The 144,179-nt window shown below is 43.0% G+C and overlaps 1 protein-coding gene across 3 annotated transcripts; it reads left to right on the top strand.

The window, feature by feature from the left end:
• Nucleotides 1-27,465: 27,465 nt before the first annotated feature.
• dnah2.L (dynein, axonemal, heavy chain 2 L homeolog) lies at nucleotides 27,466-141,081 on the top strand. 3 transcript variants are annotated; one of them, XM_041587379.1, is made up of 89 exons: nucleotides 27,466-27,949; nucleotides 32,251-32,369; nucleotides 34,051-34,115; nucleotides 37,715-37,885; nucleotides 56,704-56,932; nucleotides 57,487-57,597; nucleotides 57,804-58,042; nucleotides 59,289-59,480; nucleotides 59,566-59,723; nucleotides 61,451-61,538; nucleotides 65,732-65,937; nucleotides 68,832-68,961; nucleotides 78,610-78,792; nucleotides 79,695-79,909; nucleotides 80,693-80,839; nucleotides 81,007-81,163; nucleotides 82,174-82,413; nucleotides 82,510-82,698; nucleotides 83,341-83,488; nucleotides 87,596-87,788; nucleotides 87,875-88,075; nucleotides 88,248-88,404; nucleotides 88,485-88,659; nucleotides 88,739-88,902; nucleotides 89,612-89,773; nucleotides 90,233-90,336; nucleotides 91,317-91,473; nucleotides 93,902-93,984; nucleotides 94,417-94,597; nucleotides 94,832-94,970; nucleotides 95,351-95,568; nucleotides 96,280-96,378; nucleotides 96,467-96,592; nucleotides 96,669-96,779; nucleotides 97,463-97,651; nucleotides 97,803-97,906; nucleotides 98,446-98,635; nucleotides 99,311-99,491; nucleotides 103,222-103,349; nucleotides 103,490-103,642; nucleotides 103,734-103,859; nucleotides 103,990-104,208; nucleotides 104,536-104,653; nucleotides 105,338-105,474; nucleotides 105,617-105,754; nucleotides 105,991-106,149; nucleotides 106,373-106,525; nucleotides 106,744-106,835; nucleotides 108,245-108,443; nucleotides 108,534-108,758; nucleotides 110,488-110,592; nucleotides 110,959-111,147; nucleotides 111,259-111,344; nucleotides 112,813-112,943; nucleotides 113,795-113,944; nucleotides 114,032-114,199; nucleotides 114,362-114,522; nucleotides 115,852-115,991; nucleotides 116,127-116,259; nucleotides 117,191-117,330; nucleotides 118,016-118,226; nucleotides 118,387-118,503; nucleotides 119,245-119,386; nucleotides 119,517-119,686; nucleotides 119,894-120,010; nucleotides 120,836-121,000; nucleotides 121,619-121,741; nucleotides 121,833-121,981; nucleotides 122,216-122,282; nucleotides 122,669-122,819; nucleotides 123,276-123,299; nucleotides 125,019-125,143; nucleotides 128,560-128,693; nucleotides 134,111-134,255; nucleotides 134,915-135,114; nucleotides 135,314-135,440; nucleotides 135,559-135,745; nucleotides 135,977-136,125; nucleotides 136,667-136,850; nucleotides 137,030-137,220; nucleotides 137,329-137,520; nucleotides 137,625-137,809; nucleotides 138,048-138,279; nucleotides 138,404-138,555; nucleotides 139,308-139,422; nucleotides 139,500-139,676; nucleotides 139,748-139,822; nucleotides 140,378-140,528; nucleotides 140,619-141,081. In XM_041587379.1, exons 2-89 carry the CDS (start codon nucleotides 32,267-32,269, stop codon nucleotides 140,771-140,773), a joined length of 13,467 nt encoding a protein of 4,488 aa, XP_041443313.1. In that variant the 5' UTR covers nucleotides 27,466-27,949; nucleotides 32,251-32,266; the 3' UTR covers nucleotides 140,774-141,081. The 3 variants fall into 3 exon arrangements, with proteins under 3 accessions (XP_041443313.1, XP_041443312.1, XP_041443314.1); XM_041587378.1 differs by having other exon boundaries at nucleotides 32,251-32,384; XM_041587380.1 differs by lacking the exon at nucleotides 125,019-125,143 and having other exon boundaries at nucleotides 32,251-32,384; nucleotides 123,276-123,424.
• Nucleotides 141,082-144,179: the final 3,098 nt, after the last annotated feature.

Genomic DNA, 144,179 nt, shown 5'->3' with positions numbered 1-144,179 from the left:
GAACCTTTAAAACTGAGAGCGGAAACAGCTGTTATAAACCATTCAGAAAATATACAATTTTGCCTTGAAATCCCTTCTGCCCTAAAAAAAATAATAAAAACAAAAAAGGTCTGTAGATATTTTACACTTTTTGTAGAATTTTTTTTTTTAAAAAAAAAAAACAAAAACAAGAATAGTTTTCTGAGAAGAATTTTACTTTAGAAGGGGGACCATTTTTATTTTAAAAAGCAATTCCAATGGTGGTTAGAAATAATTTATGAACTAATTAGAGTATTGTTAACGCATTTGAACTGTAATTAGCACCGACTGTCCCTTTTGAAGGGAACCTTTCTTTCGTTGGTTTTGGCTTCTTTGTGGAAAATAATAATTAAATGTTTTATAAAAAGTATGTTTGTCGTTTCCATTCTTTAAAGGAAAAGGGTGAATTTTTTTTTATTGAGTGACAGTTTATGCTCCTTGCGTTTGGGCCCCTCTGAGGGCCACATCTGGCTCCAAGTTGGGGATCTCTGTTCTTTATCATGTGGCCTAATGATTCAGAAACCAATGGGAAGAGCTGCAGGTAATAATTCCCTAGCTAAGCACAAATAGGCAGCACATGCTACTGGCTCGGCTTTCTCTGTGTATTTATCAGAACCCTTTAACACGCAGCTCAGAGGCAGTTTGTTCTATTTTCTGACACTTTTTTGTTATATTAATGATAGAATATTGCTTGCCTGGCAGTCAGTGGAGAATTACACTGTGTGTGTATTAATAACACAATGCCACCGTGATTAATGGCCAGTGTGTTATCTTAGCTGTAACCAGGACAACTTGTTCCCATGGCAACGCAACAATAGGCTCAAATCGTCCACGTAGGCCTGAGCCCATGTGTTTGAGTTACTGTTATTGTGAAAGGGGGGGGGGGTGCTCAGAGGGGTCAAGTGCGACTACTAAACACACACACACTCTGCAGGCCCCCCACCCTCATCCCTGGGGATGTGAACCAGGCACAAGAGAAAGGAGGGGAGATATAATAATGTCAAGACGAAAGTGTAATAAGGAGAATTTAAAGGGGGAAGAGATGGATGAGAGGGGAGACGGATGGGCGGGAGAAGAAAACAGAGCAGGAATAGAAAGAAAGAGGAGGGAGAAGAAAGGTAAGAGCAGGAGCAGGAGCAGGAGCCAGACACAGAGGAGACAACGGGGAACACAAAAGCACTTATTAGGGGAAAGTATTGTCATTAATAACAGAAAGGATTTTGGGCCCCTCTTCTGTCACTTGGATCAATGTGCAAAACAGTGTGATATTAATTAGGGAAACTGAATGTTCACTACTCTGTGATCAACGATAGTTATCTATTAGCCAAAGGGAATAATAGTCTCTGGGAAGGGAATGTGACTGTGGGATAGCAGGTATAGTAGGGAGAGATGGTGTCTATAGTAACAGTGGATAATAGTCTCTGGGAAGGGAGTGTGACTGTGGGATAGCAGGTATAGTAGGGAGAGATGGTGTCTATAGTAACAGTGGGATAATAGTCTCTGGGAAGGGAGTGTGACTGTGGGATAGCAGGTATAGTAGGGAGAGATGGTGTCTATAGTAACAGTGGGATAATAGTCTCTGGGAAGGGAGTGTGACTGTGGGATAGCAGGTATAGTAGGGAGAGATGGTGTCTATAGTAACAGTGGGATAATAGTCTCTGGGAAGGGAGTGTGACTGTGGGATAGCAGGTATAGTAGGGAGAGATGGTGCCTATAGTAACAGTGGGATAATAGTCTCTGGGAAGGGAGTGTGACTGTGGGATAGCAGGTATAGTAGGGAGAGATGGTGCCTATAGTAACTGTGGGATAATAGTCCTCTGGGAAGGGAGTGTGACTGTGGGATAGCAGGTATAGTAGGGAGAGATGGTGTCTATAGTAACAGTGGATAATAGTCTCTGGGAAGGGAGTGTGACTGTGGGATAGCAGGTATAGTAGGGAGAGATGGTGCCTATAGTAACAGTGGATAATAGTCTCTGGGAAGGGAGTGTGACTGTGGGATTGCAGGTATAGTAGGGAGAGATGGTGTCTATAGTAACAGTGGATAATAGTCTCTGGGAAGGGAGTGTGACTGTGGGATAGCAGGTATAGTAGGGAGAGATGGTGCCTATAGTAACAGTGGATAATAGTCTCTGGGAAGGGAGTGTGACTGTGGGATTGCAGGTATAGTAGGGAGAGATGGTGTCTATAGTAACAGTGGATAATAGTCTCTGGGAAGGGAGTGTGACTGTGGGATAGCAGGTATAGTAGGGAGAGATGGTGTCTATAGTAACAGTGGATAATAGTCTCTGGGAAGGGAGTGTGACTGTGAGATAGCAGGTATAGTAGGGAGAGATGGTGTCTATAGTAACAGTGGGATAATAGTCTCTGGGAAGGGAGTGTGACTGTGGGATAGCAGGTATAGTAGGGAGAGATGGTGTCTATAGTAACAGTGGATAATAGTCTCTGGGAAGGGAGTGTGACTGTGGGATAGCAGGTATAGTAGGGAGAGATGGTGCCTATAGTAACAGTGGATAATAGTCCTCTGGAAGGGAGTGTGACTGTGGGATAGCAGGTATAGTAGGGAGAGATGGTGCCTATAGTAACAGTGGATAATAGTCTCTGGGAAGGGAGTGTGACTGTGGGATTGCAGGTATAGTAGGGAGAGATGGTGTCTATAGTAACAGTGGATAATAGTCTCTGGGAAGGGAGTGTGACTGTGGGATAGCAGGTATAGTAGGGAGAGATGGTGTCTATAGTACAGTGGATAATAGTCTCTGGGAAGGGAGTGTGACTGTGGGATTGCAGGTATAGTAGGGAGAGATGGTGCCTATAGTAACAGTGGATAATAGTCTCTGGGAAGGGAGTGTGACTGTGGGATTGCAGGTATAGTAAGGGAGAGATGGTGCTATAGTAACAGTGGATAATAGTCTCTGGGAAGGGAGTGTGACTGTGGGATTGCAGGTATAAGTAGGGAGAGATGGTGCCTATAGTAACAGTGGATAATAGTCTCTGGGAAGGGAGTGTGACTGTGGGATAGCAGGTATAGTAGGGAGAGATGGTGTCTATAGTAACAGTGGATAATAGTCTCTGGGAAGGGAGTGTGACTGTGGGATAGCAGGTATAGGTAGGGAGAGATGGTGTCTATAGTAACAGTGGATAAGTCTCTGGGAAGGGAGTGTGACTGTGAGATAGCAGGTATAGTAGGGAGAGATGGTGTCTATAGTAACAGTGGGATAATAGTCTCTGGGAAGGGAGTGTGACTGTGGGATAGCAGGTATAGTAGGGAGAGATGGTGTCTATAGTAACAGTGGATAATAGTCTCTGGGAAGGGAGTGTGACTGTGGATAGCAGGTATAGTAGGGAGAGATGGTGTCTATAGTAACAGTGGGATAATAGTCTCTGGGAAGGGAGTGTGACTGTGGGATAGCAGGTATAGTAGGGAGAGATGGTGTCTATAGTAACAGTGGATAATAGTCTCTGGGAAGGGAGTGTGACTGTGGGATAGCAGGTATAGTAGGGAGAGATGGTGTCTATAGTAACAGTGGATAATAGTCTCTGGGAAGGGAGTGTGACTGTGGGATAGCAGGTATAGTAGGGAGAGATGGTGTCTATAGTAACAGTGGATAATAGTCTCTGGGAAGGGAGTGTGACTGTGGGATAGCAGGTATAGTAGGGAGAGATGGTGTCTATAGTAACAGTGGGATAATAGTCTCTGGGAAGGGAGTGTGACTGTGGGATAGCAGGTATAGTAGGGAGAGATGGTGTCTATAGTAACAGTGGATAATAGTCTCTGGGAAGGGAGTGTGACTGTGGGATAGCAGGTATAGTAGGGAGAGATGGTGTCTATAGTAACAGTGGATAATAGTCTCTGGGAAGGGAGTGTGACTGTGGGATAGCAGGTATAGTAGGGAGAGATGGTGCCTATAGTAACAGTGGATAATAGTCTCTGGGAAGGGAGTGTGACTGTGGGATAGCAGGTATAGTAGGGAGAGATGGTGCCTATAGTAACAGTGGATAATGGTCTCTGGAAGGGAGTGTGACTGTGAGATAGCAGGTATAGTAGGGAGAGATGGTGTCTATAGTAACAGTGGATAATAGTCTCTGGGAAGGGAGTGTGACTGTGGGATAGCAGGTATAGTAGGGAGAGATGGTGCCTATAGTAACAGTGGATAATAGTCTCTGGGAAGGGAGTGTGACTGTGGGATAGCAGGTATAGTAGGGAGAGATGATGCCTATAGTAACAGTGGATAATAGTCTCTGGGAAGGGAGTGTGACTGTGAGATAGCAGGTATAGTAGGGAGAGATGATGCTATAGTAACAGTGGATAATAGTCTCTGGGAAGGGAGTGTGACTGTGGGATTAGCAGGTATAGTAGGGAGAGATGGTGTCTATAGTAACAGTGGATAATAGTCTCTGGGAAGGGAGTGTGACTGTGGGATAGCAGGTATAGTAGGGAGAGATGGTGTCTATAGTAACAGTGGATAATAGTCTCTGGGAAGGGAGTGTGACTGTGGGATAGTAGGTATAGTAGGGAGAGATGGTGTCTATAGTAACAGTGGATAATAGTCTCTGGGAAGGGAGTGTGACTGTGGGATAGCAGGTATAGTAGGGAGAGATGGTGCCTATAGTAACAGTGGATAATAGTCTCTGGGAAGGGAGTGTGACTGTGGGATAGCAGGTATAGTAGGGAGAGATGATGCCTATAGTAACAGTGGATAATAGTCTCTGGGAAGGGAGTGTGACTGTGGATAGCAGGTATAGTAGGAGAGATGATGCCTATAGTAACAGTGGATAATAGTCTCTGGGAAGGGAGTGTGACTGTGAGATAGCAGGTATAGTAGGGAGAGATGATGCCTATAGTAACAGTGGATAATAGTCTCTGGGAAGGGAGTGTGACTGTGAGATAGCAGGTATAGTAGGGAGAGATGATGCCTATAGTAACAGTGGATAATAGTCTCTGGGAAGGGAGTGTGACTGTGGGATAGCAGGTATAGTAGGGAGAGATGATGCCTATAGTAACAGTGGATAATAGTCTCTGGGAAGGGAGTGTGACTGTGAGATAGCAGGTATAGTAGGGAGAGATGGTGTCTATAGTAACAGTGGATAATGGTCTCTGGGAAGGGAGTGTGACTGTGGATAGCAGGTATAGTAGGGAGAGATGATGCCTATAGTAACAGTGGATAATAGTCTCTGGGAAGGGAGTGTGACTGTGGGATAGCAGGTATAGTAGGGAGAGATGATGCCTATAGTAACAGTGGATAAATAGTCTCTGGGAAGGAGTGTTGACTGTGGGATAGCAGGTATAGTAGGGAGAGATGATGCCTTATAGTAACAGTGGATAATAGTCTCTGGGAAGGGAGTGTGACTGTGGATAGCAGGTATAGTAGGGAGAGATGGTGTCTATATAACAGTGGATAATAGTCTCTGGGAAGGGGAGTGTGACTGTGGATAGCAGGTATATAGGGAGAGATGGCGTCTATATAACAGTGGATAATAGTCTCTGGGAAGGGAGTGTGACTGTGGATAGCAGTATAGTAGGGAGAGATGGTTGTCTATAGTAACAGTGGATAATAGTCTCTGGGAAGGAGTGTGACTGTGGATAGCAGGTATAGTAGGGAGAGATGTGCTATAGTAACAGTGGATAATAGTCTCTGGAAGGAGTGTGACTGTGGATAGCAGGTATAGTAGGGAGAGATGGTGCCTATAGTAACAGTGGATAATAGTTCCTGGGGAAAGGGAGTGGTGACTGGTGGGATTAGCAAGGTATAGTAGGGAGAGATGGTGCCTATAGTTAACAGTGGATATAGGTCTCTGGGAAGGGAGTGTGACTGTGGGATAAGCAGGTATAGTAGGGAGAGATGGTGTCTCTATAGTAACAAGTGGATAATAGTCTACTGGGAAGGGAGTGTGACTGTGGGATAGACAGGTATAGTAGAGGAGAGATGGTGCCTATAGTAATCAGTGGATAATAGTCCTGGGAAGGGAGTGTGACTGTGGGATTAGCAGGTATAGTAGCGGAGAGATGGTGTCTATAGTAACAGTGGATAATAGTCTCTGGGAAGGGAGTGTGACTGTGGGATAGCAGGTATAGTAGGGAGAGATGGTGTCTATAGTAACAGTGGATAATAGTCTCTGGGAAGGGAGTGTGACTGTGGGATAGCAGGTATAGTAGGGAGAGATGGTGTCTATAGTAACAGTGGATAATAGTCTTGGGAAGGGAGTGTGACTGTGGGATAGCAGGTATAGTAGGGAGATGTGTCTATAGTAACAGTGGATAATAGTCTCTGGGAAGGGAGAGTGACTGTGGGATAGCAGGTATAGTAGGGAGAGATGTGTCTATAGTAACAGTGGATAATAGTCTCTGGGAAGGGAGTGTGACTGTGGGATAGCAGGGTATAGTAGGGAGAGATGTGCCTATAGTAACAGTGGATAATAGTCTCTGGGAAGGGAGTGTGACTGTGGGATAGCAGGTATAGTAGGGAGAGATGATGCCTATAGTAACAGTGGATAATAGTCTCTGGGAAGGGAGTGTGACTGTGGGATAGCAGGTATAGTAGGGAGAGATGGTGTCCTATAGTAACAGTGGATAATAGTCTCTGGGAAGGGAGTGTGACTGTGGGATAGTAGGTATAGTAGGGAGAGATGGTGTCTATAGTAACAGTGGATAATTAGTCTCTGGGAAGGAGTGTGACTGTGGGATAGCAGGTATAGTAGGGAGAGATGGTGCCTTAGTAACAGTGGATAATAGTCTCTGGGAAGGGAGTGTGACTGTGGGATAGCAGGTATAGTAGGGAGAGATGATGCCTATAGTAACAGTGGATAATAGTCTCTGGGAAGGGAGTGTGACTGTGGGATAGCAGGTATAGTAGGGAGAGATGATGCCTATAGTAACAGTGGATAATAGTCTCTGGGAAGGGAGTGTGACTGTGAGATAGCAGGTATAGTAGGGAGAGATGATGCCTATAGTAACAGTGGATAATAGTCTCTGGGAAGGGAGTGTGACTGTGAGATAGCAGGTATAGTAGGGAGAGATGATGCCTATAGTAACAGTGGATAATAGTCTCTGGGAAGGGAGTGTGACTGTGGGATAGCAGGTATAGTAGGGAGAGATGATGCCTATAGTAACAGTGGATAATAGTCTCTGGGAAGGAGTGTGACTGTGAGATAGCAGGTATAGTAGGGAGAGATGGTGTCTATAGTAACAGTGGATAATGGTCTCTGGGAAGGGAGTGTGACTGTGGGATAGCAGGTATAGTAGGAGAGATGATGCCTATAGTAACAGTGGATAATAGTCTCTGGGAAGGGAGTGTGACTGTGGGATAGCAGGTATAGTAGGGAGAGATGATGCCTATAGTAACAGTGGATAATAGTCTCTGGGAAGGGAGTGTGACTGTGGGATAGCAGGTATAGTAGGGAGAGATGATGCCTATAGTAACAGTGGATAATAGTCTCTGGAAGGGAGTGTGACTGTGGGATAGCAGGTATAGTAGGGAGAGATGGTGTCTATAGTAACAGTGGATAATAGTCTCTGGGAAGGGAGTGTGACTGTGGGATAGCAGGTATAGTAGGGAGAGATGGTGTCTATAGTAACAGTGGATAATAGTCTCTGGGAAGGGAGTGTGACTGTGGGATAGCAGGTATAGTAGGGAGAGATGGTGTCTATTGTAACAGTGGATAATAGTCTCTGGGAAGGGAGTGTGACTGTGGGATAGCAGGTATAGTAGGGAGAGATGGTGTCTATAGTAACAGTGGATAATAGTCTCTGGGAAGGGAGTGTGACTGTGGGATAGCAGGTATAGTAGGGAGAGATGGTGCCTATAGTAACAGTGGATAATAGTCTCTGGGAAGGGAGTGTGGACTGTGGGATAGCAGGTATAGTAGGGAGAGATGGTGTCTATAGTAACAGTGGATAATAGTCTCTGGGAAGGGAGTGTGACTGTGGGATAGCAGGTATAGTAGGGAGAGATGGTGTCTATAGTAACAGTGGATAATAGTCTCTGGGAAGGGAGTGTGACTGTGGGATAGCAGGTATAGTAGGGAGAGATGGTGCCTATAGTAACAGTGGGATAATAGTCTCTGGGAAGGGAGTGTGACTGTGGGATAGCAGGTATAGTAGGGAGAGATGGTGTCTATAGTAACAGTGGGATAATAGTCTCTGGGAAGGGAGTGTGACTGTGGGATAGCAGGTATAGTAGGGAGAGATGTGTCTATAGTAACAGTGGGGATAAGGGTGATGGGCCATTATGACACCCAAGCTAAATCTCCTCTAGTGTGGCAACAAAATGTGAGAAGATATATTTTCATTGCTGCATTAAGAGTGCTTCTTATCTCAAATCCTCTGTAGAGAGATAAAACTATGGCAGCATAGGTATTCCCTGTACTAAGCACAATTCAGCAGGAACAGTCCCTAAGTTTGCTCATAGTCTGTACAGAGAGATCCCATAAAACTATGGCAGCATAGGTATTCCTCTGTACTAAGCACAATTCAGCAGGAATGTGTTTGAGTTATAGTTCCCCTTTAATAAAGCAGTGTGAGTCCCAGATGTGGGTGAGCTGTGATTGGAAGGGGCAGATTGGGGGTTGGGCAAGTACGTATGGTCTCTGGGGCAGATTCAGAGAATTTGCAGGTTTCACTGAGGAATAAAAGTCTCGCTTCAATAAGCCACTTATGATTAATGAGGAAACGCAGGTAATTACTGGAAGCAAGTAAAATGGAGAGCTGTGATACATTTCCCTGCAGCTCATATTAGTTAAAGGAAATTAATCTCACGCCGGCACAGCACTGAGGATTAACACTTACACATGCTGCAATTATTGTGAGCAATATGGCCCCGTAGGCTCACAGCACTCACAGGACTTCCTATGGATTATTTACCCAATCCTGCATGGCTGAGCATGGTCTTAAAGGGGTAGTTCATCTCTAAATTAACCTTTAGTACCATATAATACAGCCAATTCTATTCAACTTATCTTCACTATTTATTTTATAGTTTTTGAAGTATTTGCCATCTTTTTCTGACCCTCCGGATTTCAAATGGGGAGTCACTGACCCCATCTAAAAACAAAAGCTCTGTATTTACTGATTTATTATCATTGCAACTTTTTATTACTCATCTCTTTGATTCAATTTCTATTCAAAATCGTATTCGATGCAGTGCACGGTTGCTAGGGTAATGGGGACCCTAACAACCAGGTGGCTGAATTGGCAAACTGGAGAGCTGCTGATTAAAAAAGGGAAATAACTGAAAAAATCATAAATAATAAAAAATTAAAACCAATGGCAAATTGTCTCAGATTGTCACTCTCTACGTCATACTAACAGTTAACTTAAAGGCGAACAACCTCTTTAAACTCTGGCCCATATGAAATCAAATATGGAATATAAAACCTAAAAGTCAAGTTGAAAATATAAATATAAATAAGGCTGCTGTATAAGTCTGGCAGACGCAGTGCATAGCAGCAACTATACTGTATATTATATGAATATACATATATTATTATATATATAATTATAAAACAGTGATGGCTCTATGCGTTACTCGCTTCTAGTGAGTGTAGTGCAGCAGCGTGGGGCTCATGACTCCGTTGGGATCCGTTATCCAGAAACCTGTTATCCAGAAAGCTCAGAAAGATCCCATTTTATCCAAATAATCCAAATTTTTTTCTGTGTAATAGTTTGTACTTGATCCCAACTAAGATATAATTAATCCTGCTGGGTTTATTTAATGTTTATGTGATTTTTTTTATAGACTTATGGTTTGAAGATCCGAATTACAGAAAGAACCTTTATCAGGAAAACCCCAGAGCATTCTGGATAACAGATCCTATACCTGGATAAGTGACAATAAGAAACAGAGTCAAAGATGCCCCAATGCAGTGCAGTTAATAATCACCAGCAGCTCTAAACTGGGAGCAGTGTCTTCATCAGAGATTGCCAGGCTGCTGCCCCCCTGCTGTTGTTAAACTACAACTCCTAGTATCCCACTGAGAGTTGTAGTCCAATAGCAGCAGGAGCTCAGCAGATTGGAATGTCTTGATTTAAACAGCGGCGGGGCCTGGGTGCATAGTGCTGAGAGTGAGGATCGGCTGCATCTAATGACTGCATTGGGGAAATTAAATAGATGCAGATTTCTTCCTAAAATAGCCACGAGTTTGGCAGTGAGGAGCAGAATAGCATGAAAGAAATGCAGAGTGGGCCCTGTCCCGCTGGCTCCTGATTGGCCCCTGCTGCTGTGTAAGCGAGAACCAGCAGTACAGGAGGGCTCAGGGGCGGGAACAGGGCCAATGGCAAGCGAGGTCAGAATAAACAATAAGCCTGATCCCAAACTGTTTAAATCATATACAGATATAGAACTGCATGTTACCTGTGCTCCATATCCCTCTCATGGTGTTCAGTACATGCTGGGGTCATACATTAAGACCTTCTGGGTTGGATCTAAATGAGTACATGATGGGGTCATGCATAACCCCTTTTGGGTTGGATCTGGTTCAGTGAATGATTGGCTTATGCATGATGCCCCCGGTTCAACACATGCTGGGGTCATGCATTAAGACCCACTGGGTTGGATCCAGATCAGTACATGCTGGGGTCATGCATTTAGACCTTCTGGGTTGGATCCAGATCAGTACATGCTGGGATTATGCATGAAGAGATTTTGGTTCGATCTAAATGAGTACATGCTGGGATCATGCATTTAGACCTTCTGTGTTGAATCCAGTTAACTACATGCTAAGGTCATGCATTAGGCCCTTCTGGGTTGGATCTGGTTCAGTTCATGCTGGGATTATGCATGAAGCGATTTGGGTTTGATCTAAATCAGTACATGCTTGGGTTATGCATAAAGTCTTCTGGGTTGGATCCAGATCAGTACATGCTGGGGTCATGCATTTAGACCTTCTGGGTTGAATCCAGTTCACTACATGCTGGGATTATACATGAAGAGATTTTGGTTTGATCTAAATCAGTACATGCCAGGGTTATGCATGAAGCCCTTCTGGGTTGGATCTGGTTCAGTACATGCTGGGGTCATGCATGAAGCTCTTCTGGGTTGGATCTGGTTCAGTACATGCTGGGGTCCTGCATGAAGCCCTTCTGGGTTGGATCCGCTTCAGTATATGCTGGGGTCATGCATGAAGCCCTTCTGGGTTGGATCCGCTTCAGTATATGCTGGGGTCATGCATGAAGCCCTTCTGGGTTGGATCTGGTTCAGTAAATGCAGGGATTAAGATTAAGGCCCTTCTGGGTTGGATCTGGTTCAGAACATGCTGGGGTCATGTATGATGCCCTTCTGGGTTGGATCTGCTTCAGTACATGCTGGGGTCATGCATGAAGCCCTTCTGGGTTGGATCTGGTTCAGTAAATGCAGGGATTAAGATTAAGGCCCTTCTGGGTTGGATCTGGTTCAGTACATGCTGGGGTCATGTATGATGCCCTTCTGGGTTGGATCTGGTTCAGTAAATGAAGGGATTAAGATTAAGGACCTTCTGGGTTGGATCTGGTTCAGTACATGCTGGGGTCATGTATGATGCCCTTCTGGGTTGCATCTGGTTCAGTAAATGAAGGGATTAAGATTAAGGCCCTTCTGGGTTGGATCAGTACATGGTGGTTGGCCCTGAATGAGAGTGTAACTGGAATATGGAACATTTGGGCTGGTACTGATCCTGTGTGTGGGTGCATGTACGATATCCCAATTCTGGCTGACACTGATTGAAATAGTTTCCATGAAAACTTTAGACTTTTATTAAAAATGTTTCCCCGCACTGCGTTCTAGTGTTTGCCAATAAGCCCATTAATGTCACTCTCCCTCATCCAGTCTCACGGCATATTAGCAACTGTCACTTCCAAGGAAACCAGAATTCAATTTATACTGTTTCAACACACATTCCTCCATCTTCAGAATTACCACGAAGAGGGCATGATCTGAAAATTACACGGGTGTCATGGAAACACAGCAAGACGTAGTTTGCCTTTTTTTTCCCACATAAATTCATTCCACTATCAGAATCGCCCGTAACATAAATACATCTGGGCTTGTGAGGGTTATGAGAAATTTACCAAAATCAGCTTGGGGGCACGTATGTATTGTCCACAAATTGCAGAGCTGGACTGAAAGGGCGGTATTCTATAGAAATGAGTACAAATAACACAAATTTGAATTTTAAGATTTTCCTTTTCCTCCCATGATTCATTTTCCTAATCAAAGTGAATTGTGCCTCCCGTTCCACTTTATGCACAGCCAAGTGACGTCATCACTGGAGGAAATGTCACAATTGGCGCTTGCTATGTCTAAAGAAGTCCATGCACAGACCAACGACCGATTCATGTCTTCCAGGCCAATTCCGAATCCACATGAGCTGATCTTCCCGCCAAGGGGCATCGATGCAAGTAGGGTAAAATGCCTTTGCTCCAAATAAAGAATTACAACTCTAAAGGTAGCCCTACACGTGCCGATAAAAGCTGCTTACAGACCAAGTCTGCAGTTTATTGGCTCATGTGTGGGGCCCTCCGACGGGCTTCCCCAATCGATATCTGGCCAAATGTCGCCAGATGTCGATCAGGCAGCAGTACAAATGCCCGTATTGCTTACATTATGATCTGATCCTTGAAGGTGGGCATATAGGGGAGAGATCCGCTTGTTTGGTGAAATTGTCTGTAGACACATGCCCATCTGTTGAATCAGAGCCTGAGACAACCGTTAGATTACCCCGACTTGTTCCACTCACAATGTAATATTTATGACATGAAGTCGTATCATCTGTAACATCTGAATCATTTCAGCTGAAAGCTTTATTGGTGGGATGCTGCAGCCTTTACACAGATCCATTTTTGTCTGCTTAGTACTGGATCTGTATTCGATATCTTTGTAAATGCGCTTGCCTTGTTCTGTCCTACCAAAAATTTGCTCCTTTGGTTTCCACTAACATTTACATTGTTACAGAAGGACCATTTTGCTTGCATGCTGAAGACATTTTTTGAATCTAGTTGGTCTCCATTGCTGGAGACACTTTTTAAAACTAGTTGGTCTCCATTGCTGAAGACACTTTTTGAATTTAGTTGGTCTCCATAGCTGAAGACACTTTTTGGGTCTAGTTGGTCTCCATTGCTGTAGACACTTTTTGAATCAAGTTGGTCTCCATTGCTGAAGACACTTTTTAAAACTAGTTGGTCTCCATTGCTGAAGACACTTTTTGAATTTAGTTGGTCTCCATAGCTGAAGACACTTTTTGGGTCTAGTTGGTCTCCATTGCTGAAGACACTTTTTGAATCAAGTTGGTCTCCATTGCTGAAGACACTTTTTGAATCTAGTTGGTCTCCATTGCTGAAGCCACTTTTTGAATCTAGTTGGTTTCCATTGCTGAAGGCACTTTTTGAATCTAGTTGGTCTCCATTGCTGAAGACACTTTTTGAGTCTAGTTGGTCTCCATTGCAGAAGACACTTTTTGAATGTAGTTGGTTTCCATTGCTGAAGCCACTTTTTGAAACTAGTTGGTCTCCATTGCTGAAGACACTTTTTGAATCAAGTTGGTCTTCATTACTGAAGACACTTTTTGAATCTAGTTGGTTTCCATTGCTGAAGACACTTTTTGAATCTAGTTGGTCTCCATTGCTGAAGACACTTTTTTCAAATCTAGTTGGTCTCCATTGCTGAAGACACTTTTTTCAAATCTAGTTGGTCTCCATTGCTGAAGACATTTTTTGAATTTAGTTGGTCTTCACAGCTGAAGACACTTTTTGAGTCTTGTTGGTCTCCATTGCTGAAGACACTTTTTGAATCAAGTTGGTCTCCATTGCTGAAGACGCTTTTTGAATCTAGTTGGTTTCCATTGCTCAAGACACTTTTTGAATCTAGTTGGTCTCCATTGCTGAAGACGCTTTTTGAGTCTAGTTGGTCTCCATTGCTGAAGACACTTTTTGAATCTAGTTGGTCTCCATTGCTGAAGACACTTTTCGAATCAAGTTGGTCTCCATTGCAGAAGACACTTTTTGAATCTAGTTGGTCTCCATTGCTGAAGACACTTTTTGAATCTAGTTGGTCTCCATTGCTGAAGACACTTTTTGAATCTAGTTGGTTTCCATTGCTGAAGACACTTTTTGAACCTAGTTGGTCTCCATTGCTGAAGACACTTTTTGAGTCTAATTGGTCTCCATTGCTGAAAACACTTTTTGAATCAAGTTGATCTCCATTGCAGAAGACACTTTTTGAATTCAGTTGGTCTCCATAGCTGAAAACACTTTTTGAGTCTAGTTGGTCTCCATTGCTGAAGACACTTTTTGAATCAAGTTGGTCTCCATTGCAGAAGACACTTTTTGAATCTAGTTGGTCTCCATTGCTGAAGACACTTTTTGAATCTAGTTGGTCTCCATTGCTGAAGACACTTTTTGAATCTAGTTGGTGGCAAAATCCAATGTTTTTGGGTGCCAGCTTATAGTCATTTTAGGACCCCAAAAATTTCAAAAGACGTTTTATCAACATCTTTAGAAATAGCTTAGTATTTCTACTAAGGTCCAAATTACCTAGCAACCATGCATTGATTTGAATAAGAGACTGGAATATAAAAAGGAGAGGCCTGAATAGAAAAATGAGTAATTCAAATATCACTAACTATTAGGGGCATATTTATCAAGGGTCGAATTTCGTATTGAAAAAACTTCAAAATTTGGATTCAAAAAGACCAACCGAAATTAAGGCGAAGTTTTTTTTGTTTTAATAGGTTTTTGATCAAGTAGGTCCGAAAATTCAACTCAACCTTTGATTAATCTGCCCCTTAATTCAGGGGTGCCCAAAAGGTCGATCGGGATCTACCAGTAGACCTTTAGCTGGTGATCAGTAGATCTCAAGACACTGTCAACAAAAAGCTTGTCTAAATCACCCTCCTATTTCATGCTTTTCATTCAGATATATATTAAAGGGGTGGTTCACCTTTATATTAACTTTTAGTATGATGTAGAGAGGGATATTCTGAGACAATTTGCAATTGGTTTTCATTTTTTATTATTGAAGGTTTTTGAATTATTTAGCTTTTATTCAGCAGCTCTTCAGTTTGCAGCTTAACCAATCCGGTAACTAGGGTCCAAATTCCCCTAGCAACAATGTGCTGATTTGAATAAGAGACTGGGCTATAAATAGGAGAGGCCTGAATAGAATGATGAGAAATAAAAAGTAACAATAACAATCCATTTGTAGCCTTACAGAGTATTTGTTTATTAGATGGACTATTAAAAATAAATAATGAAAACCAATTGAAATGTTGCTTAGAATTGGCCATTCTATAACATACTAAAAGTTACCTTAAAGGTGAACCACCCCTTTAAGTTGAGGTTACAGAAGAAATAGCTTTTTTGGTAAATATAGTAATATACATTTTCTTATGAATCAATATAATATGTAAGTAATATTTTCTATGGAACAGAATGTAAATGCTTTTATGTAGATGAAAACGGTACCACATCACTAAAAGTAGACCTCACATTAGTAAAGTATTGGCACTGCTGCCTTAATGTCTAGTCTTATAGAGCATTTGTTTTTAGATGGGGTCAGCGACCCCCATTTGAAAAGCTGGAAAGAGTCAAAAGAAGAAGGCAAATTATTCAAAAACTCTAACATACTTAAAGTTAACTTAAAGGGATACTGTCATGGGAAATAAAAATTTTTCAAAATGAATCAGTTAATAGTGCTGCTCCAGCAGAATTCTGCACTGAAATCCAAATCTGACATGGGGCTAGTCATATTGTCAATTTCCCAGCTGCCCCAAGTCATGTGACTTGTGCTCTGATAAACTTCAATAACTCTTTACTGCTGTACTGCAAGTTGGAGTGATATCACCCCCTCCCTTTTCCCCCCCAGCAGCCAAACAACAGAACAATGGGAAAGTAACCAGATAACAGCTCCCTAACACAAGATAACAGCTGCCTGGTAGATCTAAGAACAGCACTCAATAGTAAAATCCAGGTCCCACTGAGACACATTTAGTTACATTGAGAAGGAAAAACAGCAGCCTGCCAGAAAGCATTTCTCTCCTAAAGTGCAGGCACAAGTCACATGACTGGGGGCAGTTGGGAAATTGACAAAATATCTAGCCCGTGTCAGATTTCAAAATTGAATATAAAAAAATCTGTTTGCTCTTTTGAGAAATGGATTTTTTCCCCATGACGGTATCCCTTTAAAGTTGAACCACCCCTTTAAGCCATATGATGGAAGTTTGTACTATTGTTTATTGGAGTGTGATCCCCTCTCATATATCAATTGCGGTGTGTAAATTCCAGGTCCCGTGGATGCACAGAAGACTGTAACATTACAGTGTTTGTTGTGGTTGGGTTCCACAAGGTGCTGCAGAGATCATTTAAGCCCCATCTGCCTCCAGTAATAACCTGCTTTTGTTCTTTTTTGTGTCTGTAGGAAAAGTAATATGAACACTCCAGGTCTACAGCAAGTGAAGTGACACTCGAAATACTTTGATGTCTGCGGCCTCTAGATTGGCTTCTTGGTAATGATGGCGGTATTTGTCATTTCTTCAGGGTTTTTATTAAGAGCAAGTAGCCAAGGCCAGGAGCTCTTGGCTAGGAAGCAATAGTTTTATTTATTTATTTACTTCATGTTGCATGCTCTCTAATAGCCTTTGCTCCACTTAACAGTTCTTATAATAGAACAAACGCTACGCCATCGATGAGCAACCAGAAGATGACTAGATGAACTCCAGCTGCCAGATGAATGGGCTGCCAGTTGCTCTCTCCGGCTTCTGCTTCTTTAGATTATCCTCCTCTGTTGGCAAAGTCCAAAGCAAGTAAAGGAAGGTTTCCTATAGGGATGCACAGAATTCACTCTTTTGGATTCGGCCGAACCCCCGAATCCTTGGTGAAGGATTCAGCCAAATACCGAACCGAATACAAACCCTAATTTGCATATGTAAATTCGGGGTGGGAAGGGGAAAACATTTTTTACTTCCTTGTTTTGTGACAAAAAGTCACGTGATTTCCCTCCCCACCCCTAATTTGCATATGTAAATTAGGGTTTGGATTCGGTTCGGCCGGGCAGAAGGATTCGGCCACATCCGAATCCTGCTGAAAAAGGCCGAATCCCGAACCGAATCCTGGATTCAGTGCATCCCTAGTTTCCTATTGCTCTTCAAGGCATTAGAATCACTTTCCAAGTTCAGCCGGCCATGAAAGTGCTAATTAAAAGCCTCCGACTTGGTCCTTCTAGATCGAATTGGAAACTTGTCGGCTCGTGTATGGGGCTAAAGTATCATTAGCTAAAGGATCTGTGCCCAAAAGAGATGAATTAAGACAGAAAGGAACTCTAAGCAGTTTAAGATAGGGCCCCATCATTTAACTACTATGATGTGATTCCAGCAGAAGCTCCAGATATTAATCCAGGATTCAGTTCCGGATTTGGCCTTTTTCAGCAGGATTCGGACGAATCCAAGTGCCTGCCTGAACCGAATCCTAAAATTCATGGGGCTTTTCATCGCACAAACTTTCTACTCTAATTTACATATGCAAATTAGGATTCGGATTCAAGATTGAAAGGTTTGGGATATGGTCAAATCCCAAAATAATGGATTCGGTGCATCCCTAGATAGTAATGATCTTTTTGTATCTATTAGTAGTTTTACACTGCCCATATCATGAATAGAGACTACTATGCCATAAGACGTATCTACTGCTCAACAGGACACGACGATGGGATCCAAAGTTTTATAGTACATCTTCTCCATGTTGCTGTGCTGCCTGCTGTAACAACTTGCTTATTTATTCATACCTGTCTGAATGCTGCGAGGGCTCCTGTAAATATAAACTGCTTCTCATTCACACTACATTTATTAACCCAAGCAATGATGGGACTGCAGCTGAGCAGCAGACTCAGGCTTCTTTATAGAAGTTATGCTCACAGGCTCCTATCACACACCCAAAAGATATATGTTATCTCCAGACTCATCCCCCTTGCTCTGCGTTCGGGCAAAAAATCCCCTCCAGCCCACGACGTACCTTTTTCATCCCCTAAGGCTAAGGTCACACTGGGCCATAAGTCGCCCGCGATTTTTAAAAGCGAGTCCTGACGACAAGTCGTTCATTTTGTCGACACATCAAGATTCATGCAAATGGCGAGCGAATATGTACACAATCGCCTGTAGCTTTAAAACGCGCAGAAACCCTTTTTGGAGCGATAGCTGAGAAATAGTATGTACATAAAGAAGCACAGAAATCTCCCACAAACACACACACACAAAGAATAGTAGCCGCGATAATATGGAAATTTTCGCGCTGACGTCAAGACGCTACGTAACAACGGTACGAGAGGCCGCACCAGTACAGACAAACAGCGTATGGATGTAGCGCAAAGCACAATGGGATGAAAATCGCTTCCTGATAAAAGTCGCTCGAAACTTTCTTTCTGCTCAAAGGAGATCGCCTTGTCGCCGTGACTTTCTTTTAAAAATCGCGGGCGACTTATTGCCCAGCGTGACCTTAGCCTTAAGCTGGCCATAGACACACAGATCCTATCGTACGAATTGAGGATTTGTATGATTTTCGTATCGTGTGTGAGGAGTGCCGACAGCTTTCGTCCGGCAGAGATCATCGTTTGGTCGATCAGTCAGGTTTGATTTTGACCCGACCGATCCCGCCGGAGCCCATTGCACATCCTAATCGGATCGTTTGGTCATACGGCCCCAGATTACCCCCGATATAGCCATGCTCGTTAATGGCATATCAGGAAAAATCCGCTTGTTTGGCGATGTGGATCTTTGCGTCTATGGCAACCTTTAGGACCCAGTTGTGAATGCACCCCCTGTACTTACGCCACTGCTTTCTTTTCGCATCCCCCCTACACTCCTGGTAGTTACACCACTACTTTCTTCTCTATCTTTTTATTTTTTAATCGGTTGCATTTTTCCAATCAAGTCATTACGGTTATTTCGGAACCTCTCCATCAGTTGCTGTCTTTACGTCAGATGCCAGTTGTAGAATGTCTCCCATTAATCAAGTGCCTGAGTAATGAACCAAGAACTCTGATACTGTACTAGAGCCACTTTACATCCCATACGCACATCAGCAATTGAACCTACTTGTGTGGTGTCCAATCATACGGTTGTAAAGATTCAGTATGGGTCGTGCACTTTGGGGGCTCAGCAAGTGTTGTCGGGGTGCATCTCTCAATGTGAGTAGCACTATAAATAAACGTTAAGTAACATTACTTCTGTAATGAATGTGTGAGGTCACAGTCTATTGCCCAACATAATGAGATGGGTTAATTGCTCCGTTAGCAGGCAGAGAGCATCTAATAACTAATTACTGCATGGCTTGAAAGCATGGGAGAATCAATCTCTTTATTTAACTTGGTCCATCTGATTTTTTTCCGGTTTAGCTATTAACACAGGTAGATGCAGATTTCTGCTGAGCCACCATAGAGGTTGTATTGCGCACACAGTCCTAGCGGTTCCCTACTTGTGTATCCAGTCCTGCCGGATGGGATGCAGTTGTAATTAGCCCTGATTAGCAGCCTGTCACTCTATGAATATGTATGAGCATCTAACAAGTCTCCAGTCTGTAGCTCCATGTATACTGGCTGAGCGCAGGGAGGTGGAGGGAGGCAGTTTGGGTGTTGGGAGGGAAAAGATGAAGTGCGAATAAGGGAGGGTGTTTTTTTACATAGAGGTGTCACATCGCTGGAAGAAAGGGTGGCAAGGAAGAATTGGTTGTAAACACCTGCCTCTTTTTCTTCTCTCTATCTCACCTTCTCTCTTTGTCTCTATACCTCTCTTCCTCCTATTTTATTCTGTTTCCTTTTTACTATTTCTCTTCTATTTCTCCTCTTCTGTCCTTCCACACCCAGTTATTGTACAGCGCTGTGGAATATGTTGGAACTTTATAATTATGTTTTAATAATAATAATTCTCCTCTTCCCTTTCTCTCCATCTCTCCATCTCTCTTTTTGCCTCTATCTCTTCTCTCTTCTTGTTCTCTCTTTATTCCCTTTTACTCACTTTCTGTTCTCTTTTTCTATCTCAATCTCTCCTTCTTTCTGTGCCTTTCTCTCTTCCACCCTCCTGTTTCTGCTTCTCTCTCATTCTGTCCTTCCCATTCCCCTCATATTTATCTTATCCTTTCCCTTCCTCTCTTATTCTTCAAGACTTTTATTTTGTTTATCTTTCCTTTCTCATTACCTCTTTCTCACCTTCTCACTCCTTCTATCTTATTTTACCTCTTTCCTTAACTCTTTCTCTCCTTTCTTCTTCCCCCTTTCTCCCGTCTCACCTATTCCTGTCTCTCTATATCTCTGAAAAGCTTTCTCTTGTCTCCTCTTTATACCTTACTCTTTTGTGCGTTCAGCTCCACTCTCTCCATCTCCCACTTCTGGTCTTTTTACCCCTTTATATTCCACCCTCTCCTTTTTTTTTTCTTTCTCTCTCTCTCTACCCTTCTCCCTTTCTCCGCCTCTCTCCCCAACTCTTTCTCTATTTCTACTACCCCTTAACTTTATCCTCTTCACTCTTATTATTTCTCCCCTCCTCTTTTATTCTGACAGTTTCTCTCTATCCCCTTATATTTTGGCCTCCATCATCCCTCCCTTACCTTTTTATCACCCTCTTACTCATTTCTCTCCCCTTTTCTCTTTTTCTGCCGATCTCCTAATATTTCCTTCTTGTCTGTCCCTCCCCTCTCACAACTTTAGTTTCTCTACATCTCTCTCTCACTCACTCCCTCTCTCTCCTCTATTCTTTTTCTTTCTCCCATACTGTTTCTTACCCCCAAACTATCCTCTCTTTCTCCCCCACACTCTCCTTTCCTCTGTCTCTCTCCATCCACCGCCCTCTCTCAATCTCTATCATTACGGAGAGGCAATAAAGAAGGCATATTACACATGTGGCAACTTTGTGTTTGTTCTGATCCATTTCATTAGGAACTGTGTGTGATGATCTTATGAAATACAAACAAAACAAATACAAAGACGGCACAAAAAATAAACTCAAAAATGTTAACCAAACACAAATGCAATAAGAAATATGTGTGGCGAGTGTTTGAATATCACAGCAATGAGACAGAGCCACAGGTAGAATTAGGAGGATCCCTGCTCTCTGTTGCCCCCTTATGAGCTAACGTAGATACTACAGAAATCAAGGGTTTCGACAGACACAAAAGCACAGACATTGGGTTATTAGAGGGTCAGCCTTTGAGGCCCAACAATTGGCCAGGGCACCACTAACATATAACAAGGTTACAAACATATGACAGGAGCAAGTAGAAAAGCAAAAAATGCATTCTCCCTCAATTCCATCTTATCCGGCCCTCGGCCTGTGCTCTACCATCACTACTTTGCACCCCACTGTGTGAAGAAAAGGCAAATAATGGAATGTGGGAGGGTTATGATCAATGAGCACAAATATATACAAATTCAATGGAAACATTTTACTAATGAACTCGTCTTCCATAGTACGATGCAGGGAACAAGAGCATTAGATTTGCATGTATAGAATGTTGGAGTCTTCCAGAAAGTAATGAATGTTGGGAATTAAAAGGGTGATTCACCTTTAAGTTGGTTTGTGTATATTATAGAATAGTCAATTCTAAGCAACTTTTTATAAAAAGTACCTCGTTTATTTTTTATAGTTTTTAAATGATTTGCCTTTTTCTACTGATTCTTTACATCTTTCAAATGTGGTCACCGACCCCATAAAAAAAACAACAAATGCTCTGGACCCTAGCAACCAGATTTCTGAAATTGCTGCTGCTGAATAAAAAGCTAAATAAAACCACAAATAATAAAAAATGCAAATTTATTAATAAAAAATTATCACAACATCATACTAAAAGTTCATGTAAAGGTGACCCCCCCATATAAAGTAGTAGAAGTTAATTTTATAACACAGAATTTTACTATTTGTGATTTTTGAGTTAAACTTTTTATTCAGCGGCTCTCCAGCCATCTGGTTGCTAGGGTCCATATTAACCTAGCAACCATGCATTGATTTGAATAAGAGACTGGAATATGAATAGGAGAGGCCTGAATAGAAAGATGAGCAATAAAAAGTAACAATAACAATATATTTATAGCCTTACAGAGCATTTGTTTTTTTAGATGGGGTCAGTGACCCCCATTTGAAAGCTGGAAAGAGTCGTGAGAAGAAGGCAAATCATTGAAAAACTATACAAAATAATAGCGATGCACTGAATCCAGGATTCGGTTCGGGATTCGGCCAGGATTAGGCCTTTTTCAGCAGGATTCTGATTTGGCGGAATCCTTCAGCCCGGCCGAACCGAATCCGAGTTTGCATATGCAAATTAGGGACGGTGAGGGAAATTGCATGACTTTTTGTCACAAAACAAGTAAAAAATGTTTTCCCCTTCCCACCCCTAATGTGCATATGCAAATTAGAATTCGGATTTGGTTCGATAATAGGCCAAATCTTTTGTGAAGGATTCGGGGTTCAGCCGAATCCAAAATAGTGGATTCGGTGCATCCCTACAAAATAAATAAAAGTTGCTTAGAATTAGCCATTCTATAGTTAACTTAAAGGTGACCCACCCCTTTAAGAGAGCTGTCGCCTCTGGTAATGAGACAAAATTCTGGAAGGGTCCAGTGCAGCTTCCATTAATGTGAATGGGAAACACTTCAAATCCCTTGTTTGGAGGTTATTATGCTTTTGTGAGCCAATCTCTGGTTTCAGGTCATTAGTGGCCATTCCAACCAGTCGTGCCATGATGAAAACAGTGATGAGAAAAACAGCAATAGGAGCCAGCGGCCCTTTGTTCTCCTATATGAGAGCACATCAGCATCATGATCTACTTACACATGAGAAATAAGGGGCTAAGAAGAGAAAGTCATATGATTATGGCATCCCTTTGTATGTTTTCTTATCTGCCCAGGCTGTAAAGCAATAATCAGTCATTCAGATAAGAACCACTAACGATGCCTAATGTCGCTGTGCCTGGAAGGAAGCAGCAAAATGAAACATATTCCCTTACGCAAATAGAAAAATAAGACTAGGAGCAACGGCACCCGTGGCATTCGCCATTATACTGCCACGTCACTATCATAAAGGTTTTTGGTCTGAAAACTGTCTGTCGCCTCTGCAACAAAAAAAACATAATGATTGCCACTCAATTACTATAAATAGTCAAAATTTATTGTATCAAAACTAGGGATGCACCCAATCCACTTTTCTGAAACCCTTGGCGAAAGATGCAGCCGAATACTGAACCAAATCCGAATTTGCATATGCAAATTAGTGGTGGGAAGGGGAAAACATTTTTTACTTCCTTGTTTTGTGACAAAAAGTCACGTAATTTACCTCCCGCCCCTAATTTGCATATGCAGATTTAGATTTGGTTCGGCCTGGCAGAAGGATTCGGCCAAATCTGAATACTGCTGAAAAAGCCTGAATCCTGGCCAAATCCCGAACCGAATCCTGGATTCAGTGCAGCTCTAATCAAAACTTACATAAGGCAGCAGATAGCCCTACGCGTTTCGTCCACATGGGCGGTCTTCATCAGGGGCAAAATACACCACAAATACAAAAGGATAAAAAGGCAGAACAATAAATACATTCGTTTATATACCTTTTAGGGATGCACCGAATCCAGGATTCGGTATGGGATTCGGCCAGGATTTGGCCTTTTTCAGCAGGATTCGGATTCGGCCGAATCCTTCTGCCAGGCCGAACCGAATCCAAATTTGCATATGCAAATTAGGGGCGGGGAGGTAAATAGCATGACTTTTTGTTACAAAACAGGGAAGTAAAAAATGTTTTCCCCGTCCTACCCCTAATTTGCATATGCCAAGGATTCGGCCGATTCCAACAAAGTGGATTCGGTGCATCCCTAATACCTTCAAATTGAAAGTGTGTCCTCCCTTCTGATCATGTGACGTTGACTCTGCAATAGCGTAACGGCACTGTACATATACAATAAGGATTGCTGCCATTATATAGTGCAGACTAATCTGTACAGGGAAACATGGCAGCTGCTGAGTCAATTCCCACTTTTATATTTGGGGAAGTGGCACCCGGCATCATCCCCATAGCGACCGGCACATACAGAAAGCTCCCACCATTCAAAAATGTTTTAAAAAAAAAAAATCGAAAGCCAAGTCTGAGTTAAAAAATAAGTATAAAATGCGAATCTCACCCATTATCGTACATAATCCTGCATGATGATCAGTATAGACCGTGGTCCCCTGGAGTCCGTCGGATCTGCAGAGATTCCCTGCCAAGAAAAGGAAAAAAAATCAGTATTTTATTATTATTATTAACAGAGTTAACAGGCTGCACCGTAAAAGCCTCAGAAAATGTGCTCATCTCAGTATTCTAAAGGGGTTGTTAGTATGATGTAGAGAGGGATATTCTGAGATAATTTGCAATTGGTTTTCATTTTTTATTATTTAAGGTTTTTGACTTATTTAGCTGTTTATTCAGCAGCTCTTCAATTTGCGTTATAAACAATCTGGTTGCTAGGGTCCAAATTCCCCTAGCAACCATGCCTTGATTTGAATAAGAGACTGGAATATGAATAGGAGAGGACCTTACTAGAAAGATGAGCAATAAAAAGTAGCAGTAATAATAAGTGAGTAGCCTTACAGAGCATTTGCTTTTTAGATGGGGTCAGCGACGCCCATCTGAAAGCTGGAAAGGATCAGAAGAAAAAGGCAAATAATTATAAAACTATCAAAAATAAATAATGAAATAGAATTTGCCATTCTATTACATACTAAAAGTTTACTTAAAGGTGAACCACCCCTTCAGTCTTGGTTTTTTGGCACCCTAGGCCCCGACCCCTTCTTGATTGGCGGGTTCTCAGGAAGTCTTTACACATGCACCGCCGTGACCACATGTTTCTGGGCCCCACAGGAAATTCATTTTGGGGCCCCCAACATATCCAGAGGTTGTTATTTTTTTTACCAATATATATGTTGAAATTGCTTATTATTTAGGGCCTCGGGGGGCCCCTATACCTCCTGCCCCCCCTCTGCTTCCTCTGCAGTTATACCCCTCCACCAATAGCATAAGAGAGGGGTAACCCCCTCAGCTCTGCCAGCTGATTCAGCTGCAAACACCCCTAAAACTGCTGCTAATGCACGGGCCCTCAGGTGCCTATTAAAAGGGGTTGTTCATCTTTAAATTAACTGTTAGTCTGATGTATAGAGAATTGAGGGATATTCTGAGATCATTTGCAATTGGTTTTCATTTTTTATTATTTGTGGTTATTTAGCTTTTTATTCAGCAGCTCTCCTGTTTGCGATTTCAGCCACCTGGTTGCTAGGCTCTAGATTACCCCAGCAACCGTGCACTGATTGGAATATGAATAGGAGAGGGACTGAATAGAAAGATGAGTCATAAAAAGTAGCAATAACAATACATTTGTAGCCGTACAGAGCATTTGTTTTATTTTAGATGGGGTCAGTGACCCCCCATTTGGAAGCTGGAAAGAGTCAGAAGAGAAAGGCAAATAATGAATAAATAAAATAATTAATGAAGACCAATAAATTGCTTAGATTTAGCCTTCATATAACAGTTAAAGTTGAACCACCCCTTTACCTTGGTAGGAAGATATTTTTCATAAACATTTACTGAAACAACTTATGGGCCAAAACCCCACTGAGTCACCCACAGTTCCTGCATTATAGCACCCTCCAGTCAGCAGTCACCCAGAGCTCCTCCATAGCACCCTCCAGTCAGCAGTCACCCAGAGCTCCTCCATTATAGCACCCTCCAGTCAGCAGCCACCCACAGCTTCTCCATTATAGCACCCTCCAGTCTTTTGACAGCTAAACCCGTAGTCCCTCATTTGCACTGGAAAGTCCAGCTTTTCTCTGCACTGAACAACCAGAAAGTTTCTAACTTAATTGGCTTTTGGCAGAGAGCCCAGAACAGCCACAGCTGCAGATAAGATACTTTTGTAACAATTAGCAAAACTGTAATAACTGGGGAAAACAAAACACAGAAATATGTTCAAACTTTCATAACCTGCCAAATTTTGTAAAATGAACATGGTAATTAGGGGGTGTGGCCACAAAAAAGGGTGTGGTCCAAAAAATTGATGCGCTCCAACTTTTTTGTCCCTCTTTTTTTAGGTATGCATTAGCACTGAGGTGTAACACACACATAGCAGCAGGTAGTCGCTCTCTCTCAGTCATGTGATGTCCACTGGCTCCTCCTCTTCCAGTCTCCACACACAGACACACACACAGTGCAGCCAGCGAAGCTCTGGGGGGAGGGGGAGTGCCGAAGTGCAGCAGCAGTCTCTCTCTCTAGTATCTCTCTCTTTTCTCTCTCTCTCTTGTCTCTCTCTGGTATCTCTCTAGTCTCTCTTGTCTCTCTCTTATCTCTCTCTCTAGTCTCTCTATCTTATCTCTCTAGTCTCTCTTGTCTCTCTCTAGTCTCTCTTTAGTCTCTCTAGTCTCTCTTTTGTCCCTCTCTAGTCTCAATCTTGTCTATCTCTAGTCTCTCTCTTGTCTCTCTCTTATCTCTCTCTAGTCTTTCTCTCTAGTCTCTCTTGTCTCTCTCTAGTCTCTCTCTTGTATCTCTAGTCTCTCTTTTGTCCCTCTCTAGTCTCTATCTTGTCTCTCTCTTATCTCTCTCTAGTCTCTCTCTCTAGTCTCTCTATCTTGTCTCTCTCTTGTCCCTCTCTAGTCTCTCTCTCTTCTCTCTCTCTAGTCTCTCTCTTGTATCTCTAGTCTCTCTTTTGTCCCTCTCTAGTCTCTCTCTTGTCTCTCTCTTATCTCTCTCTAGTCTCTCTATCTTGTCTCTCTCTTGTCCCTCTCTAGTCTCTCTCTTCCCTCTCTCTAGTCTCTCTCTTGTATCTCTAGTCTCTCTTTTGTCCCTCTCTAGTCTCTCTCTTGTCTCTCTCTAGTCTCTCTCTCTAGTCTCTCTATCTTGTCTCTCTCTTGTCCCTCTCTAGTCTCTCTCTCTTCTCTCTCTCTAGTCTCTCTCTTGTCTCTATAGTCTCTCTCTCTAGTCTCTCTCTTGTCTCTCATGTCTCTCTAGTCTCTCTCTTGTCTCTCTCTCTTGTCTCTATAGTCTCTCTCTTGTCTCTCTCTCTTGTCTCTATAGTCTCTCTCTTGTCTCTCTCTCTCTAGTCTCTTTCTTGTCTCTCTAGTCTCTCTCTAGTCTCTCTCTTGTCTCTCTCTAGTCTATTTCTTGTCTCTCTCTAGTCTCTCTCTCTAGTCTCTCACTTGTCTTTCTCTTGTCCCTCTCTAGTCTCTATCTTGTCTATCTCTAGTCTCTCTCTAGTCTCTCTAGTATCTCTCTTCTCTCTCTCTCTAGTCTCTCTGTAGTCTCTCTGTAGTCTCTCACTTTTGTCTCTCTCTTGTCTCTCTCTAGTCTCTCTTGTCTATCTCTAGCCTCTCTCTTGTCTCTCTAGTATCTCTCTTGTCTCTCTCTAGTCTCTCTGTAGTCTCTCTCTCTCTAGTCTCTCTCTAGTCTCTCTCTCTCTAGTCTCTCTCTCTCTAGTCTCTCTTATTTATCTCTTGTCTCTCTAGTGTCTCTCTTGTCTCTCTAGTCTCTCTCTTGTCTCTCTCTTGTGTCTTTCTCTTGTCTCTCTTGTCTCCAGTGAGATTTGACCGTTTGCATAAAATGATTTTGAAAGTCCAAACCCGCGGCAAAAATAACTCAAATCCCTACATTGGTGGGTTTGGACTCTTAAAACCCGCCACTACATTTTAAAACTATCTCAATTTAATGGTAAACCCATCAACCTGGCAACCCTAGAATAACCAAAACACTCCCATAGACATGGTGCTATCTCATTGGCCAGCGCCTCCGTCAGTCATCGCCTCGCTGCGCTGAATGGTTTCCTGCACTGTCTGTTCTGCCTCCCACTGTTCGTCCCGCCTCTTGCACGCCTGTTGCCAAGGGAACGCGTCTAGAGCAACCGCAGGGACTTGTGTGTGTACAGTAGTGTGACTATTCCATTCCATATAATACACTGAGCTACACACGGGGACCGACACACACAGGGGTGAGTACTGAGAGGGGTGAGAACTGCTGCACTAACATTTCAGTAACCGAGGGGCCACACAGGCTCATTCAGATCATTCCTATTACTTGTATGTGTAGAGGCCTAGTTATTATACTACTCTCTCTCTCTCTATAGAGTGCGCTGAAACATTACTCATAGCGACCAATCAGATCTCTGCTTTTCTTTCTAACTGCTGATTGGTTCTTCTGGGCAACATTCCCTGCACTTTATTGACATTAGGATAAATAGGCCCCTAATGTATAGTCACAACTTGGGGCCACACTCTATAACTGTATGGGGACATGTATAGGGTTCATATTTACAAGGGGCCCAATAGGTACCAGCTGGGCTACTGATGAGTGTTCTGTATTTTATAATATAAAACTACTAGGGGGCATAATAATATGGGGACCCAAAGGTACCAGCTGGGCTAATGATCTTGTTTCTGATGGGCGCTGTGTCTTTTTTATGCAGTAACTAGAGTCCATTCTTGTATAATCACCTAATGGTACCAATTGGGTTTCTGACGGCCCCACGACTTTTACTATACAGGTATGGGACCTGTTATCCAGAATGCCCGGGACCGGGGTTTTTCCAGATAACGAATCCTTCCATAATTTGGATCTTCATACCTTAAGTCTACTAGAAAATCATATAAACATGAAATAAACCCAATAGACTGGTTTTGCTTCCAATATGGATTAATTATATCTTAGTTGGGATCAAGTACAAGCTACTGTTTTATTATTACACAAAAAAAGGAAATCATTTAAAAAAAATTTGCATTATTTGATATTAATGGAAAAGGTTTATGGGAGACAACCTTTCTGTAATTCAGAGCTTTCTGGCTAATGGGTTTCCAGATAATGGATCCCAAACCTGTATATATATGGTCAGTTGGTTCATAATTGTACGTGTCCCCCAAAATGTACCAGTGTGGTTTCTTATGGCTGCCTGTGACTTTTTGTTATATAATCACTAGGGCTCATATTTTCATGGGACCCCAAAAGGTAACAGTTAAGTTCCTAAAGGAACAGTAACAGGAAAGTAGCATAAAAGTATTTTAAATTAATGACAATATAATGACCTGTTGCCCTGCACTGGTAAAACCGGTGTGTTTGCTTCAGAAACTCTACTATAGTTTATATAAACAAACTGCTGTGTAGCCATGGGGGCAGCCATTCAAGCACAGGATACACAGTAGATAACAGATAAGTACTACTATAGTTTATATAAACAAGCTGCTGTGTAGCCATGGGGGCAGCCATTCAAGCACAGGATACACAGTAGATAACAGATAAGTACTACTATAGTTTATATAAACAAGCTGCTGTGTAGCCATGGGGGCAGCCATTCAAGCACAGGATACACAGTAGATAACAGATAAGTACTACTATAGTTTATATAAACAAGCTGCTGTATGTAGCCATGGGGGCAGCCATTCAAGCACAGGATACACAGTAGATAACAGATAAGTACTACTATAGTTTATACAAACAAGTTGCTGTGTAGCCATGGGAGCAGCCATTCAAGCACAGGATACACAGTAGATAACAGATAAGTACTACTATAGTTTATATAAACAAGCTGCTGTGTAGCCATGGGGGCAGCCATTCAAGCACAGGATACACAGTAGATAACAGATAAGTACTACTATAGTTTATATAAACAAGCTGCTGTGTAGCCATGGGGGCAGTCATTCAAGCACAGGATACACAGTAGATAACAGATGAGTACTACTATAGTTTATTTAAACAAGCTGCTGTGTAGCCATGGGGGCAGCCATTCAAGCACAGGATACACAGTAGATAACAGATAAGTACTACTATAGTTTATTTAAACAAGCTGCTGTGTAGCCATGGGGGCAGCCATTCAAGCACAGGATACACAGTAGATAACAGATAAGTACTACTATAGTTTATATAAACAAGCTGCTGTGTAGCCATGGGGGCAGCCTTTCAAGCACAGGATACACAGTAGATAACAGATAAGTACTACTATAGTTTATATAAACAAGCTGCTGTGTAACCATGGGGGCAGCCATTCAAGCACAGGATACACAGTAGATAACAGATAAGTACTACTATAGTTTATATAAACAAGCTGCTGTGTAGCCATGGGGGCAGCCATTCAAGCACAGGATACACAGTAGATAACAGATAAGTACTACTATAGTTTATATAAACAAGCTGCTGTGTAGCCATGGGGGCAGCCATTCAAGCACAGGATACACAGTAGATAACAGATAAGTACTACTATAGTTTATATAAACAAGCTGCTGTGTAACCATGGGGGCAGCCATTCAAGCACAGGATACACAGTAGATAACAGATAAGTACTACTATAGTTTATATAAACAAGCTGCTGTGTAGGCATGGGGGCAGCCATTCAAGCACAGGATACACAGTAGATAACAGATAAGTACTACTATAGTTTATATAAACAAGCTGCTGTGTAGCCATGGGGGCAGCCGTTCAAGCACAGGATACACAGTAGATAACAGATAAGTACTACTATAGTTTATATAAACAAGCTGCTGTGTAGCCATGGGGGCAGCTATTCAAGCACAGGATACACAGTAGATAACAGATAAGTACTACTATAGTTTATATAAACAAGCTGCTGTGTAGCCATGGGGGCAGCCATTCAAGCACAGGATACACAGTAGATAACAGATAAGTACTACTATAGTTTATATAAACAAGCTGCTGTGTAGCCATGGGGGCAGCTATTCAAGCACAGGATACACAGTAGATAACAGATAGGTACTACTATAGTTTATATAAACAAGCTGCTGTGTAGCCATGGGGGCAGCTATTCAAGCACAGGATACACAGTAGATAACAGATAAGTACTACTATAGTTTATATAAACAAGCTGCTGTGTAGCCATGGGGGCAGCCATTCAAGCACAGGATACACAGTAGATAACAGATAAGTACTACTATAGTTTATATAAACAAGCTGCTGTGTAGCCATGGGGGCAGCTATTCAAGCACAGGATACACAGTAGATAACAGATAAGTACTACTATAGTTTATATAAACAAGCTGCTGTGTAGCCATGGGGGCAGCCATTCAAGCACAGGATACACAGTAGATAACAGATAAGTACTACTATAGTTTATATAAACAAGCTGCTGTGTAGCCATGGGGGCAGCTATTCAAGCACAGGATACACAGTAGATAACAGATAAGTACTACTATAGTTTATATAAACAAGCTGCTGTGTAGCCATGGGGGCAGCTATTCAAGCACAGGATACACAGTAGATAACATGGGGAGGTAAGTAGTCCAGACCTGCTGCCAAGGACATGTAGAAGTCAATGGCAGGTCTCGTCCGATAGGGGGCTCCTTTCCTAGCAGATGAATTAGAGCTCATTCAGTACAAACAAAATCTAACAAAATAACTGCCTTTTGCACAAATCCTGCATGTAGAGAGACATGATGTCTGGTGAGTTTAATAGAGTGACCTCTAATACATCTTCTAGGCAAAAGGAGCCCCCCTATAAGATATATTGGATGTAACTGTCAGTGAATATCTGACACCCAACTGCTGCATGAAGACAGAATGAAGAGAAACAGATGCTGAGAGAGGAATAGTGAAGATAAATTTGATTATTTCAGAAACGGTACAGAATTTTTAATTGACTGTATTTAGAAAGTTTATTCTTAGTAGTATGAGGAAGCTTATGTTAAATTTTCATTTTCACGATAGTTTCCTTCTCCCAGTGTTGCAGTTTCATAGGTGCAAAACCACACATAGTAATTGAGACTCTCTACTCAGAGTGCAGGACCACACCAGAATCCCATTGGTTCAAAATGTAGCTATAGGTTTATTAATCAGTACTGATGCAGACTGCACTGATTATAGAGCTGCCATGCAATGTGAATCTGAATACATTTCTAATCAGCTTTGTTTTTTATATTGTGTATAAATACAGTTCATGGAGAGTGGGTCCCTAAACTCAGGTAAGTGACAGCAGCACAGAGCATGTGCTGGGAATCAGCAGAAAAGAAGATGGGGAGCTACTGGGGCATCTTCAGGGGCACAAATATTCCCTGCTAAAGGGCTGTAATAAAATGTAGTATTTCTAGTAGAATTTGTAAATATCTGGGAGCTAAGAAATGGCAGGCACAAGCCAGTGGGACTGACGTAATAGAGAGTCACTAGAGTGGCATGTTATATGGTGAGACCCAGGGACTGTCAGTGAGTATATGAATCATGTGTGTTTGAATCATATTTGTTTGAATCATGTGTGTTTGAATCATATTTGTTTGAATCATGTGTGTTTGCCTTTAGGTGTCGGGCTGCAGACATGTCAGACACAGACGTTGTCACTGGGATGCCCGAGGCCAGCGTTGTGACCCAAGTTGATGAAGGAGAAGATCTCACAGAAGGAGAAGTGATGGAAAACACAAGTAAGCAGCATCTGGGTGAGATTTAGTTATATAAGGGCAAGTGATCTAATGACAGTGACTGTCACAAATCTCATTGGGCAATAGAATCAAAAGGGGAGTGACCTTATGACAGCGAGATAACTGATTGGCTTATAGACTAAAGGAGGGAGTGACCTTATGACAGTGAGATAACTGATTGGCTTATAGAGTAAAGGGGGAGTGACCTTATGACCATGAGATATTTGATTGGCTTATAGAATGAAGGGGGAGTGACCTTATGACAGTGAGATATTTGATTGGCTTATAGAATAAAGGGAGGAATGACCTTATGACAGTGAGATAACTGATTGGCTTTTAGAATAAAGGGGGGAGTGACCTTATGACCGTGAGATATTTGATTGGCTTATAGAATGAAGGGTGAGTGACCATATGACAGTGAGATATTGATTGGCTTATAGAATGAAGGGTGAGTGACCTTATGACACTGAGATATTTGATTGGCTTATAGAATAAAGGAGGGAGTGACCTTATGACAGTGAGATATTTGATTGGCTTATAGAATAAAGGATGGAGTGACCTTATGACAGTGAGATAACTGATTGGCTTATAGAATAAAGGGGGAGTGACCTTATGACCGTGAGATATTTGATTGGCTTATAGAATAAAGGGGGAGTGACCTTATGACCGTGAGATATTTGATTGGTTTATAGAATAAAGGGGGAGTGACCTTATGACCGTGAGATATTTGATTGGCTTATAGAGTGAAGGGGGAGTGACCTTATTTCAATGAGACACTGATTGGGCAACAGCCATATATCTATGGGGCAAATGAGAGAATCCCATCTGACAAGGTTCCTCACCCACCAGGCCATCATGATGTGATTATTGGCCCCAGGGGCCAAACAAACACATGCTCATGATTTGGCCCAGCACATAGGGGACACAATTGGTCAATATTTCACTTATTTGGTGACCTTGTTACCCACCACATGACCTCTGCTGCCTGAGAATTTAATTTGAATTGACCATGTCTCTCTGTTCATAAGAGTTTCATTGCTAATGGGTATCAGTACTGGCCTTTGGTGCTGGCCCTGGAGTGGAGGTGGTTAAATGTTAAAGTGCAGGGCGATAAAGTGCTCTGGATGTTTGAGTTGGGGGGATAAAAGAGAAGGAAAGCTACCGAGGTAGTCTATTGCCAATAGATTAGCCACAATAGTGCAAGCTATAACACTATATTTATTCTGTAGAATGCTTTACCATACCTGAGTAACAGCTCTAGAAGCTCTCTGTTTGTTTAGCATAGCAGCTGCCATATTAGCTTGGTGTGACATCACTTCCTGCCTGAGTCTTTCCCTGCTCGCTCATAGCTCTGGGCTAAGATTACAGCAGGGAGGGGAGTGGGGGAGGGGGCGAGAGAGAGAGAGAGGAGCAAACTGAGCATGCTCAAGCCCAAGCTCTGGAGGTTTAAGCTGGAAACAGGAAGTCTGATACAGAAGCCCATGAGTACACAATAGAAGGAAAGAAATGTGGTGTTGCTTTTGACAGAGGACTCAGAGCAACATTACTTTGAGGGATTACTGGTGTATTTATATAGACCTTTCTGATAAAGTTTACTTAGTTTTAACCTTTCCTTTTCCTTTAATGAGATAATGTTGGTGCAACTGCCACTTACTCTCTGTCACATCTGATCTTTATTTTGTAGAAACCACTGAGCCCGAGAGGGATGAGAGCTCCATACCTACTGCCATTGAGGAGTACTTGGATCTGGTAAATGGGAATCCTCTTATTATTTTAGGCCCTCAGGGATATGTATAGGAAGCACAGTGTGTAGGGATATGTATAGGAAGCACAGTGTGTAGGGATATGTATAGGAAGCACAGTGTGTAGGGATATGTATTGGAAGCACAGTGTGTAGGGATATGTATAGGAAGCACAGTGTGTAGGGATATGTATAGGAAGCACAGTGTGTAGGGATATGTATAGGAAGCACAGTGTGTAGGGATATGTATAGGAAGCACAGTGTGTAGGGATATGTATAGGAAGCACAGTGTGTAGGGATATGTATAGGAAGCACAGTGTGTAGGGATATGTATAGGAAGCACAGTGTGTAGGGATATGTATAGGAAGCACAGTGTGTAGGGATATGTATTGGAAGCACAGTGTGTAGGGATATGTATAGGAAGCACAGTGTGTAGGGATATGTATAGGAAGCACAGTGTGTAGGGATATGTATAGGAAGCACAGAGTGTAGGGATATGTATAGGAAGCACAGTGTGTAGGGATATGTATAGGAAGCACAGTGTGTAGGGATATGTATAGGAAGCACAGTGTGTAGGGATATGTATAGGAAGCACAGTGTGTAGGGATATGTATAGGAAGCACAGTGTGTAGGGATATGTATAGGAAGCACAGTGTGTAGGGATATGTATAGGAAGCACAGTGTGTAGGGATATGTATAGGAAGCACAGTGTGTAGGGATATGTATAGGAAGCACCTCCTTCCTCTTCATACAATAATGCAGAAAATCCCAAGTGATAGTGGTTGTGTGATCCTAATGGAACTCAGTAATCCAGAGGCTGCCATGGGTAACCTAGTGAAACTTATTAAGGGATAAGTAAACCATAAAAATAAGTGAATTTAAAATTGAGGAGGGGCTATTCTAAGCACTTTTGCTATGTACATTTTTTTTCTTTTAATTATAAGATATTAAGGGATACATGTACTGTTAATATGAATGAATTTTGTTCCAACAGCGCCACCTGCTGGTCAGTTTCCCACCAGTCTGACCAGCAAGTAGTCAAGGAAGTTGTCAGGAGAAAGAAAGAGGCTGATGTTCTTCTGCTTAGGAAAGATGTGAGAAAGGTTTCTAATTTTATTCCTAAGCAGAAGAACATCAGCCTCTTTCTTTCACCTGACAACGCCCATGTCAGATTTCAAAATTAAGTTAAAGAAATCAGTTTGCTCTTTTGAGAAATGGATTTCCGTGCAGAATTCAGCACAATTAACTGATGGGTTTTGAAAAAAAAAAGTTTTATTCCATGACAGTATCCCTTTAAGTAGTCCCAGGAAGCTTTTCACTCCGCTGCTTTTGATGAGTGGGAATTTGTTCTGCCCGCTGCGCCGAGATGTCAGATAATTGCGAGTGGCATCTGGCCGCGTGTTTACATGTTTACACAGCAGATGTTACGGCATGAAATCATTACTTTGCAAATGTTCTCGCAGGAAGGCAGAAAAGGCATTTCTGCACAATATCAGCAGGAATATTTATGATCCACGGCATATATTAACCTCCTTAAAGGGGTGGTTCACCTTTAAGTTAACTTGTAGTAGGTTATAGAATGCATCATTCTAAGCAACTTTTCAGTTGGCCTTCATTTTTTTTATATTTTTTTAGTTATTTGCCTTCTTCTTCTGAACCTTTCCAGCTTTCAAATGGGGGTCACTGACCCCATCTAAAAAACAAATGCTCTGTAAGGCTACAAAAGTATTGTTATTGCTACTTTTTATTACTCCTCTTTCTATTCAGGCCTCTCCTATTCATATTCCAGTCTCTTATTCATATCAATGCATGGTTGCTAGGGGAATTTGAACCCTAGCAACCAGATTATCGAAACTGCAATCTGCTGAATAAAAATCTAAATAACTCAAAAACAACAAATAATAAAAAATGAAAACCAATTGCAAATTGTCTCAGAATATCCCTCTCTACATCAGTGATCCCCAACCAGTAGCTCATGAGGAACATATTGCTCACCAACCCATTGGATGTTGCTCCCAGTGGCCTTAAAGCAGGAGCTTATTTTTGAATTCCGGTTTGGAGGCAAGTTTTGGTTAAATAAAAATCAGGTGTGCTGCCAATCAGAGCCTCCTTTAGGCTGCCAGTCGACATACGGTTACTAAATAGCCAATCACAGCCCTTATTTTGTACCAACCAGGAATATTGTTCATGCTTGTTTTGCTCTAAAATTCTTTTTATGTCTGAATGTTGCTCGTGGGTAATAAAGGTTGGGGACCCCCGCTCTACATCTACATCGACATCTAATTTCCACTGATGTTCTGACCTTCTCTCCAACAGCAGTCCCATCATCTTTGGGGCAAGTCTTCTTTATGATGACCCATTTCCTCCTGAAATTTGTGGATTTAAAGGAAAACTAATGCCTTAAAATGGGCTAGACTGACTGTATTTTATATACTGAACATATTGTACCAACCCAAAGGCTCATCAGCCCTATAACAGTAATGCTCCAGGCCTTTAAAGTTGTCCACAGGTGCTCCCCATCTTGGATCTTGTCAGTGGCACTGCACATGCTCAGTATGTTCTGGGTTGCTGCTGAGAAGCTAAGCTCAGGGGTCTTGGGAAATCATTAAAGTGATTGTTCATCTTTGAGTTAACTTGTAGTATGATGTAGTGAGTGATATTCTGAGACATTTTGTAATTGGAGTTATTTAGCTTTTTATTCAGCAGCCACCCAGTTTGCAGTTTCAGCAATCTGGTTGCTAGGGTCCAAATTACCTTGGCAACCATGCATTTGTAGCCTTACAGATCATTTGTTTTTAGATGGGGTCAGTGACCCCCCCCCCCATTTGAAAGCTGGAAAAAGTCAGAAGAAGAAGAAAGCAAATAACTAAAAAAATGATTAAAAATAAATAAAGAAGACCAACTGAAAGGTTGCTTAGAATTGTCCATTCTATAATAAATGTTAACTTCAAGGTGAACCACCCCTTTAAAGGAGAATTTAACACATAGTTTAAACCCCCCCCTACCCTAGGTAGACCCCCCCTCCCCAGCCTACCTGCCCCCTTGGGCAAATGCCCCTAATTTTTTACTCACCCCTCCGTGCAGATTCTGGCCTCAGAGTTCACGGCAGCCATCTTCTTCTTCTCCGGTAATCTTTGTGCATTGACGGCATTTTTGGCGCATCCACAGTTGGAGTAAATTTCTGGTCCCGAGTAACTGCGCATGCGCCGAAAGTCACGAAGATTTCCAAAAATATTTTGCAAATTTCCGTGACTTTTTGTGCATGCAGTGGCATGCGCCGAAACTTCCGAAAAAGACTGAAGAAAGAAGATGGCTGCTGTGAACTCTGAGCCAGAATCTGCACAGTGGGGTGAGTAAAAAGTGAGGAGCATTTTCCCGGATGGGGGGGTGGAGGGCAGGGAGAGAGGTCTACCCAGTGTAGGGGGGGAGGGTTTTTTTTATTCCTCCTTCAAGCAGAAAGTAAGATCACATCTGCCATAAAATCGCATATGAAATGTGCCCAGACCATTCCTTCTTGGTATATTTTTATTTTTAGTGGTTAGTGTCCCCTTTAGGACCATCAACTTAGCAAATCTGATTCCATCCTCTTTTTTTTTTCTCCCCCCAGAAACCAAATCTGAAGCAGAGGCTTGTCCTGAGCCAGCTGAGAGTGGATTCGTGGACAGAAGAGTTGGACGCGGCCCTTGATGGCTTTGCGTCGGATGTTACCCAGAGAACGCTGGCCGTATACTTTGACCCTCACATGGGGCTGAGGGTAGAGGCAAACCTGCCGGCACAGGTGAGCTGCACTTACTGATACCTGGGAAAGCTGCACTCCATTGCCTAAAGGTGCCCATAGACGTAACAATTACCATCTTTTTTGGAAAAGATGTTTCCAAGAAAGATGGTTGGTTTCAATACACACGTGTAGAGCTGAATGGTCAGATATACATATAGAGACAATAGAATTCTACCTGTATCTGACCATTCAGCACTAACAATGGCCGATGTTTAGGTCCCTTCAAAGGCGCCCGATCAAAATTTTCCATCCAACCCGATCGATGAGCTGAACGATATCCAATATCTTCTGCCGATATCGGTCGGCTCATTTCCCACCATACACACACCGAATATTAAATGATATTATCTGTGCATCTATGGCCACCTTTAGTCACACAGTGAGGCTTTCATAGAGACATTCCCTTCCACTTATTGTCTAGCTTTATCCTAGTATGTACACATAGAAGCCTGGCTTTTTGTCTTGCTGGCCCCTTCCTCCACCAGGGGCGCCCCTGCCTCGCCCTCCAAAGACACCTCGCCCACCTCCACCGGCTCCTCTACCCTTCATCTGTTTTAGTTCTGCATCCCTCCACGACCTCTGCCCTTTGACCTCACTTCTTCCTTTACCATGTCGATAATCAGGAATCCGCAAATATTTAATTGTGCTTCCACATATATAGCACTCTGGCATCCTCCAAAATGTATCACCATCCCTTGAAGTACAGATAACTTCTCTTAAGGTGGCCATACACGGGCCGATAAAAGCTGCCGACAGACCGTTTCTGCAGCTTATTGGCCCGTGTATGGGGCCCCGCGATGGGCTTCACCGATCGAGATCTGGCCAGATCTCGATCGGATGGGACAGAAAATCCCGTAGGATCGCGGCCGCATCTAACCGCCCGTTTGGGCATCGTTAGGATCCGATCGTTGGGCCCTAGGGCCCACAATCGGATCAGCCCGATATTGCCCACCTCAAGGTGGGCATATCGGAGGGACATCGCCAAACGAGCGGATCTCTCCATGTATGGCCACCTTTAGATTGATGTTCATCCAGTTGTCACAGCTCACTAGATGACTATTGTATGTTTTACCATTCTTTAATTCCATCAACATTGGGTGATTCTGGGCGGTTTTTAATAATGATAACGGCAGGTGAAATATGATGTAAAACCTCTCTGTATTCATCTGAGCAACCCTGCTGCACTTCCCATGGAAAGAAAGCATTGGTGCAGTCGCTTTGTGATCCTGTAGGAAAATTGTAAGTGTTTTTAATGTTTTTCATCTACAGACCCAAGCCGCCATGCTGCCCTGCAAATAGGAAGCAATAGGAGTTTGTCATTTGTCAATTTTGTTTAGCAAGCAAAGGGCAATGTTATAATTCAGGGGGGGGGGTTTATTGGTGACTTGCCAGAAAATGAGGGAAAATTCCAGTTTGCAGAGAATATTTTGTACCTTTTAGAGAGGAAAAACAGGCATTTGGGAATGAGTCACGGCTTTGTGGGAAGGTTTAACTGTGTATATTCCGTTCAGTTCCTCTACGGAGCAGGTATATCTTCTGTGTATCTGTATATCTGTACACCTCCTTTTGCTCAGCTGTAGCACCCCACTGGTGTTTAGACTAGGTACTAATTCTGATCTCAAATACAAGAATGGAACATTAAAGGAAAACTATACCCTCCAAACAATGTAGGTCTCCATAAAAAGATATTGCATAAAACAGCTCATATGTAAAACCCTGCTTCATGTAAATAAACCATTTTCATAATAATATACTTTTCTAGTAGTATGTGCCATTGGGTAATCATAAATAGAAAAGTGCCAAACCGACCCCTGGGGTCCAAGATTCACAGTGCACACAAACATACCAACAAACCAAACTTGTTAGGTCACATGAGCCAATTAACAGAGTTCTGTCTTTTGCTTCAACACTTCTTCCTGTTACAGTTAGAGTTGCAGTATTTCTGGTCAGGTGATCTCTTCCTGTTACAGTTAGAGCTGCAGTATTTCTGGTCAGGTGATCTCTTCCTGTTACAGTTAGAGCTGCAGTATTTCTGGTCAGGTGATCTCTTCCTGTTACAGTTAGAGCTGCAGTATTTCTGGTCAGGTGATCTATTCCTGTTACAGTTAGAGCTGCAGTATTTCTGGTCAAGTGATCTCTGAGGCAGCACACAGATAATCACGAAATGGTGGCTCAAGGCAAGAGATGTAAAAGGGCAATATTTACTTAAATATATAGACCAGTTTGAATTTAAAGATTTTGAATTAAAGATTCTTTAATATGCCACTTAATATGATGTAAACTATCTGTTAAGTGTTAATTTTAGGGGTATATTTTTCCTTTAAATTCATATTGTTAAAGGGGCCACCCATTAGCACAGGTGACTGTGGGGATCGACAGTATGGACTCCTGGATGAGAGAGAGAACATAAGGTGGGAGTTTTAGATGAGTGACATCCCTATACTTTTGTGGGTGGGATTTTAGGAAGTGAATTTAAAGGGGAACTATTGCGAAAATTAAAATGGAGTATAAGCGTCCTCATACTGAAATAAGAAACTTTCTAATTACAATCAATTAAAAATTCTGTACCGCTTCTGAAATAATCAAGTTTATGTTTACTATTCACTGACAGTTAGATCCAATATATCTTATAGGGGGGCTCCTTTCCTAGCAGATGTACCTGTATTAGAGCTCACTCTATTAAACTCACCCAACATCATGTCTCTCTACATGCAGGATTTGTGCAAAAGGCAATTATTTTGTTAGATTTTGTTTGTACTGGAATCAGTTATTTGAGTGAGCTCTAATACATGTGCTAGGAAAGGAGCCCCCCCTATAAGATATATTGGATCTAACTGTCAATGAATATCTGACACCCAACTGCTGCATGAAGACAGAATGAAGAGAAACAGATGCTGAGAGAGGGATAGTGAAGATAAACTTGATTATTTCAGAAATGATGCAGAATATTTAATTGATTGTATTTAGAAAGTTTTTTTATTTCAGTACGAAGAAGCTTATATTCAATTTTCATTTTCGTAATAGTTCCCCTTTAAAGGGGCCACCGATGAGCACAGGTAGCTGTCGGGATCGAGTGCATAGGGGACAGTATTGTGAATAAGGATTAATTATATCTTAGTTGGGATAAAGTACAAGTTACTGTTTTATTATTACACAGAAAAAGGAAATCATTATTAAAAATCTGAATTATTTTGATAAAATGGAGTTTGTGGGAGATAGGCTTGCTGTAATTCAGAACTTTCTGGATAATGGGTTTCCAGTTAATGGATCCCATACCTGTAATAATGGTAAATATTTGGAGAGAGCACTGAATTGTGTGAATGTTCCATAAGAATGTTACCTATGATGGACCCACATTTGTTTTGTTCCATCGATCATGATATCTGCCACGGGCCTCCTGACTCCCGTACAACAAAATTTTCGGGAGCCCCTGGGCCCTGCCCACCCGGGCCCAAGCCCTGCCCACTCCACATCACAGTTAAAAGACCACAAAGACATCAGCCCTAAAAAAGGTAATCCCCCCCACACACAAGTTATAAAAAGCTATTGGGGTCAGGGCCCCCCTATAAGTAAAAAAATATATATTGGCGCCAGGGCCCCCCCATGAAAGTTTTTTTTAAATAACCATTGGTGCCAGGGCCCCCCTTACAATGGGGCCTCAAAGTATATTTTTTTAAAAAAACATTGGTGGCAGGGGCCTATAGAGTATTAAAATAATACATTGGTGGCCAAGGGATTAAAAAAAAACAAAAATTACATTGGTGTTCAGAGGAATTGAACTCGTGGCTTCAGGACTTCAACTTCGGCTCCTTTCGTGACTATGGGTCTTTTCGCCACTTCATGACTTCAGTTTTGGCTGTCTTTGTTACTTCGGGTCTTTTCGCCACTTCAGAACTTCGGTTTAGACTGTTTTCGGGGCTTCGGGTCTTTTCGCCGCTTCAGAACTTCGATTTTGGCTGTTTTTGTGACTTTGGGTCTTCCCGCTGCTTCAGGACTTCAGTTTCGGCTGTTTTCGGGACTTTGGGTCTTTTCGCCGTTTCGGGACTTTGGCTGTTCGGATTTTACGGCACTTCTGCATTTCGGGACTTCGGAAGGAGGTGGCATGGCTTTGGCGCTGTCAAGGGGGGCCTGGCTCTTTAGAAAAGTTCATCACTGTCGGGCCCCCCTGATGGCCGTGACTGTACCCCCCTGATGGAGGCCCTGCCCATGAGCAATGCAGACTCCAGAATGTGAATCAATTGTAGCTGAAATGTAACACACATTAAGCTCAGCGGATGCTCAGACTGGGCTGTGTTTGAGCAATCTGTTACTGTTCCTTTAATTGGTAAAAAACATTCTGTTATTTACAGAAGGAACTTGGCTGTTCCTTCCCCGAGCGGCGAGATACCCCCGTAGGGGCGACGTTTACAGCGATCCAGCAGGACTGCTTGTTTACTGATTATTGGGTAACGGTACATGAATTTCTGGTGCCATAGGAACAAGGGGCTGCGTGTGATTTTGGCCTTGCCTCACTCTCTAATGCCACTTACTGCCATTCTCCTCCTTCTCGGGCCCTGTGGAGATTGTTCCATTTTATGTGCACTTTCCAGCTGGAGGTGCGGGGGTTTATTTTTAGGACAATTTTGTGTTGTTACCTGGAAGTGATGGCAGTACTCAGCCAATGGGAAAAGCTGTGCCAATGTGTGCCCTGCTGAGCGGCCATTCTGACCCTCTGGCTAAAAGATTTTGCACTTAGTCTTCATTATGTACAGAGGAATATGGGTCCTAAAGGCGGGAGAGGGATTTACTGAGCCCATCCCCAAATTCTCATTTATTTTAATTCAATAACATTGCATTGACGATGAAAGGAATAGATATACGTATACAGTCATATGAAAAAGTTTGGGAACCCCTCTTAATTCTTTGGAGTTTTGTTTATCATTGGCTGAGCTTTCAAAGTAGCAACTTCCTTTTAATATATAACATGCCTTATGGGAACAGTAGTATTTCAGCAGTGACATAACGTTTATTGGATTAACAGAAAATAGGCAATATGCATCATAACAAAATTAGACAGGTGCATAAATTTGGGCACCCCAACAGAGATATTACATCAATACTTAGTTACAAATGTAACAGCCTCTAGACGCCTCCTATAGCCTTTGATGAGTGTCTGGATTCTGGATGTGGCTATTTTTGACCATTGGTCCATACAAAATCTCTCCAGTTCAGTTAAATTTGATGGCTGCCGAGCATGGACAGTCTGCTTCAAATCATCCCATAGATTTTCCATGATATTCAAGTCGGGGGACTCCAGAATATTGTACTTGTCCCTCTGCATAAATGTCTTTGTAGATTTCCAAGTGAGTTTAGGGTCATTGTCTTGTTGGAATATCCGACCCCTGCAGCGGAACTTCAACTTTGTGACTGATGCTTGAACATTATCCTGAAGAATTTGTTGATATTGGGTTGAATTCATCCGACCCTCGACTTTAACAAGGGCCCAGTAGTCCCTGAACTAGCCACACAGCCCCTGAACTAGCCGCACAGCCCCACAGCATGATGGGACCTCCACCAAAAGTGACAGTAGGTAGCAGGTGTTTTTTGTGGAATGTGGTGTTCTTCTTCCGCCATGCAAAGCGATTTTTGTTATGACCAAATAACTAAATTTTTGTCTCATCAGTCCAAAGCTCTTTGTTCCAAAATGACTGTGACTTGTCTAAATGAGCTTTTGCATACAACAAGCGAGTGTGTTTGTTTTTGTGTGAGTGCAGAAAGGGCTTCTTTCTCATCCCCCTGCCATACACATGTTCTTTGTGCAAATTGTGCTGAATTGTAGAACGATGTACAGATACACCTGCATCTGCAGCAAGATGTTCTTGCAGGTCTTTGGAGGAGATCTTTGGGTTGTCTGTAACCATTCTCACAATCTTCCGCCTGTATTTTTCTTGGCCTGTCAGACCTGGGTTTTACAGCAACTGTGCCTGTGGCCTTCCATTTCCTCATTCCATTCCTTACAGTTGAAACTGACAGTTTAAACCTCTGAGATGCTTTTTGTAGCCTTCCCCTAAACCCTGATACTGAACAATCTTTGTTTTCAGATCTTTTGAGAGTTGCTTTGAGGATCCCATGTTGTCACTCTTCAGAGGAGAGTCAAACAGAAGCACAACTTGCAATTGGTCACCTTAAATACCTTTTCTCATGATTGGACACACCTGCCTATGAAGTTCAATGAGTTAATCCGACCAATTTGGTGTTGCGATTAATCAGTATTGAGCAGTTACATGCATTCAAATTAGCAAAATTACAAGCGTACCCAAATTTTTGCACTGAATACTGCTTCACTAAAAATCTTTGTACAGAAAACAACAGTACTCAGATGTTCCTGGGAAATGGAAGACATACCACTGTTATCTTTTTTGTTGAAAGTGGAGTAAATTATTATGCAGGCTGAGAGGGGTTCCCAGACTTTTTCATATGACTGTATAGAGAGCAACCCTCCAGCTGCTGGTAAAGGAGCAGGAAAGGCTAAAGTTAGGTAAGAAGTATCAGAAAGGTCTATATAAATACACCAGTAATCCCTCAAAGTAATGCTGCTCTGAGTCCTCTGTCAAAAGAAACAGCACATTTCTGTCCTTCTATTGTTTATGGGCTTCAGTTTGCCACTCTGCATGGACATTAATTCTATTCTGGTACATACACAAGATTTTGGGGTAGAGTCCTGCAGCGGGTTGGGTACCTGTGGGTTAGCCGCAAAAACCTGCGGTACCCTACGGTTTGCGGGTAGAAGTTCGGGGTGCAGGTATAGATGCGTTTCGGAGGTTCTTCGGGTTTGCGGGTCGGGCGGCGGGTCTTCTCAATAGCGTTTTTACTCCTTTTTTCTGATAACGCCTTGTTCCGATGATGTCACTTCTGGTTCACAATGAGAGCACTTCCTGTTTTACTCCTTTTTTTCTGATCACAACTACTTCCGATGATGTCACTTCTGGTTCACAATGACAGCACTTCCTGTTTTACTCCTTTTTTTCTGATCACAACTACTTCCGATGATGTCACTTCTGGTTCACAATGACAGCACTTCCTGTTTTACTCCTTTTTTTTCTGATCACAACTACTTCCGATGATGTCACTTCTGGTTCACAATGACAGCACTTCCTGTTTTACTCCTTTTTTTCTGATCACAACTACTTCCGATGATGTCACTTCTGGTTCACAATAACAGCACTTCTTGATTCTTGATAGTCAGCAGGTCCGGGTTTGCGGATAAGTTACTTTCGGGTCTGATCGGGTAAGAATGTGGGTTGCGGATTTCAGGTTCCAAAAAATGGACCCGTGCAGGACTCTATTTTGGGGTGATTACACAATTTATTTTAGTAACAAATGGTCACAAAATGGCTCCAATCTGCTTGCTGTGGTTGTGTAATTCCAATACTGCAGGAAACAAAATGTAAATAATAAATATAGTGTAAGTAAAGTTTGTTTTGCTCAACTAAAATGATAGAAAAGAATTTAGAATTATTTCTTAAGGTCACAGGTCTTCTTACTGCTAAAGAAAAAGTAAAGTAAATTACAAATGACTGCCCACATTTACTTCCATTTTCCCCTTTGTTTACCTGCATTTCAGCGTGGGCACCTGACTCCATTTCCATCTGTCTGGGATCATTCCTAAATTTACTGAACATCGCTTGCAGATAAGTTCTTCTTTGGATCGGCAGCTGCTCTGCTGTAAACAGGGTCAGCCTCGTAGAATTTGGCAATGGGATTCCTTCCCCAGAGCAGCTATTCAGCCAGGTGTGGTGTCGCAGCAGTGCAGTAGAACACCACCCTTTCAAATGAATAATTCAAATAAGCCCATTAAGGCGCCAAGACGTTGGCAACTGGTAAATAACAAGTGTTGAGTGGGAGGTGGGTGCTCATAACGCACTTCTATAAAGTTATCTCAAAACAAAAGAACTAAACTGGAACAAGAAGTGTTTTTAATCAACTCAGCTGGCACTTGCAGCATAGTCGGCAGTCACATGCTCGTCTGTAGTCACGTGCCAAGTCCAAACAATCACACTGCCTCCCCAAATTCTCTGTACCCCTTGTCTGATTCCTCTAAACTAGTGGTTCCCAAACTGGGGCTCACCTAGATGGATACAGAGCCTTAGCTTGGAGGTGCACTCTAACAACAGTTTCGGACAATTGGGTATAATGGATATTTGCTATATGCTAGGTAGTCATGGGGCAAATTCACTAAAGGGCAAATTTTCGCCAGCGACCGCTTCACCACACTCCGCACCACTTCGCCAGACGCAAATTCGTTACCACTATGCTAATTCACTAGAATGCAAAGTTGTGTCTCAGCAACAGAATGTTGGCGAATTTTCACTAGCGTTACTATGGCTGGGCAAGCATTTTATAGTGAATTTTCGCTAGCGTTCATTTCTGCCTTCACTTCACTAGCACTCTTGCGCTTACGTTTTGCCTTCCAAGTCTTTCTTACAACCTTCAAACTGGTGTGAGGACAGACCCATTTGTGTTGGCCTTTGACTTAACTAGGTAACACTACACACCTTGATAACATTGGTTTTTGTGTGATTTTTGGATATGTGTGTGGGGCTAGATGATCCTGCCTAGTATCTATCTAGTATCTATGTACCACAAATCAGTCAGCTCATTGATTGGGCAGATATGAAACTGTCATCTGCTGATGCACCATGTTGACCAGTGCATGGAACTTCAGCAACTGATGATATACAGCTGACCATACCTTATTTGACTCCTTGTAGGACATCTGGCCATTTAGACCACAGGCCCATTGATCAGATTTGTGCTAGATCAGGCCATGTAGGACATTGAAATGCTCTCCTGGAGCCCCCTCCTTCACCCCCTAGTCATTGGCACCCACTACCAACCTGTAGTACTTTAGTGCACAGGCTTGGCCTCTACTACTGCCCAGATATATGCATTGGTTGTTCTTCAGTTTGGTGGGGCCAAGGGGAGATGCAGAGGACGACCCCCAGAGAAGATGAGCCTTGTGTTGGCTAATGGCCTTCTGATGCAGTGGTCCTATTAAATATGAACCAGAGAGGCTTAGTGTTGACCAGTCTTAGTCAGGCAAGTGGACACAGTATAGTTTCTCGACGATGCCTCAATTAACTTGGCCAACTTTAAGGCTCATGCTTACATGGTCTTTAGGTCACACATATCTTATTGATTCCCTTGTGATGAGAAAGTGGTGGCAGATCAGTTGAGAGCTGTAGTACAGCAACATCTGGCATGTTGGCAGATGCACAGACTGATGTAGGGAATGAGAACTGATTGTCTCCACGTGAGATCTTCTTCTTCATTTCACACTGAATCTGTGAAGGACACGTCACCGCAAGTTCCTTGGCCAAATTCCCTAACTACTTGCACTGCTCCCTCTGTGCGTGTGTTCCCCGTAAGTGCAAAGTTTTGTGCCCCCTCCTGCCCCAAGCAACATGTTTCTGAGTATATTTCCCTGCGGGCCCCTGTTTATCTGCAAGGGTAAAAGCAATTTATTATGTTGTGCTTCTGATCCGTGGGAGCCGAGTCAATAGACTTCTTTCAATAACATGGGACTTGCTTGCCCCCAGTTGTGCCATGAGATATATTTGTGGCTCATATTTGTGTTTTTGTTGTTTACTGTACGTACATGTGAGGCTCAGCTCAATAATTCATAGCGCTACTGTCAATATTTGGAATATTTCCAGCCCTCCATGTTGCTGTTGTAAGGCAGACTAGTTGGATAAACCAAGTCTTCAACAATCTTGTGCTGGCAAACAAAATTAGCATCAAATCATGAGGTAGTGTGTTGTGTGCACATACACAGGGGCTCTTTGTGCAGTTGTGCTCAACAATTTTACATGCACTTATTGCAAAACAAAATCCACCATCCCAGTTCTATTACCCACTATTTCTCCCATGAACCTGATCCCCCACCCCAATTCTATTCCCACTATTCTCCCATGAACCTGATCCCCCTCCCCAATTCTATTGCCACTATTTCTACCTTAGAGCTGCTCCCCTATCCCAGTCTAATTCCCTCTATTTCTCTCATGGGGCTGCTCCCCCAACCCAATTCTATACTCACCATTTCTCCCATGGAGCAGCTCCCCCACCCCAATTCTATACTCACTATTTCTCCCTTGGAGCAGCTCCCCCACCCCAATTCTATACTCACTATTTCTCCCATGGACCTGATCCTCCACCCCAATTCTATACTCACTATTTATCCCTTGAAGCTGCTCTCCCACCCCAATCCTATTCCGACTATTTCTCCCATGGAGCAGCTCCCCCACCCCAATTCTATACTCACTATTCCTCCCTTGGAGCAGCTCCCCCACCCCAATTCTATACTCACTATTTCTCCCATGGACCTGATCCTCCACCCCAATTCTATACTCACTATTTATCCCTTGAAGCTGCTCTCCCACCCCAATCCTATTCCGACTATTTCTCCCATGGAGCAGCTCCCCCACCCCAATTCTATACTCACTATTTCTCCCTTGGAGCAGCTCCCCCACCCCAATTCTATACTCACTATTTCTCCCTTGGAGCAGCTCCCCCACCCCAATTCTATACTCACTATTCCTCCCTTGGAGCAGCTCCCCCACCCCAATTCTATACTCACTATTTCTCCCATGGACCTGATCCTCCACCCCAATTCTATACTCACTATTTATCCCTTGAAGCTGCTCTCCCACCCCAATCCTATTCCGACTATTTCTCCCATGGACCTGATCCCCCACCCCAATTCTATTCCCACTATTCTCCCTTGGACCTGTTCCCTCACTCCAAATATTTTCCCACTATTTCTCCCATGAACCTGATCCCCCACCCCAATCCTATTCCCACTATTTCTACATTAGAGCTGCTCCCCCATCCCAGTCCAATTCCCTCTATTTCTCTCATGGGGCTGCTCCCCCCACCCCAATTCTATACTCACTATTTCTACGATGGAGCAGCTTCCGCACCCCAATTCTATACTCACTATTTCTCCCATGGGCCTGATCCTCCACCCCAATTCTATACTCACTATTTATCCCTTGAAGTTGCTCCCCCACCCCAATTCTATTCCCACTATTTCTCCCATGTACCTGATCCCCCGCCCCAATTCTATTAACAGTCCATGTGCCCTGGTCCTAAGGGAGACAAATACTTCCAATAATCCTCACCCAGTGGTGTAATTTAAGGGGGTTGTCACCCATGACACAAAAATGTGTGTGAAATTGCAGGTCACCCATGGCCCCCCTATAGATGAATCAGACGCCTGCCCCTTGGGATCTGCTTCCTCCATAGTTATGTCACTGCCCTCCCCCTGAGTACCTGGGTATCCTGGTTCAGTTCATTATGTGGCTGTATCTCACTACCCATGGCTATCAAGGCTATGCAATGCATTGGGAGGTATAGTTGCACAACATCTGCAGGGTCACAGGTGTCTCGTCCCTGGTCTGACTACAGATATAAGGAAGCTACTTGTTGTGAAGCTGATTCTAACGAGCGCTAATGAGTCTAAATGAGTTGAATTAGTGTGAGTGTTCTTATACAGGGGCCAACGTGCTCCCGGCCACCCCATGTGCTGTCAATACTGTGACTATAGCAATTAATATATTAGCCCATAACAAGTGACTATAGCAATTAATATATTAGCCCATAACAAGTGACTATAGCAATTAATACATTAGCCCATAACAAGTGACTATAGCAATTAATACATTAGCCCATAACAAGTGACTATAGCAATTAATACATTAGCCCATAACAAGTGACTATAGCAATTAATACATTAGCCCATAACAAGTGACTATAGCAATTAATATATTAGCCCATAACAAGTGACTATAGCAATTAATACATTAGCCCATAACAAGTGACTATAGCAATTAATACATTAGCCCATAACAAGTGACTATAGCAATTAATATATTAGCCCATAACAAGTGACTATAGCAATTAATATATTAGCCCATAACAAGTGACTATAGCAATTAATACATTAGCCCATAACAAGTGACTATAGCAATTAATACATTAGCCCATAACAAGTGACTATAGCAATTAATAGATTAGCCCATAACAAGTGACTATAGCAATTAATACATTAGCCCATAACAAGTGACTATAGCAATTAATATATTAGCCCATAACAAGTGACTATAGCAATTAATACATTAGCCCATAACAAGTGACTATAGCAATTAATACATTAGCCCATAACAAGTGACTATAGCAATTAATATATTAGCCCATAACAAGTGACTATAGCAATTAATACATTAGCCCATAACAAGTGACTATAGCAATTAATATATTAGCCCATAACAAGTGACTATAGCAATTAATATATTAGCCCATAACAAGTGACTATAGCAATTAATACATTAGCCCATAACAAGTGACTATAGCAATTAATACATTAGCCCATAACAAGTGACTATAGCAATTAATACATTAGCCCATAACAAGTGACTATAGCAATTAATATATTAGCCCATAACAAGTGACTATAGCAATTAATACATTAGCCCATAACAAGTGACTATAGCAATTAATACATTAGCCCATAACAAGTGACTATAGCAATTAATACATTAGCCCATAACAAGTGACTATAGCAATTAATACATTAGCCCATAACAAGTGACTATAGCAATTAATATATTAGCCCATAACAAGTGACTATAGCAATTAATACATTAGCCCATAACAAGTGACTATAGCAATTAATATATTAGCCCATAACAAGTGACTATAGCAATTAATATATTAGTCCATAACAAGTGAGTATAGCAATTAATATATTAGTCCATAACAAGTGAGTATAGCAATTAATATATTAGCCCATAACAAGTGACTATAGCAATTAATATATTAGTCCATAACAAGTGACTATAGCAATTAATATATTAGTCCATAACAAGTGAGTATAGCAATTAATATATTAGCCCATAACAAGTGACTATAGCAATTAATATATTAGCCCATAACAAGTGACTATAGCAATTAATACATTAGCCCATAACAAGTGAGTATAGCAATTAATACATTAGCCCATAACAAGTGACTATAGCAATTAATACATTAGCCCATAACAAGTGACTATAGCAATTAATATATTAGCCCATAACAAGTGACTATAGCAATTAATACATTAGCCCATAACAAGTGACTATAGCAATTAATACATTAGCCCATAACAAGTGACTATAGCAATTAATACATTAGCCCATAACAAGTGACTATAGCAATTAATACATTAGCCCATAACAAGTGACTATAGCAATTAATACATTAGCCCATAACAAGTGACTATAGCAATTAATACATTAGCCCATAACAAGTGACTATAGCAATTAATATATTAGCCCATAACAAGTGACTATAGCAATTAATACATTAGCCCATAACAAGTGACTATAGCAATTAATACATTAGCCCATAACAAGTGACTATAGCAATTAATACATTAGCCCATAACAAGTGACTATAGCAATTAATACATTAGCCCATAACAAGTGACTATAGCAATTAATACATTAGCCCATAACAAGTGACTATAGCAATTAATACATTAGCCCATAACAAGTGACTATAGCAATTAATATATTAGTCCATAACAAGTGAGTATAGCAATTAATATATTAGCCCATAACAAGTGACTATAGCAATTAATATATTAGCCCATAACAAGTGACTATAGCAATTAATACATTAGCCCATAACAAGTGAGTATAGCAATTAATACATTAGCCCATAACAAGTGACTATAGCAATTAATACATTAGCCCATAACAAGTGACTATAGCAATTAATATATTAGCCCATAACAAGTGACTATAGCAATTAATACATTAGCCCATAACAAGTGACTATAGCAATTAATACATTAGCCCATAACAAGTGACTATAGCAATTAATACATTAGCCCATAACAAGTGACTATAGCAATTAATACATTAGCCCATAACAAGTGACTATAGCAATTAATATATTAGCCCATAACAAGTGACTATAGCAATTAATACATTAGCCCATAACAAGTGAGTATAGCAATTAATATATTAGCCCATAACAAAGTGAGTATAGCAATTAATATATTAGCCCATAACAAGTGACTATAGCAATTAATATATTAGCCCATAACAAGTGACTATAGCAATTAATACATTAGCCCATAACAAGTGAGTATAGCAATTAATACATTAGCCCATAACAAGTGACTATAGCAATTAATATATTAGCCCATAACAAGTGACTATAGCAATTAATATATTAGCCCATAACAAGTGACTATAGCAATTAATACATTAGCCCATAACAAGTGACTATAGCAATTAATATATTAGTCCATAACAAGTGAGTATAGCAATTAATATATTAGCCCATAACAAGTGACTATAGCAATTAATATATTAGCCCATAACAAGTGACTATAGCAATTAATACATTAGCCCATAACAAGTGACTATAGCAATTAATACATTAGCCCATAACAAGTGACTATAGCAATTAATATATTAGCCCATAACAAGTGACTATAGCAATTAATATATTAGCCCATAACAAGTGACTATAGCAATTAATATATTAGCCCATAACAAGTGACTATAGCAATTAATACATTAGCCCATAACAAGTGACTATAGCAATTAATATATTAGCCCATAACAAGTGACTATAGCAATTAATACATTAGCCCATAACAAGTGACTATAGCAATTAATACATTAGCCCATAACAAGTGACTATAGCAATTAATACATTAGCCCATAACAAGTGACTATAGCAATTAATACATTAGCCCATAACAAGTGACTATAGCAATTAATACATTAGCCCATAACAAGTGACTATAGCAATTAATACATTAGCCCATAACAAGTGACTATAGCAATTAATATATTAGCCCATAACAAGTGACTATAGCAATTAATATATTAGCCCATAACAAGTGACTATAGCAATTAATACATTAGCCCATAACAAGTGACTATAGCAATTAATACATTAGCCCATAACAAGTGACTATAGCAATTAATACATTAGCCCATAACAAGTGACTATAGCAATTAATACATTAGCCCATAACAAGTGACTATAGCAATTAATACATTAGCCCATAACAAGTGACTATAGCAATTAATATATTAGCCCATAACAAGTGACTATAGCAATTAATATATTAGCCCATAACAAGTGACTATAGCAATTAATATATTAGCCCATAACAAGTGACTATAGCAATTAATACATTAGCCCATAACAAGTGACTATAGCAATTAATACATTAGCCCATAACAAGTGACTATAGCAATTAATACATTAGCCCATAACAAGTGACTATAGCAATTAATACATTAGCCCATAACAAGTGACTATAGCAATTAATACATTAGCCCATAACAAGTGACTATAGCAATTAATACATTAGCCCATAACAAGTGACTATAGCAATTAATACATTAGCCCATAACAAGTGACTATAGCAATTAATATATTAGCCCATAACAAGTGACTATAGCAATTAATATATTAGCCCATAACAAGTGACTATAGCAATTAATATATTAGCCCATAACAAGTGACTATAGCAATTAATACATTAGCCCATAACAAGTGACTATAGCAATTAATACATTAGCCCATAACAAGTGACTATAGCAATTAATACATTAGCCCATAACAAGTGACTATAGCAATTAATACATTAGCCCATAACAAGTGACTAAAAATAGCCCAACAAGTTGACATAGCATAATACATTAGCCCATAACAAGTGACTATAGCAATTAATACATTAGCCCATAACAAGTGACTATAGCAATTAATACATTAGCCCATAACAAGTGACTATAGCAATTAATATATTAGCCCATAACAAGTGACTATAGCAATTAATATATTAGCCCATAACAAGTGACTATAGCAATTAATACATTAGCCCATAACAAGTGACTATAGCAATTAATATATTAGCCCATAACAAGTGACTATAGCAATTAATACATTAGCCCATAACAAGTGACTATAGCAATTAATACATTAGCCCATAACAAGTGACTATAGCAATTAATACATTAGCCCATAACAAGTGACTATAGCAATTAATACATTAGCCCATAACAAGTGACTATAGCATTAATACATTAGCCCATAACAAGTGACTATAGCAATTAATATATTAGTCCATAACAAGTGACTATAGCAATTAATATATTAGCCCATAACAAGTGACTATAGCAATTAATATATTAGCCCATAACAAGTGACTATAGCAATTAATACATTAGCCCATAACAAGTGACTATAGCAATTAATACATTAGCCCATAACAAGTGACTATAGCAATTAATATATTAGCCCATAACAAGTGACTATAGCAATTAATATATTAGCCCATAACAAGTGACTATAGCAATTAATACATTAGCCCATAACAAGTGACTATAGCAATTAATACATTAGCCCATAACAAGTGACTATAAGCAATTAATATATTAGTCCATAACAAGTGACTATAGCAATTAATATATTAGCCCATAAACAAGTGACTATAGCAATTAATATATTAGCCCATAACAAGTGACTATAGCAATTAATACATTAGCCCATAACAAGTGACTATAGCAATTAATATATTAGCCCATAACAAGTGACTATAGCAATTAATATATTAGCCCATAACAAGTGACTATAGCAATTAATACATTAGCCCATAACAAGTGACTATAGCAATTAATACATTAGCCCATAACAAGTGACTATAGCAATTAATATATTAGCCATAACAAGTGACTATAGCAATTAATACATTAGCCCATAACAAGTGACTATAGCAATTAATACATTAGCCCATAACAAGTGACTATAGCAATTAATACATTAGCCCATAACAAGTGACTATAGCAATTAATACATTAGCCCATAACAAGTGACTATAGCAATTAATACATTAGCCCATAACAAGTGACTATAGCAATTAATACATTAGCCCATAACAAGTGACTATAGCAATTAATATATTAGCCCATAACAAGTGACTATAGCAATTAATATATTAGCCCATAACAAGTGACTATAGCAATTAATACATTAGCCCATAACAAGTGACTATAGCAATTAATACATTAGCCCATAACAAGTGACTATAGAATTAATATATTAGCCCATAACAAGTGACTATAGCAATTAATATATTAGCCCATAACAAGTGACTATAGAAATTAATATATTAGCCCATAACAAGTGACTATAGCAATTAATATATTAGCCCATAACAAGTGACTATAGCAATTAATACATTAGCCCATAACAAGTGACTATAGCAATTAATAGATTAGCCCATAACAAGTGACTATAGCAATTAATATATTAGTCCATAACAAGTGACTATAGCAATTAATATATTAGCCCATAACAAGTGACTATAGCAATTAATATATTAGCCCATAACAAGTGACTATAGCAATTAATATATTAGCCCATAACAAGTGACTATAGCAATTAATACATTAGCCCATAACAAGTGACTATAGCAATTAATATATTAGCCCATAACAAGTGACTATAGCAATTAATACATTAGCCCATAACAAGTGACTATAGCAATTAATATATTAGCCCATAACAAGTGACTATAGCAATTAATACATTAGCCCATAACAAGTGACTATAGCAATTAATACATTAGCCCATAACAAGTGACTATAGCAATTAATACATTAGCCCATAACAAGTGACTATAGCAATTAATACATTACCCATAACAAGTGACTATAGCAATTAATACATTAGCCCATATTCAGTAGATTAGCGCAGACTCAGGCCTGAGCCGGGTCCTATTGATTGGGCTGGAAATTGAATTCCTACCTGGTTTGTAGCTGGGGCCCCTCTCTCTTAAGGCTTCTTGCTCTGATTCCCCTTACAATATTTATAGATCTCCTGTGTCTCCTCTTTCATGGGAAAATGAGCCCCTTTATTTGTGTATATATATTTATATATTATATACACACATAAATAGCTGCCCTCTTATTTGCTTGATATGTGTCACATGGTATAACTGAATCAGTTATCTAACGACATTATAGATACCTGATAGTCTAGGACCTATTATGGACCAATCATTCAGCTTGGGGGGGCCAAAACAATGGTATTAGTCTGATTTGGCCTGATGCAGAGACAATTTGCAATTGATTTTCATTTTCTATTAATTGTGTTCTTCTTCTGATTCTTTCCAGCTTTCAAATAGGGGTCACAGACCCCATCTGAAAAACAAATGCTCCATAAGCCTACACATGCATTATAATTGCTACTTTTTATTATTCCTCTTTCTAGTCAGGCCCATCCTGTTCATATTCCAGTCTCTTATTTAAATCAATGCATGGTTGCTAGGGTAACTTGGACCCTAGCAACCAGATGGCTGAAATGACAAACTACAGAGCTGCTGAATAAAAAAAGCTAAATAACTCAAAAAACACAAATAAAAAAAATGAAAAACAATTGCAGATTGTCTCAGAAGATCACTCTCTACATCATACTAAGAGGTGAACAATCCCTTTAAGCATGTGGTATTTGTACAGCAGGGGGCGCTCCTGTCACAAATTCATGATGTACACAGTGTAGAACTGCTAATATCATGAGAACTTCTAATGTTAAGTGTAAAAGTGCCCATCCTAACAGCAGCCTGGATGGCTCAGGTGCCTTCTATAAATACACAGGGCAATGTGGCAGTTTTGTGTGCCAGTCACATGTACTCATTAGCACCAATAACTCCTCCCACAACTTAGTTATGGCTAATGTGTTCTTCTATCTGCTTCTGAATTTCTCTCCGTTAGAATGTGGAGCAGTTAATGTACTTTATCCGCAAGGAGGGCGCCAGTCTCAGGCCAGAGAACCTGGAGGAAACGCTGCAGTTTGGTTCAGTTCGAGGCACATCCATCGTGGCCCTGCTCCGACTCATGAACGGACTTTATGCGCCCTACATATTCAGCAACACCACCTGGCCGGAGAGTATACGCAACAACTTCTCTGCCCACGTGCACCGCTTCCTGGCTGCGCTCACAGGTTACGTATAGCTCCTCCTCCCTTAAAGGAATATTCAGTTTAAAAATAAAAACTGGGTTAATAGATAGCCGGTGCAAAATAAAAAATGTTTCTAATATAGTTAGTTAGCCAAAAATGTAATGTATAAAGGCTGGAGTGACTGGATGTGTAACATAATAGCCAGAACACTACTTCCTGCTTTTCAGCTCTCTAACTCTGAGTTAGTCAGTGACTATAAGGGGGCCCACATGGGACATAATTGTTCAGTAAGTTTGCAATTGATCCTCAGCATTCAGCTCAGATTCAAAAGCAACAGTTATGACCCATGTGCCCCCCTCAAGTCACTGATTGGTTACTGCCTGGTAACCAATCAGTGGGAAGCAAAAGAGCTGAAAAGCAGGAAGTAATGTTTAGGCTATTATGTTACACATCCAGTCACTCCAGCCTTTAATTTTATATAGACCTTTCTGATAAATCTTACTTAATTTTAGCCTTTCCTTCTCCTTTAAATCTCTAATGTTTATTAATGCGCAAACCTTCCTGGTTACCTGCTAACCAATGGTGTGCCTCCACAGATGCGCGGTACAAACTGCAGGGTCAGACCGTCCTCTACGTTCCCATGGAGGCCTTGCACCTAGATGTGGGCGTGGCCGTGAAAGACAAGGATCTTGTGCAGCGGTTGGAAAGTAAGTGGAACAATATGTGGCCAATCACCAGCCCACCCACTCTCACTATGCTCCTTACCTCACTAACTGCCAGCCAATGTCTGTACCACACCAGCAAAACCTCATTGCTGATTGGTTGTCTCGGACATTCAAAACAGACCCAGTTGTTTGCTATTGGTTTACCTTGAGGATCTTAATATGGGGTTAATAAGTCGTCCTTCTTACAGCCGCTATGGTCCATTGGACCCGCCAGATCAAAGAGGTTCTCAGCGCCCAGGAAGCTGTGGAGATTGGGGAGAGTTCGGGCCCCTTGGAAGAGATTGAGTTTTGGAGGGACCGATGCGCAGACCTGTCCGGGATCAGCAAGCAGCTCGACCAACCTGGGGTCAAACACATTGAGATGATTCTGGAATTAGCAAAGTCTTCCTATGTGGGGCCCTTTCATAAACTGGCCAAACAGATCCAGGTAAGAGAGGGCCAGTTGGAGTGACAGCCATGCAGTTGGTCCCCGTTAGGAGGTGTTTACTTCTCACTACACAACTATCTGATGCTACAGTTCCTATATGTTGTTATTACTAACGTGAATCCATTGGTCTGTTACTTGGAGCATTGAACAAATCAGCACATTCACTTACTCACACCCTCTGGGATTGTGTACAAACTATAACTTCCCCTTACTTCCATGAGCACACTCACTTACTCACACCCTCTGGGATTGTGTACAAACTATAACTTCCCCTTACTTCCATGAGCACACTCACTTACTCACACCCTCTGGGATTGTGTACTAACTATAACTCCCCCTTACTTCCATGAGCACACTCACTTACTCACACCCTCTGGGATTGTGTACTAACTATAACTTCCCCTTACTTCCATGAGCACACTCACTTACTCACACCCTCTGGGATTGTGTACTAACTATAACTTCCCCTTACTTCCATGAGCACACTCACTTACTCACACCCTCTGGGATTGTGTACTAACTATAACTTCCCCTTACTTCCATGAGCACACTAACTTACTCACACCCTCTGGGATTGTGTACTAACTATAACTTCCCCTTACTTCCATGAGCACACTCACTTACTCACACCCTCTGGGATTGTGTACTAACTATAACTTCTTACTTCCATGAACTTATGCTGGGTGTTTAAAGGAAAGGGGGGGCCTTAAATGGGGTCATTCACCTTTGAGTTAACCTTTAGTATGATGTATAGAATGAAATTTTGAAAAATCTGAAAATTTGAAATTGGTTTTTATTTTTCTTATTTGTGGATTTTGAGTTGTTTAGCTTTTAATTTAGCAGCTCTCCAGTTTGTAATTTCAGCCATCTGGTTGCTAGGGTCCAAATTCCCCTAGCAACCATGCATTAATTTGAATAAGAGACTGGAATATGAACAGGAGAAGCCTGAATAAAAAGACTAGTAATTAAAAGTAACAACAATATATTTGTAACCTTACAAAGCATTTTGTTTTTTAGATGGGGTCAGTGACCCCCATTTGAAAGCTGGAAAGAGTCAGAATAAGAAGGCAAATAATTAAAAAATATATATATAGAAAAGAAAAAATGAAGACCAATTGAACAGTTGGTTAGAATTGGCCATTCTGTAACATACTAAAAGTTAAATTAAAGATGAACCACCCCTTTAATGCATTGTAGTTTAAATTGTATTCCTCATTCTGTTCATTTTTCCTTGTCACACAATTAGGAGGGCTCCATCCAGGCTCAGTCCAACCTCTCCTTCCTATCAGTACTAAAGGAGCCCTTTGAAGAGCTGACAACCCTAAAGCCGAAGGACATCCCATCAAAGCTTCCCCGACTTCTAAGTCTGGTCCGGGTCATCTGGGTCAATTCGCCCTTCTACAACACTCGGGAGAGACTCACCTCGCTGTTTCGCAAGGTCAGTGGAATGAAAGAATCGATGGCTTGGGAAGAAATGAATATGTAAATATTGTTGTTTACAAGAGCCTGTCCTGTTTCACTAGGTCAGTAATGAGCTGATCCGGCTGTGCAGTCAGCAGGTGTCCCTAGAGCGTATATTTCAAGGCTACGTGATGTCCAGTCGGCAGTTGCTAAAGGATTGTATCATGTGCTGTATTGCTTGGAAGGAGCATTACCTGACTGCCGCCAGCATCCATCACAGGTGTGTAGCCCCCAGCGACCCAAGCTGTTCCCTTCTGTTATATTATTCACACATTCGGTCTGTCCTCCGAGCACTCCCTTATCCACAGCACAAGTGAATATGTTTGTACAGGTATGGGATCCGTTATCTGGAAACCTGTTTTCCAGAAAGTTCCAAATTATGGAAAGACCGTCTCCCATAGACTCCATTATAATCAAATAATCAAAATTTTTAAAAATGATTTCCTTTTTCTCTGCTGTAATAAAACATTACATTGTACTTGATCCCAACTAAGATATAATTAATCCTTATTGGAAGCAAAACCAGCCTATTGGGTTTATTTAATGTTGATTTTCTCGTAGTCTTAAAGTGTGAAGATCCAAATTACAGAAAGACCCATTATCCAGAAAGCCCCAGGTCCCGAGCATTCTGGATAATAGGTCCCATACCTGTACTGGGACTTATGTGTTCATATTATCTCAACCATTAAAGGGGTTGTTCGCCTTTATATGAACTTTTAGAGGCACATTTATCAAAGGTTGAATTTCAAATTCATGTGAGTTTTTAAAAACTCCCCTAAACTCCCATAAATTCAAAAATTCGACCAATCGAAACATTAAAAAAAAATCAAATTTTTCAAACTCGGATGAATTAAATCGAGCCGAAAACTCGAATTCAATTTGATTTGATTTTAAACAACTCGAAGGAAGGCTGCCAACAACTCCAAATTGATCCCTGGACATCTCCCATAAACTGCAATACGGCAGGTTTTAGGTGGTGAATAGTCAAATTCGAGTTTTAAAGGGCCAGATTACGATAAATCTCAAAAACCAAATTCAAATTTTTTTGAAAAACTCGAATAGAATTTGAATAACTCCCTAGTCGAATTCGACCGTTTTGATCATAAAAAAATTTGAAAACTAGAATTTAGAATTTTCAATTCGCCCTTTGATAAATCTGCCCCATAGTATGATGTAGAGAGCGATATTCAGAGACAATTTACAATTGGTTTTCATTTTTTATTATTTGTGTTTTTTGAGTTATTTCGCTTTTTATTCAGCAGCTCCTCAGTTTGCAAATTCAGCAAACTGTTTATTATGGTCCAGATTCCCCTAGCAACCATGCACTGATTTGAATAAGAGACTGGAATATGAATAGGAGAGGCCTGAATAGAAAGATGAGGAATAAAAAGTACCACTAACAATACATTTGTAGCCTTACAGAGCATTTGTTTTTTTAGATGGGGTCAGTGACCCCCATTTGAAGGCTGGAAAGAGTCAGAAGAAGAAGGCAAATAATTAAAAAAAACTGTAAAAAGAATAAATAATAAAGACCATTTGAAAAGTTGCTTAGAATTTGCTATTTTTTTTTAACATACTAAAAGTTAATTAAAAGGTGCACCACCCCTTCAATGAAATCATTTCAGATGACCTAATCATGTGTCTGTATCCAGTTTTCCATCAGTGTTTGGCTTTTCTGCAGTACTGCGCAGGAGCATGTGTCAATCAATACAACAGCATTACACATGTGTGGGGAACTAGATCTGTGTGCGGGAAGTACACTAGTATGGCTGTCAGTGTTCTAGTTCAGCAATTTCATGGGGGCAATATATTTGGTCATTTCTTGGTCAGATGTCTGCTTTAGAAACATAATGGAGCTGTTATTAGTGACAGGAGAGTGCTGTGCTATTTCTGCTGATTTCTTGTGAAGCTCAGAATGACTTCAACAATATTTGTTTTGAATTTTAGGTTTTCAAAAACTGGATGGGTTTTGGATCAAACCAGTATATTTGCTCAAGTGGATGCATTCATACAGCGCTGTAAGGATCTCCTGGAGGTAGGTACAAGGCTTGAAAAGTAGGTATCAAACATTCATCTGCTCCAAATACAAAAAAGGGGGGTTGTGGGTGCTAAATTTTAATATATTTAGGTACAGTGGAAGTGCTACTAATCATCTGCTCCAACCCACAAAAGGTAATTCATTGACACAGACAGAAGGAGAGTCCCTCCCCCTGCAGGGTGATACAGTGACACAGACAGAAGGAGAGTCCCTCCCCCTGCAGGGTGATACAGTGACACAGACAGAAGGAGTGTCCCTCCCCCTGCAGGGTGATACAGTGACACAGACAGAAGGAGCCATGTGTCCCTCCCCCTGCAGGGTGATAGAGTGACACAGACAGAAGGAGAGTCCCTCCCACTGCAGGGTGATAAAGTGACACAGACAGAAGGAGTGTCCCTCCCCCTGCAGGGTGATACAGTGACACAGACAGAAGGAGCCATGTGTCCCGCCCCCTGCAGGGTGATACAGCGACACAGACAGAAGGAGAGTCCCTCCCCCTGCAGGGTGATACAGTGACACAGACAGAAGGAGAGTCCCTCCCCCTGCAGGGTGATACAGTGACACAGACAGAAGGAGAGTCCCTCCCACTGCAGGGTGATACAGTGACACAGACAGAAGGAGTGTCCCTCCCCCTGCAGGGTGATACAGTGACACAGACAGAAGGAGCCATGTGTCCCTCCCCCTGCAGGGTGATAGAGTGACACAGACAGAAGGAGAGTCCCTCCCACTGCAGGGTGATAAAGTGACACAGACAGAAGGAGTGTCCCTCCCCCTGCAGGGTGATACAGTGACACAGACAGAAGGAGCCATGTGTCCCGCCCCCTGCAGGGTGATACAGTGACACAGACAGAAGGAGAGTCCCTCCCCCTGCAGGGTGATACAGTGACACAGACAGAAGGAGAGTCCCTCCCCCTGCAGGGTGATACAGTGACACAGACAGAAGGAGAGTCCCTCCCCCTGCAGGGTGATACAGTGACACAGACAGAAGGAGTGTCCCTCCCCCTGCAGGGTGATACAGTGACACAGACAGAAGGAGCCATGTGTCCCTCCCCCTGCAGGGTGATAGAGTGACACAGACAGAAGGAGAGTCCCTCCCACTGCAGGGTGATAAAGTGACACAGACAGAAGGAGTGTCCCTCCCCCTGCAGGGTGATACAGTGACACAGACAGAAGGAGCCATGTGTCCCGCCCCCTGCAGGGTGATACAGCGACACAGACAGAAGGAGAGTCCCTCCCCCTGCAGGGTGATACAGTGACACAGACAGAAGGAGAGTCCCTCCCCCTGCAGGGTGATACAGTGACACAGACAGAAGGAGAGTCCCTCCCCCTGCAGGGTGATAGAGTGACACAGACAGAAGGAGAGTCCCTCCCACTGCAGGGTGATAAAGTGACACAGACAGAAGGAGTGTCCCTCCCCCTGCAGGGTGATACAGTGACACAGACAGAAGGAGCCATGTGTCCCGCCCCCTGCAGGGTGATACAGTGACACAGACAGAAGGAGAGTCCCTCCCCCTGCAGGGTGATACAGTGACACAGACAGAAGGAGAGTCCCTCCCCCTGCAGGGTGATACAGTGACACAGACAGAAGGAGAGTCCCTCCCCCTGCAGGGTGATACAGTGACACAGACAGAAGGAGAGTCCCTCCCCCTGCAGGGTGATACAGTGACACAGACAGAAGGAGAGTCCCTCCCCCTGCAGGGTGATACAGTGAGACAGACAGAAGGAGAGTCCCTCCCCCTGCAGGGTGATACTGTAATTAGGGTAATTTGGACCCTAGCAACCAAATAACTCCAAAACCACAAATAATAAGAAGTTAAAACCAATTACAAATTGTCTCAGAATATCACTCCCTAAATCAGGGGTCCCCGTTTTTTACGCGTGAGCCACATTCAAATGTAAATAGATTTTGGGAGCAACACAAGCATGAAAAAGTCCCTTGGGGTAACAAATAAGGGCTGTGATTGGCTATTTGTTAGCCCCTATGTGGACTGGCAGCCTACAGGAGACTCTACTTGGCACTATACTTTGCAATTAAACCAAGCCTGGAATTCAAAAATAAGCTGTCATATTCGGCACCCTATATCCAGAAGCAATGCTGGGCTCCCTGGTCTTGGCTCTTGCTTCTGCAGCCGCCTTTCACCTCTGGAGGAGCCCTCAGCTAATTGGATGCCACCAGGTCTTACTAATAGAGGAGCAAAGCTAAAGGTTCTGGATGAACAAAGGGGCACGATCGTCTCACCAAGGACACTGGAATGGAGGACCAGTCAACTCACAGACAGGCCAGATAACACAGAGTGGAACAGGCCGGCCAGCACAAGCTCATAAAAGAATAGTCAAAACAGGCCGGGTCAGTGCAGCCAGAGTTCAAGGAATGGATCAGGATTGGAGAGCATAGAATAGTCAGACAGGCAAGGGTTCCGCTTGGAGAGTTTGGAATAATCAGGCAGGCAATAGTCAGATAGGAGAGTTCAGAATAGTCAGGCAAGGCAAGGGTCAATAACCAGAATATCAGACAGGAATCAGTAGGAATAAGCACTTAGGAACCAGCAAATAGAACCCAACAACGGGCAGTGTGCTAAACACTGAATTCCCTTTATTTACTGTTTGAATTCCGCCCCATTGCGTAATGACGTCATCATGCCGACACATAAACCCGGAAATTGCTACATTTAGTCGATACATTTAGTCGATACATTTAGTCGATCCACTGAGTCGATACATTTAGTCTTTACACTGAGTCGATACATTGAGTCGATACAATGAGTCGATACACTGAGTCGATACATTGAGTCGATACACTGAGTCCATACATTTAGTCGATACATTGAGTCGATACACTGAGCCGATACATTTAGTCGATACATTGAGTCGATACACTGAGCCGATACATTTAGTCGATACATTGAGTCGATACACTGAGTCGATACATTGAGTCGATACACTGAGCCGATACATTTAGTCGATACATTGAGTCGATACACTGAGCCGATACATTTAGTCGATACATTGAGTCGATACACTGAGTCGATACATTGAGTCGATACACTGAGCCGATACATTTAGTCGATACATTGAGTCGATACATTGAGTCGATACACTGAGCCGATACATTTAGTCGATTCATTGAGTCGATACACTGAGCCGATACATTTAGTCGATACATTGAGTCGATACATTGAGTCGATATACTGAGTCGATACACTGAGACGATACATTGAGTCGATACACTGAGTCGATCAGTCGATACATTGAGTCGATACACTGATTCGATACATTTAGACGATACATTGAGTCGATACATTTAGTAGATAAGAAATGTATCAACTAAATGTATCAATTTAGATCGGTTTATAGGGTCGACGACCCCCCCCCCCCGAGCTGCTTTAGAAGGTGAAAAATGAAATGTTATACTCCAGTATTAGAAAAACTATCACAAATAGAAAATAGAAAGTAATTGGAAAAAGTCTTTAATTCTGGTGATCTAACTGAAAACAACTAAACTGGAAAAAGTGTTTGAAGGTGAACAACCCCTTTAAAGGAATAGTTCAGTATAAAAACTGGGTAAATAGGCTGTGCAAAGTAAAAAAAACGTATATAGTAAGTTAGCCAAAAATTTAACTTATAAAGGCTGGAGTGAGTCTTTATACATTACATTTTTGCCTAACTAACTGTATTAGAAACTTCTTTTATTTTGCACATACATCTGTATACCCACTTTTTGTACACTGTACAATTCCATTAAGGTTACTACTCTCTTCTGAACAATACCAGCCCTTGGCATTACAATTCCAGCTGAACTGCTGAGAGGCTGCTGGGATTTATAGTTTTATGGAAGATCTCTTCTCTACAGACTGTCCATCATTATGGCTTTGCTGATGACTTACTGCAGATGACAGATTGGCTGCTATGGGCTATGGATATCCTATATATATATTATATATGAACTCATTTGTTATCAGGTGACATATTGTGGTTTTGAATACATTTAGCCTCTTATTCTTCCTCTATCTGTAACTGCATTTTACATTTAAAGGTTGACTTCCCCTTTAAAAAGCTCTCCCTGTATTGGTGTTTGTTTTAATATTCCAGAGAAAGTGTCTTATCCCACCTGTGCATCATGCTGAGCTGTCTGGCACATGCCCTGCTAACTGTCACCCCAGAGCTCATCTCTCTCTTTCCTTCCCTTCTAGGTGTGTTTGTGTCAGGAGCAGTTTGCCCGCTGGCAGGATGGCCAACAGAGCCAACTTCCTTGCTTTTCTGGGGCCCAGGGGCCACACATTACACGCAGCCTGCTGGAGATAGAGGAGACCTTCCACAAGAACCTGCTGCAGCTCAAGTCTGTTAAGAAAACCATCCTGGATGTAAAGAATACGTTGTGGCACGATGACTATAACAGGTATGTAACAGTTCTACCACTCAGTGACTTCTAATATCCTTATCATTTACAGGAGGGGGTACATTATCCTTTATAATACATGAGTGATACTCAGAGTTCCCTGTATAACTCAGCCTGCAGCCTTGTGCCTTTATATGGTCACAGAACAACCCCTCAGTGACTTCTAATATCCTTATCATTTACAGTAGAGGGTACATTATCCCTTATAATACATGAGTGATACTCAGAGTTCCCTGTATAACTCAGCCTGCAGCCTTGTGCCTTTATATGGTCACAGAACAACCCCTCAGTGACTTCTAATATCCTTATCATTTACAGTAGGGGGTACATTATCCTTTATAATACATGAGTGATACTCAGAGTTCCCTGTATAACTCAGCCTGCAGCCTTGTGTCTTTATATGGTCACAGAACAACCCCTCAGTGACTTCTAATATCCTTATTATTTACAGTAGGGGTACATTATCCCTTATAATACATGAGTGATACTCAGAGTTCCCTGTATAACTCAGCCTGCAGCCTTGTGCCTTTATATGGTCACAGAACAACCCCTCAGTGACTTCTAATATCCTTATCATTTACAGTAGGGGGTACATTATCCCTTATAATACATGAGTGATACTCAGAGTTCCCTGTATAACTCAGCCTGCAGCCTTGTGCCTTTATATGGTCACAGAACAACCCCTCAGTGACTTCTAATATCCTTATTATTTACAGTAGGGGGTACATTATCCCTTATAATACATGAGTGATACTCAGAGTTCCCTGTATAACTCAGCCTGCAGCCTTGTGTCTTTATATGGTCACAGAACAACCCCTCAGTGACTTCTAATATCCTTATCATTTACAGTAGAGGGTACATTATACCTTATAATACATGAGTGATACTCAGAGTTCCCTGTATAACTCAGCCTGCAGCCTTGTGCCTTTATATGGTCACAGAACAACCCCTCAGTGACTTCTAATATCCTTATCATTTACAGTAGGGGGTACATTATCCTTTATAATACATGAGTGATACTCAGAGTTCCCTGTATTACTCAGCCTGCAGCCTTGTGCCTTTATATGGTCACAGAACAACCCCTCAGTGACTTCTAATATCCTTATCATTTACAGTAGGGGGTACATTATCCCTTATAATACATGAGTGATACTCAGAGTTCCCTGTATAACTCAGCCTGCAGCCTTGTGCCTTTATATGGTCACAGAACCCCTCAGTGATTTCTAATATCCTTATCATTTACAGTAGGGGGTACATTATCCCTTATAATACATGAGTGATACTCAGAGTTCCCTGTATAACTCAGCCTGCAGCCTTGTGTCTTTATATGGTCACAGAACAACCCCTCAGTGACTTCTAATATCCTTATCATTTACAGTAGGGGGTACATTATCCCTTATAATACATGAGTGATACTCAGAGTTCCCTGTATAACTCAGCCTGCAGCCTTGTGTCTTTATATGGTCACAGAACCCCTCTATGTCTCTATGTAACACTCTCCATGAAGATACGGAATATACTATATGTTGTACAATAGGGAAATTCAGTAGTTAGAGCAGCATAACAAATTATAGTTGTAGGTTGCACAGAGTCCAGTAATGTTCCCATGATCATTTGTGGTCCCTATAAAGTAGAACAGTGAAAGTGAAAGTGATACAGAATGGAAAGTGCTCTGGACTTAGATCCTGACAGACAGAGAGAAGCAGCAGATGACAGATCTTACAGTAATGCTCTATCTCAGCTGAAATACATGGGTATAAAGGCTGGAAGGTATAATCAAAGACTTAAACCTGCCATTAAAATAAAATTACTCAATAACACCCTGGAAACATCTTGTCTTCTACAGAAAGTGCTAGAAGTCAGACGCTTAAATGCACCAAGCAGCTGACACAAAAAGGTGTGCTCTTAATTATCCTTAAAGGACTAAACACTAAAAGTGAATGTGGCTAAAAATTCCATATTTCATATAGTGAACTTATTGCACGAGGCTAAAGTTTTAGCTTGTCAATAGCAGCAATGATCCAGGACTTCAAACTTGTCACAGGGGGTCACCATCTTGGAAAGTGTCTGTGACACTCACATGCTCAGTGGGCTCTGATTGGCTGTTGAGAAGCTAAGCTTAGGGCTCGTCACTAATTATCCAGCAGAAAATGAGCTTCCCTGGCTGTAATATAAGCTGATGCTACAGGTTTGCTGATTATTCAATTCTGATGCTAATTGCACTGGTTTCTGTGCTGCCATGTAGTAATTATGTGTATTAATTACTAATCAGCCTTATATTGTGACATTTCTATTCTATGTGTACTGTATATTGTGAGTGGCTCCCTAAGCTCAGTAAGTGACAGCAGCACAGAGCATGTGCAGTGAATCAGCAGAAAAGAAGATGGGGAGCTACTGGGGCATCTTTGGAGACACAGATCTTTACTGCTAAAGGGCTGTGGTTGCCTTGGGCTGGTACAGAAGCACAAAACATCATGTACAACATTTCTACCTACTTCTTTAGTTAGGCTTTAGTTCTCCTTTAAAGGAGCACATCATTTCAGATCGGTTGCCATAGGTAACTGCACTGGTGACGTTTAGCGCCCACGTTTTAGTAAATCACTTCACTCCTACTGTGTTGTTTGAAACTAAGGGGAATATTTATCAAAGAGTGAAGTTAGAGATCACCACTGTCCTCTAGAGGGAAATTCCGTCATTATCAAAGGATGACCTTCACTTTCATCACATAGAAATGAATGGAGAGTGGAGGAATTTCACTCTAGAGGATTGTGGCGATCTGTAACTTCACTCTTTGATAAATGTACCCCTAAGTGTTTAAACCGGATACTTTGCGTTCAGTCTTAGGTAAATATTGGCATCCGCAGTGCTCCCCTTACTTAATCCCTTTCCTGTAGGTTTCGGGCCGGTGTGAAGGACCTGGAGGTAATGATGCAGAATCTGATCAACACGGCGTTCGAGACGGTGCACGGAGTTGAAGAGGGTGTAGAACTTCTGGATGTTTTTCATCATCTCTCAGCCCGGGAGGTGAGTCTGTAGTTAAGGAAACAACAGGTGAAGACACACGGAGGTACTAGAGCTACAAAATACACAATATTGAGAATTGTCTTTGCTCAGATGCGGTATATGTTCTAGCAGAGGCGATTTTCAGTTTTGTCTATGGCAGGGTATTTTGTAGCCTTAATTTGTTGCCCACCATCTTGCCATGTGCCACTGCCCTAGTAGCTGCTACTAGTAGCTCCGGAACTACTAGTAGCAGCTACTTGTTGTGGCTACACAATGCCAAAAAACCACCCTGCAATAGACGATACTGAGAATCTCCTCTGCTGAAACACACGTAGTGTCTTAGCAAAGCCAATTATATAGGTATGACTATATATCGGAGGATACGAAACGCGTCAGGGAATGGATGCTTTTAATATGCTGAAATAAACATTTACTTCTTTTAATCATACGGGTGAATGGAGTGCTTGTCAAATCTTTTCTACTTACTGTGGCTCACCTATAGCTATGGGCTTGGGGCGACCCGTCTGATCTGGTGACTTCCCTCTTGCTATTACCCTTGATACTGTTTAAGGCACAAGTGAACCCAGAAGCGGGACTTGGAGTTTACACACCGGGGTCACCACCTGTTTCGGGTGAGCTGTTTTAATGTGAATTTTTTTGGTGCTTATTATTAGCGGTGTTCACCTCTGTTTAAAGGGGTTGTTCACCTTTGTAACAAAATGACAAATCTAACAGTTCACATGAATAGAACAAACTTTTCCATAGAAATAGTTAACAGAAAAAGTACAGTTCAAGAGATATTCACCTCAGAAGTGTCCCTGTACTAATCCTTCAGTTCCACACAGACCCTGTGCTGGGAGGGGGTCACTGACCCCCAAAAACACTACAGTGTTCACTTCCTCTTCCTTATATGACATCACACATTGTACTGGCAGCTAACTTAACTCCTATTGGCTATGTCTGCTGTCAATCTGCCACTGCTTCCTGTGCTGGGGAATTTGAGCAGCATTCAGGTACTGAAGAGAAACTGTTACAAGTTTGTGAGAGGGAGGGGGAGTGTGGGCTGTGTGCTGCAGAGACTTCAACTGTGCAGATGGGGGGATTGAGGTGCTTGGGACCTGGAGTTTTCTGGATAATGGATCTTTCCATAATTTGGATCTTCATACCTTAAATCTACTAGAAAATCATGTAAACATGAAATAAACCCAATAGGCTGGTTTTGCTTCCAATAAGGATTAATTATATCTTAGTTGGGCTCAAGTACAAGTGACTATTTTATTATTACAGAGAAAAAAGAAATCATTTTTAAAATGTATACTATGGGAGATGACACTTGTACTTTCCAGAAATATATTATTTGGGGGGGGGGGGGGCATGTATTATTTTGTGTATTTACCTCATATAAAATCATTATTCAGCAGCTGACTATTTGTATGAGCTTGAGGCTTTCCAAATGAGTTGAATTTTTGTGCATAAAGTAAAATATTTTTCTGGTATAGATCCCTATATCATGAAAAATATAACTTTTTAATTTTTTGGTATTTAGAGCTCTAAATCTTGTTCCAGAAGTGGAACACTTAAAAAAGGTATCGTTTTCCTAGGTAAATTACCCCCCCCCCAGGAGAGCGCACAAAATCACTTAGGGCTGCCACCTCACCCTTTTAAAACATAACACATATGAAATCCACAGCCTGCATGGCTAATAAGCAATTAATTTAGATGCAGGATACATGGCTGCACAGAAATCAGTTCAGTCTGCAGCATCTACATGAGTTGCTAATTAGCCATGCAGCCTGTGGATTTCATATGTGTTTGGTTTTAAAAGGGTGAGGTGCAGCCCTACTGTCCCTGCTAGATGTGTAAGTTACATACGTTTCTAAGCAAGTCAGTGCTGGTTTTTGTTGCAATTTTGTAAATAACTGACATTATGCTTAATGCCAAAGGTATTAAAAGATAAAAATATAGAAACGCCAGTATTTATTCCCAGAAAAGGTTGCACCCCTTTGGCACTCCATTCAGTTTTAGTCTAGGCAGAAGGACAGTGCCAGAATTGGGAGAACAATGTTGCTCCTTCCTTTTCTGCAGTATTTGTCTGCATGGCTGTGTGATTGTTTGTTACAAGGCAGGTTTGTTTAAATGCTGCGTCTGTTAACCTCTGCCATTACAATTGAGTAATCAACCAATGACCATTCAAATGATGTGACTGGTAACAGTTCACAAGCACCCAATAAATTACTAGGAGGAGGGCAGTATCAACATCCAATAGGAAACAAGTAAGGGCAAAGCCTGGGCATGATGATGTCATCATATAGGAAGTTCTTGGTGTGTCAGGTTCAAAATAGGCCACTCCCATCACTTCAGAAAACAGGTCAGAGAGACAGGAGAAGGACTGAGTTAATAGGTATAAAAATGAGCTTTTACAATGGCATTTTTACTTTTTGTTATGGAAAATGGTTGTTCTAACACATTGAGAGCATTGTTAGTGGTTTTATAAGATTTGTACATTGAAGGTGAACAACCCCTTTAATATATGTGAACGAAACCAAATTTAGCACTCAATTTTTTGTATACAGGCGATAAGTCCCATGTGTTTTAACAAGTCCAACAATCACTTGCCTTAGCCAAAGAATAATCACTGTGCTAGTTTCTCCTCCTGCTTAGTAATAAATTAGTCTCTTTGACCAGCTCCCAATCCCAACACTAACCAATCAGAAATACAGGATACTTCCTGATACAGCCGGCCCACTTGTCACTTTGGGCAAATAGGTGTATATCTACACCTATTTACAATGGAAAGATCAAGATTAAAGGAGAAGGAAAGGCTAAAATTAAGTAAGATTTATCAGAAAGGTCTATATAAATACACCAGTAAACCCTCAAAGTAATGCTGCTCTGAGTCCTCTGTCATAAGAAACACCACATTTCTTTCCTTCTATTGTGTACTCATGGGCTTCTGTATCAGACTTCCATCTTAAACCTCCAGGGCTTGGGCTTGAGCATGCTCAGTTTGCTCCTCTCTCCCCTCCCTGCTGTAATCTGAGCCCAGAACTATGAGTGAGCAGGGAGAGACTCAGGCAGGAAGTGATGTCACGCCAAGCTAATATGGCAGCTGCTATCCTAAACAAACAGAAAGCTTTTAGAGCTTTTTACTCAGGTATGGTAAAGCATTCTGCAGAATAAATATAGTGTTATAGCTTGCACTATTGTGGCTTATCTATTGGCAATAAACAGTTTCAGCAGCTTTCCTTCTCCTTTAATCTGCTCTGAATGTGTCTGTGGAATAAATATAGTGTTATAGCTTGTACTATTATGACTAATCTATGACAATAAACTGCTTCTGTAGCGTTACTTCTCCTTTAAGTCAGCTCCTCTGCCTTTTTGGGCAGACTGTGTGAAGCACCACACCCAGGTCCCACGTATTCCAGTTAATAGATCACATATGTATAATGGAGAGAGTCCATTATAGGGGGGTACGGCTGTTATGAACAGGTGCCTCTCCCCAAAAAGCTGCCTTTGCTGCTGCTTCTCCTTTTACCATGATTTTCTATGGCTTGTGCTTCTGTATTGAGCAACGTATTTGACTCATTAATCAAACTCCAGCATAAAGCTGCAATGCTTCAAAATAGATTTTCCTTTATTTGCAGTTGAAATTTTTTCTTTTCTATTAAAAAAAAAAAAGGTAGAATTGAGCAAAAGCCGAGCGCAGACAAAAGACTTTGACTCAGGGGCATTTGGGCTGTAATGATCCAGGTAGCGGGAGTTCACATTCATTTATCTCTGAAAGGGAGCGCAGATAAAGAGATGCTATTTCGGCTCCCTGAGAAGCTTCATGCGCTCGCCTGTTTATGCACTTGGCTAAGCAAGAGCCGCCCGTTGGCACGCTCACATGAATAGCCCGAGTTCCGGGGGGTTACTCAGCTCACTAATGCACAAGCCACACTGGGAAGAATTTATTTCATACAAACTTATTACTTAAGCAACTTTTTTCCACTGTTCCATTGTAGAAGCCCTGTTGTGACTGCACGGCTGCCTGGCTGAAAGCCAACTACAAAGGGAGCCGGAATCAGTTTGTAGCCAGATAAAGCGGATCTATCACAGAAGTGAAAATTCAATATAGGCTTTATCTCACTGAAATAAGTGTAATGGAAAGTAAGGAACTTACCCCACGGGACGTCCAAGATGGCGACCTCCTGCTCCACCATGCGGTTCTTCCTGGTCGTAACATGACTGCGTCAGAAACGTGTCGCCCCAGGATTGGTCGCCGGCGACGGAATGGACGCCGGCGTCAGAATGTGCGTCGGCGTCAGGACGCCAACGTGAGGACGCCGGCGTCGGCGTCATGACGTCACCGCGTCAGTTTTGGCGCCAACCTTGGACTATTTAATCCCAATTTCCCTTTCAGTCTTTGCCCAATTATAGGTCTATCTTGTATAGTTCCTGGGTGTGATTTCTTGCCATTCTGATTATCCGTGTACCGACTTCTTGCCTGTTTTACGACTCTGATCCTTGCTGCCTGTATTTGACCATTTGCCTGCTTACGACTATTCTTCTGATAAATCCTTTTGTACCGCGAACTTGGTGTTGTTGTCTCCTCCTTGGTCCACACTACAACAGAGCCTTCGGGCCCTGACAATAAGACACATCAAATAAAGGGGAAGTAAAGTGTAAAATAGAATAAGGCTAGAAATGCTTTATTTTTTATACTAAACAAACATGAACTTACTGCACCACAAGCCTAATCAAACAAATGATGCACATGCTCAGTGTAGTCTGGGCTGCTTAGGGATCGTCAAAAATGATCAAAACAGCACAAGTCAAATAATATCTGCCAGAAGCCGATACAACAAGACTGATTAATAATCAGAATATACAGACTGCACTGGCTCCTGTGTTGTCATGTAATCTAATGTGGATTTTATAGTTTTTGTATTGTTTAATACAAACTTTCTCCAACTCTGCAGAACCAGTGGCTGCAGCAAAATAATCCTCCAAATAGAATCCCAGTTTATCTGTTTAAATCTGGCTCCATGATCTTTGTCCCTGCAGCTGGAGTTGGAAACAGTAAAGGGGATGTAAAGGCAAAAATAAAATCCAATACAAATCTCTACACAGTCACCAACTGCTCTACAGGGAAACAAACAAAGCTGCTTGAGTTCTGCATGGCTGGGAAGTAAGGCGGGGGCTCCCCCTGCTGTACATAAGTATGATTGTTTCCCTGCAGAGCAGTTAGGGACTGTCTGACAATTCCTATCCACAGCAGTAAATGAAGGGAGAATTTCACTGTATATAAACAGGTTTCTTATAAAAACAGTACATATTCTTTAATTAAAGTATATTGGAGATAAGTTTCTTTTTCATTAAAGAAAGTAAAAATGGGACATGTACCTGTCGCTCTTCATGCTCTTTACATGCTCAGGTCTGGGTCACATTTTGATTGACAGGAAGGTGGAATACGTCTTTTTAGGGGAGTTCCCTTTCTTAGCAGAATAACTCAAATAACCAACTCCAGCACAAAAAAAGTAACAAAATAACAGACTCAGGCAAACACCCTGAACGCAGAGAAACAGGATTTCCATCAGAGCCGGTTATTTTTAACCCTTTAAATGCCACAGAACGTAGAATCTACGTTCTGTAGCAAAGTAACTTGAAATGCCACAGATCGTAGATTCTACGTTCTGCAGCATTTGCAGATTTGGGAACGGAGGAGCGGCTTGTAAAGCCGCTCGCTCCGTTCCTGCTTGTTCCCCAGCCCCTAGGCAACGAGCCTACGCGGGGAACAAGTGGCCCCTGGGTCGCGATCTCCCAGGGGCCCCAAGGCAGCAGCAGGCACGTGCAGCATATGTGCCCTGCTGCTGCCTGCACTTTCAGAACGGAGGAGCAGCTTTACAAGCCGCTCGCTCCGTTCTTAGTGTCCCTGGCAGCTTCCCCTTCCCCTAGGCAACAAGCCTAGGCAGGGAAAATGGGCCCCTGGGTCGCGATTGCCCAGGGGCCCCAATGCAGCAGCAGGCACGCAAAATATACGTGCTCTGCTGCTGTTTGCCTGCTGCCTGCTTTTTCTGAACGGTGGAGCGGCTAAAAAAGCCGCTCGCTCCGTTCATACTCGTCCCCCAGCCCCTAGGCAACGAGCAGAAGCGGGAAACGAGTGGCCCCTGAGGCGCGATCGCCCAGGGGCCCCAAGGCAGCAGCAGGCACAATGAAATCTAGGTGCCCTGCTGCTGCCTGTGCTTCCTAGCCCTACAGCACCACCCACTCACCAGATCCAGCAATGAAGACGATTCCAGCTCTTCATGCAGCCCTCCTGGACGACCTACAGCCTGCCACCCCAGGTTAGTGCCCCCCCCCACACACACAAACACACAAACACACACACACACACCTATTGTACTAATACACTTACATTCCCACTTATATTCACACTTACACACACATACATTCAATTTTGGGGGATCAGGGGGGGTCACATATATTCACAGCCCTTACACATGCTTGCACACACTTGCACATGCAAACAACACGCATACAACACACAATTTGCCTGTTTGTGTGTTTTTATTTTCTTTTATCGCATCGTCTGTATTTTTGCCTGTAAAAACTGTTTTATTGCCATTGCGAATAGCGTATTTGCTAATTGCACCGCGCAATACCTTTTGTATGTTATTTCGGTGATTATATTGCAATTTCAGTGATATTTGTACATTTTTAGCCATTTTATTGCATGTTTAGCCATTTTATTTCATTTTCAGCTTTGCGTAGGTGTTGTTCGCTTATTTCTATCTGTAAAACCTATTTAGCTATGCTAAAATAATCAAACTTTAATTCTGACCGTTAATTACATTAGGCTAAAAAAAAAAGCCATTGATTTTTGTGGTTTTGTTGGATTTTACTGATTTTATACCATTTGGCTCAGTTCTATGTTACTTCGTTTTGCCGATGGAAATTTTGTCTGCTATAGATTCATTTGGGGGTCTCTGTGCGCCACATAGTTTAGTATATCTATACATATTGGGCATCAAAGTGTTCAGTAGACCCCTGGCGTTCATATTTAGGATGTTTTATGCTGATACGTTAGGAAATGTGGGGCATATAATGGGGTAAAATTCAAGCTTTGTGACGATTTTCAGAAATTTGATAAAAACAGTTATGTTCAGCATTGCTTTGCAGTTTGGCAGTTTGTAGTAGAAACACTTATTTACCCATATTGGATTCGTCAGAATGTGTACTTTCTGAAAATATATGGTTTTCTGGGGTCTCTGTACTGTTAGGGGGGTCTAATGTTGCATATTACACACACCAGGTGCTCATATTGCAGCAGCCAGCGCGCGTCAGCCGTGAAAATGTATATACACTATTGTCATTTGGGGGTCTCTGTGCGCCACATAGTTTGGTATATCTATGCATATTGGGCATCAAAGTGTTCAGTAGACCCCTGGCGTTCATATTTAGGATGTTTTATGCTGATAAGTTACGAAATGTGGGACATATAATGGGGTAAAATTCAAGCTTTGTGACGATTTTCAGAAATTTGATAAAAAACGTTATGTTCAGCATTGCTTTGCAGTTTGGCAGTTTGCAGTAGAAACACTTATTTACCCATATTGGATTCGTCAGAATGTGTACTTTCTGAAAATATATGGTTTTCTGGGGTCTCTGTACTGTTAGGTGGTCTAATGTCGCATAATACACACACCGGGTGGTTATGTTGCAGCAGCCAGCGCGTCAGCCGTGAAAATGTCTATACATATTGTCATTTGGGGGTCTCTATGCGCCACATAGTTTGGTATATCTATGCATATTGGGCATCAAAGTGTTCAGTAGACCCCTATGTTTATATTTAGGATGCTTTATGCTGGTAATGATACATGGTCAATACGATGCTGGAAAGTTGAAGCTTTGAGGCAATTTTCAGATATTGCACCAAAACCGCCAAATTTGGCAAAGCCTTGCGACTCAGTAGTTTGGAGCAGAAAGGCATGGGTACCCATTTTAGATTCTGTAGAATGTGTACTTTCCAAAAATATATAGGTTTGGGGGGTAAACATATATTTCTGTGTTTTTACCCCAGAAAAATGCAGTCAATGTGTTGATTCTTCATTAGCTGAAGTTACCCACAGGACTGTTTGTATGCGCTAACTTCATTTTGAGGCCTCTAAATGCCAGATACTTTGGTAAACTTATGAACAATGGCCACCAAACTGTTTGGAGGAACCCTGGCAATCATATTTATTGTGCTTTTTCTTGGTGCGTAATGACACATGGGTGATATGGTGCTGAGAAGTTGAAGCTTTGAGGCAATTTTCAGATATTTCACCAAAACCGACAATTGTAGGAAAGCCTTGCGACTCAGTAGTTTGGAGCAGAAAGGCATGGGTACCCATTTTAGCTTCAGTAGAATGTGTACTTTCCAAAAATATATGGGTTTGGGGGGTAAACATATATTTCTGTGTTTTTACCCCACAAAAAATGCAGTCAATGTGTTGATTTCTCAGTAGCTGAAGTAAAGTCCTGAACAATTTGGATGCGCTAACTTCATATTTGTGTCTCTAAATGCCAGATACTTTGGTAAACCTATGCATAATGGGTATCAAACTGTTCAGTGGACCCCTGGCAATCATATTTCAGGTGCTTTTTCTTGGTACCTAATATAGTTTGGGATATGCGGAGCAGCAAAATAAAACCTTTGAAATGATTTTTCAGAATTTTGAATTTTTTTTTGAAAAACCACTATGTTCAGACAAGCTTTTATGTTTAGTAGTTGGGAGTAGAGAGACATAGTTACCCATTTTGTAATCGGCAGAATGTGTACTTTTCAAAAATGTATGGTTTTCTGGGGTAAACCTACGGTTTCAGGATTTTTTGCCTTGGAATCTAAAGCATGCCGTTTTCTGCCTTAGTGCTTTCAAAATTCGGTAATATACTGCCGGGAGTTTTTGAGGTACAGAAGTCCTAAATCTCCCTAAAACTATACATATCTGGTATTGGCACGTTCGAGAGACATAAGGCTTTCCAAATCAGTTGGATTTTCATCCGTAAAATGAAATATTTTTCTGGTATAAATTGATATACGATGAAAAATGGTAATTTTTCATTTTTTTTTGGTATTTAGCACTATAAATTTTTTTGCACAGGTGGAAATACATGAAAACTCAGGCAGATTTAGAAAGCTCAGTTTCTACCGAAAAAAACAATGTATAGTTTTCCTAGGTAAACTATAGGTTTCCCCTCAGAAAATGCCCCTAAAGTGAGAGAGCACAAAATGCTTAAAAACGGCTGGCATTTCGCGTAACCAAAATGTGAAATTCTGCTGGCACTTAAAGGGTTAAAGAGTGAGCACCAGAGGTTACAACCCCCCCACAGGATGTATTAGACCTAACTGTCAATCAATAACAGACTCCACCTACTTCATGAAGACAGAATGAAGAGAGACAGGTTGCTCAGAGGGGGAGAGTGAAGGGTAACATCATTATTTTATAAATGGTACAGAATATTTAATTGTTTATAATTAGAAAGTCTCTTATTTCAGCAAGGTGCACCTTGCATCATCAGATCCCCTTTAACCAATCAAAATCTTGACAAGGCTATCTTATCCTGTAGCCAATCGTTGGCAAGTTAACCCGTAGCCAGTGTGTAAATAAGCTGATCCCTGCTAATGATGTACCCTCTGCTCGGCAGGCCATAAAGCGGACGTTTGATAAGAAGACAGTACAAGTGTATGAGCTGTTCAAGGATGAGCTGGATCTCGTCAACAAGGAGCTGGGAAAGAAGCTGCCCATGCTGCCCCCCCACATGTGCCGCCTTGCTGGGCAAGCACACGCTATCCGAGGCCTGAGACGACGTATAGACAGGTCCATGCAGGTATGTACAATGTATAACAACTGACTGCCAGCGCCATAGACTCAATGGTTACTCTTAAATAGGAGAAGGAAAGGCGAAAATTAAGTGAGCTTTATCAGAAAGGTCTATATAAATACATCAGTAAACCCTCAAAGTAATGCTGCTCTGAGTCCTCTGTCAAAAGAAACATCACATTTCTTTCCTTCTATTGTGTACTCATGGGCTTCTGTATCAGACTTACTGTTTTCAGCTGAAACCTCCAGGGCTCGGGCTTGAGCATGCTCATTTTGTTCCTCTCCCCCTAGCTCCTCCCATCCCTGCAGTAATCTGAGCTCAGAGCTGTAAGTGAGCAGGGAGAGACTCAGGCAGGAAGTGATGTCACAGCAAGCTAATATGGCAGCTGCAATCCTAAACAAACAGCTTCTAGAGCTGTTTAAAGCATTCTGCAGAATAAATATAGTGTTATAGCTTGCACTATTGTGGCTAATCTATTGGCAATAAACTGCTTCAGCAGCTTTCCTTCTCCTTTAATCTGCTCTGAATGTGTCTGGCAACATGCAGCACAGCAAGATCAAATTGGCTTTAGGTAAGATTGAGCTGCCTTTCTTTACATTATTACAGTGTCGTTTATTGTGTTATAATGGACGCAAACATTGTGTGCTGCCATAAGGACACAAATAACCTCAGGAGGTAGCCTGTGTTTGCACTGGATCCATGTGAATGTCATGTTTTTTGCATACATTGCGGAGAGCATGATATGAACGTTGGTGAGATTAGGCAAGGTTTGCAATTGTGGGAGCCCTTGAAGGCTAATTAATAATAATATATAAGGAAGGACAACTGATCAAAAACTGGTCAAAATGGCAGCCTAGAAAGTAGAAATTTCAACATGAATGTCTCACTCAATGTCATTCCCACACCAGAGCCTTGCTAGCGCCCACTTTATACCACGCATTGGCATAGGGGAGGAGACCGTGCAGGATTACCAGCAGCTGGCACAGAAGCTAGATGAGCTTATGAGAAAGCTGTTCAGTGAGTGGTCCCTAGCAGCTGACAAACAATCAATGAGGCGGCTGGACACCCCGCTCATGGCAAGAAGCCCTGAGAAAGTCGGAATGCTGGATGTGAACTTTGACAAGTAAGTGACCTGTAGTTTGCAGTCTTGTAGGTCATCATGCAGCTTGAGAAGTAAGTGTCCTATAGCTTACAGTCTTGTAGGTCATCATGCATCTTGAGAAGTAAGTGTTCTATAGCTTGCAGTATTGTAGGTCATCATGCAGCTTGAGAAGTAAGTGTCCTATAGCTTGCAGTCTTGTAGGTCATCATGCAGCTTGAGCAGTAAGTGTCCTATAGCTTACAGTCTTGTAGGTCATCATGCAGCTTGAGCAGTAAGTGTCCTATAGCTTACAGTCTTGTAGGTCATCGTGCAGCTTGAGCAGTAAGTGTCCTATAGCTTACAGTCTTTTAGGTCATCATGCAGCTTGAGCAGTAAGTGTCCTATAGCTTACAGTCTTGTAGGTCATCATGCAGCTTGAGCAGTAAGTGTCCTATAGCTTACAGTCTTGTAGGTCATCATGCAGCTTGAGCAGTAAGTGTCCTATAGCTTACAGTCTTTTAGGTCATCATGCAGCTTGAGCAGTAAGTGTCCTATAGCTTACAGTCTTGTAGGTCATCATGCAGCTTGAGCAGTAAGTGTCCTATAGCTTGCAGTCTTGCAGGTCATCATGCAGCTTGAGCAGTAAGTGTCCTATAGCTTGCAGTCTTGCAGGTCATCATGCAGCTTGAGCAGTAAGTGTCCTATAGCTAACAGTCTTGTATGTCATCATGCAGCTTGAGAAGTACGTGTCCTGTAGATTGCAGTCTTGTAGCTCATCATGCAGCATTGAGTAAAGTGACCATGCTAAATTCTGTGCTTCTTCAGGAGCCTGCTCAAGATGTTTGTGGAAATCCACTACTGGGAGCGGCTCCAGTTTGAAATCCCGCACTATGTGGTGGAGATATATCAGAGGAAGGAAGAGCTGAGGAACCTGCGGGAAAATGTGCTGCTGGTGGTGAGGGCATATAACAGGTGAGGAACTTCTCATTGTCCTCTTATAGACAGCTAGCCTTGGGTAGGAATGTCATCATGCAGTATGCTGGGAAGCAATGTTCCTCACCATATTACAATGGATGTATAGAGCAGTTTGGATGGAGCACACCTTTCCCTCCTGTCTATGTCATTGTGTCATCTTGCAGGATTATAGCGGCTTTATCACAGGAAGAACGGGGTTTGTTCAGAGAAAGAATCCGCTTCTTAGATAAGAAGATCCAGCCTGGGCTCACCAAGTTACATTGGTCTTCTAAGGGAGCTTCCACCGCTTTCATCAATGATTGTCTACTACACGCCAGCAGGGTAAGCTCACCCTATGTGTGCTGATATCAAAGAAGCCAGGGAGCTGTTGTCCTCCATGGAACATAGCTATTTTGGAAGGAAACTCTATAATTCCAATGTCTTTGTATGCATCATAAGATATATAACAGATATCCATTTGAACAGTTATGTTTTTTGAATGGATGTTACTCTTCTTCAAAGAGTGTTTCCTCAACTTGCAGTTTGGTGCCATCTTCTGTCCAACTCAAGTAACTCTATGGTATTGCCTATGTGTTATGTCGAGGGAAGATTACACCTTTTGCATCCGTTCATGCTTGTTTTACTAGGCCTGTCCTATCCTTGAGTGTCAGGATATGTTTAAATACTAGTTATATTTTTCCGAGCATAATAAAGTATCTGTGCCAGTGAAGTTTGTGGGCATTTCTTTAGGTAAAAGTGGCCATGCACTGGCCAATAAAAGTTGCCCACAGGCTAAGTTGGCAGTTTATTGGCCCCCGTGTATGTGGCCCTCTGATGGGCTTCACCACCCGATTTTTGGCCAGTTTATTAACCAGACAGGTTTAAAATAATATTAGAAGCCAGGATCACATTGGTTTGATGATGGGTTCCTTACTCCAACCACCTCTATTCCCAACATTGCGATCCAGGGGGCACATCTGGGAAAGATCCACTTGTTTGGCAACCTCACCAAACAAGCGTAAGGCCAGCTTTAGTTTCCTTTATTGTAGCCATCAGACATACCTTTCTGTTATCTTACTGTCAATCACAGTTCCAGTGTTGCCCAGAAAAATTTGTCTTTCTGCCGACTCAAAGGCCTTGGCAACCCAGGTCCAAGCATGTTGGTACCTCTCCTGTATCAGGGGTGTACTGGCCTTGTAGGGATAACCGTTATAAAATATCATTACCCCTAGTAGCCATTTCCTGAATGGTAAGTGGTCCATTTCTCCTTGGGCTCTCCCTGTAAGGGCCAAGCCAATCAGAATGCCCTCTGTGCAAAGAAAACACTGAACAAAGATATTTTCTTTCCTCAGGTACAACAGATTGTGGATAATTACAAGCTTGCCAATGAGAAGATTTCTCAATGTGCCCAAAAGATCAGTGAATTGTTGCTTCTCCATATTGATGGGAAAAGAGTCTTCAGAGACAATGAATTCCAGGAGGTCCAGGAGGGACACAGGAGGGCTGCCGAGACTCGTCTGCACAATTTCCATGAGGATATCTGTGGCGTCATGAGGGCCACCTATGAAGTGTTCAAGGCCGATGGTCCAGAGGTAATGTTTGGTCCACACTGGAGAACATTTCTCAGTGTTTTACTGGATTTATATCAGTTTCTGATTAGCTTAGTCTAAAGACAACTCTTCTTGAAGGTCCAGCAACACTGGATGATTTACACAGACAAAATGGACCGAATGGTGGAAGAAGCCTTCAGACTGAATGTTAAGAGGTCGTTACAAGAGCTTTCTAAAGCCATAAATGGGGACAACAAGACCACTGCAAACCCGCTCTTCAGGGTTATGGTCATTCTGCAAAATGACCTGCCAGGTGCCACTGCCCAGGTAAGGGACCGGGATTGAATGAAGGGGAGAGAGCAGCAAGGAGAGAGAGAGAGGTAGAGGGGGTTACATATGAATTAGAGCAAAGAGATAAGAGAGTGGTGCGTGCCAAAAGCTGCGGGGCCTTCTGTAGTGAGAACATGATGGTGAGAATTCCCTCCGCTGTCACATATGTTTTGCTTTTCTTTGAGCATACTAAGCAGAAAATCACCCATCTGTCTGAAGCTCTCACAGCCAGGGCTGCAATTAGAGTGTAGAGGGCTGTGGTAGTGCAGGGAGGTGAGGGCCTCCAACTGCGTGGGGGGTGGAATTACATAATAGATGTCCACCCTGCAGCCCAACAGCTGTTGTTCAGCTACAACTTTTAGCATTCTACCCCCAACAATAGCTAGAGAATTCCATACTGACAATGTATAATATCTTAACAGTATAAAATGTTATACTTTTATCTGTGTCGTTTGTCACCTGGGACTCCAAAAGACACAACTACTAACTGACCTCTATTCTAAATCAGCAACCCCATCCATGTAAAGAGAGAGTGAGCTATGTACCTGCTGTATGAACTGTAGGGAGTAACAATCCATTGCAACCATTTCACGCTCCACCTTCGCAGTGGCTCCTCAGATACTTTGTGTGTCCCCACAGGTGGAGTTCTCACCCTCCCTACAGCAGTTGGCTCTCATCATGAGTAACACGTGCAGCGAAATCCTCAACACCATCTCCAACTTTAGGCGGCTGCCAGATGTCCTCACCAAGAAGAAATCCCAGCGGGAACCCATTTATGTGGTTGTAGGTAAGACAAAGAGACATATGGTACTGGTACCAAAACCACATATATTAGAAGGCAAAGACTCTGTTGAGGCTCTTCTGTATCTCCATTGTTAGAATAGGGGAGAAATAACAGCAAATGATAGGGAGGCTAGACCATGTGGATCTTAGTGGGTCTCTCCTTATCCCTTGCCAAATACTTAATCGTTCATGAAGATTCCCTTTCCACTGCTCTTCTACCACTAACCACACAATGTCATTACATTTCTTTACCTGCACATTGTCAATGGCACTGGCAGTCCATTCTTGCTCTGAACTATTGTGAAAATGAAAATTAAATATAAGCTTCCTCATACTGAAATAAGAAACTTTCTGAATACAATCAATTCAATATTCTGCATTGTTTCTGAAATAATCAAGTTTATATTCAATATTCCTCTCTCAGCCTCTGTTTCTCTTCATTCTCTCTTCATGCAGCAGTTGGGTGTCAGATAATCATTGACAGTTAGATCCAATATATCTTATAGGGGGGCTCCTTTTGCCTAGAAGATGTATTAGAGCTCACTCTATAAAACTCACCAGACATCGTGTCTCTCTACATGCAGGATTTGTGCAAAACACAGTTATTTTGTTAGAATTCGTTTGTACTGGAATCAGTTATTTGAGTGAGCTCTAATACATCTGCTAGGAAAGGAAGCCCCCCTATAAGATATATTGGATCTAACTGTCAATGACTATCTGACACCCAACTGCTGCATGAAGACAGAATGAAGAGAAACAGATACTGAGAGAGGAATAGTGAAGATAAACTTGATTATTTCAGAAACAATGCAGAATATTTAATTGATTGTATTTGCAACGTTTCCTATTTCAGTATGAGGAAGCTTATACAGAATTTTCTCAACAGTTCCCCTTTAAAAAGTGGTCTCCATCATAATAACTAAAACAGTTAATCTCTAAAAAAGTTAGACTGCATCCAAGGCTGGTTTCAGTTTTGATAGCAGCTTTATGGTAGGATTTGGAAGAGACATGTGGATCTGACATTAGAATAGTCTTCGGGGCTAAGGCTTAGCTTGGATGACCAGTGGGCAAGTTGTTTGATATCAGTAATCCCTGTCCTTATCCCGTCTTGCTTCAGTTAGCTAGTCCTGCCTGCTTATCACACTCATCACTTTACCCTTCCTCCTTCCACCAACACCAAATAATAAGTATCTTTAAGTTAAGGATTTAGGAAACTGCTATTAAAATTGCCTCTAATCTGCAGCTCCTAAAATATTTTTTTTTATTTTGTCTAGCTATGTAAACATATTTTCTACCTCGGGGTAGAGGACCTGTTTTTTTTATTGCAATGCACATTGCATACCATTCTAATGGTTTTCATTCCTCCAGCTCATGATATAGAGTGTCTAGTAGTGATAAGGCTAAATCAACTGGATTTAGCAAAGTCACTTGGATGAGGATTACTGAGCAAGGCCTGCTGGCATGCATTCATTGGTATCTCAAAATGTCTGCAGTCTGATGAAGGGCTGCCATCAAAAATCACAGGGCCCTGTACAACAAAATGTTCTGGGACCCCTGGTCCCAGCCCCCAAGCCCCACCCCACACCACCGTAAAAAGGCCAAAAAGCGCTTAAAACTGTAAACCCCCCCAAACACAAGTTGTAAAAAAGCCATTGGTGATCAGGACCCACTTATAAGTTAAAAAAAAACATTGGCAGCCAGAGTCTCACATAAAAGATTTTTACAAGTTAAAAAAAATCAGGGTCCCTTATAAGTTTAAAAAAAATTGGTGCCAGAGCCTCCATAAAAGTTTTCAAAAAAACATTGGCGCCCTCCCTTATAAATTTAAAAAAACAAAACATTGGCGTCAGGGGCCCCATGCTTTGGGTCTTCAGGACTTTGGGACTTAAGCTCTTCAGGACTTCAGCTCTTCAGAACTTTGGATCATTGGCTCTTTGGGACTTCAGTGGTTTGGCGCTGTCAATGTGGCTCAGGTGTGCTGCACTTTTTAAAATAGCCAGCCCCCCCTCGACAGGTCCTGAAGATCCGAAGACCCTTTAGGCCCAAACTGGGCTTCAGTGGCCTTTATCAAGAATGAACACACTCTGCTCCCGCTATCTATAACATGAATAAGCAAGCTCTAGTTTTTGGTCTTCAACCCAGATGAACTAGCTCTACTTCTTTGATCTGCAACCTCATTAATTTAAGACTTGATGAGCAAGCGCTATTACACTGATCTTCAGCCTGAATGAGCAGGCTCCGCTCTATTAATCTTCATTGTGAATCAGCAAGCTCTTCTCCTGTAATCTTCACCCACATTGTACAGGCTCTAATTTAGTGTTCTTCAACCTGAATGTGCTAGCTCTACTTCAGTGATCTTCATCCTGCACATGGAAGCCCTACTTAATTAATCTTCAACATGAATTTGCAAACAGTACTATTTTGATCTTCAACCCAATGAGCTGGCTCTACTCCTCAGATCTGCAGTCTGATTGAGCAAGTTCAGTTAAATGAATCTTCATCCTAAATGAACAAGCTCTGTCCACTGATCTTCAACCCATTCCTCTGATCATTTATTCTAAATCAGCAAGCTCAACTCCAGTAGTCTTTAACCAGAATGAGCAAGCTCTACACCAGTGATCTTCAGTTTGACTCGATATTGTACATTTAACTTCATACTTTCAAGCGTACCTAAATGTGGTGTTCTGTGATGCATGATCTCGAAATACTTTCTTGATCTCTTGAAGGAGCAAGCTCTTTTCCTTTGATCTTCAACTTGAATGAGCAAGGCATGTACTACTGATTTTCCCACTGTAAAAGGAACAAAAGTGATCTTGAACCTGAATGAGGAAGCTCTACTTCATCCTTAATGTTCAAGCTCCTCTCAAGTAATGTTCAGTGAACAAACTCTGATTACCCTGATTGAGAAATATATACCGTTTAATTGAATCAACCTACTTTACTACAGTTATTACAATGCTTAATGAGCAAACTGGGTTCAGTGGCCTTTTTCAAGAATGAACATGCTCTTCTCCAGGTATGTATATAACATGAATAAGCAAGCTCGAGTTTTTGGTCTTCAAGTTTTTTTAGCTCTACTCCTTTGATCTGCAACCTCATTAATTTAAGACTCAATGAGCAAGCGATATTCCGCTGATCTTTAACACGAATGAGCAGGCTCCGGTTTCATTTCATTAATCTTTAGACTAAACAAGCAAGCTCTGTTCCACTGATCTTCATCCTGAATCAGCAAGCTCTGCTCCAGTAATCTTCAACCAGAATGAGCAAGCTTTACTTTAGCATTATTCAGTCTGAATGTGCAAGGTCTACTTCAGTGATCTTCAACCTGCACAAGGAAGCTCTACTTTGGTCATCTTCAACCCGAATTTCCAAGCTGTACTATTTTAATCTGCAGTCTCATTGACCAAGTTCTTCATCTTAAATGAACAAGCTCTGTCACACTGATCTTCAAACCATTCCACTGATCATTTATTCTAAATCAGCAAGCTCAACTCCTGTAGTCTTCAACCAGAATGAGCAAGCTCTACTTCAGCGTTCTTCAGCCTGAATGTACAAGATCTTCTTTGGTGATTTTCAACCTGAATAAGCAAGCTCTACTCTTTTCATTTTCAACCAAAAATTAGCTAGCTGTACTCCTTTTATCTGCAAACCTGATTGAACAAGTTCAGTTTCATTAATCTTTAGACTAAATTAGCAAGCTCTATCCCACTCGTCTCAACAATAAGCAAGTTCTGTCTTCCTGATATTCTATCTCAATGAGCAAGCTCTGTTCCACTGATCTTCATCCTGAATCATCAAGCTCTGTTCCAGTAATCCTAAACCAGAGTGAGCAAGCTTTTCTTTAGTGTTATTTGACCTGAATGAGCAAGGTCTTCTTCAGTGATCTTCAACCTACACGTGGAAGCTCTATTTTAGTCATCTTCAACCTGATTTAGCAAGCTGTACGATTTGGATCTTCAACCCTCTATTTTGTCGTTTCTTTTATCTTTCGTAATCTGTAACAGAATAAACAAAGCTGAACGTATAGTGTTGGTTTTTACACGGTTGTAGATATGAAGTAGTTACTATAAGCAGTAGATCTTGCTGATCTTTCTATTTCTTTGTTATGCAGAGCGAGATGAAGAGATCAAGAAAATATTGGCTCAGATCAATGGTGGGGTTTCTGTTAATGCTGGTCTTCTACAGGCCTACCTGAAAACATGGGACTCCTTCCGAATGATCTGGGAGCTCAACAAGGATGCATTTATACGGCGGTACCAGCATCTCAACCCCATTGTGTCTGCTTTTGATGCTGACATAGCCCGGTATGGAACCCAAACTTTTTTTGTTTTTTACACAATGTTATATATCCACCCTGGTACTTTGTCCTAAAATCTCATTTTACACACAGTTACACCGAAGTTGCCAATAATGTCCAGAAACAGGAGACCGTTCAGCATATCCAATTTGTGCTCCTGGACTGCAGCCACCTCAAGTATGCCTTAGTCCAGCACTGCAATGAGTGGCAAAACAAATTCACTGGACTGTTGAGTCACATGGCAAGTGGGAAGCTCATGGAACTGCATGCTTACCTGAGGGGCAATGCTGACAGGTGAGGGCATTTTAGTGATGGACATACTCTGATGTTTTTGTTCAAGTTTTTTTTAACTGTGTACTTTTCCTGCTTGCCAAACTTCTTTTGCACCCTGTCCTTTGTTAATCTTCTCCTTTCTTATTGTCCTGTCATTTCCCAATATATAACCTTTCCTCTACCTCTTTCACAGAGTGTTGCAACCCCCTCAGACCCTGGAGGAGCTAGCACAGAGCCTTCAGCTTTATGATACCCTTCAGAATGATCTCACCAAGGTCCAGAGTCAGATCCCTCCAATACACGAGCAGTTTGCAATCCTGGAGAAGTATGAAGTTGTAGTGGATGAGGCTGTAAGTAGTGGTTAGTGCAGTAAATTCACTAATGAGACTGTGCTATTTAGATCTTGAGCGTTGCATGTTATTCTCCCCAGGTTTTGCAGACACTGGCTTCATTGAATGGGGCATGGATATCGTTCCAGCAGAGCCTTATAGACAGTGACTCCATGCTGAAGAAGTCCAAGGAGAAGTTCAAGACCAATCTTATCCACACAGCTGAAGAATTCAAGAAAAAGACTCATTCTCTGCTTGAAGAGTTTACAGCCAAAGGTTGGGGATGTTGTATAATATTAAATTTAAACCATCAATACTTTGTTCTTCAACCTCACCAGATTCCCTGTTCTTTCAGGTCCTTTCTCCAGTTTGTTAGGCTGTGAGCCAGCACTGGAACAGATCAGTACCACCCGCCAGCTGATGGAAACCTTAAAGGCAGAGGAGAACACCATTCGCTCAGGTCTTGGCATGTTCAAGATAGAACAGCCCAACTCTAAGGACTTACGGGCTCTTGAAAAGGTTTGAGAAGAGAGAAGCAGATTAGGCATTGCAAACTCTCAAACAGTTTTTATATTTATCTGATAGACTAAACCCTCATAAATCCCAGAGGGACTTGCAGTGGCATCAAAGAAAATATGCACATCTTCTAAAGTGGTTATGTTCATGAGATTGCTCATGCTGCTCTCTCTTCTATTTCTTTAAAAGAAAATGGTTCCACACTAGCAGGTGCTGAGAGTAATTACATTTAAATGTCACACCAGGTATTGGGGCTCCCACTGAGGTGTAATAACCCCCTAGAGCAGGGGTCCTCAGCGGTCGAGCCTAGCGACCAATTAACGTGGCATGCCAGAATTGGATGCCGACCCCTCCCCTTGCAAAAAAATTCGGCTCTACACCAGTCCCCAGGCCAAAAAAGGTTGGGGACTGCTGCCCTAGAGTTCCTTACCAGTTGGGCTCAGTAAGGTTTTATTCAACTTGTCAGATAAAGTAGGAGACGCCAGCAAAACCCTAACTATCCTTAGGCCATTAATAAAGGATTTGTGTGACAACAGGTTTATTTAGGGAATAAAACTCCTTCCCTTTGGAAGAGGTAGGTAATCCCCTAGTTGACTCCTTTTGCCAGGAATCAGACACCATTTATTTCATTTAAATACATTTTATCCAGTTCACTTAGTTTGTTTGTAGCACTCCAGTGATCTTCATTCCTCGCAATCCTTGATTCCCACAGGACCTGGACTCCCTGCAGTTGGTTTGGGAAGCTACACATGAGTGGGAGCAGCGCTGGGAAGAGTGGAAATCAGGAATCTTTCTCACCTTGCAGACAGAGCTTATGGAGAGCACAGCACAGGGCCTATACAGGAGGCTGAGCAAGCTAAGCCGGGAGTTGAAGGTAAGCCATAGCCAAGTAGTTAGTCTGTAGAATAGCCTCACCAGGTCGTTCTAGCTGCATATATTTCAACTCAGTATTTATAAAAGAAACAGAGTGCAAACTTCTAAATTGTGGTGCAGTTCACAATGTTTTTACCTACAATGCAACAATTTCCCCAAGAATTTCAGAGCAATATGGGGCATCTGCAAAACAGAGCTCACCCCCTATACTGTGCACTTGTATGCAATTGATTGCTAAGAAGTAGAACAATCACAGGGTGAGGCCAATCTGTAGCCAATAATTTATTTTAATTAACATTATTTCCTGAAGGAAGTTTGTATTCAGTATCACATGGATCTGGAGGAAAGACCGACATCTACTTAGCTACCTCCTATTTAAACTAACATACCAATACAGAAATAATTACATTGAAAGTCCTGCGTAAGGTGTCCTAAATTTAAGGATTTTGCCCCAAAACAGGAGAAGAACTGGGAAATAGTGGAGACATCAAGGCATCGTATTGACCAGTTCAAGAGGACTATGCCACTAATTGCTGACCTGAGAAACCCGGCCCTGCGAGAAAGGTAGGACTTCCCTAGTAGAATCAAGCCATTTGGTTGAGGTAGGGCCCATCCCTTGTGAGAGGTAGAACACAACCCCTTAAAATGTGGTAGGCCTAGGCACTGCAATAGAGGCAGGACACAGCACCTTGGAAGAGATAATACACAGCCCATTAGCAGAGGTAAGGCACAGCCTATTTGGAAGACATTGGCCTAGGTCCTGCAAAATAAGTAAGACTTGTCACTTGAAAGTAGTAGGGCACAAACCCTTGGAAGAAGTAAGCCACAGTGCCTTAGGCAAGAAAAGAACTGTCCAGGGGAGAGGTAGGACTCTGCTCATTTGGTCTAGGCCCTGCAAGAAAAGTAGGGACTGTTGCTTTAAAGAAGCACGACACAAACCCTTGAAAGTGGTAGGACACAGCCCCTGAGGACACAGTCCCTGTGTAGGAGAGGTAGGACCTGCCTCTTGAAAGAACACAGTATTTTGGAAGAGGTAGGACATGGCCCAATAAGATACAACCCCTTGGGAGAAGTACAACACAGCACTTTGTAAGAGGTTGGTAGGACTACACCTTTTTGAAGATATGAGATACAGCCCTTGGGTGAGTTACAGTATTACACAGCCCCTTGGTGGAGTTAGAGGCAGAACTAGGCATGCCCTATAGCAGATGTAGGACAAAGCCCCTTGGGAGGGACAGGACTAGACCTTATACGAAAGTTAGGGTCCAGTTTCTTGAGAGAGGTTGGATTGAATCTTGTTGCAGAGATAAAACTCATCCCCTTGCAAGATATATGGTATTACCCAGTCCCTTGAGTGAGTTTTTATTAGGACCTACAAAACAGGTAGGATATGCCTTTTCAATAAGTGTAGAGCGGTGCCCCAAAGAAGACTGTTGAGGGGCTGCTGTTAACCTCCAGAGGATTTCCCATTTCTTATCCCTAGTGTACTCCACACACACTTCTCTACTGTTCCCTCCATTAACAGTTATTCTTTCTCCCCACAGGCACTGGAGTCAGGTCAAGCAGGAGATCCATGGCACATTTGACGAGACAGCAGAAGACTTCACACTGGAGAAGATTGTGGAGCTTGGTCTGGATCAGCATGTGGAGAAGATCAGTGAGATTTCTACCTCTGCCACAAAAGAACTGTTTATTGAACAGGTGGGGGGAATCACCATAAGCATTTACTGTGTCACCTTATTTTATAGTTTCCTCCATATTCCTCCCCTACATGTGCCCCATTGGCTCTGTCTGTGGGGCACATGGGACAGTGGGCATAGCATCCACCTCTAGGACTCAGGACACTAGAAGAAGTTCAGCTTCTCCCTCTCAAGAACTAGGGTCCTCAGGACCTCTTCCAGTTCGCTGACATTTCTGTGGATGAGCTCTCCGCACAGGAGTACCTCTGATCAGGCATCTCCTTCTATAGGACTGCTGAGCTGGGGCCAGTAAGACTCTCTTGGAGTGGGCCACACAGCACCTTGGGCCTCCACCTTATGCTGGGACCCAACCTCTTTCCAACACACATTTGATATGAGTTTCTTGTCACAATAGCACTCTCTTCTCTGACGTGATCCTGGTGGTGCTTCAGACTCTCTCCATCCTCATCGGAACATTTCTCTTGAGGCGGCCCTCCCCATTGCTGCCCAGCCTTCTACATCTCTTTCCCCAAAATACTCCTTCTTAAGGTGGCCATAGACGCACAAATAATATTGCCTGAAACAAATTTTCGTACGATATTCTGTGCGTGTATGGGGGGAAATGAGCTGACTGATATCGACAGAAGACTTGGATATTGAATGGCTCGTCGATCGGGCTGGACGGAAAATTTTGATTGGGTGCCTTTGAAGGCAGCTGAACATTGCCCATTGTTAGTTAGTCATTGGCCATTGTTAGTGCTGTATCCTGGATCGATGGAAACATCTTTTCCAAGAAAGTTAGTAGTTGTTACGTCTATGGCCACCTTTAGACTCTTTAGTTATGAACTGGACTGCCTGTTTGGACAAAGAGGGTGGATTAAGGTGTTAAGGTAAGTGGCCAACTGTTCCTTTGGACAGCAGGAGCGGGATTACTTACTCACTGAGCATTTATCAATAGATGAAAGTGAAAGTTCGCCCTTTGATAAACATGCCTTTAAACATGCCATGGAAATGACTGGATAGTGGCAGAATTTCACTCTATTGACAGTGGCAATCTATAACTTTGATAAATATGTCCCTTAGTGAGGGGAAACTGTCCTCAGATCTTCCTGACAAGATAGAAGACCTAACAAACCATCCTCAGAGGCACTGGACAACCTCACTTCCAGGACCTTAAAAGCCTTGAAGCAACCTCAGACACATCACAAGAAATCTTTGCTCATCTTTCCTTCCCACTCCATACACAATACCATTATTCAGTCTGAATGGGATCACCCTAATAGAAGGCTCCAGACAAACCATCATTTACAAACACTATATTCTTTCCACAAGGAACTCTTGAAAGGTGGTCAACACTCCTGTCTCTCACTTGTCTAAGAACTTCATTGATAAGAAGTTTAGAAGGTTTCTTCTGGCTGATTTTTATGGCCTCAGAGGAGTCCTTGCTCCAGATCCTGGCCTCTGCATGGGTTAGAAGAGCAATTCAGTGATGGTCCACCTTCCTGGTAGATGGGATTAGCTTGGGTATGTCCAGACAAGAACTTCTTAACATGACACCTAAAATTAAAGATGCATAAATTACATCTGTGAAGCTTCTCTTCGATTCTGACTTTGATAAAATTATCAGTCAAGCCATGGGGGTAAGAGTACTCTTCTTCCCCAGTCCAAACTCCGTCCTGCTTTTCACCAAGGGTGCATATTTGTTTTGCCCAGGAACTACAGGTTTTCCAACAATTTAATTCCTGGCCTCACTTTTTCCACCCTCTGGGGGAACTGCTTTGGTATGTCCCCATTGCCCCTGTGTCCCACAGACAGTTGTCAGAGAAAAGGGGATATTGTGTTATTCACCGTTTATTCACACAGGGTATCCCTCCATGGAAGTGATCTTTCTGTGATTTTCCTGGCACTCACATAACATGTTCATGTATGTAGTCATATTTTGGTTGACTCTTAGCTTTGTTAACTGAGTCCTCTGGTGGTTCACTAAGGGATTTGCTTGGGAGGGAGGAGTTGTCTTTTACTTCTAATTGTCCTGACACCTAGTGGTGATGCTATACCCACTGTCCCTGTGTCCCACAGACAATTGAAGAGAAAGGGATGGGTAACGGTAACACAAAATCCCCTTTTCTCTCTCTTTCTCCTTCATCTCATTTATTTTTATGACTGTATTCCCCTTCACCTCATAATGCCTTCATCACCATCCTTATATCCCACCGTTTTCACTCTTCATATTGTTGGTCTTTCAGCCATGCCTTTTCCTGCTATAGCAACTCTAACCTTAATTGCCCTCTCCTGTAACTTATCTTCACAGCAATCTCTACTTTCTCTAGACTCCCACCAGGTGCCATTCTTACTGTTCTTAAGCCAAGAGCCAAGTCTTTACCTACCATTCCTCTGGTGTTTCAGACTTTCTGTCCCACCACTAACAAAGTCTTTCCCTTCATACCTAGGGACTGGAGCATATCTCAAAAACCTGGGAAGCCACATTCTTGGACATTGTGCCATATAAAGACAAGGGCCATCACCGACTGAGGTGAGATATATTCTGCTTCATCTCCATGTTTTTCTGACAAATTTGTTGAAGTGAAATCCTAGCATCCCATACACTAAAGTAGCTCCAGTTTTTTCTACAAAGGGTCTAAGTACAGCTCTTATTAGTTCTGTTTTTGACTTTTCAGTGGAAGAACTTCTGTGACCAGTATGTTCACTGGGCTGAGAAAGTGAAGCCTCGGGATACTAATCTTGAGATTATTGTATTACCATTGAATGCACTTGCTCATGGGTCATCTAACCAACTGCTTTTTTATCTAGCATGCCATTTGTTTTTAGGGGGTTCTGGGGGTTGTAGTCCTATGACAACTCGAAGATAAAACATACCTTTAGACTGAAGAGAGTTTCTGGGTTTTCCATACGTTGCATGGACCTGCTGTTCACCCAATCAGAGCTCTTTGCTTTCTCCCAACAGAGGAACAGATGATGTCTTTCAGGCCTTAGAAGACAACCAAGTGGCCCTTTCCACCATGAAAGCCTCTCCGTTTGTAAAAGCTTTTGAACATGATGTGGACAGATGGGAGCGCTGTCTGTCTCATATCTTAGAGGTCATTGAGATGATCCTTACGGTACAGAGACAGTGGCTTTACCTGGAGGTGAGAACATTCAACCTGTGTCCTTCTGTAGAGCAATTCATTCTTTGTTCTCTCTGTGCCTTCAAGTGGAGCACTCCCACTCTAGCTTCTTTGATTATGTAATCATGCATGTACCTGAGTCTAGGTGCCACATAGGCTCTTTCTCCCTACTCCCCTACTCCTGATTGCACCCTCATTCATGGGTCAGGGTTCCAGATGATTTCTCTCATAGTCCGTCTCATTCCTTCTCTGCAGAGCATCTTCACTGGGGAGGACATCAGGAAGCAGCTGCCCCAAGAGTCTGCCGAGTTTGATGATATCAATGTCAGCTGGAAGGTTATTATGGGCAGACTGACTAAAGATAACAATGCCCTACGCGGGACCCATCATCCAGGTACCCAGAAGCCCCTGTCATACAGAATAGAAATACGTACAAGTTCAGGCAAAGGGTCTTGTTTTTCTTATAGTTTCGAGAAACATAATTTTACCATTTTTCCATGTTATTTTACACATTAATGCAGTGATTCTTTAATTCTGGGAAAATTACAGTCCAAAACTCATTGCACTTGCGTTCCTCAAATGAGTCTTCATATCAGTTGGTTGCACCTGTGAAAGAAAATTGTACTATTAGGATAAACATTAATATTAAGACAATGGTTTGATTTATTTGTACAAGTTGCATCTTGATGGAATTCCATAGAGACATATCATTCTCTCTGCAGAGGCTTCTCTCCACCTGAGCAGCCACATTTGACTTCCTCTGTTCCCATTTAGGTCTTCTGGAGAAGCTTGGGGAGATGAACGGGGTCCTGGAGGGGATCCAGAAGTCCCTGGATATGTATCTGGAAACCAAGCGCCATATCTTTCCCAGGTTCTACTTCATATCCAACGATGACCTCTTGGAAATCCTGGGACAATCCCGTAACCCAGACGCAGTCCAACCGCACCTTAAGAAGTGCTTTGATAACATAAAGTCCCTCAAGATCCAGAAGGTATTGTTATTATCAAGCGTTAGAAGGTAAATCATCGTGTGGGTGTACCTACAAGTTGCATACAGTTTTGTAGATGCGTTTCAATGCATAGACAGAGCCTCTATAGCCTTGTCAGTGGCAGGTGTACTGTGTTGGGCCCCTTTGTGCTTTATAGTAGTGCTCATTACTGTCATACATGCACATTATCCAGTTAGTAGTCTATCCCAGGGTTGGTGCTTGGACATTTTCTTTATTTGGTTAATTCAGTTTTGGAGGTAGGTAATTGTTTATTCCAGGATGAGGGGATGGGAATCCTAGACAATTGTATAGTCTGTGGTTGGGAGTTGCTCATTCCATGTAGCTATTTATTCCATGGTTAGTGGTGAAAATTCTAGGCAACTGTTTCCTCCAAATGTGGGAGATGGAAGTTCGGAGCAGTTATTAATTCTAGGGAATGGGTTTTGAAATTCAGGGCAATTGTTTATTGTTCCAGGGTTAAGAGTTGAAAATGGGTGGGAGTTTTGGAATTCTAGGCAGTTGTTTATTCTGGGGAATTAAGTTGGAAATTCTAGGAAATCGTTTATTCCAGCGCTGAGAGGTAGGAATTCAAAGCCATGGCTGATTCTAGGGGTGGTTGTTGGGAATTCTAGGCAGAATATTCCAGTGCTGGGAATTCTAGGCATTTATGTCCCCATACAGGCCTGTGCTCATGAGTCTTTCCCCCCCCAACAGGCTGGACTTAGCAGCAAGCATGAGGCGGCAGGAATGTTCTCAGCCGAGGGGGAATATGTGGATTTCACACACCCAGTTCTACTTGAAGGACCTGTGGAGGTAAGTGATTTATTCCCAGTGGAGGTAGATCATCACTCACTCACACAGAATCCTAGAGATGTAACACAACTCTCACCCTTTTCTGTAGGCCTGGCTCTGTGATATTGAGCGCACCATGCGCTGGACATTAAAGGAGCTTCTGAGGAACTGCAGACTGGCCCTGAAGAAGATGAGCAGCAAGAGGGACAAGTGGGTGAAAGAGTGGGCTGGGCAGGTAAGTCTAAGAAAGACCCTTCACATAGACTGTTTCCTCCTCCTGCCTTTTCTCATCATATACCACTGGCACCCAGATGCTGATCACCTCCAGTCAGATTCAGTGGACTGCCGATGTCACCAAGTCTCTCATGGCTGCCAAAGAACGTGGAGAGAAGAAGATCCTGAAGATCATGAAGAAGAAGCAGGTAAGGGCTTGTCTTATGAGAATGAGCCCCATTAGAGGGATGGTTCACATTTAAGTTAACTTTTAGTATGTTGTAGAATGGCCAATTCTAAGCAGCTTTTCAGTTGGTCTTCATTATTTATTTTCTATAGTTTTTGAATTATTTGCCTTCTTCTTCTGACTCCTTCCAGCTTTCAAATGGGGATCACTAAACCCCATGTAAAAACAAATGCTTTGTAAGGCTACACATTTATTGCTATCACTGCTTATTTTTACTCATCTTTCCATTCAGTCCCTCTCCTATTCGTATTCCAGTCTTTTATTTAAAGCAGTGCATCGTTGCTAGGGGAAATTGGACCCTAGCAACCAGATTGCTGAAATGGCTGAAGAGCTGCTGAATAAGGAGCTAAATAACTCAACAACCACAAATAATAAAGAATAAAAACCAGTTGCAAATTGTCTCAGAATAACACTCTCTACATCAGACTAACCGTTAACTGAAAGATGAACCACCCCTTTAATGGTGGTGGTGCTACAATTTTTGGCATTAATGAGTCAGTGCTTCAAGCACTAAATCTGCAGTACTTACTACCAGCCCATTTGCATCTGTAAGTTACACACCTACTTAGATTGTAAGCTCAACGGGACAGGAACCTCTTCCTCTTGTCTAACGCTTGTATATAAATCACATTGCTGTTCCACTAGGTGTCCATGTTGAATAAGTACTCTGATGCTATCCGCGGTAACCTGACCAAGAACCTGCGGCTAAAGTTGGTTGCCCTGGTGACGGTGGAAGTCCATGCCAGGGATGTGATTGATAAGATGCTGAGGAGTGGGTGCATGGACGTGGCGTCGTTTGATTGGCTGAGCCAACTGCGTCTGTACTGGGACAAGGTGCCACAGAGATTCCCTATGTTTTGTTTCCCACATCACCATGGGGCTTTTATTGGGGCACACAGGCTGGCACAGAATCAGAGCCTTGCCCACCTGCCCTGCTGCCCCGCACAGAGGAATTTATCAACCTCTCTATCTCTCCCTCTGCTAGGATATAGACGACTGCATCATTAGACAGACTAACACTCAGTTCCAGTACGGATATGAATATTTGGGGAATTCCGGCCGCCTCGTCATTACCCCTCTAACTGACAGGTAAGTTCAACTCCTTGGGGCTCATTTATAAACAGTGGGCAAATTTGCACCCAGGCAGTAACCAATGACAACCAATCAGATGATTGCTTTCAGTGCCTAACATGCACCTGACTGAATAAAGCTAATCACTGATTGGTTGCTTTGGGATCCTGCCCAGGTGCAAATTTGCCCACTGTTTATAAATGTCTCTGTAGGATCATCTCAATTGAACGAGGGACTGTATAGAACATGGAATTAGTCGCCCTGGAATGGGGAGCGCCATAACACCAGAGACACATGTTCATATGCTCAGTGTGAGCAGCCATATTGCTACAATATATGTATTAGTGATGTGCGGGCCGGCCCGATACCCGCGGGACCCGTTGGACTGGCGGGTTCGGACGACCTCGCACGCTCCTTTCCGGCTTCCGGGTTGAGCTTTTATAAAAGAACCCAGGAAGTTGGGCTCGGGCGGGAGCGTGTGGTGGGCAGGTGTGGGTCGAGAAAAGCCCAACCCACAAATCACTAATATGTATGTATCATCTTTCCCCCTGTACCAGGTGCTACATGACCCTCACCACTGCTCTGCACTTGCACCGGGGTGGTTCCCCAAAGGGCCCAGCGGGTACCGGAAAGACTGAAACTGTTAAGGATCTGGGGAAAGCCCTGGGCATGTATGTGATTGTGGTGAACTGCTCCGAAGGACTGGATTATAAATCCATGGGAAGAATGTACTCCGGCCTGGCTCAGGTGAGCAGCAGTTTGGTCGCAGTTTGTATCAGTTGGCTCATCTCTTCCACTCACTGCCTGTTATGTCTGTCAGTTGACATTATCTGCCTGTTATATCTGTCAGTTGACATTATCTGCCTGTTATATCTGTCAGTTGACATTTTCTGCCTGTTATATCTGTCAGTTGACATTATCTGCCTGTTATGTCTGTCAGTTGACATTATCTGCCTGTTATATCTGTCAGTTGACATTATCTGCCTGTTATATCAGTCAGTTGACATTATCTGCCTGTTATATCTGTCAGTTGACATTATCTGCCTGTTATATCTGTCAGTTGTCATTATCTGCCTGTTATATCTGTCAGTTGACATTATCTGCCTGTTATATCTGTCAGTTGACATTATCTGCCTGTTATATCTGTCAGTTGACATTATCTGCCTGTTATATCTGTCAGTTGTCATTATCTGCCAGTTATATCTGTCAGTTGACATTATCTGCCTGTTATATCTGTCAGTTGACATTATCTGCCTGTTATATCTGTCAGTTGGCGTTATCTGCCTATTATGTCTGTCAGTTGGCGTTATCTGCCTGTTATGTCTGTCAGTTGGCGTTATCTGCCTGTTATGTCTGTCAGTTGGCGTTATCTGCCTGTCATACATGTCATTCTGTGTCATTTGGTTGCCGTGTCTCTTACAGACTGGAGCCTGGGGCTGTTTTGATGAGTTTAACCGCATTAACATTGAGGTCCTGTCGGTGGTGGCCCAGCAGATCCTGTCCATCCTGACCGCTCTTTCTGCCAACCTCACCCGCTTTGTGTTTGAAGGACGTGAGATCAATTTGGTGTGGTCTTGTGGCATTTTCATTACCATGAATCCAGGTAAGATTCCTCAGTGCCGTTTTATCACTTGGCAGTAATTAGCTAATTAGCAGGGGAAGCTGTCGTCAACCACTAAATTCCACCTAACAAGCGGTCATGCAAGAAAGAAGGGGAAGGGGCATTGCAAAGGGTCATCATGGGGTATCCCACAACTTTGTATTTTTGCTGGGAGTCTGGTACATCACTTTGCCTGGTCATGTGCTTTCAGAAAGAGCCAGCACTTCAGGATGGAATTGCTTTCTGGCAGGCTGTTGTTTCTCCTACTCAATGTAACTGAATGTGCATGGACAGAGGCTGATTTTGTTGTTTTATGTTACATCAGTTTCTTCATAGTGATTTTTCATTGGTGAAGAAACAGCTGATTCAGTCTCATATTATATTCATTGACAAAAGTTGTAATTCATCTGTCTGAGCACAGGGGGGATTTTGTCTGAAAATGCACTACAGTCTGAAATCTGTCCCATACATGGTCTGACTAAAGAGCTACTAACTGATGCTCCCACAGGCTGCAGGGTTAAAGGGGAAGTAAAGTCTAAGATAGAAGAAGGCTAGAAATGCTTTTGCTTTCAAAGTTGGCCACAGGGGGTCACCATCTTGTAACTTTGTTATACATCTTTGCAAGACCAAGACTGTGCACATGCTCAGTGTGGTCTGGGCTGCTTAGGGATCGTCATAAATGATCAAAACAGCACAAGTCAAATAATATCTGCCAGAAGCCGATACAACAAGACTGATTAATAATCAGAATATACAGACTGCACTGGCTCCTGTGTTGTCATGTAATCTAATGTGGATTTTATAGTTTTTGTATTGTTTAATACAAACTTTCTCCAACTCTGCAGAACCAGTGGCTGCAGCAAAATAATCCTCCAAATAGAATCCCAGTTTATCTGTTTAAATCTGGCTCCATGATCTTTGTCCCTGCAGCTGGAGTTGGAAACAGTAAAGGGGATGAGAAGGCAAAAATAAAATCCAATACAAATCTCTACACAGTCGCCAACTGTTCTACAGGGAAACAAACAAAGCTGCTTGAGTTCTGCATGGCTGGGAAGTAAGGCGGGGGCTCCCCCTGCTGTACATAAGTATGATTGTTTCCCTGCAGAGCAGTTAGGGACTGTCTGACAATTCCTATTCACAGCAGTAAATGAAGGGAGAATTTCACTGCATACAGTCAGGTTTCTTATAAAACAGTACACATTTTTTAATTAAATTATATTGGAGATAGGTTTCTTTTTCATTAAAGAAAGTCAAAATGGGATTTTTTTGCCTTTACATGCCCTTTAAGCACTAAGTAATTTTTAACACGACATGGACAAAGTCCAGGCTATTTTAAAAAAAATATGCATAGCACTCTCTTATTATTAAAATGATAGTCAAGTTTAGTTCATCTACTTTACTGGAAATCAGGGCTAATGATCGGGTTGTTTAACATTAAACCATGTTTATTGGTCTACTTTTAAATAAATCACAAGGGATATGCTGTGTCATTTATGGGAGATCTTTCATATAGAATGTATAATGCAGATATATTTTGGTCCCCTTGCATTCAACCATCAACTCAAAATTTGTGTCTAAGTGAAAGTAATCATTAAAAGTACATTGGCTATAGGATCTATATTAATTATAGAGTACAAGATTAAGCATGATAGAGACCTCTAGTGACCAAACAGAAGTAGCCCCAATTTTTTTTAACTTGTATGGGGGGGCGCCTGGTGCCAAAGTTTTTTTTTAAAAAAAAATTTTTTGGGGCCCCAATTTTTTTTAACTTGTAAGGGGGGCCCTGGCACCAATGTTTTTTTTTTTTTTTGAAAAAAAAATTTGGTCCCCAATTTTTTTTACTTGTAAGGGGGGCCCTGGCACCAATGCTTTTTAAAAAAAACTTTTATGGGAGGCCTTGGCACCAATGTTTTTTTTAATAACTTGTGTGTGGGGGGGGTTACTTTTTTAGCGCCGATGTCTTTGTGGTCTTTTAATTGTAATGTGGAGTGGGCGGGGCTTGGGCGCCAGGGTGGGCGGGGCCCTGAAAATGTTGTTGTTCGGGGCCCCGTGATTTGGCGGCCCTGTATGTGTATATATATATATATATATATATATATATATTATTTTTGTATATATGTACAGTACATGGAGACGTGCTTGTTCTCTGATTGCCTATGATTAAGTGCTGTGTAAGCATGAAACGCGTTAGGCGTGAAAGTAGCCTAACTGATCTTCTATCTGACCATTAAGAAGGAATGACATATTTATTTAGTATTCCAATTCCAAAAGGGGATTGCTGTGTCCCTCAAACGAGATTCTTGGGGAAAAAAACTGAAAAAATATATAGTGCAGTGTTCTCAATCCAAACACACACCTTCAGTGCTTAAAAAACATTTATAAATCAGTGTGATAAAAAGACTTTCAGCAATTTCTAGTGAAAGAGTGTTAATTATACATCAATTTCAGGGTAGTGAAAATAGGTATAAGGGTATAGTTTGTACCCACACTTTAAAATGTGAGTATCCCAGTGGTATATTATACTCACATATTATACTCACATACACAGGAATTGTATTATACTCACATATTATACTCACATACACAGGAATTGTATTATACTCACATATTAAACTCACATACACAGGAATTGTATTATACTCACATATTATACTCACATACACAGGAATTGTATTATACTCACATATTATACTCACATACACAGGAATTGTATTATACTCACATATTATACTCACATACACAGGAATTGTATTATACTCACATATTAAACTCACATACACAGGAATTGTATTATACTCACATATTATACTCACATACACAGGAATTGTATTATACTCACATATTATACTCACATACAGAGGAATTGTATTATACTCACATATTATACTCACATACACAGGAATTGTATTATACTCACATATTATACTCACATACACAGGAATTGTATTATACTCACATATTATACTCACATACACAGGAATTGTATTATACTCACATATTATACTCACATACACAGGAATTGTATTATACTCACATATTATACTCACATACACAGGAATTGTATTATACTCACATATTATACTCACATACACAGGAATTGTATTATACTCACATATTATACTCACATACTGATTTATAAACTTTTTTTAAGCACTGAAGGTATGTGTTTGGATTGAGAACGCTGCACTATATATATTTTTCTGGGTTTTTTTCCCCAAAAAAACTTGTTTGAGGGACACAGCAATTGGATTGTTTGGACTGGGGTATACACTAGGTTTGGGACTTATTGGTATTTTTATCATATTTATTCTGTTGGCAGTGAAGTCCTTAAGGAAACTGTCACCAATATCCAATCACAACGGTTCTATTGAACTATTCCAGTATGTGTTAACTGAAACTCACAGAGGTGTGAAAGGGTGATCTAATCACAATAGTACCATAATAATGAGTCACACTTTTTTCAGTTTCAGCCAACATTTACCTGAATAGTTCAATGGGATTTTGGGAATTCATCCCATGAGCATGAAATATGGGTATAAGAGGGGCTGAGGGAGACTCTAAGACCATAAAGGGATACTGTCAGCGATGGGTTTAAGTTACTTTTAGCAATTTTTATACAATATCTTAAGTTGTACACTTGGGGCAAATGCTAGGGTTGTAGTATCACTAATACAAGTGTTAGATGGGATTAGCGTTGCACTTTACAGAGTTTCTCTTGTCTGTATGTTGTCAGGTTATGCCGGACGCACAGAACTGCCCGACAACCTCAAGTCCATGTTCCGTCCCATCTCCATGGTGGTTCCCGACTCAACCCTCATAGCTGAGATCATCCTTTTTGGCGAGGGGTTTAACAACTGCAAGGTAACTGCTGGGGGCCTGTTGCACAATGTTTATCACATCTGCTGTATATTGAATATATGAGGACATGACACATGAGAGAATGCAGTTTAGGGAGCCAATCAGACAGCGGCTCAGGGGTCATGTGATATTGTGTGTTGCAGGTGTTGGCTAAGAAGGTGTATACTCTATACTCACTGGCTGTGCAGCAGCTTTCCAAGCAGGATCATTATGATTTTGGTCTGAGGGCTCTGACCTCCCTCCTTCGCTACTCAGGCAGGAAAAGGAGGCTGCAGCCCAACCTGTCAGACGAGGAGGTAATAATAATAATAGAAATAATGTGTCTGGGTCTGTAGTAGCAACTTGTCATCTTTACTAACTCCCTTGTTTCCCTTGGCCCGGCACTAGGTCTTGATCATGGCCATGAAGGATATGAATGTGGCCAAGCTGAGCTCCGTGGACTTGCCTCTGTTCAGCGGCATCATGCAGGATCTGTTCCCGGGCATTGAAACACCAACTGTTGACTATGGCAAGGTGTGTGCCTTTGGGACTGGCGGAGATCATACATAGTATATGCTGTATACCACTTGTACAATAGAAACTGGCGGTTATGTAAAGTAAGGACCACAGAAATATATGTACTAATTCCGTGTGACTTTATCAGCTACGAGAACAAATTGAGCAAGAACTGAAGCTGTCCGGCCTGCAGGTCACCCCCTTCACTGTCTCCAAAGTCATCCAACTGTACGAGACCAAGACTTCTCGTCACTCCACGATGCTTGTGGGTAGGACCTGCAGTGGTAAGACCAGCATCTGGCGCTGCCTCCAGGGAGCTCTGTCCTCCCTCAATAAGACTGGTGATACCAACTACAATCAAGTACGGGTGAGTAGCACAGACAGACAGGGGAATGTACTGCCGATAATAAGTACTAGAACCAGTATAGAGTGGAGGAAATACTCATGATACAGCACTGCGATTGGACAGGTTATACAACATGGTCTTGCTATAAATGACCTTCTAAATATTGATAAGGACCAGCATGTATCGTACTGCTGCTGTATAAAACGGGGCGCAGGGCAGGTACACGCTCTATAGTTTGATGATTTAGGTGAAAGCATACAGCACTGGTATTTGATGATAAGGGACACTATACAGCAGTGTGATTGTGGGGGTCACATGTCATTTGCTTCTCTTTTCTTATTGCACTAGGACTTTCCCCTCAATCCCAAAGCTTTGTCACTGGGAGAACTGTATGGCGAATATGATCTAACAACTAACGAATGGACTGATGGGATCCTCTCTAGTCTCATGCGAACGGCATGTGCAGGTATGTGTAGTAAAGCTCTCCCCTGTATATACAGAGATTGGTACGGCCGAGCTGTCTGTCCCCTGTATATACAGAGATTGGTACGGCCGAGCTGTCTGTCCCCTGTATATACAGAGATTGGTACGGCCGAGCTGTCTGTCCCCTGTATATACAGAGATTGGTACGGCCGAGCTGTCTGTCCCCTGTATATACAGAGATTGGTACGGCCGAGCTGTCTGTCCCCTGTATATACAGAGATTGGTACGGCCGAGCTGTCTGTCCCCTGTATATACAGAGAGTGTTAGTGGGTGCAGTTACATATCAATGGGCAGCTCATATGTTATATATAATAAGACTAATGGCATAGAGATTATATACATAAGTGATTTGTATAGTGCTTCCAGCTCCAAATTGTAAATTTTTGAGGGTTTAACTTACCCAATGCATTGGGGGATCCAGGTGCTCACACCTTAAGCCTTCAGCTCAGGAAGGCACTGTGACAGAATAAAAATGAAAAAGGTTGGCACAAACTGGATCACTCTCCACGATGTAGTTAAGAAATTTATTTATTTAGAACAGCAAATCCCAAATGGGGATGTTGCTGTTCTAAATAAATACATTTTTTAACTACATCGTGGAGAGTGATCCAGTTTGTGCCAACCTTTTTCATTTGATATAAGACTAATGGCATGTTCCTTCTGGCAGATGACCGGCCTGATGAAAAGTGGATTGTGTTTGATGGGCCAGTAGATACTTTGTGGATTGAGAGCATGAACTCTGTGATGGACGATAACAAAGTACTGACCCTTATCAATGGAGAGAGGATAGCAATGCCTGAGCAGGTGAGCAAGGTTCTTTGGAAAGCAACATGTTTTCCATGTATTCGCCATGTATATACACACACACACACCTCTGTTATGGGCCGATCTCTTGGAAGCATAGACTGATCTATAATATGTTCATCTCATGTTCTTCTGCTCACAGGTTTCCCTGCTGTTTGAGGTTTCAGACCTCGCAGTTGCGTCTCCAGCCACCGTGTCCCGTTGCGGTATGGTTTACACAGATCATACCAGTCTGGGGTGGAGGCCGTATGTCCAGTCATGGCTAGAAAAGCGCCAGAAGGTGAGATGTGAAACCAAATGTTCCGGCACATACAACTATACTTGTTTATTTATTAACATGTCTGGTTCCCTAGGGATCATTGACTGCTTGTGATAGGCAAGAATATGGTTCTGAGAGGAGGTCAGGTACAGCTAGAGATTGTCTGCAAGCAGCAGGACAGTAGGACAATGGCTGTAGGGCTGCTCAGCACTTGTAGCAGGAGGGCTTGCTTACTAACGGTATGTCCTTCTGTGCAGGCTGAAGTGGAAACACTGCAACGTATGTTTGACAAATACATGGAAAAGATTCTGGAGTTTAGGAGATCCAAATGCAAGGAGTTAGTTCCTCAAGAGGAAACTTGTGGGGTCATATCACTGTGCAAGCTGTACGATGCACTGGCAACACTGGAAAACGGGGTGAGATTCTCTGCCTGATCTCCGGTGAGGAGTTTGGGTTTCACTCTAGTTTCCCTGGATCTTGTGTATCCTCCACAGATGTTCTCTATCACTCTTACTATGTTCCTTGGCTGTTCCTCACGCCGTACCCCCTCTCTATCACCCCCTGTTTCTCTCATCCTTTGTCAGTCTCTTTGTTTGTCCCTTTGTCGCCCATATATATCTGTGTTTCTCTCGGTGACAGGTCAATCCAGCAGACCCTGAAAGCTACAGCCGAATGGTCGAGCTCTGGTTCCTCTTCTGTCTGGTCTGGTCAGTCTGCGCCTCCGTGGATGAGGACGGGAGGAGGAAAATTGATAATTACTTGAGAGAAATTGAGGGAAGCTTCCCGAGCAAGGTAAATAATGTTTTAGTCTTTGATTATATCTTATAATATCCCATAATGCATGGGCTAACTGTACCTTTGTGAAGCCATGTTTTCTACAAGAGCTGCAATGTAGTTGTCCTTTTATTTTAACAGACTCATCATCTTCACGGTGTTTGTGCTTTTCTGTAGCATTTATAGTGTTTCTTTAGTATTTGGGACTGACAAATCTCTTGTTTTTCTGCTTTTAGGACACTGTGTATGAATATTATGTGGATCCTAAAACCAAGAACTGGGTCTCCTTTGAAGACAAATTACCAAAGGGTTGGAGAATCCCCCCTAAGTAAGTGGTAATTACAGAACTTCATGACTTGGGAGGTTTGTGCCCAAATACACTTTGGATGTTAACCATTAGCTATTGCAGCCTATGGGCCCAAACTTTTCCCTAATATCAGTAAGCAAAGAGCAAAAACAACTGATGTTGGGGAGCTGAAAAGATAAAAGGTGTAGACCTTTGGATCAGTAACATGAGTTTATAACCCTGACCCACACCTGTCCTGGGGTCCTCTAAATATGTGAGGCTGCACCTTACTTGCTAATCTGTTCACACTCTAGTGTCTTCCACATGCATTAATAATTATGAACACAAAATGGAACCTGATGGGAGATTGATCATAACAAGATGACTCCATATTTCTTAGCATTCTAAACATAAAACGTTACATTTCATCATGTTTCTGGAAATGTTAACGCAAACAGTTCTTTACCTAAATGTACCTTAAAAATAATGATATATTCTAAACCTGCAAAAAGTTCTCTTGTGAACTCTTCTGCTCTCTTGTGAACACATGTTCTCCCTTCTGAACTTGTCTGCTCTTTTGTGAACTCTTTCTTACGCCCTTGGGAACTTATCTGCTTTATTGTGAACTCCTCTGCTCACTTGTGAACTCTTCTGCTCTCTTGTGAATGCTTCTTCTCACTTCTGAACTCGTCTGATCTCTTGTGAACTCCTCTGCTCCCTTGTAAATCATTCTACTCCCTTTTGAACCTGTCTGCTCTCTTGTGAACGCCTCTACTACCTTGTGAACTCATCTCGCTTGTGAACTCTTCTGCTAGCTTGTGAGCTCTTCTACTCCCTGGTGAACTCTTCAACTCCATTGTGAACGTGTCTTCTCTATTGTGAACTCATCTGCTCCCTTTTAACTCTTTTAACCCCTTATGACCTCATCTGCTGTCTTCTGAACTCTTTTGCTCTCTTGTGAACACCTGCTCCAGTGGCGTAACTAGATGTTGCTGGGCCCCACAGCAAATTAATTTTAGGGCCCCCAACATATCCAGTGTTTGTCCTGTTTTACCAATATATGTTCAAATTGCTCATCAATGAGAGCCTCATGGGGCCCCCTGTACCTCCTGGGCCCTCCTGCAGCCGCAGGGTCTGCTTCCTCTGTAGTTACGCCCCTGACCTGCTCTCTTGTGAACTCTTCTGCTCTTTGGTAAATTCTTCTCTACTACTTTTTGTTAGACTCTACTGCTCTTTTGTGGACACTTCTGCTCTTTGTTAATTGGTTCTTACAGTATATAACTGCATGTAGTTAGTCAGTCGATAACCGTGGCACCATGAGAGACAGTGAGATGGTATCCCCTCTGTTTTATTATTTCCGTAATGCTTCTACCCTATGTTGCCATCTCATTGTCATTATGTAAGGTACCCTACACCTTTGTGAAAGTTAAAATGTGTTGTTTTGTTCCTAGCGCCCCGTTTTATAAGATTGTTGTACCAACTGTGGACACTGTACGGTACCAATTCATTGTCAACGCTCTGGTATCACACCAAAGCCCAGTTCTTCTTGTGGGTCCAGTGGGCACAGGAAAGACCTCCATTGCTCAGAGTGTGCTTCAGTCCCTGGATTCTAGCAAGTGGGCAGTTCTGACAGTCAACATGTCTGCGCAGGTACTCTTAAACCCAGGCAACTAGCATTTCATGGGTGAACATGTGTCATGTGTGTTATATGTATCACTTTGTCCTCCTCTCAAATTCTAGACAACCACTAACAATGTTCAAGACATCATTGAGAGTCGCGTGGAGAAGAGAACAAAGGGAGTCTATGTCCCTAGTGGGGGGAAGCACCTAATTACCTTTTTGGATGACTTCAATATGCCAGCCAAAGACACCTTTGGCTCTCAGCCCCCACTTGAGTTGCTTCGGCTATGGATTGACTATGGCTTTTGGTATGATCGTCAGAACCAGAGCATCAAATATATCAAGGTCAGTCACTGCCCCTCCTTCACTCACAATCTCCAGTCCTTAACAGCTGAACTCTCCACTGTTGACCTCCTTTTTCACTTCTCTACTCTGAATGGATAGCTCACCTCTCTCAGTTACCTTTCATTCTTCCCCTTTTCTGGATATTCTCCTTGTTATTTTTCTTCCATGTCTATTACTCTTATTTCTATGGCCAAACTTCAAGGTTTCCTAGAAGGGACTTGTGAGAATGTGGGTTTAGGATGGCTAAAAGGTAAGGCAGAGGTTGTGTATGACAACCAAATGTCATTACCTTCTTCTATATCCGCCATGATGACATGATGCCTTACTTGGTCCCGAGCCTCTAAAGAAACAAGCAAGTTCAATTTCCTTTCTTAGATATGATCATTGTTTTGGAGTGGTGGAAATCAACCCAAATGCTGAATAGCAATTGTTTCTTTGTCTCTGAAAGACTTGGATATTTACTTAATGGATGGTTATTCCTAACTGGTCCTTTTACAAGACCACAGGAAGGATCAGGCTGATTATTTCCAGACCAATCCCCTCACTCATACAGGTGGTTCAGCTGGGCATGTTGTTAAAGGAACTTTGCTTTCCATGTAAAAAGTAGGAGTTTTGTTACTGTAATCTGACAGTTGGTAGAAGTTAAGCTGTGTTGATGGCCTCTTGGACCTGTGCAGGGGGCTTAACCATTATGTATATTCCCTGTGCCCCCAAAGTCATATATGTTATTGAATTATTATATGTTTGTTATGGTTAGTCCCTCTCATGAAAATATCGACCCATGAACTTTACCAACCCCTATGCATTTTAGCACTGCTACTATTTTCACATCTACATCCACATCTACTCCTGCATGGCTCATACATGCCCATAATTCTCATCCTGAGCTTTTCTCATATTTAGATTTCTATATCTTTCTTGACTTATCTAGATCTCCATAATTTTCTCCAAACATTTAGACATGCATAACTTTCCCACCATAACTAGATCCCCATAACTTTCCTCACCATATTTTGATGTCCATAACTTTTTCAACACATCTAGGTCTCCAAAGCTTTCTCACCATATATAAAGCTCTCCATTGCTTTCTCTTCTTATTTAGATTTCATAGGATTATCACCATATCTAGTTCTCCGTGGCTTTATCTATAGATTTCTTACATATCTAGATGCCCATAGTTCTCTCAACTTATCTATAAAAATATAGCATTCCTACTACATCTGTGACTCAATAATCCTAGATCTCTATGGCTTTCTAGCTAAATCCTGATCTCCATGTCTTTCTTTTCAGATCTAGATCATTACTCTTGTCTAAATCTCCATATCTTTCTTTTCAGATCTAGATCTCTACTCCTGTCTAGATCTCCATATCTTTCTTTTTAGATCTAGATCTCTACTCCTGTCTAGATCTCCATATCTTTCTTTTCAGATCTAGATCTCTACTCCTGTCTAGATCTCCATATCTTTCTTTTCAGATCTAGATCTCTACTCATGTCTAGATCTCCATATCTTTCTTTTCAGATCTAGATCTCTACTCATGTCTACATCTCCATATCTTTCTTTTCAGATCTAGATCTCTACTCATGTCTAGATCTCCATATCTTTCTTTTCAGATCTAGATCTCTACTCATGTCTAGATCTCCATATCTCAGTCTCCATATCTTTTTATGTAGGCCTGTTTTCTCATATTCCATATTGAGATCTTCATTGTCATATCTCCCCATGTGTAGGACATGTTCATCATGGCAGCAATGGGACCTCCGGGTGGAGGCCGTACTGCCATTTCTTCCCGACTGCAGAGCAGGTTCAATTTAATCAATATGACCTTCCCTTCGGTGAGTAATGTGATAGTTGTATCTGTACCATTTATCTAGTGATGGGGGTTCAATCGTATTCTGTATGGGTTCATAATACAACTGCAAGATGGGCAATGAGTGATAAATCAATACAGTTAAAAAAATACATTTAAATATTAATAAATGGACTGTTTGTGGCGGATCTTCTCTAAGGAGTATAAGTGGCCATTTCAGCCCTTTGTGCACACATGGGCATTATTCTTCACATTGACCAGATGCCCAAACTGGGAAGATTTTAATAGGACCACGTATGTTCCAGGCCATGCATGAAGTAACTGGTCAGTTTGTTAGTAAGTTAACAGCACATGAGCATCTGGAATTACCAATTGATATCTTGTGTACCAGGAGTCACAGATCAAGCGCATTTTTGGCACCATGATGAGCCAGAAGCTGCAGGATTTTGACGAGGAAGTAAAACCAGTTGGGGATATGATCACTCAAGGCACCATGGAGCTGTATAATGCCATCACCCAGAGGTTCCTCCCAACCCCAGCTAAGATCCACTACTTGTTCAACCTGAGGGACATTTCTAAGGTACAAAATTACAACTGTATTAGGTTCGGGTAAGATGTCTCAGAGTGTGTAGATGGTGACTTCTCACATTGAGTGTAGTGCCTCATCTGTGTTCCTTTCCTTCAACCCAAGGTGTTCCAGGGCATGCTGCGCGCCCAACGGGATCTCCACGACACGAAGCAGAGCATCACCAGGCTTTGGGTGCACGAATGCTTCAGGTAACAGTACCAGTGTAGCAATAGGCAGACCATTGCAATGCCAACCTCACTAGTCTAACAGGGAGGCAAAACACAACTACATACCAGAAGGTATTATAGGGACTGCTCCCCATGTTTAGCTGAGACACTCAGACCACCCGTGCAGTCGCCCCCTCAGACCGGTGTCCACCCCAGCCAAATCCAATGTAAATTAGTAGAACAAGAGGTAGAAGGGGAATCCTCCAAGCCACGGGGGAAATTCAGAAAGACGTCATTACCAAGCTTGGATTAAAAGCAATATACAGGTATCCTCCATGAGATGTATCTCCTAGACTGAGTGTGATCACCTGACGCGTTTCATGCCTCGTTCTGGCACTTCATCAGAGGATGAGTCAGCAAGTGCTCTATGCCTTACTGATACTAATTAAAAACATCAATACATTAACATTTACATAATACAAATCAAGTCTGTCACAGGTCAATATTTCCTGTATTCAACACCACTATATGGGAAATTTAAGTATAACTTACCGTAAGATTTTTGTAAGCAATATACTAGAAATGACTGAAAACTGTTTTACTGTACCCCTGGGGCAAATTGGTTTTCAGTGTAAATATCCAGTATACCTCTCGCTGATCTGTGATTTTATGTATATCGCCTCCCCTAACTCCTAATTTAACATTTTCAATATCTTGTTTTTATTTGGCTGAAGTTGCTCCCCATGTGCTTTCAACTGCATGAAATCAAGGACTCTATGGCAGGAGGATTTAGATCATCTGATAATTTACACACGTTACCTCTATGACAATTAAAGGCTCCTCCTAGTCCTTCTAGTCATAATACTTTGACACTAGGGTTGGCACCTTTTAATAAATTTCCCACCCGGTGGTGGTGGGGGCGGGAACAAAAGGGTGGGCCGTGGCGTAAAAGGTGCCGGAGCCACAGTGTGCAATGGCCAGAATGTGGCAAAAAGGTAAGTTTGGGGCCGGGCCAAGGGCTTTTGTTAGGGGTATTAAAAATTAACCGGCAGCTACATTGCCGGTAAATTTGTAATACCAGCCCCAGCGCCGATTCTGGGGCTGCTGCCGCCTGAGGCAGCAGCCCAGATCCCAACCCCCTCCTCTCCCGCTCCGCGCTTAAAAATTAGCGTCGGAGCGGGTTTCAGGGGGCAATAGCGCTCTTTGCACTAGCGGAGCCTAATTTCCGGGTTAAAACCCGGAAGTTCAGCTCTTAAAGTTACAAGAGGCGGCTTTTTGCCGCCCCTTGTAACTGGCCCCTCGCTGCCGCCTGAGGCAAGGGTTTCACCTTGCCTCATGGTAGAAGCGGCCCTGACCAGCCCCAGCCTTGGTAGGTGTTTTACCGGCTGGGCCAGTAAAATACCGGCTGTATGGCAACCCTATTTGGCACTATGATGCCCAGTTGGCGCCACAAGCTTAGCATTGATGTAAGACACAGAATTGAATGTATTGCTCTTTTCTTCTGCCGCAGAGTCTTTTCCGATCGTCTAGTGGACTCGTCAGACACCGACGCCTTTGTGACAATTCTGAGCGAGAAGTTGGGATCTCTGTTCAATCTGACCTATCACAACCTGTGTCCCAGCAAACAGCCCCCAGTGTTTGGTGGGTACTTGGCAGGGTCCTTGTTCAGCTGCTTGGGACTGAGACAAATAAACTGGAGCATGATTTTAATTCTTTTAAAGGGATCCATATTTGTATGACAGTTCTGCCATGATTTTTATGGTGTAGTTTATATTTCTAAATGACACTGTTTACACTGCAAATAATTCACTGTACAATATAACATTTCATTCCTGAACCAGCAAGTGTATTTAGTTGTAATATTGGTGTGTAGGTGCATCTCAGGTCATTTTGCCTGGTCATGTGATTTCAGAAAGAGCCAGCACTTTAGGATGGAACTGCTTTCTGGCAGCCTGTTGTTTCTCCTACTCAATGTAACTGAATGTGTCTCAGTGGGACCTGGATTTTACTATTGAGTGCTGTTCTAAGATCTACCAGGCAGCAGTTATCTTGTGTTAGGGAGCTGCTATCTGGTTACCTTCCCATTGTTCTGTTGTTAGGCTGCTGGGGAGGGAGGGGTGTTTATATCACACAACTTGCAGTACAGCAGTAAAGAGTGACTGAAGTTTATCAGAGCACAAGTCACATGACTGGGGGCACCTGGAACACTGACAATATGTCTAGCCCCATGTCAGATTTCAAAATGTAATATAAAAAAATCTGTTTGCTCTTTTGAGAAACAGAGTTCAGTGCATAATTCCGCTGGATCAGCACTATTGACTGACGTTTTTTGAAAAAAACATTTTTTCCCTTTAAGGACAACAAAATCCATTGATGGGTATCTAACCTGGGACCCTAATATGGCTGAGAGCTCCTGGCTGACAATCTAGTAATGGCCCTAAGCATCTCTGTTCTCCTGTTTCCCATCTCATTCTGTCTGTTTGCTCATATAGGCGACTTCCTTCGGGAACCTCCTGTCTACGAAGATATAACAGACTTCCAGGCATTAAAAACCTTCATGAACCGCCAGCTACAGGAGCAGAGCCAGCGTCCGGGGGCGGGAGCCAAGAGTTTGGTTCTATTCACAGACGCAGTCCAACACGGTGAGTAACTTTGTATCCACCTCCAAAGCCTTTGTCATAGGGCATGCTGGGAAATCATCATCCATATTTCTGTTGAATAACCCTCAGTCACCCGCATTGTGAGAGTGATTGGGCAGCCCCGGGGCAACATGTTGCTTGTTGGCATTGGAGGAAGCGGCAGACAGAGCCTGGCCCGGTTGGCATCGTATATTTGTGACTACAGGGTGTTCCAGCTGGAGGTGACAAGGGGATACCGCAAGCAGGAGTTCAGGGAAGGTAAGCAACTGTCATCTGTATGTTTAGTCTATCCACCCATTTATTGTATGTTGGTGCTTTATAAATACATGTTAATAATAAATATGCATCACCCAGCAGTTCTCTTCTATCAGCCCCATCATTCCACCTGCCCCCTGACCTGCCCTCTTTTTCCTTCACCAGACATCAAGAGACTGTACCGCTTGGCTGGGGTGGAAGATCGTCCTTCCGTCTTCCTCCTGACGGACACTCAGATCACCGACGAGTCTTTTCTTGAGGACGTCAATAACATTCTGAGCTCTGGAGAGGTCCCTAATCTCTACAAGTCGGATGAATTCGAGGAGGTGCAGAGCATTTCTCTGATCTGTGCTGCTCAATGCAGAGTTGTACATGGATGTGTCGTTGTGTGGCTCCCTCCAGAGCATTGCTGCCTATGTTTTTTATTTCCCCTGCAGAGCATTGCTGCCTGTGTTTTTTATTTCCCCTGCAGAGCATTGCTGCCTGTGTTTTTTATTTCCCCTGCAGAGCATTGCTGCCTGTGTTTTATTTTCCCCTGCAGAGCATTGCTGCCTATGTGTTTTATTTCCCCTGCAGAGCATTGCTGCCTGTGTGTTTTATGTACCCCTGCAGAGCATTGCTGCCTGTGTGTTTTATTTTCCCCTGCAGAGCATTGCTGCCTATGTGTTTTATTTCCTCTGCAGAGCATTGCTGCCTGTGTGTTTTATTTTCCCCTGCAGAGCATTGCTGCCTGTGTGTTTTATTTCCCCTGCAGAGCATTGCTGCCTGTGTGTTTTATTTTCCCCTGCAGAGCATTGCTGTCTATGTGTTTTATTTCCCCTGCAGAGCATTGCTGCCTGTGTGTTTTATTTCCCCTGCAGAGCATTGCTGCCTGTGTGTTTTATTTTCCCCTGCAGAGCATTGCTGCCTGTGTTTTTTATTTCCCCTGCAGAGCATTGCTGCCTGTGTGTTTTATTTCCCCTGCAGAGCATTGCTGCCTGTGTGTTTTATTTTCCCCTGCAGAGCATTGCTGCCTGTGTTTTTTATTTCCCCTGCAGAGCATTGCTGCCTGTGTTTTTTATTTCCCCTGCAGAGCATTGCTGCCTGTGTGTTTTATTTCCCCTGCAGAGCATTGCTGCCTGTGTGTTTTATTTCCCCTGCAGAGCATTGCTGCCTGTGTGTTTTATTTCCCCTGCAGAGCATTGCTGCCTGTGTGTTTGCTACTTCCTGCAGAGCATTGCTGCCTGTGTGTTTTATTTTCCCCTGCAGAGCATTGCTGCCTATGTGTTTTATTTCCCCTGCAGAGCATTGCTGTCTGTGTGTTTTATTTTCCCTGCAGAGCATTGCTGCCTGTGTGTTTGCTACTTCCTGCAGAGCATTGCTGCCTGTGTGTTTGCTACTTCCTGCAGAGCATTGCTGCCTGTGTGTGTGCTACGCCCTGCAGAGCATTGCTGCCTGTGTGTTTGCTACTTCCTGCAGAGCATTGCTGCCTGTGTGTGTGCTACGCCCTGCAGAGCATTGCTGCCTTATATGCAAATCCACCAATAAAGGGGAGTTTAGCATGATTTGGTCAGGAGCCCCAACCAGATTTTGCTGGGGGAGACCATCAGTGTGGCACCTTACTAGGTGTAGTATATAGTAAGGACAAGTGAACCCTTGGTGCTCTCTTCTTGCAGATTAAGAATTCCCTATCAGAGAAAGCTCGTGAGCAGAATGTTCCGGACACACCTGAGAGTCTATTTAACTTCCTTATAGAGCGAGTGCGGAACAACTTGCACATAGTCCTGTGTATGAGTCCTGTCGGCGACCCCTTCAGGTAAGGCCGTCTCCTATATCAGCCGGCCATTCTCTTACATGCTGCCCAAGGTCACTAGTACCCACTCACTTCTCCTTCACTGAGAACGGGCAGATGTGCATTTGTTTTTGCCCGATCTTTTGTCTTTATTCTCAGAAATCGGATCCGTCAGTATCCAGCGCTTGTCAATTGCACAACCATAGACTGGTTTTCTGAGTGGCCACAGGAGGCGCTGTTAGAGGTGGCACAGAGATATCTAGAGGGAGTCCAGCTGGGAGCCATCGATGGAGTAAGTGCATTTGCCTATTTATATAGATATTATATTTGTGCACTGCTGCTGCTACATCTGCTGCATTTTCATGGCCTTCCAGTAGATGGTGCTGTTCAGTTGTTCCACATTCTTGGACTTGTTTTGCTTGTTCAAGTTAAATGTACCAATGCACAAAATTAAAGGGTGTTGTTTGCACCGAATCCAGGATTCGGTTCTGGATTCCGCTAGGATTCAACCTTTTTCAGCAGGATTCGGTGGAATCCTTCTGCAGAACCGTATCCTATTTGCATATGCAATTAGAGGGAAATCGCGTGACTTTTTGTCACAAAACTAGGAAGTAAAAATGTTTTCCCCTTCCCAACCCTAATTTGCATATGCAAATTAGGATTTGGTTCGTTATTTGGCCGCATCTTTCATTAAGGATTCAGAGGTTTGGCCGAATCCAAAATAGTGGATTCGGTACATCCCTACCTTCCCATTGTTCTGTTGTTAGGCTGCTGGGGGGGAAGGGAGGGGGTTGATATCACTCCAACTTGCAGTACAGCAGTAAAGAGTGATTGAAGTTTATCAGAGCACAAGTCACATGACTGGGGGCAGCTGGGAAATTGACAAAATGTCTAGCCCCATGTCAGATTTCAAAATTAAATATAAAAAAATCTGTTTGCTCTTTTCAGAAATGGATTTCAGTGCAGAAGTCTGCTGGAGCAGCACTATTAACTGATGTGTTTTTGAAAAAAACATTTTTTCCCATGACAGTATCCCTTTAAGGACAAGTGCAATGCACAAAGGTACCTGTGTAAACAGACCAGCAATCGCACTTTTATTATGGGAACAGCTGCGGCCCTGGGCTTAAAAAACCTGGGGAATTGTGCACATTTGTGTGCGTTGCACTTGGGATAGTAAGTGTTAATATGCAAGGCTGAGATCCTCTCCCTGTTTCTCCTGACAGATTCAAGGGAAAGTGGCCCGGATCTTTGTGACTATGCATCGCTCCGTGGCTGAATTCTCCCACAGGATGAAGCTGGAAGTGAGGAGGCACAACTACATCACTCCCACCAGTTACCTCGAGGTGGTATCTAGATACAAGAGGTGAGAGATTTAAAGGAACAGTTCAGTTTGCAAAAAAAAAACTGGGTAAACAGATGTATGTGTAAAATAAAAAATGTTTCTTAAATAGTTACTTAGCCACAAATGTAATGTATAAAGGCTGGAGTGAGTGGATGTGTAACATAATAGCCAGAACTCTACTTCCTGCTTTGCAGCTCTCTTGCTTTCCACTGATTGGTTACCAGGCAGTAACCAATCAGAGACTTGAGGGGAGGCCACATGGGACATAACTGTTGCTTTTGAATCTGAGCTGAATGCTGAGGATCAATTACAAACTCACTGAACAGTTATGTCCCATGTGGCCCCCCTTATAGTCACTGACTAACTCAGAGTTAGAGAGCTGAAAAGCAGGAAGTAGTGTTCTGGCTATTATGTTACACATCCACTCACTCCAGCCTTTATACATTACATTTTTGCCTAACTAACTATATTAGATACATTTTTTATTTTCCAAAGCCTGTCTATTTACCCATCTTTTATTTTTACACTGAACTGTTCCTTTAGGTGTATACGGATTAAAGAGACACTTAGAGAAAGTACAGTAGGAGGGTATAGCTTATTCTATACACAATGTAGTAGGTGGGAGGTGCCATATTGTTTCCTTTAGCCAGTACAATGAGCAGTTGGGCAGGAGACCTGGATAACGGGATGGGGATTTTTCCCGCAGTCTTCTGGCCGAGAAGCGCAAGGAACTGGGGGACAAGGCCACAAAGCTCCGCAATGGGCTCTTTAAGATTGACGAGACCCGGGAGAAAGTGGAGAAGATGTCGGAGCAGCTGGCGGTGGCCAGGAGTAAGGTGGCCGAGTTCCAGAAGCAGTGTGAGGAGTATCTGGTCATCATTGTCCAGCAGCGACGTGAGGCCGACGAGCAGCAGAAGGTGAGTGTGTGAGTGTGAGTGAGAGTGAGTGTGGTTACACAATGGCTGGTATAATATATGTTACTGGGGGTATATTGACATGGTCGTACCAAGTGGCACACGCATGTACTGTGTATAGACCCAAAGCTTCTGATCCCGTGTCACCTTGTTCTTCTCTCAGACGGTGGCTGCTCACAGCGAGAAGATTGCGGCAGAAGAAATAAAGTGCAAGACTCTTGCTGACAATGCACAGAAGGATCTGGAGGAGGCACTGCCGGCCTTAGAGGAGGCCATGAGGGTAAGAGCCCCTAAATCCCCTTTCCCCTTATTATTCACTAAGACAGAACCTCATCTCTCCCCCCTGGGTCTTATCTGCTCCACCCAAGCATGATAAACCTGTAATTGCTTATTACATGGAGACAGAACCTCAACTCTCCATCCTGGGTCTTATCTGCCCCACCCAAGCATGATAATCTGTAACTGCTTATAACATGGAGACAGAACCTCATCTCTCCATCCTGGGTCTTATTTGCCCCATCCAAGCATGATAAATCTGTAACTGCTTATTACATGGAGACAGAACCTCGTCTCTCCATCCTAGGTCTTATCTGCCCCACCCAAGCATGATAAATCTGTAACTGCTTATTACATGGAGACAGAACCTCATCTCTCCATCCTGGGTCTAATCTGCCCCACCCAAGCATGATACATCTGTAACTGCTTATTATTAAATGGAGACAGAACCTCATCTTTTCATCCTGGATCTAATCTGCCCCACTCATGCATGATAAATCTGTAACAGAACCTCATCTCTCCATCATGGGTCTTATCTGCTCCACCCAAGCATGATAAATCTGTAACTGCTTATTACATGGCGACAGAACCTCATCTCTCCACCCTGGGTCTTATCTGCTCCACCCGAACATGATAAATCTGTAACTGCTTATTACATGGAGACAGAACCTTGTCTCTCTGTCCTGGGTCTTATCTGCCCCACCCAAGCATGATAAATCTGTAGCTGTTTTTTGCTCCATGGCAGGCGCTGGAGTCACTGAACAAGAAGGACATGACGGAGATCAAGTCATACGGACGTCCCCCAGCGTTGGTTGAGACAGTCATGCAGGCGGTCATGATCCTTAGAGGCAATGAACCAACCTGGGCTGAAGCCAAGAGACAGTTGGGTAAGAGAATGGGGGTGTATGAAGCATGTATATGTACCTATGTTATATGTATGTGAGTTAGTGGAGAGGGCTCACTCTTGGCGCATTTCCTTTCTCCTCCATCTTGTTTGTCTTGTTCCTGCCACCCCAGGGGAGTCCAACTTTATTAAGCAGCTCATCCACTTTGACAAGGACAACATCTCTGACCGAGTCCTGAAGAAGATTGGGCAGTACTGCATTTTGCCCGACTTCCAGCCGGACATCATCGGAAAGGTGTCTCTGGCCGCTCGCTCCCTTTGTATGTGGGTGCGGGCCATGGAGGTGAGAATCACATGACACGTGTGTGTGATACATGTTTGTGATATATATGTGTGTGATATACATGTGTGTGTGTGATATACATGTGTGTGTGTGATATACATGTGTGTGATATACAGGGTATGGCTGGGAGGGGAATGTATTTTATGAGGAGTGTCTGTGCAGGGGCATTGCCTGTAGACCCCCACTCACCAAGTCCCCATGTCCCAGGTGTATGGTCGGCTGTTCCGAGTGGTGGAACCCAAACGTGCCCGGATGAATGCGGCAATGAATCAGCTGGCAGAGAAACAGGCATCACTGGCAGAAGCACAGAACAAACTGAGAGAGGTAGGGTTGCCTTGTTCAGCGTAAAGGAATTCTGTTACGATTTTTAAGGTGTTGTCTATATTCTAAATGACACTGTTTACACTGCAAATAATTCCCTCTACAATATAAAATCTCATTCCTGAACCAGCAAGTGTATTTAGTTGTAATATTGGTGTGTAGGTGCTTTCTGGCAGGCTGCTGTTTTTCCTTCTCAATGTAACTGAATGTGTCTCAGTGGGACCTGGATTTTACTATTGAGTGTTGTTCTTAGATCTACCAGGCAGCTGTTATCTTGTGTTAGGGAGCTGTTATCTGGTTATCTTCCCATTGTTCTTTTGTTTGGCTGCTGGGGGGGGAGGGAGGGGGGCTGATATCACTCCAACTTGCAGTACAGCAGTAAAGAGTGATTGAAGTTTATCAGAGCACAAGTCACATGACCAGGGGCACCTGGGAAATTGACAAAATGTCTAGCCCCATGTCAGATTTCAAAATTGAATATAAAAAAAATCAGTTTGCTCTTTTGAGAAATGGATTTCAGTGCAGAATTCTGCTGGAGTAGCACTATTAACTGATTCATTTTGAAGAAACAACATGTTTTCCCATTGTCCGTAAAACCAAATGTACCGTCCCTCGAGCCGCCAGGACTATTCCGCTTAGTGGCGCTATTTCTGGGAGAGCTTTGACCCCCGTCTCTGAGCCTCACATACCCGTTTGTTTTTAGTCTGGATTTGGTGAAATTCAACTGGTTGTCCCAGTGCCAAACGGTGCCTCCCTGTAGCCACTGGCTATGCACAATTATCTTCACTTGCCACATATAATTTGCCTTTATACTGACCCGTATCACAGGTAGCCGAGCGCCTGGAGCAGCTGAAGACTCAGTATGATGAGAAGTTGGCACAGAAAGAAGCGCTGCGAGCTGAGGCCGAACTCATGGAACTGAAACTTCAAAGGGCGGGAACCTTAGTGACTGGATTGGCCGGGGAGAAAACCCGATGGGAAGAGACTGTAAAGGTCAGGAGTCTACACCCCTACAATGTCCACATCTTGCTTGTCACCCTATTCTGTGCCCACCTCTTGCTTGTCACCCTATTCTGTGCCCACATCTTGCTTGTCACCCTATTCTGTGCCCACCTCTTGCTTGTCACCCTATTCTGTGCCCACCTCTTGCTTGTCACCCTATTCTGTGCCCGCATCTTGCTTGTCACCCTATTCTGTGCCCACATCTTGCTTGTCACCCTATTCTGTGCCCACCTCTTGCTTGTCACCCTATTCTGTGCCCACACCTTGCTTGTCACCCTATTCTGTGCCCACATCTTGCTTGTCACCCTATTCTGTGCCCGCATCTTGCTTGTCACCCTATTCTGTGCCCACCTCTTGCTTGTCACCCTATTCTGTGCCCACATCTTGCTTGTCACCCTATTCTGTGCCCACTTCTTTCTTGTCACCCTAATTTTTTGCCCACATCTTGCTTGTCACCCTATTCTGTGCCCACATCTTGCTTGTCACCCTATTCTGTGCCCACATCTTGCTTGTCACCCTATTCTGTGCCCACATCTTGTCTGGTCTTTGCTAAGACTACAATGTATTTTGTTGTCACTCTCTGTCTCATGTGTATTTGTCTCATTGAAGGGCCTGGATGAGGATCTCGGGTTGCTGGTGGGTGACTGTCTCTTGGCCTCTGCGTATCTCTCTTACATGGGGCCGTTCCTCTCCAGTTACCGGGAGAGTATCCTTTGCATCTGGATGAAAGAGGTAACACATCACCCAGTTTCTTTCATCTCTGTCAATCAATTGCCCCAAAATGTCTGTTGCACAAAACCGTTTCCCTCGTGTTCCTGCGCAGGTGCGAGAGACGCTGGTCCCGTGCTCCACTCACTTCTCCCTCAGCAGCTTCTTGTCCAGCCCAACGATGGTGCGTGAGTGGAACTTGCAGGGCCTCCCGTCCGACAGCTTCTCCAGCGACAATGGAGTCATTGTCACCCGAGGGAACAGGTAACTCCCACAATCCTCTGGGATCTTCCCCGTCATCATTTCCTCTGCTAGACGTGTGCCTGGGAATAAGCAGCCTTTCCCTGGTGTGTAGGGGTGATGGGAGGGGTGGAAGGTATTAATGCTGGATAATGCTGGGCTTTCTGTGCATAGGACTGGGCTGTTCTACTCTGACTAGTAGGTTCATGTTACACCTGGTGTTTCCAATAACAACTAGTTCTCTTTTATGTGCTGTAGGTGGCCTCTAATGGTAGATCCACAAGGACAAGCCACCAAATGGATCAAAAGCATGGAGTCTTCAAAGGCAAGGCCTCAACCTTAAACATACTCAGTAATCCCTCTGTCTCAATCACATAGCCCCGCCCTCTGTCTCAATCATTCCCTCCTTCACATAGCCACACCTTCTGTCTCAGTCACATAGCCCCTCCCTCTGTCTCAATCATTTCCTCCTTCTACCTCAATCACATAGCCCCTCCCTTTGCCTCATCACATAGACCTACCCTCTGGCTCAGTCACATAGCCCCTCCTTCTGTCTCAATCATTTCCTCCTTCTACCTCAATCACATAGCCCCACCCTCTGCCTCAGTCACATAGCCCCTCCCTCTGTCTCATTACATAGCCCCTCCCTCTTCCTCAGTAACAATGATCCTCCTCTGTCCCTTATAACTCCCAAATATTTATTTCCGACAGGGTCTAAAAGTGATTGACCTCCAAATGTCAGATTTCATGCGGACTCTGGAGCAAGCCGTGCAGTTTGGCTTTCCCGTGCTCCTACAGAATGTCCAGGAAGAGCTGGACCCCTCATTGGATCCCATCCTAAATAAGTCTGTTACTAGAGTGGGTGAGTTTCAGGGAGCCATGCTGTGCAGAGAGGAGCCCTAGTATTTATAAGGGAATGTTTTCATATTGGGAGAAATGGAAGCAGTCAATGGGGGAGTGGTAGGGATTATAAGGGGCTATATGGAAATATCAGAGGAATTATTATATAGGTGAGATTGTAAAATAACTTAGGCACGTATGTCACATCCTATCTAACTCAGCTAATGCCCTGCCTGACATGATCTGTTCATCATTCTGATTCCACTTTCTATTCTCCAAACAATACATAATAAAGTGGCTTTCTGTCAGACTTACTGGCCAATAATTGCCACATTAATACTGTTCATCCCTTTATGAATTATTGCATGACATCATCTTTCATTGGAGCCAATAACAAGAGGAGCACGGACAAGAGAGACAGGGTGATTGTGCCCCGTGTCTCTTATATATCAATGGCATCTGTTCATGTCTCACGCAGGGGGAAAGCTGCAGATCCGACTCGGTGATAAAGACATTGTGTATAACCCCGAATTCCGATTCTACATCACAACCAAACTGTCCAACCCACATTACACTCCCGAGATCAGTTCCCAGACGACAATTGTCAACTTCGCTGTGAAAGAGCAGGTAACCAGATATGTCCACTCACAGGCTTTGTACCCCACATGGGGCTCACTAACAGCCAATCATCATTCAGGGAGGGCAGTGCTCCCTTTCCTTTGTATACAGAGAGAGGGAAGGATGAGGTGTCTGTCCCCTGTATATACAGAGAGAGGGAAGGATGAGATGTGTGTCCCCTGTATATACAGAGAGAGGGAAGGATGAGATGTCTGTCCCCTGTATATACAGAGAGAGGGAAGGATGAGATGTCTGTCCCCTGTATATACAGAGAGAGGGAAGGATGAGATGTCTGTCCCCTGTATATACAGAGAGAGGGAAGGATGAGCCGTCTGTCCCCTGTATATACAGAGAGAGGGAAGGATGAGATGTCTGTCCCCTGTATATACAGAGAGAGGGAAGGATGAGATGTCTGTCCCCTGTATATACAGAGAGAGGGAAGGATGAGATGTCTGTCCTTGTATATACAGAGAGAGGGAAGGATGAGAATGTCTGTCCCCTGTATATACAGAGAGAGGGAAGGATGAGGTGTCTGTCCTGTATATACAGAGAGAGGGAAGGATGAGATGTGTGTCCCTGTATATACAGAGAGAGGGAAGGATGAGATGTCTGTCCCCTGTATATACAGAGAGAGGGAAGGATGAGATGTCTGTCCCCTGTATATACAGAGAGAGGGAAGGATGAGATGTCTGTCCCCTGTATATACAGAGAGAGGGAAGGATGAGCCGTCTGTCCCCTGTATATACAGAGAGAGGGAAGGATGAGATGTCTGTCCCCTGTATATACAGAGAGAGGGAAGGATGAGCTGTCTGTCCCCTGTATATACAGAGAGAGAGAAGGATGAGATGTCTGTCCCCTGTATATACAGAGAGAGGGAAGGATGAGATGTCTGTCCCCTGTATATACAGAGAGAGGGAAGGATGAGCCGTCTGTCCCCTGTATATACAGAGAGAGGGAAGGATGAGATGTCTGTCCCCTGTATATACAGAGAGAGGGAAGGATGAGATGTCTGTCCCCTGTATATACAGAGAGAGGGAAGGATGAGATGTCTGTCCCCTGTATATACAGAGAGAGGGAAGGATGAAGATGTCTGTCCCCTGTATATACAGAGAGAGGGAAGGATGAGATGTCTGTCCCTGTATATACAGAGAGAGGGAAGGATGAGATGTCTGTCCCCTGTAATATACAGAGAGAGGGAAGGATGAGATGTCTGTCCCCTGTATATACAGAGAGAGGGAAGGATGAGATGTCTGTCCCCTGTATATACAGAGAGAGGGAAGGATGAGATGTCTGTCCCTGTATATACAGAGAGAGGGAAGGATGAGATGTCTGTCCCCTGTATATACAGAGAGAGGGAAGGATGAGATGTCTGTCCCTGTATATACAGAGAGAGGGAAGGATGAGATGTCTGTCCCCTGTATATACAGAGAGAGGGAAGGATGAGGTGTCTGTCCCTGTATATACAGAGAGAGGGAAGGATGAGGTGTCTGTCCCCTGTATATACAGAGAGAGGGAAGGATGAGGTGTCTGTCCCCTGTATATACAGAGAGAGGGAAGGATGAGACGTCTGTCCCCTGTATATACAGAGAGAGGGAAGGATGAGGTGATAAAGACATTGTGTATAACCCCGAATTCCGATTCTACATCACAACCAAACTGTCCAACCCACATTACACTCCCGAGATCAGTTCCCAGACGACAATTGTCAACTTCGCTGTGAAAGAGCAGGTAACCAGATATGTCCACTCACAGGCTTTGTACCCCACATGGGGCTCACTAACAGCCAATCATCATTCAGGGAGGGCAGTGCTCCCTTTCCTTTGTATACAGAGAGAGGGAAGGATGAGGTGTCTGTCCCCTGTATATACAGAGAGAGGGAAGGATGAGATGTCTGTCCCCTGTATATACAGAGAGAGGGAAGGATGAGCTGTCTGTCCCCTGTATATACAGAGAGAGGGAAGGATGAGATGTCTGTCCCCTGTATATACAGAGAGAGGGAAGGATGAGGTGTCTGTCCCTGTATATACAGAGAGAGGGAAGGATGAGGTGTCTGTCCCCTGTATATACAAAAGAGAGGGAAGGATGAGGTGTCTGTCCCCTGTATATACAGAGAGAGGGAAGGATGAGGTGTCTGTCCCCTGTATATACAGAGAGAGGGAAGGATGAGATGTCTGTCCCCTGTATATACAGAGAGAGGGAAGGAGAGGTGTCTGTCCCCTGTATATACAGAGAGAGGGAGGAGGATGAGTTCTGTGCCCTGTATATACAGAGTGAGGGAAGGATGAGATCTGTCCCTGTATATACAGAAGGGAAGGATGAGATGTCTGTCCCCTGTATATACAGAGAGGGAAGGATGAGATGTCTGTCCCTGTATATACAGAGAGGGAAGGATGAGATGTCTGTCCCCTGTATATACAGAGAGAGGGAAGGATGAGAATGTCTTGTCCCCTGTATAATACAGAGAGAGGGAAGGATGAGATGTCTGTCCCTGTATATACAGAGAGAGGGAAGGATGAGATGTCTGTCCCTGTATATACAGAGAGGGAAGGATGAGATGTCTGTCCCCTGTATATACAGAGAGAGGGAAGGATGAGCCGTCTGTCCCTGTATATACAGAGAGAGGGAAGGATGAGATGTCTGTCCCCTGTATATACAGAGAGAGGGAAGGATGAGGTGTCTGTCCCTGTATATACAGAGAGAGGGAAGGATGAGGTGTCTGTCCCCTGTATATACAGAGAGAGGGAAGGATGAGGTGTCTGTCCCTGTATATACAGAGAGAGGGAAGGATGAGATGTCTGTCCCTGTATATACAGAGAGAGGGAAGGATGAGATGTCTGTCCCCTGTATATACAGAGAGAGGGAAGGATGAGATGTCTGTCCCCTGTATATACAGAGAGAGGGAAGGATGAGATGTCTGTCCCCTGTATATACAGAGAGAGGGAAGGATGAGGTGTCTGTCCCCTGTATATACAGAGAGGGAAGGATGAGATGTCTGTCCCCTGTATATACAGAGAGAGGGAAGGATGAGATGTCTGTCCCCTGTAATATCAGAGAGAGGGAAGGATGAGGTGTCTGTCCCCTGTATATACAGAGAGAGGGAAGGATGAGATGTCTGTCCCTGTATATACAGAGAGGGAAGGATGAGATGTCTGTCCCCTGTATATACAGAGAGAGGGAAGGATGAGATGTCTGTCTCCTGTATATACAGAGAGAGGGAAGGATGAGATGTCTGTCCCCTGTATATACAGAGAGAGGGAAGGATGAGATGTCTGTCCCCTGTATATACAGAGAGAGGGAAGGATGAGATGTCTGTCCCTGTATATACAGAGAGAGGGAAGGATGAGGTGTCTGTCCCTGTATATACAGAGAGGGAAGGATGAGATGTCTGTCCCTGTATATACAGAGAGAGGGAAGGATGAGATGTCTGTCCCCTGTATATACAGAGAGAGGGAAGGATGAGGTGTCTGTCCCCTGTAATATACAGAGAGAGGGAAGGATGAAGATGTCTGTCCCTGTATATACAGAGAGAGGGGAAGGATGAGGTGTCTGTCCCCTGTTATATACAGAGAGAGGGAAGGATGAGGTGTCTGTCCCCTGTATATACAGAGAGAGGGAAGGATGAGGTGTCTGTCCCCTGTATATACAGAGAGAGGGAAGGATGAGATGTCTGTCCCTGTATATACAGAGAGAGGGAAGGATGAGGTGTCTGTCCCTGTATATACAGAGAGAGGGAAGGATGAGGTGTCTGTCCCCTGTATATACAGAGAGGGAAGGATGAGATGTCTGTCCCTGTATATACAGAGAGAGGGAAGGATGAGGTGTCTGTCCCCTGTATATACAGAGAGAGGGAAGGATGAGATGTTGTCCCTGTATATACAGAGAGGGAAGGGTGGAGATGTCTGTCCCCTGTATATACAGAGAGAGGGAAGGATGAGATGTCTGTCCCTGTATATACAGAGAGAGGGAAGGATGAGATGTCTGTCCTGTATATACAGAGAGAGGGAAGGATGAGATGTCTGTCCCCTGTATATACAGAGAGAGGGAAGGATGAGATGTCTGTCCCCTGTATATACAGAGAGAGGGAAGGATGAGATGTCTGTCCCCTGTATATACAGAGAGAGGGAAGGATGAGATGTCTGTCCCCTGTATATACAGAGAGAGGGAAAGGATGAGATGTCTGTCCCCTGTATATACAGAGAGAGGGAAGGATGAGATGTCTGTCCCCTGTATATACAGAGAGAGGGAAGGATGAGATGTCTGTCCCCTGTATATACAGAGGAGGGAAGGATGAGATGTCTGTCCCCTGTATATACAGAGAGAGGGAAGGATGAGATGTCTTGTCCCCTGTATATACAGAGAGAGGGAAGGATGAGGTGTCTGTCCCCTGTATATACAGAGAGAGGGAAGGATGAGATGTCTGTCCCCTGTATATACAGAGAGAGGGAAGGATGAGGTGTCTGTCCCCCTGTATATACAGAGAGAGGGAAGGATGAGCCGTCTGTCCCCTGTATATACAGAGAGAGGGAAAGGATGAGATGTCTGTCCCCTGTATATACAGAGAGAGGGAAGGATGAGGTGTCTGTCCCGTATATACAGAGAGAGGGGAAGGATGAGGTGTCTGTCCCCTGTATATACAGAGAGAGGGAAGGATGAGATGTCTGTCCCCTGTATATACAGAGAGAGGGAAGGATGAGATGTCTGTCCCCTGTATATACAGAGAGAGGGAAGGATGAGATGTCTGTCCCCTGTATATAGCAGAGAGAGGGAAGGATGAGATGTCTGTCCCCTGTATATACAGAGAGAGGGAAGGATGAGACGTCTGTCCCCTGTATATACAGAGAGAGGGAAGGATGAGACGTCTGTCCCCTGTATATACAGAGAGAGGGAAGGATGAGGTGTCTGTCCCCTGTATATACAGAGAGAGGAAAGGATGAGATGTCTGTCCCTGTATATACAGGAGAGAGGGAAGGATGAGATGTCTGTCCCCTGTATATACAGAGAGAGGGAAGGATGAGATGTCTGTCCCCTGTATATACAGAGAGAGGGAAGGATGAGCCGTCTGTCCCCTGTATATACAGAGAGAGGGAAGGCCGAGCTATCTTTCCATACACATCTATGACACAGACTTATTGTATCCCCTGCAGGGACTGGAGGCTCAGTTATTGGGCAGTGTTGTTAGGAAGGAGCGTCCTGAGCTGGAGGAGCAGAAACAGTCTCTGGTACTGAATATTGCAGCAGGAAAACGTAAACTGCAGGAGCTGGAGGATGAGATATTGAGGTGAGTGCACCTGGCAGTGTGTATATGAGGTAAGTGTGTCTCTAGGCAAGTAGGAGAGATGACACCCTGTACAGACTTACTGCAAGGAACTGAACCTGGGTTTGTAATATTAGCCTTTTAGTAGATGTACAGTCACAATGGGAGTTATTCATGCAGGGGAGGAGCATCTATATAGGGGCACCATAAACCTATATACACACATGAGCACTATAAATAGGATGTGCTATTGTTAAACATGTGTTCTGCCTATTCTCTTAACTAGAGATAAAGATCTCTGTAGAAACAAGCCCCTCCCTTAACCCTTTGTTGTGACTGTTTTGTAGTTGATAACAACACAGTAAATATGCTGTACAGAGGGTCATTATACGGTACTGTCGCCAAGACTCTCTCCTGTCATCAGAAGCAATCATACGTACAAATCGAAAACACATCAATGCCCTTTGCCCTCCACAGGAGCACAAGGCAGGGATGTCTTCTATCACCCTTACTGTTCGCTTTAGACATGGAACCACTTGCAACACTTATACGACAATCACCCAAAATAGGGGGACTCAAGTTGGGTAGGGTCACAGAAAAAATGTCAACGTTTGCAGAGAACACTTCACGCTACCAAGCCAATCCCGAAATAGACCTCAGTACGGCCCTAGACATCATAAATATACACACACTATATACTCAGGATGGACAGACAAATTCAAATACCTGGACTTCAAAATCCCCAAAAAAATCCATAAATTTGTAGAACTAAACCTCTTACCACAGATGCAAACACTAGAACAAAAGGTATGGGCCTGGACCCGTCTACCACTATCTCTGAAGGGTCACATTAACATATTTATAATGGTCATGTTACCTAAATGTACGTATGTGTTAATGACCTGGAGGTGGCCATTGAAAGTACTGTTTCTATTTTTGCAGATGAGACTAAATTGTGCAGAACTATAGGTTCCATGCAGGATGCTGCCACTTTGCACAGTGATTTGTCTAAACTGGAAAACTGGGCAGCAAACTGGAAAATGAGGTTCAATGTTGATAAATGCAGGTTATGCACTTTGGCAAAAATAATATAAATGCAAGTTATACACTAAATGGCAATGTGTTGGGAGTTTCCTTAAATGAGAAGGATCTAGGGGTCTTTGTAGATAACAAGTTGTCTAATTCTGGGCAGTGTCATTCTGTGGCTACTAAAGCAAATAAAGTTCTTGTATAAAAAAGGGCATTAACTCAAGGGATGAAACATAATTGTGTCTCTTTATAGGTCCCTGGTGAGACCTCATCTGGAGTATGGGGGCAGTTTTGGACTCCAGTCCTTAAGAGGGATATAAATGAGCTGGAGAGAGTGCAGAGACTAAGTGCAACTAAACTGGTTAGAGGGAGGGAAGAGTTAAATTATGAGGGGAGACTGACAAGATGCTCTTCTGAGTTAAACATACAATACACTCTCAATTTCCAGACAGGACCATACACACTACACCTTCCCGCATATAAGTGCAGAACTATACACGTGCAAAGAATCTCTAGAACGTCTGTGCCCACCTGCGCTGGCCAACGACACCTTAAACTCTACAATAAATGGTGAATAGATATACCTGAAATAAATAAAGAGCAATGGGAAGAAACAATATCTGACCACATAATGGCAACCAAGGACAAATGAATAATAATAATTATAAATAATGAATAATAATAATTAACTTCTTACACTACACCAAAAGAGTTGGCAGAAATGTCCCCTTCCCAAGAGGAAGTATCACAATCTAATACCTGGGACACAAGTAAAGTTCTATAGAGGGTCCCCGTGCTGCTAAAACGTTAATCTAACCCCCCCCCCCACATCTTCCATTTTTGAAGGTCCAAAAAAATCGGAAGAAATGCACAATTTCTGTTTTTTGTTTTTCCTGTATTTTTCTCTGTTGGATGAATAAAATGAAAGCAATAAAATTGGAAATAACAGATGTAGAGGAATACAAACCAGTATGAGCCGTGTGTGTTTTATACAACTAACAAACCATTTGCTCTCAAAATTCTCTTTATGGCAGAAGGTACCGGTATGTTTGTTGTTTTCCAATCACAATCTTTTGTTAATAAAAAAACAAATGGTCTGATTTGCTCCTCACTGTCCCACCGCCCCCCCATGTGATAATAAATCAGTATAAAAATGTTAGTGTTGTTTTATTGGGTTTTTCTGCACAACATGTTTCGGATCGACTGATCCTTCGTCAGGTGCTTATTTTACAAAGCATTGAACCCACAGCCATTTATACACCAACAAGTGTGTCAGCTCCATCATATGGCCAGACTTATGGGGCAAATTCACTAAGCGACGAATAGGCGCTAGCGAAGGCTCCCCGCACTTCGCCAGGCGTAGTTTCGCCAGGGCTGCTCAAATTCAGTAAAATCCAAAGTTGCGCCCACAGAGGCAAAAGGTAGTGAAGTTTCGCTAGCGTTAATTCAGCAAGCAAAGCGAAGTTACAATAGCGATGCCTAATTTGCATACGGCGCCAAATTAAAGTAAAATGGACGTATATGTAGCAACAAATACATTACACTACACAAGTCTGGGAAAGCTTCATAAAATGAAATAGATGTTATATTGCCTTATACATGAGCCCAGTGTATAGTTTAGGTGCCATATGTTAGGAAATGTAGGGGGGAAGGAGGGTACCCCCAACAAAAATTTACAATCCTTTTCAGCCTATCACCCATAAAAAAGTAAAAGACGCCAGCGTTTTTTGGAACTTTTTTTGAAGCAATCCCTATCTAGTCTATTGCACTTCACCTGGTCTGAGGTGGTGAAGGCAAGTCTGGCGCAAGAGGTGACATTCAGTAAAATGCGCAAGTTAGTGGATTAGCGTAGTTACGTTCCTTCGCGAAACTTTGCCAGGCATAAGGGTGAGAAATAGCGCTAGAGTACGTCTACTTCACTAGCAAATTTACACCTGCACCCGTTAATAAATCGGCGAAGTGGCAAAATTACGTCACGCTGGCAAATTTTAGTAAGTTTGCCCAATAGAATTCCATACAATATGTTTTCATACCAGAGTATTGCCATCTAGTGTCTTGCTCAGGTAACGCACCGCAGATTGTGTTGATACTTTGTATTAATAAATATCGTATAACAATTCAGGAAGTCCAGTCACAAAATTTTTGGCAATATGTAACATTTCAGAGTAAACAGTCGTCTCCTACCCCTTGTAGTGTGTTATCCCTTTCACTTACATTCAATCATACAAAGGATTCACTTATATTCAATCATACAAAGGATTCCTTTCTATACAGGAAAATCGTAAGGTATCATTAAGTCGCCGTGGTTCTAATGCATTCAGCATCTCAATCTATTTTGCTTGACACTACAGTACTAACCGTCTTCTATCACCCGCTCGTGTGGCCATTTTTACCTCTTCCAGCAACTGCCACCTAAGGCTGTCACTGTTGTGCCGAAATTCAAGCAAAATGCTTTCCAACAGGAGTATGAGGGAAATTCACTAAAGGGCTAAGTGACTAATGTTAGTGAAAAGTCGCCAGCGTGACGTCATTTCGGTACTTTGCCGATTTACTAACGGGCGTAAATTCACTAGCGAAGGAGATAGACTGTAGCGCTACTTCGCCCTCTTACAGCAGGCAAATTTTCGCTCTGGCGAATGGACGTAACTACGCAAATTCACTAACTTGCAGATTTTACTGAACGTTACCTCTTGCGCCAGACTTGCCTTCACCACCTCAGACCAGGGGAAGTGCAATAGAGTAGACAGGACTTCCTCGAACATTTTTCTAAGTCCCAAAAAACGCTGGCGACTTTTCAGTTTATCAAGGTGATAGGCTGCAAAAGCGTGTAAATGTTTTAGGGTACCCGGCTTCCCCCCCTACATTTCCTAACATATGGCACCTAAACTATACACTGGGCTCATGTGTAGGGCAATATAACAACTTTATTTTATTTATTAAGGTTCCCTGGGCTTGTGTAATGTAATGTATTTGCTGCAACATATACGTCCATTCAACTTCCCGCCGTATGCAAATTAGCCAACGCTAGCGCAACTTCACTTTGCTTGCCGAATTAATACTAGAAGAACTTCGCCATCGTTTGGCGCCCAGGACGCAACGTCACATTTTAGTGAATTAGCTTTGCCCTGGCGAATTTTCGAATTGTGGCGACGTGAGCGAAGCCGTCGCTGGCGAATTTTCGGAGGTTAGTGAATCAGCCCCTATGTGTCTTACTTTCCTTTGGATTATCGCTTGTGCTCTCCAATGCCGATTCTTACTTTTCGTTTTGTTTGTCCTACATAGATTTTCCCACTAAGGACATTTTTAATTCATAAACATCACATTCGGAGTTACACGTAGTGTCCTGCCTGATAGGACGGATTATATGGGGACCTTTAATAATTGAATTGCAACTGCTACAGTTTAGGCAGGGAAACGTTCCATACTTTGGTTAACCCAAAAACTGCGTAGTTCTCGCGTTTGATGTCTGATCTTACTAACCTATCTGCGAGATATCTTACAGATACCCGAAGTCTACCACAGTATGGAACGTTTTCCTGCCTAAACTGTTTATGGATTAAAATGTCCTTGTGGGAAAATCTATGTAGGACAAACAAAAGGAAAAGGAAGAATGAGGGTTGGATCTCTCCATGTATGGCCACCTTAAAACATATACTCCTGTTGGAAAGCATTTTGCTTGAATTTCGGCACAACAGTGACAGCCTTAGGTGGCAGTTACTGGAAGAGGTAAAAATGGCCACACGAGCGGGTGATAGAAGACGGTTAGTACTGTAGTGTCAAGCAAAATGGATTGAGATGCTGAATGTATGAGAACCATGGCGACTTAATGATACCTTACGATTTTCCTGTATAGAAAGGAATCCTTTGTATGATTAAATATAAGTGAATCCTTTGTATGATTGAATACAAGTGAAAGGGATAACACACTACAAGGGGTAGGAGACGACTAATTACTCTGAAATGTAAAATATCGGCAAAGATTTTGTGACTGGACTTCCTGAATTGTTATACGATATTTATTAATACAAAGTATCGACACAATCTGCGGTGCGCTACCTGAGCGGGACACTAGATGGCGATACTCTGGTATGAAAACATGTCGGATGGAATTCTATACGTCTGGCCAATATGATGGAGCTGACACACTTGTTGGTGTATAAATGGCTGTGGGTTCAATGCTTTGTAAAATAAGCACCTGATAAAGAATCAGTCGATCCGAAACATGTTGTGCAGAAAAAACCAATAAAACAACGCTAACATTATATCTGGTTCTCCAGACTGAATGTTATTTGGATGTAGGAAGTTGGCAGTTGCCATTACTCCATGTAGAGGAAACTTTATATGTGAACAAACTGGGACAAGGTTCCACCTGGAATTTGATGCATTATCTGATCTGTCCCTGCGTCTCACAGGCTCCTCAATGAAGCCACCGGGTCTCTCCTGGACGACGTGCAACTGCTCAACACTCTACAGACGTCTAAAGTGACAGCCACAGAAGTGAGTGAGCAGCTGGAGAGCAGCGAGGAGACCGAGGAGAAGATCGACACAGCCCGAGAGGTGAGACAGAGCGAAGGGGAGATCAACTGTTTTATCTGGAGGCCATAGGTTAGTTGGGGGACTGTTCTAGTCTGTCGCATGCTGTGCAGCAGGATAACGTCGCATTACTTCCTCCTTACACCCCCCATGCTGTGCAGCAGGATAACGTCGCATTGCTTCCTCCTTACACCCCCCATGCTGTGCAGCAGGATAACGTCGCATTACTTCCTCCTTACACCCCCCCATGCTGTGCAGCAGGATAGCGTCGCATTACTTCCTCCTTACACCCCCATGCTGTGCAGCAGGATAATGTCGCATTACTTCCTCCTTACCCCCCCCATGCTGTGCAACAGGATAGCGTCGCATTACTTCCTCCTTACCCCCCCCATGCTGTGCAACAGGATAACATTGCATTACTTCCTCCTTACACCCCCATGCTGTGCAGCAGGATAACGTCACATTACTTTCTCTTTACACCCCCATGCTGTGCTATGAAACACCCCAGTGCCAGCAGCATATACAAGGGCAACATTTGCCCCCCTTTCAGTTACACCCCATATGTACTACAGATGTATCACTCAGGTACCCATCAAATGCATTCCCACCCCACAGTCTTATATCTGTTATTGAACTGTAACTCTCCGCATCTCTGCTCCATGTTGTTGCTGTGTGCCCCCCAGGCATACCGTCCCTGTGCCCAGCGTGCCTCCCTCCTCTTCTTCGTCCTCAACGACCTCGGGCGAATAGATCCCATGTACCAGTTCTCCTTGGATTCCTACACTGATCTCTTCCACCTGAGCATCGACAAGAGCAAACGCAGCTCCAACGCGGAGGAGAGAATCGCCAACCTCAACGACTGGCACACCTATGCCGTATACAGGTGAGTGGGCAGCAACAGGTTAATGGATGTTTTCCTGTTTCACCTGCTCAGCATAATCATGGGCTCACACCAACAGGATTCTGGGTAAAAACATGGCTGACAACACACACAGTAATGCCCATTGCCATGGTACCTGATGCTGTAGGGTTGCTGGGAGTTACGGCTTTCCCAAGCGTTACCATGTTTCTTCCCTTCCCAGATACACGTGCCGCGCTCTCTTTGAGCGCCACAAGCTGCTCTTCAGTTTCCAGATGTGCGCCAAGATCCTGGAGGTGGCAGGGAAGCTCAATATGGACGAATACAACTTCTTCTTGCGTGGGGGGGTGGTGAGTATTGTGTTGGTTCTGCCGCTGCCTGCACTGCACATATACTGCAGTAAATACACACATACATGAGATACACAATTATATGCCCTTAGTCCCTGTCTCTTTGAACCCTGGGCAGGTTCTGGACCGGGAGGAACAGATGGACAACCCCTGCTCTGCGTGGCTCTCTGATACCAACTGGGATAATATCACGGAGCTGGATAAGTTGGCCAACTTCCATGGCATCATGAACTCATTTGAGCAGTACCCACGAGACTGGCACCAGTGGTACACCAGCCCAGAGCCAGAGAATGCCTGCCTGCCGGGTAATCACATGGTCGCTCCTATATGATGATAGACTGCCCCAAAGCCTTGACTAGATTTCCCATAAGTCTTTTCTCCATTTTCAAATGTTCTCCATTTCCTCTTGGGGTTCAGTATGCTGAACCCCACTCTGCAGACCATAAGATATATGAGCATTGGCTGAGACAAGCTCCTCCCCAAAGCAGTGCTAGTTGTGATAGGCTGCCTTTCAGTACAGGTGTTTGCCTCGGCAGGTGAGTGGGAGAACTCGTGCAGTGAGGTGCAGAGGATGTTGATCGTACGATCTCTGCGCCAGGACCGTGTGGCCTTCTGTGTCACCTCCTTCATCATCAACAACCTCGGCTCCAAATTTACTGAACCCCCAGTGCTGGATATGAGGGCGGTGAGTGCAATCGGGTCTCTCTCACTTCTACCCACATAGATGGAAGCATGTCTGTCCCTCACATTCTATATCTAGCTTATCCCTTAGATCCATATGTCACTTCCTGTTCTGTTGGTGCTCCCCAACTTCCCTTTCTTTATGCTCCCCATCTTCCCTTTCCTCTTGCTCCCCATCTTCCCTTTGCTCGTGCTCCCCACTTTCCTTTTCCTCATGCTCCCCAACTTCCCTTTCTTTATGCTCCCCAACTTCCCTTTCCTCGTGCTCCTCAACATCCCTTTCCTCGTGCTCCACCTTCCATTTCCTCCCCTTTCCTCGTGCTCCCCACCTTCCTTTTCCTTGTGCTCCCCACCTTCCCTTTCCTCGTGCTCCCCACCTTTCCTTTCCTCATGTTCCCCACCTTCCCTTTCCTCGTGCTCCCCACCTTCCCTTACCTCTTGCTCCCTAACTTCCCTTTCCTCGTGCTCCCCAATTTCCTTTTCCACGTGCTCCCCACCTTCTCCTCTGTATGTAATTGACCGTCTTTGTCCTGTCTTGGCTTTAGGTGGTGGAGGACTCCCTGCCCCGCTCTCCTCTGGTCTTTGTATTGTCTCCTGGAGTGGATCCTACGGGGGCGCTATTGCAGCTGGCAGAACAATGTGGGATGGCACAGAATTTCCACGCTCTGTCACTTGGGCAAGGTCAGGCCCCCATCGCCACACGCATGATCAAAGAAGGAGTGAAGGATGGTAAGAGGACTTGGTGACACTTGATTGGTGCCCAAGTCATGTTGGGACCATACAATTCCATTGGCAGGCTGCTGTCACTTGTGTATCACCCCCCACCCATATTCTTCCATACTCCCCTCCCAGCAACAATGAGCCATTCCTACACCCCTCTGAGACTTGAATGTGATCTGTCTCTCCAGGACACTGGGTCTTCCTGGCCAATTGCCACCTGTCCCTATCATGGATGCCCCAGCTGGACAAACTGGTAGAGCAGCTGCAGATAGAGGATCCGCACCCAAACTTCAGGCTGTGGCTCAGCTCCAGTCCCCACCCAGATTTCCCCATCTCCATCCTTCAAGCCAGCATCAAGATGACCACAGAGCCACCCAAGGTGAGACCCCGTGTCCCACTGAATGTGTTTATGGGAAATCACATAATGATATACAGGGCACGGTGTTACCCTCACATATGGCATCACGTATGTCTCCTTCATCCCTAGGGCTTACGGGCAAACATGACGCGACTCTACCAGCTGATCACGGAGCAACAGTTCAGCCACTGCACCAAATCCTCCGGCTACCGACGCCTGCTCTTCTCCCTCTGCTTCTTCCATAGTGTTTTACTGGAGAGAAGGAAGTTCCTCCAGCTCGGCTGGAACATTGTCTACGGCTTCAATGACTCAGACTTTGAGGTGAGTCTTCTGCCTTTACTCAGCAGCTTGACATGGACATGGACCTTATATGCTAATGAAAGAAGAACGTTCTACCTACTAGCAGCAATGTATGTGTTCTTTAGGTGTCTGAGAACCTGCTGAGTTTGTACCTGGACGAGTATGAGGAGACACCATGGGACGCTCTTAAATACCTCATTGCTGGTGTCAACTATGGGGGTCATGTGACTGACGACTGGGATAGACGGCTGCTGAGTACCTACATCAATGACTACTTCTGTGAACCAGCACTGAGCAACCAGTTCTACAGGTGATGACTAGGATCTGGCCATACGTGGGTTTGGATAGGCTGATGACTCTTCAGTCTTGAGCAAGTTGTCTGCTGATTGGCCTAAACTTTGGATTCCCCAACTGATTTCGGGTTGGGACTTGGCCACATATTGGTCGGGCTGGGTAGAAAATATCAGTGCCGCCCTCTACCACAGTATCTCCTCATACAAGTTGATCTTACATGTGAAAGTGAGGGATATCTTGTCTTTCCTCTGCAGGCTCTCCTCCTTGGACACATATTATATTCCTCGGGATGGACCTCTGCCCTCATATAAAGAGTTCATCTCCCTGCTCCCCGCTGTCGATCACCCTGAGGCCTTTGGGCAACACCCCAATGCAGACATAGCCAGTCAGATCACAGAGGCTCGCACATTATTTGACACTCTCCTGTCTCTGCAACCTCAGATAACTCCAAGCGCCCAGGGAGGAGGGCAGACTCGGGAGGAGAAGGTATTGAGAGCTGCTTCATTATTCTCTCATGAACCTCCTTTCACCATCCCACACCCCCATTTCTTTCTCTCCGCTCCCCTTTTTCCAGTGTTTCCTCTGGTTCAGGCCCTGTGTTCTCTGACAGGTACTGGAGTTACTGTGTGACGTGCGGGACAAGATTCCACCGGAAATCGATTATGAGGGAACTTGCAAAGTGCTCAGTGGTGACCCCAACCCTCTAAATGTGGTGTTACTGCAAGAAATACAGAGATACAATACTCTGCTCGACACAATCAGGTCTGCACCCCACTAACACTGTCTACCCTCTGCAAGCTGGGCCTGATCCCTCCAAAATCTCTCTCACATGCAGCTCTCATGTTATATGAGATAATGTACCCCCTGCTGTAAATTATAAGGCTATTAGAAGTCACTGAGGGGTTGTTCTGTGACCATATAAAGGCACAAGGCTGCAGGCTGAGTTATACAGGGAACTCTGAGTATCACTCATGTATTATAAGGGATAATGTACCCCCTACTGTAAATGATAAGGATATTAGAAGTCACTGAGGGGTTGTTCTGTGACCATATAAAGGCACAAGGCTGCAGGCTGAGTTATACAGGGAACTCTGAGTATCACTCATGTATTATAAGGGATAATGTACCCCCTACTGTAAATGATAAGGATATTAGAAGTCACTGAGGGGTTGTTCTGTGACCATATAAAGGCACAAGGCTGCAGGCTGAGTTATACAGGGAACTCTGAGTATCACTCATGTATTATAAGGGATAATGTACCCCCTACTGTAAATGATAAGGATATTAGAAGTCACTGAGGGGTTGTTCTGTGACCATATAAAGGCACAAGGCTGCAGGCTGAGTTATACAGGGAACTCTGAGTATCACTCATGTATTATAAGGGATAATGTACCCCCTACTGTAAATGATAAGGATATTAGAAGTCACTGAGCAGTTTAGTGGAAGGGGGTGTTGCAGTCTCCCCTGTTTCTGTGGGAAATTTCATGTGATGAATGAGCTGATGTCTCCTGCAGGTTTTCTCTCAATGATCTGGAGCGGGGGATACAGGGTCAGGTGGTGATGTCGACGGAGCTGGAGGAAATATTCACTTGTATTTATGATGCCCGGGTGCCGCCACTGTGGGAGAAGGTGGGTGTGAATCTGAGGATGAAGAAGATGGAGAACTGGATTTTTATGTCTGAACCCCCATTCCCTTTGTCTGGCAGGCGTACCCCTCCCTGAAACCTTTAGCCGCCTGGACTCGGGATCTGGTTCTCCGTGTGGATCTGTTTTCTCATTGGGCAAAGACGGCTCATCCCCCAGTCCTGTTCTGGCTGTCGGCCTTCACCTTCCCCACCGGATTCCTAACGGCAGTGTTACAGAACGCAGCCAGGCAGAATAATGTAAGGGACCCCCATACCCACAGTACCCATAATGCCGTGCACTACCCACTGACATCTTGTTTATCCCTCAGATCTCCATTGACTCCCTGTCATGGGAATTCATTGTGTCCACTGTGGATGACAACAACCTGGTGTATCCTCCAAAGGTGAGCTCCGCCCAGACACACAGGGATTATGGGTAATACCCAATGGGCCCATTAAAGGGATTCTGTCATGACCACCAGGTCATTTTGCCTGGTGGTCATGTGCTTTCAGAATCTAAATCGCTGACGGGATAGCACTCAGAGCGCTTCGTTTTCCGAAGTCATCTGAAGTTTCCTTGTGAGGCAACTTCGGGCGACATCGGAAAACAAATCGCTCCGAGCGCCATCCCATCGACGATTTAGATTCTAGCTGGCGGGAAGGCTTTTTGGGGGATTAGTCTCCCCGAATTTTAGCATGTGCCCTTACCTTATAGAGTGAAGTTTATCAGAGCACAAGTCACATGACTGTGGGCAGCTGGGAAATTGACAAAATGTCTAGCCCCATGTCAGATTTCAAAATTGAATATAAAAAAATCTGTTTGCTCTTTTGAGAAACGGATTTCAGTGCAGAATTCTGCTGGAGCAGCACTATTAACTGATGTATTTTGACAAAAAAACATGTTTTCCGATGACAGTATCCCTTTAATGGTCAGTCATGTGCTTTGTTGGGTTCCTCAGGACGGTGTGTGGATTCGTGGCCTCTACCTTGAGGGTGCCGGTTGGGATAAGAAGAATTCCTGTCTGATTGAGGCTGAGCCGATGCAATTGGTCTGTCCTCTGCCGACTGTGCACTTCAGACCCACAGAGAGTCGCAAGAAGAGCAGCAAAGGTAGAGAAGTCACATGAATGTTCAGAAATGATGTCTAATGGGGGGTCTCATGATAGGACCTAGAGACAACTCATCTCTCTCTGCTCACAGGTCTCTACTCGTGCCCGTGTTACTATTACCCAGTCCGGGCTGGTTCCTCTGGTCGGGCCTCATTTGTCATCGGGGTGGATCTCCGTTCTGGGGCATCAGCTGCGGAACATTGGATCAAGAGAGGGACAGCTCTGCTGATGAGCCTGGACAGCTAGGGTTAAACCTCATGGTACTTGAACCCGGCACAATAGCAAACCCAATGCTGTGGCACAATGATGCCAACTACCTGGCACAGCAGGGAGATCAGACCTCTCCTTAGAACTATGTACCCGTACCCCTCAATATAGTGTCCCTCTTGCTCAGCACTCCCCTCCCCCGTTCCCCCCCCATGCCTATTCAGTTCTGATGCCCACCAGCTTGGCATCACCCTCCGACCGCTCTCTACCATCTGTGCCTTTGTCATAACTCTACTTTGTCTTATGTAAAGAGCAATATATATTATATTTAATGACATATTCTTGCATCACAGGGTCACTTGTGTTTTTCTGGTGGTTTCACATGAGGAGAAGGGTACAGGTGTGTACAGGTGGGTAGAGGACCATGTTACTTGCCCTTTAATGACCCTGTGCTCCATGGCTGGTGAGTCTGTAGCACTGTAACATAGAATGGGGCTGATGATGTTGCCCATGTTCTGCCAGAGGGGCACCACATGTCTTATACTGGGGGGGGGTGATAGTGAGAATTAGAAGGCTAAAGACACATCTTTGGGAGTTCCTCTGACCCCAGCAACCTGGCAGTGGTTGGAGGACTGGAGGATGAGGAGGGTCTGAAGGTAAGTGAGAGTAGAATTCAGACTAGATGACTTTTAGAGTTTACTGCCCCTTTAAATCAATCTCGTTCTGACCCTCCAAAAACAATCAGGTGTCCCAGAGGAGAACAAGCAAAGATTTCCTTCCCAACACCAAAATGGCCCCTGGATGCATTGCTCCCATGATACATATTATTATATCAGCCCATTCCTGCTAGAGAGACACCCACACCTCATATGGTCCATTATCTGTGTGACCTTGCAGTAAAGCATCTCCTCCAGTGCAAATGGAATAACAAGAGCGTTGTATGTTGAGTTGTCTCCCCAACCTCTGGTATTGATATCTCACCAACATCCAGAGACAGAGCCTCAGCCCCACTGCACATTCCAATAGGGTGTCAGCGCCTATAGATGTGTCCCACCTTCATCATTCTGTGTGGCCTCCATGTTCTTATTGGTCACTTTGCTCCTCTGACCACCTCTAAACCCCTTGATGTCACTTTTCTACTCACAGTGAAGCTCATTCCCTTGTCTCATCTTCTCCCATCATTGCTGTGCTTCTTCCTCACTAATTCTCCAATTCCACTTACTGATCATTCCCTACTTACCTTCCACCTCACACTTCCACCTCATACACCACCTGACCACCTTATAGAAACCTTCATACACTTGAGAAAGGGCAATTACAGCCCGAAACATGTTGTGTATAGCAGCTTAAATAAATATTAATCACAAGCAGTTAATCTGCGTCAGAGTGCTCTCCTCTCTCCTACTGAAAGAAACCTTCATACAGGTGAGTCTCCCTCATTCTCAGCATCCAAGTGCCCCTCACATTAACCTCTCCTGTGCCAGCTCAACCTGTCCATCATCAGCTCTCGACCCTCCCTCCACCACTTGTCCCTCTTTTCACCTACCTTGTATTTACTATCATTTGGTAAAGCTGACAAGGCGGCACCGCAGGAGTTCCATGAACTGGGATTGGGTTCAAGTCATCTCTGCTTGCCGATTGGCTGGACAACTGGAAGTGCGTATGGGTTGGTCTGGAGAGTCGGTAACCCTGTCCTTTCTGTCCGTCTTATTAAAGCTGCCAACTCAACTGTCACCTGCATTTACAACCCCAGCCAGGGCCAAGCTAGGGGTGTGACCAGGTAGAAAGTGGGTGTAACTAGGTACAGGCAGTTGGAGCTGACACTTGCCCAGATATTCATGTGGCATTTGTTTCCTTTCTGACCTTCACTCATTCAGCAATAAAAAGTCCCCCCACCCTCCTTAGGAGAACACAAATAGGGGAGCAGGAATGGGGGGGGGATCAAAGACTCTACTAGGCCCCCTGTGAGAGCAAACCCCCTTCCGTCATGGTGTAAGCGCCGTCTGTCTGTCCCAGGCTGCTCTATGTCCATACCATGATGGACATCTCCCTACAGGATTTATTAGTGGCAGAAAGTGGTCTGTGCCCATGACAGTTGTGCCATGGCCCGTTGCTATGTATGGCCATTGTGTGTGTATGTGAGGCACAAAGTGATTGGATGACACGGTGTAGAGGCAAATACACAGGGTAGAGGCAAATACACATCAGATGGGGGTATGTGAGGCTGCTGGGGGAGGCAGAAAGCTTTAAACGCTTGGCATCTCATAATGTGAATAATATAAGAAAAACAACAACAGCGTCACGGCTCTGCTAATTTGTTTTCTTCCTTCGCTCGGCTGTTTATTTCTCAGCAACCTCCTTGGCAATACTCCGGGCCGGGTGGCACTGCCAACTCCCTAATGAGCTGATAATTATGCCACTTTAGTGCATCACCAGCCCCCGAAATATCCCACCTACTCTTTCCAACCACTGCAGATCCTGTTTACTTTTCATCCGCTTCCTGGGGTGCTGAGCGTTCTCTCTCCGTGACCCCCCGACCCCCAGTCTGCAAAATAGATTGTCACCCTCCCCCGCAGGGAACTGAGAATAAACAGAATATTAAAGGGACCGCAGGGCGATGCTTCGGTAAATTCATATACCTGAAAGTCTATTTCCATTAACAGCAGAGACCTGCAGGGGTCCAATCAGGGAGGCCAAACCTCCACCAACATTTCTGCGCACATAGTATTTCTATGCATGTTTCATAGATATGGCAAGATGGACCCAACAGGGAACTTTAGATTATCTTTGTGAGGGAAGAGGTGTGATTGGCTGCCCGCATCAAACTGTGCGTCTGACCAATGGCTGCTAGAATAAGCCCCCTCACTCACTGCTGTCTCCTCCCATGGCATGACCCATAATGCCTAAAGTGAAGGTTGGAGCCTGTGATTTATGGGTTTAAGGCAATGGCAGGTGTGAATGTAACAGAAAATCAAGATAGATCTTTAGGCATCTTACTACATCGAGTGCCATTTCTCTTCTTCAATGTACAGAGGATTTTCGAAAAACGTAAGAAGAATGATGTTGGAATACGGATATTACTTTTGGAAAAAACCCATCCAGAGCTCTCAAAATAACCTTGTCCTGTAAAAAAGTAATTTTTTCTGTTTCTGCCGACTTACTTGTCTGGCTGAAGCAATTGCGAGAAGGAAGGTCAGCTTGATATTAGCAAGTTTTAGAGGTACTTTGTCCACGGATTCAAATGGAGCTACAGTTAATTTGTTTGACCAGATTTAGGTCCCACGAAGGAACTCTCGTTTTGGTCACTGGTCTAATTATTTTGAGGGCTTGGAAGAATCTTTTAACTAGAGGTTTAGAACTTCAATTGATGCCAGAAAAATGTGAAATAGCTGTTATTTGACCTTTAAGAGTGGCATTAGTCAAGCTCTGATCAACTTCTTGTTGT

Source organism: Xenopus laevis, chromosome 3L (assembly GCF_017654675.1).
Source record: "Xenopus laevis strain J_2021 chromosome 3L, Xenopus_laevis_v10.1, whole genome shotgun sequence".
NCBI lineage: Eukaryota > Metazoa > Chordata > Amphibia > Anura > Pipidae > Xenopus > Xenopus laevis.
This window is presented reverse-complemented; position numbering and strand designations above follow the sequence as displayed.

Bases quoted from the DNA above. Each gene is read 5' to 3' on its own strand.
- dnah2.L (XM_041587378.1), top strand. From the start codon at position 32,267: ATGTCAGACACAGACGTTGTCACTGGGATGCCCGAGGCCAGCGTTGTG. The intron at 116,260-117,190 runs GTAAGTGCATTT...TTCTCCTGACAG, and splicing joins AGCTGGGAGCCATCGATGGA to ATTCAAGGGAAAGTGGCCCG. The intron at 121,001-121,618 runs GTCAGGAGTCTA...GTCTCATTGAAG, and splicing joins GATGGGAAGAGACTGTAAAG to GGCCTGGATGAGGATCTCGG.